We start from the raw sequence: 141,357 nt of genomic DNA on the forward strand, positions 1-141,357 counted from the left end.
GCCTGGCCAACATGGCAAAACCCCATCTCTACTAAAAATACAAGAATTAGCTGGGCGTGGTGGTGCACACCTGTAATCCCAACTACTTGGGAGGCTGAGGCAGAATAATTGCTTGAACCCAGAAGGCAGAGGTTGCAGTAAGATTGTACCACCGGATTCCAGCCTGAGCAACAAAGCGAGGCTCTGTCTCAAAGGAAAAAAAAAAGGCCTGGCGCGGTGGCTCACGCCTGTAATCCCAGCACTTTGGGAGGCCGAGGCGGGCGGATCACAAGGTCAAGAGATCGAGACCATCCTGAGCAACATGGTGAAACCCCGTCTCTACTAAAAATACAAAAAATTAGCTGGGCATGGTGGTGCGCACCTGTAGTCCCAGCTACTCGGGGAGGCTGAGGCAGGAGAATTGCTTGAACCCAAGAGGTGGAGGTTGCAGTGAGCCAAGATTGTGCCACTGCACTCCAGCCTGGCAACAGAGTGAGACTCCATCTCAAAAAAATAAGCAACAACAACAAAAAACACCTCTCTCCTTTTTATTAATCTTAGTCTTGGAAATCCCTCCCACTTTGATCTCTATCCCTTCACCTGTGTGTGGTGGTGGGGGGAAGTAGGGGGAGGAGTGGGGGGCGGGCAGAACAAAGAAGGGATATTTGAAGTAATACAAAGGAATAGGAAAGAAATTTTTAAATGACAAATTTCCAAAGTTATTTTATTACATCTAATGCTAAAGGAAAGGTCAGGCTGGTTTATAATTCAGACAGGTCAACATATATGATTTGATGGGAGAATAGTTAGGGTTCCATTTCCTTTAAGTTTCTATTCCAATCAATTTCCACTGGTGATGTCTAACTCAGATCCCTTCTCATGAACTGAAGCCATCTCACTTCCTGTCCAGGATGATCGTTTCCCCTCTTTTAATCAGAAACCCAACAGCTGCCCCAGGGGGAGCAGCGTGTTCCAGACACACATGGTTTCTTAGACAAGGTAGGGTGCGGCTGCAGCGGACAGCCACCTCTTCTGGCTAGGTCAGGCTTCAAGCTAGTTAATATTGAATCTTCCTCTTAGCTTTCCTCAGTTCAATGCTCTTCTTAAGTAGTCAAGAATTTCCTCAATCTTACGTAGGTAAAACTGGAATTCAGAGCCTAGAGTATATTCTGTAAAAAGAAGAGTTAGTCGGAAATGGTTAAACCTTGTACAGTCCTCACAAAAACAGAGAAGGGGGACGGCCAGACACCATACCCGCATCGTATTTTTGGGAAGTCTTTTGATTCCTTAGAATGCTCTCCACGTGCCCAGTGCATTGCCTTTACTCATCTTCACTGTGTTTGAACTCAGGCTTCTAAGCTGCCCAGAGCCAAGGGGTGGCATGTTGAGGTGGGCTGTACTCTTGGATTTTGGCTTCTCCCGCGATGCCCCGTGGCCCTTGCCTGAGGGGATATAGGCGTTTTCTAGTAAATAAATTGCAAGAGGTCCCTATTTGGCCATCGTCTTGTTTTTGTAACTGACCTTGGTTTCTCAATTCACTCCTTGCAGGTGGGTTAATCATATCAATCCCGCTGGGATACAGTTCTCTACAGAACAGTGAAATACCATGAGTCACGCAGCTGGGTTGACCACAGCCAATCACTGCTACATAGAAATCTGGGCCTGGCCAGGCGCGATGGCTCATGCCTGTAATCCCAGCACTTTGGGAGGCTGAAGTGGGTGGATTGCTTGAGCTCAGGAGTTCGAGACCAGCCTGGGCCACATGGCCAAAGCCCGTCTCTACAAAACAATACAAAAATTAGCTGGGTGTGGTGGTACATGCTACTCCCAGCTACTTGGGAGGTCGAGGTAGGAGGACTGCTTGAGCCCTGGAGGTCATGGCTGCAGTGAGCCAAGATTGCGCCATTGCACTCCAGTCTGGGCAACAGAGCAAGACTCTGTCAAAAAAAGAAAGAAAGAGAGAAAGGAAGAAAGAAAGAGAGAGAGAAAGAGGAAGGAAGAAAGAGAGAAAGGAAGAAAGAAGAAAGAGGGAGGGAGGGAGAAAGACAGACAGACAGACAGACAGAAAGGAAGAAAAAGAAAGAAAGAAAGAAAGAAAAATCCAGACCTGAGGGAAGGTGGGCCAAGATGATGCCCAGTTGTCTGTTCTATAATCAGCAAAGGGAGGCCACAATTCGGGTTCCCTGGGGGTAAGGAAGCCCTCTGACGCTGAACTGGGAGTTGAAGTAATCGATCCTAAACAGCGATTCTTAGTGGACCTACAGACAAATCACAGCATGGAATACCTCAGTCTGGGGCCGGTACCTAGAACATCTGACCCCCTCGTGAGGAGATGCTAGAGTGACGCTCTAGTGGAAAAAGCATTTCAGATGTGGCATATAGAACGATACGCAGTCTGTTAGTGACTATTGCAAGAATAGCGTAAAATTGTTTTAGGGAAAGCAGGGGAAACATGGCAACATTTAGACCAAGGAGACAGGCCGGGCACAGTGACTCACACCTGTAATCCCAGCACTTTGGGAGGCCGGGCAGGCGGATCACCTGAGGTCAGGAGTTCAAGACCAGCCTAACCAACATGGTGAAATCCCGTCTCTACTAAAAATACAAAAATTAGCCTGACGTGGGGGCGCATGCCTGTAATCCCAGCTACTTGGGAGGCTGAGGCAGGAGAATTGCTTGAATCTGGGAGGCGGAGGTTGCAGTGAGCCCATGAGATTGCACCACTGCATTCCAGCCTGGGCGACAGAGTGAGAGACTCCAAAAGAATTAGGAGACAGACCCATGAGTCTAAGCTCCCTTTGGTCAGCCTGCTTGCAATTGGACCTGTTAAAGACGACATCACTTTCGGAAAAAGGGATTCTTGCTGTTAATGTTGTATATGGTATAATATGGGGAAATGATTACTGTAACTGATGTCAGTTTTTTTCCTCTGTTAGTATTGTATTGGAGGAGTGAATTGTATTTCAGGAAACAATATAGAAAACACCTATATCCTCTGTTAATTCAGTAAGTGAACCAGGAAGGAAAGGTGGGGAGAAAATCACAAATAGGCCTTATTCGGGTTGGGGAGGTGGAAATTTAATTTTTTTGTTTGTTCGTTTGTTTTGGTTTTTTGAAACAGAGTCTCTCTCTGTCACCCAGGCTGGAGTGCAGTGGCGCAATCTCGGCTCACTGCAAGCTCCGCCTCCCGGGTTCACGCCCAGCTACTCAGCCTCCCCAGTCTCAGCCTCCCCAGTAGCTGGGACTACAGGCGCCCGCCACCTCGCCTGGCTAATTTTTTGTGTATTTAGTAGAGGCGGGGTTTCACCATGTTAGCCAAGATGGTCTCGATCTCCTGACATCGTGATCTGCCTGCCTCAGCCTCCCAAAGTGCTGGGATTACAGGCGTGAGCCACCACACCCGGAGGAAATTTAAGTTTTAAAAGGTACATATAAAGATGGGATAAGGCCGAACGAGGTGGCTCGTGCCTATAATCCCAGCACTTTGGGAGGCTGAGGGGGGAGGATTGCTTGTGGCCAGGAGTTTGAGACCAGTCTGAGCAACATAGTAAGAGTCCATCTCTACAAAAAATACAAAAAAAATTAGCTGGGTGTGGTGGTGTGTGCCTGCAGTCTCTGCTACTGTGGAGGCTGAGGTGGGAGGATCACTTGAGCCTGGATGGTTGAGGCTGCAGTGAGCCGTGATTGTGCCACTGAGCTCCAGTCTGGGCAACAGACTGAGACCTTGTCTCAAAAAAGAAAAAAAAAGTGGGCTAATATTGAGTACACAATATTGATAGGATACTGATTCTACTGTATTGGAAAATATAAAGGTATCAGGAATGGTTAACAGAATGGGCTGTAAAGACAATGGATTCACCACAACTTTACAGAAAGCAGACAAAATAAAGATGAGGAGGCTGTGAAATATTTACACTCTTGCCAACACAGAAACGAGGTGAGCCAAGGACACCGTTGGAGCCTGATCCAAGGAACTGGAGGATGCAGCGGAGGCTGGCCTGCCCGCACCTGCTTCCAGCACGCTGGGGTCTGGGGCCTGCGCCCCAGGCAGATGCAGGGAACAATATGTGGTCTAGTTAACTCCACTTTGAGAGAATGTATAGGAGGCGTTGGGGGTGCGTTCATAACACAGACTATGATCAAGATGTGCAGGAAATAATCTGGGTGGAGTTAATAAGGTTAACTTGGCCAGGCACAGTGGCTCCCGCCTGTAATCCCAGCACTTTGGGAGGCCGAGGTGGGCAGATCACTTGAGGTCAGGAGTTTGGGACCAGCCTGGCCAATATGGCAAAGCCCCATTTCAGTTAAAAAAAAAAAAAAAAAAAATTAGCCGGGCGTGGTGGTAGGTGCCTGTAGTCCCAGCTACTGGGGAGGTTGAGGCAGGAGAATTGCTTGAACCCGGGAAGCCGAGGTTGTAGTGAGACGAGATTGCACCACTGCACTCCAGCCTGGGTGACAGAGTGAGACTCTGTCTCAAAAAAAAAAAAAAATGGTTAACTTGAACCTACCCTCTTGTGAGAGCTTCCGGATGTTGCGGTCTTCTTGCTTCTCCTGCTCTCTCTAGCCAAGACTAGGTAGGTAACAAATCACGTAGCTGTCGCTCCTGATTGTCTCGTGTGTTCTACTCACTGGCATCCCTGCCTGGACTGGGAAAAAGTCATCACCCTCTGCCCAAGCCCTGTGCAGCTTGGCCCACCTGAGCCTCTTGCTACTGAAATGACTCTCCTTCCCTTACTATCGCCAGAAGAGATGGGTCCACCTAGAGGAAGGAGCAAAACAGGAGCTAAACTGCAGAGCATGATCAAGAGTCGGTCTCACTCACCCTGATTCGGGAAGTTGGATTCCACCACTCTGTGGTTCAGGGGCTGGGTCCTGCGGTAGTCGTTGTGGATGGTCTTGTTGCGGTGATCCAGTAAGGAATTCTCCAGCTTCCAAACCTGGGGGCAACGTGAGTGCATTACGGAGGGGAAGAGTCACTGGGTAATTTAAAAGAAATGACAGTTGGCCGGGCGCAGTGGCTCACGCCTGTAATCCCAACATTTTGGGAGGCTGGGGCGGGCAGATCACTTGAGCTCAGGAGTTGGAGACCAGCCTGGCCAACGTGGTGAAACCCCTTCTCTACTAAAAATTAGCTGATCATGGTTGTGTGCACCTGTAATCCCAGCTACGCAGGAGGCTGAGGCAGGAGAATCGCTTGAACCTGGGAGGCAGAGGCTGAAGTAAGCCAGTATCACGCAACCGCACACCAGCCTGGGAGACAGAGCGAAACTCTGTCTCAAAAAAAATAAAAAATAAAAAAGAATTAAGAACTGGGCTAGAGCTTGGATTTATATAACCCTGATGAAGTGACTGTAAGAAGATCTCAAGTCCAGGGGAGGTTCTGGGTGCTGTGTCTCAGGCATTATTCCAGAACTAATCTATCCATGCATTCTTCCAACAGGTGTCTGCACACAAGCTCTTTTTTCAGCTTTTTATATGAGTATTTGTCCAATAGTAGAAAGGAGAGAAAGAAGAAGCAGAAATATATCAAGTGGCAAACTCAATTTTTGTTTTTCTGAAAATGTCAGGTTTTCCTCTTTTTTTTTTTTTTTTTTTTTTTGAGACCGGAGTCTCGCTCTGTCGCCAGGCTGGAGTGCAGTGATGCGATCGCGGCTCACTGCAACCTCCACCTCCCGGGTTCAAGTTATTCTCTCCTGCCTCAGCCTCCTGACTAGCTGGGACTACAGGCACCCACCCACACGCCCAGATAATTTTTATATTTTTAGTAGAGATGGGGTTTCACCATGTGGGCCAGGCTGGTCTCAACTCCTCAGGCCATTCGCCCACTCAGCCTCCCATAGTGCTGAAATTACAGGTATGAACCACCTCACCTGACCTGAAAATGTCTGTATTTTGTCTATATCCTTGAAAGGCATCTTTGCTGCACATACAATTCTATATTGGCTATTTTTTTTCCCCTGGCACTTTGAAATTATGTTTCCACTCCCTTCTGACTTTCACTGTGGCTGTTAAATCAACTCTCTGTCTAATAATACTCTTTTCATGATAATCTGTCTTTTCTTTCTGGCTAATTTTTAAAGTGTTTCTTTGTCTTTGATGATTTCAATGTGATGCGTTTAGTGCAGGATGTTGTGTATACACACACACATATATCTATACACCCAGAGAGAGAGAGAGACAGAGAGAGAAACTAATTGGCATTCTTGAATATATGACTTGGTATCTCTTCCTGAAAATTGTCAGCCAATATTTTGTCAAATCATGCCTCTTCCCTACTCTGCCTCTCTTCTCCTTCTAGAATTTTGATTAGACATTTACTAGACCTTTCCAGTACACAATGTCTCTTCACTTCTTTTCATAGTTCCATCTCTTTTTCTCTGTGCTGCATTCTAGATAATGTTATTGGCTGTCTCCAATTTACTAATTCTCTCTCAAACTGTATCTAACACGTATTAAACCCATTCATTGGGTTTTTGTTTTTGTTTTTTTGAGATGGAGTCTTGCCCTGTTGCCCAGGCTGGGGTGCAATGGCATGATCTCAGCTCACTGCAACGTCCGCCTCCTGGGTTCAAGCGATTCTCCTGCCTCAGCCTCCTGAGTGGCTGGGATTATAGGCTCGCACCACTATGCCCGGCTAATTTTTTGTATCTTTAGTAGAGACGGGGTCTCACCATGTTGGCCAGGCTGGTCTCGAACCCCTGATCTCATGATCCACCCGCTTTGGCCTCCCAAAGTGCTGGGATTACAGGCGTGAGCCACCATGCCTGGCAAACTTTTTTTTTTTTTTTTGAGACAGGGTCTTGTTCTGTTGCCCAGGCTGGAGTGCAGCAGTGCAATCTTGGCTCACTGCAACCTCCACGTCCCAGGTTCAAGTGATTGTTCCACCTCAGCCTCTGGGGTAGCTGGGATTACAGGCGCCCCACCACCACGACTGGCTAATTTTTTGTACTTTTAGTAGAGACGGGGTTGCACCATGTTGGCCAGGCTGATCTCAAACTCCTGACCTCAGGTGATCCACCCACTTTGACCTCCCAAAGTACTGGGATTACAGGCGTGAGACACCGCAACTGGCCTGGATTATTAATTTTTGATACTATTTTTCCATTTCTAGAAATTCTATTTGAGTTTTTGTCCCAAGTCTGGATGTCCATTTTTATACTTTTTTGCTCTTTTCTCATATTTAAACCTTTTATTTCTTCATACATGTTAAACATTCTTATGTCATATTAATTGTCTGATAATTCCACTAACTGAAGTCTTTGTAGGTCTGATTCTGCTGGTTCTCATTTATAATGTCTTTTTTTCTCATATGTTTTGTATTTTTTTTTCTTAATTGAGCTAATTTCAAGTAACTTTATTTGTGAAAATTCTTCTAGGTCTGGATTTAAGGTCATTTTCCCAGAGATAATTTACCATTTGATTTTGTCAGGTGTCTGGGGGCACTTCTAGCCTGACTGGCAACATTTTGGGGTGTGGGTGTCCTTGAGCAGGGGTCTTTTCCACCTTTTTCTAAGGAAATGAAAAGTTTAAGAAAAGGAGATGGCCGGGTGCGGTGGCTCACACCTGTAATCCCAGCACTTTGGGAGGCTGAGACAGGCAGACTGCTTGAACCCGGGAGTTTGAGACCTGCCTGGGCAACATGGTAAAACCCTGTCCCTACTAAAAATAAAAACCAGCCGGGCGTGGTGGCACACGCCTGGAGTCCCAGCTACTCGGGAGGCTGAGGCAGGAGAATTGCTTGAACCCGGGAGGCGGAGGTTGCAGTGAGCTGAGATCACGCCACTGCACTCCAGCCCAGGTGACAGAGCGAGACTCTGTCTCACAAAAAAAAAAAAAAAAAAAAAAAAAAAAAAAAGGTTGGCTAGACAAGGCACAGTAGCCCTGCACACAGAAAATACTGTACGACCCCTTAGTTGTTGACGTTCGTTGAGATGCTGGGGAGAACCCTTGTTAACCAGGCAATCGAATGGGAAGACTTCGGCAAAGTGATACCATACATTACCTGTGTCCTGGAGAGCTTGACAAAATCTGCCAGCACAAACCAGTGGACGTTCTCAGTGCAGGGAGGCGTGGTGAGTGAGCCATGGTAGGTGTAGTAGTGCTGGAGGTTCCTGGGCAGCATGTCCTGAATGTCAAGGCCAGTCAGGGTTGTTCTTTGTCCTGACCAAGAAGACAGAAGGTAACAGAATGTCAGGGACCACCGCTGCCCCTTGGGAGGACAGCTCAGGCCCAGGCCTCACCAGGTTCCAATCTCTTGAGTTCAGCAGAACATAGAAGCTGATGATTAGGAAACAATTTCCCAGTTTACTTCTTCCTGGAAGGGATTGAGAGGAGAGACTTTGGGGATAGAAGCACTCAGACACCTGCTCCTGGCTGAGTGCTCTTGGCCGGGTGCTCACCCTGCGGCCATTTTCTCATCTGTAGAAAGGGAATAATCAGCAGGATTGTTGTGAGGGTAAGAAGGAATAACATCTGGAAAGCGACTGGCATTGAACCACTACATAGGGAAGTACTCCTAAGTGTAACTGCTGCGGTCACCATTATCATGGCTAGGCAGAGGACACATTTTATGATCAATGAAAGAAATAAATATGGCCCCTGGAGACTTCTGGGTAAGTGCACTCGAAGAAAGACCAAAATGCCTTCGTTTGGGCTCATTGAGAAGTGGGTAGACAGCAGTTGTAAATGCAGAATCAGGCCGGGCGCAGTGGCTCACACTTGTAATCTCAACACTCTGGGAGGCCAAGGCGGGAGGATTGCTTGGGGCCAAGAGTTCAAGACCAGCCTGGGCAACACAGGGAGGCCCCGTCTCTACAATAAGCTTCTTTTTTAAAATTTTTTTTAAATAATAAATGCAGAATCAGAACCAAGCCAGGGTCCAGGTACAGACATTTGGTCCTGAGCTCTTCCTGCCACGACCGCTGGAAACCAAGCCCAGCCACAGGTGGGGCATAGGGAGGGGCCACTTCCACCAGGCCTGCAAAACTCCTGCAGCAGCCACACCTGCTCCTGCTCTAGAGAGGTCCTCGTTTCATTCATGTCAACAACACTGAGCCCCTGAGCTCAGCACAAGACTCTCAAGGCAACACAGGATTGAGTTGGATTTTGCTTCACTTTCCCTGAGCACTTCTGCGCTTCTTAAAGGCAGAGAACATAGTTTTGATACATACGTAGATAGGCCTGTTCAACCAAGGCCACAATGTCTCAGAGTGCATAAGCCCATGAGTAGGCAAAAGAGTTCTAAGTTTGATTATTATTGGAAGATTTCAAGATATAACCTCCAAAAGGGCTCTGTGGTAGAGATTTATTTTTGTAACTCTAATATATTTAAGTGAAAGTCAAGAATTCCAGAATCATGATGCAGCCACCATGGAAAATGGTATAATAGTTCCTCAAAAAATAAACATATGGCCAGGTATGGTGGCTCACACCTGTAATCCTGGCACTTTGGGAGGCCGAGGTGGGTGGATCACCTGAGGTCAGGAGTTTGAGACCAGCCTGGCCAACATGATGAAACCCCGTCTCTACTAAAAATACAAAAATTAGCTGGGCATGGTGGCAGGTGCCTGTAATCCCAGCTACTCGGGAGGCTGAGGCAGGAGAAGCGCTTGAACTCGGGAGGCGGAGGTTGCAGTGAGCCGAGATCGAGGCACTGCACTCCCACCCCAGCGAGACTCTGTCTCAAAAAACAAAAAAAATTAGAATTAAAAAAACATAGATTACTATGTTACCCAGCAATTCTACTCCTATCTACCCAAAAGAAATGAAAGCAGGGACTCAAAGAGATACTTGTACACCTATATTCATAGCAGCGTTACCTCACAATAGCCAAAAGGTAGAAGCCACCAAAATGTTCACCAGTAGATAAATGGATACACAAAATATCATATATCCACACAATGGAATATACTTCAGCCTTTTTTTTTTTTTTTGAAGCAGAGTCTCACTCTGTCACCCAGACTGGAGTGCAGTAGCACAATCTCAGCTCACTGCAACCTCTGCCTCCCGGGTTCAAGCGATTCTCCCGCCTCAGCCTCCTGAGTAGTTGAGAATACAGGCACCCTCCATAACACCTGGCTAATTTTGTATTTTTAGTAGGGACGGGGTTTCACCATGTTGGCCAGGCTGATCTCAAACTCCTGACCTCAAGTGCTCTGCCAGCCTTGGCCTCCCAAAGTACTGGAATTACAGGCGTGAGTCACCTCGCCCAGCCACTTCAGCCTTTAAAAGGAATGAAATTCTGATAACATGCTACAATGTAGGCAAACCTAAAAGACATTATGCTAAGTGAAATAATCCAGACCAAAAACAAAGACAAATACTATTTGATTCTACTTATATGAGGTACCCAGAATAGTCAAATTCTTAGAGACAGAAACTGTGGTTACCAGAAGCTGGAAGGGGAGATGGGGAGTAACTGTTGAATGGGTACAGAGTTTCAGTTTAGGAAGATGAAAAACAGTTCCGGCAATGGAGGGGGGTGATGGTTGCATCACACTGTGAATGTTCTTAATGCTACTGAACTGTACATTTAAAATGGTTTAAGGGGTAAGTTTGTCGTTGTTGTCGTTGTTTGAGATGTTGTCGTGCTCTGTCGTCCAGGCTGGAGTGCAGCGACACAATCTCAGCTCACTGCAACCTCCACCTCCCGGGTTTAAGCGATTCTCCTGCCTTAGCCTCCTGAGTAGCTGGGATTACAGGCGTGCGCCACCATGCCTGGCTAATTTTTGTATTTTTAGTAGAGACGGGGTTCAACCATGTTGGCCACGCTGGTCTCAAACTCCTGACCTCAGGTGATCAGCCCGCCTCCGCCTCCCAAAGTGCGGGAATTACAGGTGTGAGCCACCGCACCCAGCCTTAAGTGGTAAGTTTTAATTCAGGCTGTGGGACTGCGTGGAGTCACTGAGATGAGACAGAGCCTGACTCCACCCAACATTTAGGGCAGGAGCCAGAAAGAGAGTGAGAGGGCAGAGCTGGGGCGCGCCAGACCACCCTTTGAAGGTAAACTAAGACAAGAGAAGAAGAGTGGCCCATAGATCTGACCGTCACTCCGGCTCCGTGGAGCACTGGGGCCAGCTCAGGGTGGGGTGGGTGAGAACGGAGAACAGGACTATTCTATGACCTTTTCAAGGGGAGCCAGAGAACTGGGGGAAGCTGGGGAATGGTAAGGTCAGGAGATAACGTTTGTTTGCTTGTGTTTGGAGGTGGGAGGAATTAGGGCAGATGTGTGTGCTGAGCAGGAGGCTTTAATAAAGAGTAAGACATCAACGATGCAGACCGGGCACAGTGGCTCATGCGTGTAATCCCAACACTTTGGGAGGCCGAGGCGGGTAGATCACAAGGTCAAGAGATCGAGACCATCCTGGCCAACATGGTGAAACCCTGTCTCTACTAAAATACAAAAAATTGGCCAGGCATGGTGGTGTGTACCTGTAATTCCAGCTACTCAGGGGGCTGAGGCAGGGGAATCACTTGAACCCGGGAGGCGGAGGTTGTAGTGAGCTGAGATCATGCCACTGCACTCCAGCCTGGTGACAGAGCAAGACTCCATCTCCAAAAAGAAAAAAGAGAGAGAGAGAGAGAAATCAACGATGCAGAAGACCAGGGAGAGCATAGCAGGAAAGGAGGCCCTGAGCATGGGAGAGGAGTGGGGTTGGGCCCCACGTGGGAGGGGTGGTGTTGACAAGAGCAGGGATTTGTCATGCGTTGCAGCTGAAGAGGGGATGTGGAATTTGGTCCAGATGCACGTGGGTTAAGGAGCGGAGTGTTTCTGGCCTGTGGCTTCTGTCTTCTCAATGGAGTGGGAGTGGGAGCATCAGCTCCAGGGGAATTGCTGGAGCCCAGGCACAGGGGCTTCAGGAGAGAGGAGAAAGCATGTGACAAGAATTTGGGAGGTCAGAAAGAAAATGCCCAGCGTGATACTTTAGGATTTCTGGGCACTGTTCATATTTGTAGCTACGAATAAAAAATAATACCAGTTGGCCAGGTGTGGTGGCTCATGCCTATAATCCCAAAATTTTGGGAAGTTGAGGCAGGCAGATCACTTGAGCCCAGGAGTTCAAGACCAGCCTGAGAACATGGTGAGACCCTGTCTCTACTAAAAATACAAAAAACCAGCCAAGCATGGTGGTGCACCTGTAGTCCCAGCTACTCAGGAGGCTGAGGTGGGAGGATCAACTGAGCCCCAGAGGTCGAGGCTGCACTGAGCCATGATCGCGCCATTGCACCCCAGCCTATGCGACAGACCAAGACCATGTCTCAAAAATAATAACGATAATAATACCAGTTAGATGTCTATGGATTTCTGTCCAGTTGCATTCAGCTGTTTGGCTGCCAGCCAACCACTAAGAAAATAACTAAAAAAACTCCAGAGTTGGTCTGGAGCTTTGCCAGGTGAGTTTGTGGAGGGGTGGAGGGGTGAGGGCTAGAGGGTGTTTGCATGGGAGTGTTGAGGGAGACTTGAGAGTGTCGGGGTGGAATCTAAGCTGGGAGAGAGATGAAAGGACACAGGCGTCACTAGGAGCAAGAATGTGGAAGCCCCAGGTTTGGAGGACTCCGGTCAGGTGAATTGCAGGAGGGGCTGGGTGCTGAAGTCAGAGGACTGGGAGGCTGGGAGGTGTGGCTGGAATGGGACATGTGAAGTCGAGGATGCAGAGCTATTGTGGTTATAGTTCAAAAGTCAAGGGTTGACCCTGGGTGGGAAATGGCTCTTACAAGAACGCCGCCCTCTGGAGGAGAGGGGGCGGAAGAACACCCCGAGTGTCTGGATGTCCAAGTGGTATGACGAGGGCTTCCCTCTTGACATTCATCTCAGCTTGGAGCCAGGTGGACATCTCTCTAGCTGCCAGGACTGTCACTGCCAGCTGAGGTGACAGTCATCGAAGCAAGGATATGCCTACTTAGTGCAACTCCAGCCAGAAGTTCCAATCATGGGAAATGACACATCGAATTTATGCACAGGCTTCTCAGAGAGGTTTGCTGCCTAAGCCAACAGCAGAAATCACTGGAACAAGTAACCTGGCACAGGGAGGGGTGGACTCCCTTGGCAGGGCCCACGGGCCACCCTCCCCACCAGCATCAATCCCCTGCCCCCTGGGCCCACCTCACACTCACACTCGCACTCATTCCCCTTCCCTCCTGCAGCCACGGTTGGCTTCCCTTACCTGGGTACTTGATGTTGGCCAGATGAGAAATGAAGTTGCTGTAATAAGTGTTTTCAGGGTAATTCTTCACCTGTAGAGAAACACAGAGCACTGAGCATAAGTGAAGAAGAGGCCCCAGCACCATCGCTACTAATCCAGCCACTCAGCTTTCTAGCAGATTGGGCCGAGCCTAGAGAGTAAGGAGAGGCAGCCTGTGCCGTCTTGTGTTTTGGCAGAGACAGTCTGGCTGTTCTTTGCTACCAAACACGCAGGTTCATGAGTCCTTCCAGAAAGGCATTATCTGAAGTATTTTGGCAGCTTCCAGGGAAAGAAGCTTGTCGGTCATTGGTGATGCCCTCAGAAATGGCCAACTCTTACTCTAAAAAAGTCCCCTGTGTGCTTGTTTTTGTTTGTTTGTTTGTGAGTTGTTTTTTTTTTTTTTTTTTAAGAGTCTTGCTCTCTTCCCCAGGCTGGAGTGCAGTGGCACGATCTCGGCTCACTGCAACCTCTGCCTCCAGGGTTCAAGCAATTCTCCTGCCTCAGCCTCCCGAGTAGCTGGGATTACTGGTGCCCACCACCACGCCTGGCTAATTTTTTTGTATTTTTAGTAGAGACGGGGTTTCACCATGTTGGCCAGGCGGGTCTCGAACTCCTGACCTCAGGTGATCGGCCCACCTCGGCCTCCCAAAGTGCTGGGATTACAGGCGTGAGCCACCGCACCTGGTCTGTGCACTTGTTTTGGGCAGTGTCAGCCACAGTCAGATTCTTTGTGATGAGGAGGGCTTGATCTCACAAGTTCCCTTCTTCATCCTCAGGACTTCCGACAGAGAGCCAGATGTCCAAGGCAGAACGACTACAGTTCCTCCAACACCAGGTCACTCTTTCTGAATGAGTATTGACTTTAACAGTCAGAAAAGTTGCTTTGGGTGAAAAAGGTCTATTTTCAATGGCTCTTTTCAGTCAAGTGGTGTTGATCTCTTTCACTGTGAATAAATTTGGCTTTCTTGGCTTTATGACTGCATTTGCTATTTGTTTTCTAGATGTCTCGTGCCTTTTTTGTTGCATTGGTCCACCTTTACTGACTTCTTTTGTGTTAAGCAAATACTTCTCATTTACCATTTAATCATTTTTAGTTATTTTCTTAGTGGTTGCTCAAATGATTACCATATACAACTCAATCACAATCTATGTCAGGTTAATATTAACTTAATTTCAGTAAAATATAGCAACTTTGCTTCAAAAGAGCTCTATTTCATCCTCATCCTTTCTTCTATTTTTGTCATATGCATCACATCTACATATATTATAAGCCAGTGGTATAGTCATTGCTTTAAATAATCTTGATGGTTTTTAAAAAGAAATTAAAAGAAGAAAACACAAAAAATATATGTATGTAGTCTTTTCTATTCTCCATTTCCAGTACTCTTCACTTCTTTCTGTGGATCGGAGTTACCGTCCGGTATCATTTTCTTTCAGCCAGAAAAGCATCCTTATATATGACTAGTAAGATAGACCGGCTAGCAATTATACTGGTTTTCGTATATCTGGGAATGTCTTTGTTTCACCTTCATTTTTGAAGGGTGGTTTGTTGGATATAGAATTCTTGATTGACAGTCATTCCACTGTGTTCTGATGACTTGAAAAGTCAGCCATTAATTGTACTGTCATTCCCCTACATATAATAAATCCCTTTTCTCTTGCTGCTTTCAGCAGTTTGATTTTTGATGTATCTAGACTTGGGGTTTATTTATCAGACTTGGGGTTTTTTTAGTTTCTTGGATTGATAAATTTATGTTTTTCCTCAGATTTGAGGCTTTTGGGCCATTGTTTTGTTTTGTTTTGTTTCGTGTTTTTCTTCCACTTTCTCTCTCTCCTCTCTTTCTGGGACTCCCATTATATATGTGTGTGTGTGTGTTGCTATACTTGATTTTGTCCCCATGAGTCTGCAAGGCTGTTCATTTTTCTTCTGTCTTTTTTCTCTGTATTTCAGATTGGATAATTTCATTGCTCTATCTTCAAATGCACTGATTCTTTTTTTCTTCTGCTGCCTCAGATCTGCTTTGGGCCCATCTAGTGATTCTTTTTCCATTTTGTTTATTGTACTTTTCAACTCTAGACTTTCCATTTGGTGCATCTTTAAAGTTTCTATTTCTCCATTGAGATCCCTTTTTTGAGTCATTGTCATCATATTTTCCTTCAATTCTTTGAACATAGTTTCCTTTCATTCTTCAAACATTTATGATAGGTTTTTTGTTTTTTTTTTTTTTTTGAGACGGAGTCTTGCTCTTTCGCCCAGGCTGGAGTGCAGTGGCCCGATCTCAGCTCACTGCAAGCTCCGCCTCCTGGGTTCACGCCATTCTCCTGCCTCAGCCTCCCGAGTAGCTGGGACTACAGGCGCCCGCCACCACGCCCTGCTAATTTTTTCTATTTTTAGTAGAGACGGGGTTTCACCGTGTTAGCTAGGATGGTCTCGATCTCCTGACCTCGTGATCCGCCCGCCTCGGCCTCCCAAAGTGCTGGGATTACAGGCGTGAGCCACCGCGCCCGGCCGATAGGTTTTTTTTTTTTATTTTTCTCCCAGCCACAGCATTGATAGTTGTTTTAAAGTCCTGTCTGCTTAATCACTCTGGGTCCACTCAGGTCAGTTTCTATAGATTGTTTTGAGTTATTTTTTCCTCCTAAATATGGATTACATTTTCCTATTTCTTTGCATGCCCGACTTTTTTTTTTTTTTTTTTTTTTTTTTGAGACAGAGTCTTGCTCTGTCATCCAGGCTGGGGTGTAGTGGCATTATCTTGGCTCACTGCAGCCTCTGCCTCTTGGGTTTGAGTAGTTCTCCTGCCTCAGCCTCCTAAGTAGCTGGGATTACAGGCGTGCGTCACCACACCTGGCTACTTTTGTATTTTTAGTAGAGATGGGGTTTCCCCATGTTGGTCAGGCTGGTCTTGAATTCCTGACCTCAGGTGATCCATCTGCCTCAGCCTCCCAAAGTGCTGGGATTACAGGCATGAGCCATCACGCCCAACTTTTTTTTTTTTTTTTTGAGATGGAATCTAGCTTTATTGCCCACGCTGGAGTGCAGTAGAGCGATCTCGGCTCACTGCAACCTCCGCCTCCCGGATTCAAGTGATTCTCCTGCCTCAGCCTCCCAAGTAGCTGGAATTACAGGTGCCCGCCACCATGCCCAGCTAATTTTTGTATTTGTAGTAGAGATGGGGTCTTGCCATGTTGGTCAGCCTGGTCTTGAACTCCTGACCTCAAGCGATCCATCCACCTTGGCCTCCCAAAGTGCTAGGATTACAGATGTGAGCCACCACGCCCAGCCCCACCATCTAGACTTTCTTAGAAATGCAGAGGTGTTGATTGGGCCCGGTGGCTCATGCCTGTAATCCCAGCACTTTGGGAGGCCAAGGTGGGGGGATCACCTGAGGTCAGGAGTTCACAACCAGCCTGGTCAACATAGTGAAACCCGTCTCTACTAAAAATACAAAAATTAGCCAGACGTGGTGGCAGGCGCCTGTAATCCCAGCTACTTGGGAGGCTGAGGCAGGAGAATCATTTGAACCTGGGAGGTGGAGATTGCAGTGAGCCGAGATTGTGCCACTGCACTCCAACCTGGGTGACAAGAGTGAAACTTCGTCTCAAAAAAAAAAAAAAAAAAAGGAAATGCAGAGGTGTTGCCCTTGTCTGATTGAGTTGCAGGTTTCCCCTTGCCCTTCGAACAATTTGTGTCTACGCAACCCCTCTGGGATTCCAGCTCTTTTAAGTCAGCTTGTCCACGTTAACCAAGGTCCGGAGATTGACAGCACAGAAGGAGCACAGTGATCTTCCATCGAGTCAATGTTTCCAAGAACTGTGAGCTCAGGAAAAGATGAAGAGTGATAATAAAGAAGACTGTTTAACTAGACTTCACACCTTGTTTGGACATCAACCTATAACTTCAAATACAGACACACATGGGTAGTTTCTGCTTACCTCAACGAAGGCTGCCAGTACAGCCAAACCATCCGGCGCATCTTGGGCTATATCATAGCTCTTGTATTTAGAATTGTAGTGAACAACGTGAATCTGTAAGAGCAAGGTAGAGTGGGTCAAGGGCAGTTCATAGAAATTCAAATGCTTAAGATTTCCAGGGAAGGAGGAAGAGGAAGAAAGGTGCTCCGTCTGAGGCCTCAGACTGTTCCACACAAGCAACTTGGACCTCCATCTCTCTCCATCTGGGCTGCAATTCCTATCTATCAAGAGCAGAAACTTCCCCAAGAATGCAAAGAGCAAGAGTGGGATTCTGGAAAATGGCAGTTCGAGGCCATTTCCCGACCACACCTCCCTCCAGGCAGACAAGCTGGCAGAGTCTGAAGGGATCACATGAGGACGCTGGGTTCTCCTGGAGTGTCTGGGGGCTTTGCAGGGAGAGTGAGCTTGCGCCCCTTGTCCCAGGCAACCACTGTTAATGCGTAGTCATCCTATGGATGGATTCTGGCAAAAGAGGGAACTCAGAAAATCTAACACAGTCCAGGCACAGTGGCTCATGCCTGTAATCCCAGCACTTTGGGAGGCCGAGGCGGGTGGATCACTTGAGGTCAGGAGTTTGAGACCAGCCTGGCCAACATGGCGAAACCCCGTCTCTACTAAAAGTACAAAAATTAGCCGGCCATGGTGGCAGGTGCCTGTAATCCCAGCTTCTCGGGTGGCTGAGGCAGGAGAATCATTCGAACCCAGGGAACGGAGGTTGCAGTGAGCCAAGATCATGCCACTTCACTCCAGCCTGGGCAAAAGAGCAAAACTCTGTCTCAAGAAACAAAAAAAAGAAAATCTAACACATAGAAATCCAGCTGAAACAAAGGAGGGCTTGCCACACCCTGTGGGCTGTGAATTCCTGCCAACCTGAGTCCTGTGAGGGCAGGACCTTGCCTGAACCCCTGTCACAAAGTGCTGATCTGTCAATAGTTGCTGAGTGAATAAAAAATAAACTCAACTTCAGGATGACTTAACTGCTACCATTGCACAGTCTTTTGGCTGTTTTTGTTTGTTTGTTTTGTTACTCAGACCGGAGTGCAGCGGCATGATCAGGACTTACTGCAGCCTCAGCCTCCTGGCCTCAAGTGATCCTCCCACCTCAGCCTCCTCAGAAGCTGGAACTATAGGCGTGTACCACCACTCCTGGCTAATTTTTTTTTTTTTTTTTTTTTTGCAGACACAAGATCTCGCTACATTGCCCAGGCTGATCTACAACTCCTGGGCTCAAGCAATTCCCCTGCCTTGGCCTCCCAAAGTGGTGGAATTACAGGTGTGAGCCAGTGCACCCGGCCTTGGCTATTTTAATAAGAAAAGTGACGGCCGGGCACTGTGGCTCACGCCTATAATCCCAGCACTTTGGGAGGCCAAGGCGGGTGGATCACCTGAAGTCAAGAGTTCGAGACCAGCCTGGCCAAAATGGTGAAACCCCGTCTCTACTAAAAATACAAAACTTAGTAGGGCATGGTGGCGGGTGCCTGTAATCCCATTTACTCGGGAGACTAAGGCAGGAGAATTGCTTGAACCCAGAAGGCGGAGGTTGCAGTGAGCTGAGATCGCGCCACTGCACTCCAGCCGGGGCAACAGAGCGAGACTCTGTCTCAAAATAAATAAATAAAAAGAAAAGTGACCACGGGGTTCAAAGGAAAGAGGACACAGTGGGGGTCCTCAGGTACCTCGATCACATGTCTGATCCCGTCCACGGTGTGCTCAGAGCCGCTGATGTCCGAGGACGCACCTCCCCAGTGAAAGTGCATCTGCTGGGCTATGTATACAGTGCCGTCAGCCGCTGTCATGCGCATGGTGGAGGGCAGGCTGATCTGCACTGGAGAGACAAGGTGGGGCTGAGAGCAGAGTAGGTGAACACAGAGGGGTCAGGCCTACAGGCTGGGTAGCTTCTCTGCTCACCTCCCACCTGTCTGAGCCCAGGGCAAGCCAATACCATAGGCTGGCTTAGAATGCCATGGGCAGGGTCACCAAAGGAGAAGAGGCGTTTGCGCACAGGGCACAGGGTGAGGTCAGGATGGAGGCCAGGCACTAAGTAAACCAGGCTGGGCAAGTGCCTCTCCCCAGCACGCTCCTTCCCGCCCAGAACCAACAGGCCAGAGGCAGGACCACACAGTGGCAGGTCCAGCTTGCTGGCCCCAGGGAAAGGGAAGGTCCTGAAAAATTATGGCCAATGGGCTTGGAAACTAGAATTCTACTCTCTATCTCTGGCCAAGTTTGGAATTTGCCGAAGGTATAAGAATAGGAAGTGGGGCCTCTTAGAACTGTTTTCTTTTCTTTGTTTTTTTTCATGCTCACTCTGTTGCTCAGGCTGGAGTGCAGTGGCACCATGATGACTCCCTGCAGCAACTCACTGCAGCCTCCAACTCCTGGCTTCAAGGGATCCTATCACCTCAGCCTCCCGAGTAGCTGGAACTACAGGTGCCCGCCACCATGCCTGGCTAATTTTTGTATTTTTAGTAGAGACGGTGTTTCACCATATTGGTTACACTGGTCTTGAACTCCTGACCTCAAGTGATCCACCTGCCTCAGCCTCCCAAAGTGTTGGGATTACAGGCGTGAGCCACCACGCCCAGCTGAAATCTCTGCCTTTTGGAATGAACTACACAAAAAGAAAAAAACGGACTCAGTTACTAAGAAAAGCGACTAAGAAAAATATCTATGAGGATATAATTTCGGCGTTGGAAAGGGCCAGGCAGCATGTGTCTCATGAGCAAGATCTTCCTATTTATTTATTTTGAGACAGAGTCTTGCTCTGTCACCCAGGCTGGAGTGCAGTGGCATGATCTAGGCTCACTGCAACCTCCGCCTCCTGGGTTCAAGCAATTCTCCTGCCTCACCCTCCCCAGTAGCTGGGATTACAGGCATATGCCACCATGCCCGGCTAATTTTTGTATTTTTAGTAGAGACAGGGTTTCACCATATTGGCCAGGCTGGTCTCGAACTCCTGACCTCAAGTGATCCAACCTCCTCAGCCTCCCAGAGTGCTGGGATTATAGGCGCGAGCCACTGCGCCTGGCAAGATCTTCCTATTTAAAGTCATCAATGGTGGCTGTAAACAAGAACATTTTCTTAAAAGATAGCAAATATGAGGTATTTAAAACCTGTCACATGCCCCCCTCTTTCTTTCCAAATTGTCTAAAGGAGCGGGGAGCTATGATTAAATTCATAACGTAATGTGCTGTAATGCAGTAATCCGGCCTGAAAGGTTTTCACCGGCTGTTTGGCAGAACAAATGCTCTGTATTTAGAGCTTGAGATGTAGCTGGCCTCAAAAATCAATGCTTGCAAGAAAAGGACGGAAGGGCCTTAAAATGAGGCGTGCAAGGTCAGTTACGCTGAAAGCAGACGGGAGCCGAGGAGCTGAGGACCCAAGCAGAGCTCCCTAAATGGACAGTAAGCACCACAGGAGAAATGAGAGAGGTCCTCACAATTTCCCCAAAACACAGCTCCCGGGAGACGGAATGTGTTACTTCTGGTTACACTGACAGGCCCACACAGGCCCAACTGGAAAAGAGCCACAACCCTGAGCCTGTTACTGGGCTTTTTAAAAAATATTTTAATTGAAGCAGGGTCTTACTTTGTCACCCAGGCTGGAGTGCAGTGGCATGACCTCAGCTCACTGCAGCCTCCACCTCCCAGGCTCAAACAATCCTCCTGCCTCAGCCCCTCAAGTAGCAGGGACTACAGGCACACACCACCATGTCCAGCTAATTTTTAAGTTTATTTGTAGAGACAGAATTTCACCATGTTGCCCAGGCTGGTCTGAAACTCCTGGGCTCAAGCAATCCACCTGCCTTGGCCTCTCAAAGTGCTGGGATTATAGGTGAGCCACGGCACCTGGGCAATATGTATTAATGGATCAGTGCCGGCCCACCAACTGTTACTAGTCTGCACCAAAACAGAGATATTGGGAGTTCATTTTAGAAATTTTGTAGCAACTTGTCTTTGTTTCAACAGCCTGTGTTTCAATTTGAATTTCTCTTTATTGAAATGTTGAATCTAATTTAAATTTAATTTTAAAATGAGGAGGCCAGGCCCGGCAGCTCACACCTGTAATCCTAGCAATTTAGGAGGCTAAGGCAGGCAGATCACCTGAGGTCAGGGGTTCAAGACCAACCTAGCCAACATGGCGAAACCTCGTCTCTACTAAAAATACAAAAATAGCCCAAAAATATGGACAAAATCTGTATAAGGAAAATCACAAAACTAATGAAATAAATCAGGAAGAACTAAATAAGTGGAGAAATATTCCATGTTCACAGATAGGAAGACTTAATACTATCTCAATGTCAATTATTTCCAACTTGGTCTATATGTTACCAAAAACTGGTCCCAATCCAGACCCCAAGAGAGGGTTCTTGGATCTCACACAAGAAAGAATTTGGGGTGAGTCCACATAATAAAGTGAAAGCAAGTTTATTAAGAAAGTAAAGGAATAGGCCAGGCGCAGTGCCTCACGCCTGTAATCCCAGCACTTTGGGAGGCCGAAGCAGGCAGATCACTTGAGGTCAGGAGTTCAAGACCAGCCTGGCCAACATGGCGAAACCCTGTCTTTACTAAAATTACACAACTTAATGGGGCATGGTGGTGCATTCCTGTAAACCCAGCTACTTGGGAGGCTGAGGCACGAGAATCACTTGAACCGGGAGGCAGAGGTTGCAGGGAGCCAAGGTAGCACCACTGCACTCCAGCCTCAGAGCAAGATTCTGTCTCAAAACAAACAAACAAACAAAAAAAAAACGGAAGTAGTGGAATAAAGAATGGCTGCTCCACAGGCAGAGCAGCCCCAAGGGCAGCTGGTTGCCCGTTTTTATGGTTATGTCTTAATTATATGCTAAACAAGGGGTGTATTATTCATGCCTCCCCTTTTTAGACCACATAGGGTAACTTCCTGATGTTGCCATGTCATATGTAAACTGTCATAGCGCTAGTGGGAGTGTAGCAGTGAGGACAACTGGAGGTCACTCTCGTGGCCATCTTGATTTTGGTAGGATTTGTCAGGCTTCTTTACTGCAACCTGTTTTATCAGCAAGCTTTGTGACCTGTATCTTGTGCCAACCTCCTATCTCATCCTGTGACTGAGAATGCCTTAACCTCCTGGGAGTGCAGTCCAGTAGGTCTCAGCCTTATTTTACCCACCCCCTATTCAAGATGGGGTCACTCTGGTTCAAACGCCTCTGACATTACTATACGATCAAGCAAGCTCTTGGTAATTACCCACATGGACTGAAAACACACAAACCTACACATGGAATTGATTGACTGATTGATTGATTGATTGAGAGAAGGTCTTGCTCTGTCACCCAGGCTGGAGTGCAGTGGTGCAATCATAGCTCACTGCAGCCTTGACCTCCCAAGCTGCTCAAGTGAGCCTCGCACCTCAACCTCCTATGTAGCCAGGACTGTATGTTTGAGCCACCATGCCAGGCTAATTTTTTTATTACTTTCGTAAGTCTCACTACATTGCCCAGGCTGGTCTCAAATTCCCGGGTTCAAGTGATCCTCCCACCTTGGCCTCCCAAAGTGCTGGGGTTACAGGCATGAGCCACCATGCCTGACCTGCATATGAGTTTTATAAAAGCTTTATTCATAACTGCCAAAACTGAGAAGCAGCCCGGATGTCTTTGGATAGGTGAATGGATAAACTGGTTCATCCAGGCAATAGAATATTCAGCACTGAAAAGAAATGAGCTATCAAGCCATGAAAAGACATGGAGGAAACTTAAATGCATATTGCTAAGTGAAAGAAGCCAATGTGAAAAGGCTACATGCTGTGTGATTCCAACCATATGACATTTTGGAAGAGGAAAAACTATAGGTCAAATAAAAAGATCAGTGATTGCCAGGGTTTAGGAAGGAAGGGAGAGATGAACAGGTAGAACACAGGATTTTCATGACACTGAAATGATTGCTCGATACATGTGATTAGAAACCTTTCAAAACCTGACTGGGCATGGTGGCTCATGCCTGGAATCCCAGCACTTTGGGAGGCTGAAGTGGGCGGATGACTTGAGGTCAGGAGTTTGAGACCAGCCTGGCCAACATGGTGACACCCTGTCTGTACTAGAAATACAAAAATTAGCCAGGCGTGGTGGCACGTGCCTGTAATCCCAGCTACTGAGGAGGCTGAGGCAGGAGAATCGATTGAACCCGGGAGGCGGAGGTTGCAGTGAGCCGAGATCGCGCCACCGCACTCCAGCCTGGGCTACAGGGCACGGCTTCGTCTCAAATAAAAGAACCTTGCAAAACCAAAAATTAACAAATCTTTAATACGTCATGTCAACTTTACTGTTAAGCTTAGTGTTCATCAAAATCTCATTAGATTCAAAGTTTGTAGATTAGTTTTTTTTCCCGCTTCAGTAGAATTCCTGAATGTGCTTGGAGCTTGCTGAAAAGTAGCCAATGGCGATAGCCAAATAACTTCAAAAGCTAAATTATAAAAATCTTTCAAAATACTTTATATCAGGCCGGGCACGGTGGCTCACGCCTATAATCTCAACACTTTGGGAGGCCGAGGTGGGCGGATCACTTGAGGTCAGGGGTTCGAGACCAGCCAGGCCAACATGCTGAAACCCCATCTCTACAAAAAATACAAAAATTAGCTGGGGGTGGTGGTGTGTGCCTGTAGTCCCATCTACTCAGGAGGCTGAGGCATGAGAATTGCTTGACCCTAGGAGGCAGAGGTTGCAGTGAGCCAAGATCATGCCACTGCATTCCAGCCTGGGTGACAGAGTGAGACTCCAACTCAGAAAAAAACCCTTTACATCGAAAAATGGAATTATGGCCAGCCTTGGTGGCTCGTGCCTGTAATCCTAGCACTTTGGGAGGCCAAGGTGGGCAGAGCACTTGAGGCAAGGAGTTCGAGACCAGACTGGCCAGTATGACAAAACCGCATCTCTACTAAAAATACAAAAATTAGCTGGGCGTGGTGGCACATGCCTGTAGTCCCAGGTACTAGGGAGGCTGAGGCAGGAGAATTGCTTGAATCTGGGAAGTGGAGGTTTCAGTGAGCCAAGATTGCACCACTGCACTCCAGCCGGGGCGACAGAGCAAGACTCCATCTCAAAAAAAAAAATTGTTTTTAATATATATATAATTAATGTGAACTTTGGGTCCACTCTAATGTCCGACATGCTGTCATGTGAGGTGAGAACCCCAAAGGAACAGGCTTCCGGACCACAGAAATTTGAGCAGAGCCCTAAAGGAAGAAGGTACAGGGTCCTCTGGAAATTGGGAGGAGGGAGCCGCTGCAAGCCCCTTGGGAAGCTGGGCTCTTCTCTTCCATATGCCTTCCCTCTTCTGGGCCCTCAGCACGAAGCCCGCACTCAGCAAGGGTTGCCCATAGAGATCCTCCATCAATGATTGCTTCCCACCCGCTGTCCAGGGAGGGTGAACAAAGCCACTGCCTTTGGCCTTTGTGCTTCGCCCCTTCTCCACAAGGAGAGGACAAGGAGGGGAGGAAGAGTTCCGCCTGCCAATCTGGAAGCATCAGAGAGTAATTTTGGAAACAAGAGCTTGACATTATGATGAAAATGAGGCTTTTGTTCATTCTTTGTGTATTTCAGGGCTCCTGGCCACATAAACCTGAGTCCTTTTACAGACAGAGCTTCATTCTCCAATTTGCTACTTTCACCAACCCTATAAAGGACAATTGGTTTTCTTTCTTTTTTTTTTTTTTTTTTTTTTCTTTGAGATGGAGTTTTGCTCTTGTTGCCCAGGCTGGGGTGCAATGGCACAATCTTGGCTCACTGCAACCTCTGCCTCCTGAGTTCAAGTGATTCTCCTGCCTCAGCCTCCTGAGTAGCTGGGATTACAGGCATGCACCACCATGCCCAACCAATTTTTGTGTTTTTAGTAGAGACAAGGTTTCACCATGTTGGCCAGGCTAGTCTTGAACTCCTGACCTCAGGTGATCTGCCCGCCTCGGGCTCCCAAAGTGCTGGGATTACAGGCATGAACCACCTCACCAGGCTGGTTTTATTTTCTTGATTGTGCAAGATAAGAAAACTAAGTCCTGTGACCCTTTTACTTTTTTATTTTAAAGAAACGGTCTCGCTCTGTTGCCCAGGGTGGAGTACAGTGGTAATCTCGGCTCACCACAACCTTGACCTCCCAGGCTCAAGTGATCCTCCCACCTCAGCCTCCCGAGTAGCTGGGACTACAGGCACTCACCACCACTCCTGGCTAATGCTTTGATTTTTTGTAGAGATGAAGTCTCACCAAGTTGCCCAGGTTGGTCTCAAACTCTGGCATCAAGTGATCCTCCCACCTCAGCCTCCTAAAGTACTGGGTTTACAGGCATGAGCCACCATGCCTGGCCAAGTCCAGTAACTGTCCTATCGCTGTGTGGCAGGTAGGGAAGTATCTCAACCCAAGCAGGAGTGAGAGAGTGCAATATCTAAGAAGGATGTGGCCAAGAAACCTGACATCTGGGGGTGTGAGCCCATCTTGGCCATTAGACAGTGCGTGGCCTTGGGTGAGTCCCTCGACCTCCTGAGGCCTCAGACTTCCTGCCTAAAAAATGCCCCCTCCTGGGGTGGTCATGAGGCTCAGAGGAGTCGAGCCAACTTGGAAAATCAGGAGGATGTTCTGCACAAGTAAAGCACAGATTTCAGTTTCCAGGCCGGGCGTGGTGGCTCGTGCCTGTAATCCCAGCACTTTGGGGAGGCTGAGGTGGGCAGATAACTTGAGGTCAGGCGTTCCAGATCAGCCTGGCCAACATGGTGAAACCTCGTCTCTACTAAAAATACAAAAAAAAATTAGCTGGGCTTGGTGGTGCATGCCCAGCTACTCAGGAGGCTGAGGCAGGAGAATCGCTTGAACCCAGGAGGTGGAGGCTACAGTGAGCTGAGATCACGCCACTGCACTCCAGCCTGGGCAACAGAGTGAGACTCTGTCTCAAAAAAATAAATAAAATTTACAGTTTCTCATATCGGATTCCTGAAGTGGGGCATCCCCACGGCCCTGCTTTTTCTATGTGACCTTCACCTTCTTTCTTGTAGGGATCAGAAAGCCAGAGCTTTCTTCTTAAAACTCTGAGAAACCCTGGTCCTACCTGTCAGGTGCTTTGAGCTGAATAGACTCAATATAGGAAATGTGGAAAAGCTGACCCAAGCTGATGGACAGAAAGCCACCGTGGGAAGGGTGGCTTCAGCAGCACGGCCTGTCCTGCCTGTCACCTTCTGGGTGGGTTGGGTGAGCTCGGGTAAGAGGATAACGCGGCAGGAAGGGACCAGCAGGGAGTTGAGTCGAAAGACGGATGCTGCCCTCTCTGGAAGAGCCACTAGGTTTCGGGGCCAGTCAGCCCTCATGTTCGACCCTCATGTTCGAGGCCTCCAGCTCTGAGGCCGTGCTCTGTGTCTCTGTGCAAGCCATTCCTGGCAGGGACACGTGTCACCTGCCTTCCCCTGCAGGCTGCCCGTGGACTGGAGCCCCTCACCACCCCTTCCTCTTACCTGTGTGGCCATTGTTGACCATGGGGAACTCGCCTGCCTGGGTCTCGTAGCCTGTCAGATTGAGCCCCTTCAAGGAGGGGTTGTACCGCACCTTCGTCCTCTGTAGGTTGATGGGTGACTGTCTCTGGCCCGCACAGGCGGGGTAGTGCTGTGGCCAGTGCGCTTCGTCCAGTGCCCCTTCTAAGACAGGAAAGACACAGTTCAAGGGGCTGCCTGGCCGCGCCCACTCTGGAGGAATCTCACCAGGCCAGAGGCCAGGGCCTGCTGGGCGGGGACCCACGGAGGCACCTTCCAGAAAGCAGAAGCAGGTCCCCCAGAAGGAGGCCAAAAAGACAACGAGGTCAACTCCAAGGACTCTGGTGTTTGGGGGGCTTTGGTGCTAACCTCTAACTTTCCTGTGGCAACTGCTGGCCCTGGGAGCAAGACTTAGTGTTTTGAAATCAATGGAAGTCTTTTTTTTTTTTTGAGACAGGGTCTCGCTCTGTCACCCAGGTTGGAGTGCAGTGGTGCAATCTTGGCTCACTGCAACCTCTGCCTCCCAGATTCAAGAGATTATCCGGCATCAGCCTCCCGAGTAGCTGGGATTACAGGCATGCACCACCACACCTGGCTAATTTTTGTATTTTTAGTAGAGACGGGGTTTCACCATGTTGGCCAGGCTGATCTCTAACTCCTGACCTCAGTTGATCCACCCACCTTGGCCTCCCAAAGTGCTGGGATTACAGGCGTGAGCCACCGTGCCCGGCCTGAGAGTCTTTTATACGTAAATTTTTGCTCTCGTTTGACTTATTTCCAGCTGGTGAATGCATGGAGGGATCCTTGGCTTTGCTCTTCCTGTGCTGCTCCAGGGGCCTCTTCCTCATTTCCTCCCAAGGGCCCAGTTGTCCTTCCATGCCCCCACCAGGAACACAGCCCACACCTCCCCATGCTGCAGGAACCCCCCACCACTATTTTCTTGCTCCAGCCCCTTTTATGGATTCCTGTATGGTAAAGACCATCTAGGTGTCTACACTTATGGATTCAGGGAAACTAAGGAAGCATCAGGTTCCAGGACAACCTAGAATGAGTACTTTTTTAAAATTCATAAGGAGAAAGTTTATCTTTTCAGAGAGGGTTGATAATCGTAGGGGACAGAGTAACATAGGTGAGTGATTATCATGGTGACTTGGCTCCCATACAGCTGTGGAGCTTGGAGTCAGCCATGTGACATGGAGAATCCCACCTCTGTTCCCTGTTCGGGGGTAGCTGTGTGGTGAGTACACAGCTTGTTTTAAGACAGGTGTTTGTGGCTGGGCACGGTGGCTCATGCCTGTAATCCCAACACTTTGGGAGGCCGAGGCGGGTGGATCACCTAAGGTTGGGAGCTCGAGACCCACCCTGACAAACATGGAGAAACTCCATCTCTACTAAAAATAAAAAACAATCAGCCGGGCGTGGTGGCACACGCCGTTAATCCCAGCTACTTGAGAGGCTAAGGCAGGAGAATCACTTGAACCCAGGAGGCAAAGGTTGTGGTGAGCCGAGATCGCGCCACTGCACTCCAGCCTGGGCAACGAGAGTGAAACTCTCAAAAAAAAGAAAAAAAAAAGGTGTCTGTACTAGGGCCCTCACCGCTTTTTGGTTTGTAATCAAGACAATTGGCCTGGAGCACAACGCCTTCTCAGAGCAAGATGCCTTGGCCCAGGGCACTGTCAATACTGGAACATCTCTCAGGTTTCCCTGGAAGGTATTTACAAAAGCTGCTCTCAAGTTCTCCTGGAGCCCCTAGTAGTTTTCCAGGAAGCCCACTGTCTCAGAGGCTGGGCAGAGCCTGGGAAGGACAAGGACTTCATTGTCTGAATTCTCTCTTCCTTCACCTCTGAACCACCTGCCTGCCCTGCTTGGCCAAGTGAAGCAGAATGCCCCAGGCTTCCGAGGCACTGCCATGTGTAAGCTCACTGTGCTCAGGAACAGAGCGGTTGTTCAGAGCTGGCTGGACTTTCTGAACCTCCCAGGATGTCCCTAATTCCGTTGCCCTTGACTTAACAGATCATCCCGTTCACCCTGAAGGAATGCTTCCGGAGCAGCTGAACTGGGGCAGACTCTGCAGGAAGCAGATGTTTGTCTCACTTCCTGCATCAGCCAGCGGCCACCAGCCTCCTCATGGGCCCCAATCCATGGTCCCGTACGGAAAGGAGGGGGATGCGGGAAGAAGCTCCCCTCACTGCCCCTGGAAAGGGCTGTTTAGTGTCCACAAAGTCCACAGACACGGCCTTCTAGCTTTGGCTCACATGTGGACCAGAACCCATGTTGAATGCCAGGATTTTGCATTTCACATTTTAAAAGTCTGGTTTGGGGCCTGGCGCGGTGGCTCACGCCTGTAATCCCAGCACTTTGGGAGGCTAAGGTGGGCGGATCACTTGAGGTCAGAAGTTTGAGAACAGCCTGGCCAACGTGGTAAAACCCCATCTCCACTAAAAATACAAAAGTTAGCCAGGCATGGTGATGAGTGCCTGTAATCCCAGCTACTTGGGAGGCTAAGACATAAGAATCGCTTGAAACCAGGAGGCAGAGGTTGCAGTAAGCCGAGATGGCACCACTGAACTCCAGCCTGGGCAACAGAGCAAGACTCTGTCTCAAAAAAAAAAAAAAAAAAAACCTCTGGTTTTGGCAGCCCACAGACCAAAGGGAACTGGGTCCTTATGTCAAGATGTTCTGGGTAAACTGCCTATCATGAAATTTCCAAGAAAGAAGGTCTCGCAAACCCCACAGCACCTTCCGTGAGGTTACCGAGAGTCTTTTCTAAGAACTTTGTTTTCCACTTACACGGACCAACAAAGCAAATGGTTTTACAAAGAGAAGCAGTGAGTGTACTTTTGAACCAGCCAACACCGTGGATGGAAAAAAATTTAAAGCAAAAAGCCTGTAAGTAAATCAGGAGTTTGTGAAGGGGAAAGCTATTTCCTTCTTTTCCTTATTTGAAATTTAAGTTCAGCTTGTTCTCCATACCTTCTGAGACACTGAAAAGGTAACATCTGAAGCCACAATGAGCAGACCCCCAACATATGGCAGGTGGGCTGCCTGGCCATCCTGCGAAATGCCCTAAAGGAGGACTCTTGGCCGGGCGCAATGGCTCGTGCCTGATATCCCAGCCCTTTGGGAGATGGGCAGATCACCTAAGGTCAGGAGTTCGAGACCAGCCTGGACAACATGGTGAAACCCTGTCTCTACTAAAAATACAAAAATTAGCCAGGCATGGTGGCAGGCACCTGTAATCCCAGGTACTCGGGAGGCTGAGGCAGGAGAATCACTTGAACCCGGGAGGCGGAGGTTGCAATGAGCCAACATCACACTACTGTACTCAAGCCTGGGCAACAGAGCAAGACTTTGTCTAAAAAAAAAAAAAAGAAGAAGAAGAAGGGCACTTGTCCTGTTGTAAGGGTGTGAGAGTAACTGGGGGAGCATGCAGAAGCTAGGGGCTTACCTGAGTAGGTCCAGTCAGACCCATGCTGGGCCTGGCCACCCAGCAGGAACAGGGACAGCAGAAGCACCAGGGCCCTCATGGTGCTGCACATCTGGAATGAAGACTGATTCTGGCGAAGCTCTTCTTTTAAAGGCTCAGAAACTGTAAATAACAATTTACAATTGATCCGCCCAGCTGGCTAAACCACCCTTTGCTGCACCCACTAAAACAATAACACCCTCCCCATAACAGCACTTCTGGCTCCGCGCATTGCGCCAGGCAGCCCCAGCACCTGCCTGATCTCCTCCCACGTCAATTTCATATCCGGTCAGTCCATGGGTTTGGTTGTTCAGTGTCTTAGGAACACCTGAAGGGCCACACAGTGCAGCCATTGTGGACAGGTGACCGCGGAAATGGGAAAAGGCCCAAGGCAGGGAGAAGCAGGATGAAGGACTTTCCTGGACGTCGGACTTCCCATGCTCTTTCTCCTGACATTAGAGATCTGGGGACTGCTGATGGGATCACCACTGCCTGCAAACCCTGCCCATCTCAGTCATGGACACAAGCCACCGCTGCAGACATGTGGCTGCCCTCAGCCGGGCATCCAGGGAGATGGCCTGGCCTCCATGTTTGGACATTTCACGGTCCTCTCCTTAAACCAGTGGTTGATCCTGGGTCCCAGCTCATGAGCCACATTCCAATGCGTGCCTTTATGCCATTCAAGCTGGTGTGGGCGTCTGCATTTCTACATGGATTTGTTCTGACACCTGCAGGGCGCTTGGGCACACCTAAGCCAATCAGCCAGTTGCCCTCGCAGGATCCATGGATTACCTAATCCTGTGTATTCACTTGGCTAGACGGTCCCTGAAATTAGCTGAAGGAGAAACTTTTGAGTTTATGCCTGCTGACAGGCCAGCGTTTCCCATGCCCTTCCACAAGGTCAAACACAAAGGGTAGCCGGAGCTCCTGCAGGGGGGCTACCGTGCTGCCGGACACAAAGGGCCGCCCCTGCCTTGTTGTGGGGAGCTGAACCCCCTCCTGGCCTAGCTTAACTCATTGTCCACTTGGTCCTGGAATGGCAAACGTCAGCAGGCCTTCACAACAAGGATGTTAGCGGTGAACGTAGGCCTCCCGAATACTTCAAAGACTCCCCACTGTCATTTAATAGGGAACATCAGCTGCTGCAAAGAACTTGCTGGAAACTTCCATTTCTAAAGCTCAAGAGCTGAAAGAATCTCAGAGAGAGAGCAAAGCATGTTCAAGGACAAGGATTCTGAAACTAGACAGGATCTGTGCCACCTGCTAACTGTGTGACCATGGGCAACTCAGCGCTCTGTGCCTCAGCTTTCCTTCCTTTTCTTTTTTCTCTTTCTTTCTTCCTTTCTCTCTTTCTTTTCTTTCTCTCTTTCTCTCTTTCTTTCTTTTTTGAGACAGGGTCTCTCTCTGTCACCAGGCTGGAGTGCAATGATACGATTTCAGCTCACTTCTCTTGGACTCAAGCAATCCTCCTGCCTCAGCTTCCCAAGTAGCTGGGACCACAGTCGCATGCCACTACGCCCTGCTAATTTTTGTACTTTTTGTAGATACAGGTTTTCACCATGTTGCTTAGGCTGGCCTCAAACTCCTGGACTCAAGCGATTCTCCCGCCTCGTGCTCCCAAAGTGCTGGGATTACAGGCGTGAGCCGCCGCACCTGGCCGCCTCCTTTCTTTAAAAGGAGTTAGTGATAGCACCTCCTTTGTGGGGATTCGGCAATAAATGTGCCTGCAGTAGTTGGAGCAGTGCCTGGTGTGTAGCAAATGGCATTAGCATCTATTCAGACCCCTCATTTTATAGGAAAAGGAAGTGATTTATCATTGCCACCCAGCTGGTTAGTGAGGGAACTGGAGGAAAAATGTTTCAATCTCCAGCTTATGGACCATTTCTTTGCAAAAATGAGAAACCTACTCTTCTGTCCTTGCTAAACCAGTGACGCCCACCTGCTGACTCCCAGCCCTGTGGAAAGGGCCACCTTGTAAATCACAAGGCCCCACCTCTGCTGAGGAGACCAAGACCCTTTACAAGCCGAGGCAGGACCCTTGACATCAAACTGGCAGGAAAACACGAACTCAGTCATCTGAATTTTTTCTTGGGAATCTGAATTGGGAGACCCAGAAAGAATCAGGGAGCTGCAGGCAGGCAGAGACCAAAATGTCAGGCTGTCATGGAAGCCTGGGAGGACTGGATGAGCCCAGGCGAGGGGAACTGGAGCAGGAAGGAGCTCAGAGAAAGCCTGGGTCAAGGGGGAGGGGAAGACTGCCCAGAGAGGGAGGAAGGAAAGGGCCCTGGAGAGTCAGAGAGAGGAGTGCTTGCGGGAGAGCACAGTGAAATGCAGAGGGCCCACCACTCCTGGCAGCTCCCAGCCCCACGGGTCTCACTGCCCTGCGGTGAGCATTTGGGGCTTCCCAGGAGAGCTCTGGGGCGTTCCTTGCCTCACACAGCTCCTTAAAATACAGTGCACATACTGCGTCTGTGAAGCCGTGATGCCAGCAGCCCCTCTGCAGAACTGCTGTGCAGGGTATCCACCCATCACATCTGAAGCTTTGCCCTGGTTTTGCCTTTCGCTTAGGCAAGAGCCTGGACTGGCCAGCAACCTGTTGACCTGGCTGGTGTTGAGAATTGGTGTGAAAGTGAGTAATTAAGGCAATATGGGGGTCAGATCAGATGATGGCCTCTTGGAGAAGCAAGGCCATCTGCCAACGAGGGCATATTTCTAGAGAGAGGGTCCCCTCCCTTCGCTGTGCAGCACACTGCCAAGGACATACTGGACCCAGAATCAGGTGTGGTCAGTAGTGTTGCCTATTTTCTGACTCCTTGTCTACTTCAACCCTGAAATTTTCCATCACCTTTGAACATGAGTCTTCTTCTTGGATTTGGGAGGCACACTGTTTGTTTGGGTTTGCTTTTGTTGGCGGTGGTGGCAGTGGGTTTTTGTTGTTGTTGTTTTTGGTTTTTGGTTTCTTTTTTGAGACAGGGTCTCACTCTGTTGCCCAGGCTGGAGTGCAGTGGTGCAATCATGGCTCACTGCAGCCTCCCAGTGCTCAGGTGATCCTTCCGCCTCAGCACCCCCTTCCGCCTCATCCCCTCCAAGTAGCTGGGACAACAGGTGCATGCCCTATGTCCGCTCTGTTTTTGTTGCTTTTCTTTTTAGTGTGTCTCTCTATGCTATGAGCTTGCTTCTGCCTTCATCCAACCATATCCTTGGCTGATCAAGGTTGTTTTTTTAATTCTAAACTCCTATTTTTCTAGGGTCTATGGTTGGATTGGCTGTCGGAGATGAGTTGACAAGTTTATTATTATTACAACATCAGGTCAAAGGGAGAAAGGAGCCTTTGTTCTTCCTTGCTTCTACCACTGCCCCCCGACAAGGCCCACTGAGGCAAGGAAAAAGAAGGAGGCAGGGAGGCATGGCCAGCCCAGGTGGGCAAGAAGGCACCATCGGCCCAGGTGAGCAGGGACAGATCATGAACCAAATGACTAGGGAGGCACCATTAGCCCAGGCTGCACAGGACCAGCATAAAAGAATGAGTCTGGCAGCCCAGGCACGGTGGCTCACACCTGTAATCCCAGCACTTGGGGAGGCCGAGGTGGGTGGATCACCTGATGTCAGGAGTTCAAGACCAGCCTGGGCAACATGGTGAAACCCCGTCTCTACTAAAAATACAAAAATTAGCCAGGCATAGTGGTGCATGCGGGTAATTCCAGCTACTTGGGAGGCCGAGCCATGAGAATCACTTGAACCCAGGAGGCAGAGGTTGCAGCGAACTGAGATCACGCCACTGCACTCCAGCCTGGGCAACAGAACGAGACTCTGTCTCAAAAACAACAACAAAAACAAACAAAAAACAAACAAAAAAGAAAGAGTCTGGCTACACAAGAATATGCTTATTTGGGTGTAAGTAACACAGAAAGGCTATTGTTCTGTTTCATGCAGGAGTGTGAGCTCATCCTGAAGAATGAGTCACTCTGAACAAGTAAGTTCTAGATGGTTACAGGCTCAATCCTATGTAAGCACCAAGATGTTTAAAACCTCTAAAATGTACGGTACAGTTTTAAATAGATAAAGCTGAATTTTATTAAACTTTTCTTAATGACTGAGTCCCACTAATATGAACATCAATTATTCTCCTGCATTGTAATATATTGATGTCTGCTGGGCCTATAACATATAACATATATATATAATTCTCCCTGCAAGAAACGACCCCTGGCCAGGCACACTGGCTCACACCTATAATCCCAGCACTTTGGGAGGCCAAGGGGGATGGATCACCTGAGGTCAGGAGTTCGAGCCCAGCTTGGCCAACATGGTGAAACCCCGTCTCTCCTGAAAATACAAAAGTAGCCAGGCATGGTGGCATGTGCCTGTGATCCCAGCTACTCGGGAGGCTCAAGAGGGAGACTCCATCGTCTCAAAAAAAAAAAGAAAGAAAGGAAAGAAATGACCCCTAACTGTAGTTTTTGGATTTCTTTTACCAGATACTGAGAGGGGAAAGTTAGCTAGCTTAATTGATTACTAAAGCAATGCACGTTTATGCTCAGGGGTATCCATAAGGCTGGGACATAACCAATCAGGACAGAAGCCAGACTTGGTGTGGAGGAAAGTCTGAAAGCTCCCTGCTCTGCCAGGAGTTAACCCTGGATTGGTGGATTGTAGGGAGATTGGGAAGTTCTTGGGAAGGGCTGAGCGGCAGGAGCAGCTGGAGGTACCATTGTGTGTGTGTTGATTTTTTTTTTCATTGTTTTTTCATTGTTAGCATTTCTTTCTTTTTTTCTTTTTTTTTGAGATGAAGTTTCACTCTTGTTGCCCAGGCTGGAGTGCAATGGCTTGATCTCGGCTCACTGCAACCTCCACCACCCAGGTTCAAGTGACTCTCCGGCCTCAGCCTCCCAAGTAGCTGGGATTACAGGCGCCCACCACCATGCCTGGCTAATTTTTGTATTTTTAGTAGAGACGGGGTTTCACCATGTTGGTCAGGCTTGTCTTGAATTCCTGACCTGAGGTGATCCACCTGCCTTGGCCTCCCAAAGTGCTGAGATTACAGGTGTGAGCCACCGCGCCTGGCCCACTATTAGCATTTCTAACATGGGCTTCCAGCTCTTGCCTCTTAGGGTTGTCTGTCTGTTCTCATCTCCTGGCTTCCTCATCTGTTTGGCAGAAACCAGATGACCACACTTCTTAAAATTACATGTACAAGAAGAATGGATAGAGCTAAGCCAACAGCCCAGAGACTGTCCTCCACCTAAAATACACACACTCTGAAATGCCTTCGGCATTTGGATGCTAAACTCACAGATTTCTATTTCCTTTCTGACTTTCAGCTATATCCATATAAATGGAGCATTGACAAGTCATTGTGTAAACTAACCCACTCGCAAAATATCCAGCTACAGTCAGGTCCAACTCCACGGGGGGCCCTTGCTTTCTCTCACTAGCCTCCTGGTGATGAGTTCCCCAGTCTTAGAGAGTATCTCCAGCCTCACACATCCTCCTGGAATTCAGCACCTGTTGGGTAGGGTTGTCTCCCAACAGGCATCTCCTCCTGTGTCTCTATCCTCTTCCCCACTGGGTACCAGTAACCCACATCCAAAAGCAATCAGCCCAAAACCCTAGTGGAAATCCTCTTTTCTATCATTAATTTAGGTATAAGCAAAATAGGAACCAAATACCTAAAAATATTTACAGCTCAGCCTGCCATCATCCTGTGCCCCTTCTCTGTGCAAACTCACCATCCTCCTGCCACGAGAATTGGATGTTCTGTTTGTATCTCTTGCTGGCTCTACCTTCTACTTCTTGTAGAAGTAGAGTTCTGTGTTCTGTGTCTTTTATGTGGCAGAAGCCAGGAAGTCTTCCGTGGGCTTTGCTCAAATGGGAGGGTAAAATTCCCTACTAGGAGTGTTGCATCTGTATATGCCTGGGATTGGCCAGTGACTCCATCTTGGTTATTATCCATGAGTCTTGCTTATATCTCTTCAGTGTGCTCCACCCCTAGTAGGCCAGAGTCTTGCTTATATCTCTTCAGTATGCTCCACCCCTAGTTTACATCTGCATGGCAGGTTTGTATGCCTTTCAGCTCCACCCTTCCCTGGTCAATAAGCAGGTCAAATCCACCCTTCCTGATCAAATGCATAATGAGTCGTCACCCTCCCCTCATGCCTAAGGGACCGATTATGCAAGCAGAGGATTGTATTCGTTTCCCGCTGCTGTAACAAACTGCCAAAAACTCAGTGCTTAAAACAACACAAGTTCATTATCTTACAGATCTAAAGGTCAGAAATTCAAAACCAGTTTCACTGGGCTAAAGTCAAGGTATGGGCAGGGCTGGCTCCTTCAGAGGCTCTGAGGGGATCCTCGGTTCCCTTGCATTTTTCAGCTCCTAGTGGCCACCTGCATTCCTTGGCTCGTGGCCTCTTCCTTGAATCACTCCAATCTCTTGCTTCCTTTGTAGTTTGCTTAGTCCTTAGTGCAGCTAGGTCCGAGTTCTTGCTCTACGACCAAGAAGAATAAGGCACACAGACAGTGGAGAGTGAGTAGAATAGAACAGGATTTATTAAACAAAAGGAAAACTCTCAGCAAAGAGAGGGGTCCTGAAAGCGAGGCAGAAATTTAAAAATAACAATAATAATAATAAGTACTGCACTTATTCACCCCAAGAAAAGTAAAAGCTAAGGCCCAGACTGTGGCAAGGCAAGGTTTCAAAAGAAAAAGAAAAGGACAAGTTTTCCTCTGCTTAACAAGCTCATTTCAAGGACTGTTATAACTCTGTCGGAATAGCCAAGGCCAAAGGAATGGGCTCCAGACACTCCCCTGCTTCCAGAGCAAGGTTGAGGGGGAAAAAAAAGAGAGAAAGACAGATTATTTTAGTGTTACTCTTTTCTCAGTCTTCTTAAGCATTATTATGTTTTACAAATGTCTGTATTTAGCCAGTTCTTGTTTTTCTTTCGATGCAGCTGCAAGGCCACCAGCTATGTAAGGTCACAAATTAAGTTATGCTATAGATTACGTGACCTGTCACTGTATGATTAACTGCTTTTGTTTTGCTTCTGTAAGGCCACTTATAAAAACCCTGCTCTGTCTTTGTTCAATGCTCAGCTTTTTGGATGTGAGTCCACTGAGCCAGTGCATACCTAAAATAAACAATCCTCCTGTTTCTCTCATATTGGTCTCTCCATTCCTCAGTTTATTGCAACAAAAGCAAGTTGCCAGAAACAGGGCTGAGTTCTGTGTCTTTTATGCTGCAGAAGCCAGGAAGTCTTTTGTGGGCTTTGCTCAAATGGGAGGGTAAAATTCCCTCCTAGGAGTGTTGCATCCGGATATGCCTGGGGTTGGCCAGAGTGACTCCATCTTGGTTATTATCCATGAGTGTCTAAACAAAACCCACCAGGGGGCTAAAACCACAATGCTAATGTTATGTTAATGACATTATAATGAGCTGGGTCAAGTGAAGGACATTTAGGTTGATTTATTGCACCTGCGCCTTGGTTGGGACAGTCACTTTTGAGCAACATCCTGGCACAAGGGGAAATTCTTAACCACATTTCTTCCCCTTAGCTGTTCTTCAGTTGTTTCTGTGACCATTGTCCCACTCTGTCCTTCTCCAGAGACCCTCCCTCTCTATCTGCCTAACCAGCCCCTAACTGCCCCCTCCCTCACTTCCTCCTTTGATCTTCTTGACCTCCCTCATATTACGGTCCTTGTGATTACATTTAGGGTCTACCCAGATAATCCAGGATGACGAGATGAGACTTAGTCACATATGCAAGTCCCCGTTGCCCTGTAATGTAACATACACAGGTTCCAGGGGATTAGGATGTGGACATTTTGGGGGGGGTCATTATTCAGCCTACCACAAAGATATTGGGAATTACCAAGATAAATTAAACCATGAGTTGTTGAAAATTGGATTTAGACTTCAGAGAACGGAGTAATAACTCAGCAATATCATGAAATATACCAGGAATGAAGAGAGTCATAGAGGAGCCAAATGAACAAGGGCTAGCCTGTCCAAAGAATGTACTATTGCCAGGACATTTTTTCTGAGCTCTTAATGGTCACGGTGATATGACTAGAGTCAGCTGACTAGACTGGAAAAGTCCTGGTAACCTGCAAAACAGTAAAGAGAAGCAGGGTCAAACATCCAATGTGAGCCGGGCTCGCTGGCTCACACCTGTAATCCTACCACTTTGGGAGTCTGAGGCTTGTGGATCACTTGAGCTCAGGAGTTAAAGACCAGCCTGGGCAACATGGTGAAAACCCATCTCTACGAAAAATACAAAAATTAGCCAGGTGGAGCCGCGCACGGTGGCTCACACCTGTAATCTCAGCACTCTGAGAGGCCGAGGCAGGCAGATCATGAGATCAGGAGTTCAAGACCAGCCTGGCCAATATGGTGAAACCCTGTCTCTACTAAAAATACAAAAATTAGCTGGGCCTGGCGGCACATGCGTGTAGTCCCATCTACTCGGGAGGCTGAGGCAGAAGAATCACTTGAACCCAGGAGTGGAGGTTGCAGTAAGCCAACATCATGCCACTGCACTCTAGCCTGGGTAACAGAGCAAGACTCCGTCTCAAAAACAAACAAACAAACAAACAAACAAACAAAACAAGCCAGTTGTGGTCGTTCGCACCTGTAGTCCCAGCTACTTGTGGGGCTGAGGTGGGACAATCGCTTGAGCCCAGGAGGCGGAGGTTGCAGTGAGCTGAGATCACGCGACTGCACTCCAGCCTGGGCACCAGAGTGAGACCCTGTCTCAAAAAAAAAAAAGACCGTGCTCAGACCAGCACTCCTTGAATGTGGCCTCCCTCACCCAAGATACAAGAGTCAACTTTTGGTTGAATCACAGTTTGGCATGAAGAGGGAAGCTCCACATCAGAAATATACAGTCTTGTGGCCAGGTGCAGTGGCTCAGGCCTGTAATCCCAGCACTTTGGGAGGCCGAGGCGGACAAATCACCTGAGGTCAGGAGTTCGAGACTAGCCTGGCCAAAGTGGTGAAACCCCATCTCCACTGAAAATAAAAAAATTAGCCAGGCGCATGTCTGTAATCCCGGCTACTCAGGAGGCTAAGGCAGTAGAATCACTGGAACCTGGGAGGGAGAGGTTGCAGTGAGCCAAGATCACACCACTGCACTCCAGCCTGGGCAACAGAGTGAGACTCCATCTCGAAAAAAAAAAGAAAAGAAAAAAAAAATATGCAGTCTTTTACTTAGTGTCCACACAAACTTCTATCATATTTTTTTCTTCTATTTATTTATTTATTTATTTATTTTTGAGACAGAGCCTCACACTGTCACCAGGGCTGGAGTGCAGTGGCGCGATCTTGGCTCACTGCAACCTCCACCTCCTGGGTTCAAGCGATTCTCCTGCCTCAGCCTCCCAAATAACTGGGATTACAGGCACTCGCCACCACGCCTGGCTAATTTTTTGTATTTTTAGTAGAGACAGGCTTTCACTATGTTTGCGAGGCTGGTCTCGAACTCCTGACCTCGTTATCCGCCCGCCTCAGCCTCCCAAAGTGCTGGGATTACAGGTGTGAGCCACTGTACCTGGCCCCATACTTTTTTTTCTTAGAGTCTTACTCTGTCACACAGGCTGGAGTGCAGTGGTATGATCAAAGCTCACTGCAGCCTCAAAATCTCAAGTTCAAGTGATCCTTCTGCCTCAGCCTCCCAAGTAGCTGGAACTACAGGTTTGCACCACCATCCCCAACTAATTTTTAATTTTTTGTAGAAATGGGGTCTCACCATGCTACCCAGTCTGGTTCCAAACTCCTGAGATCAAGTGATCATCCTGCCTTGGTCTCCCAAAGTGCTGGGATTACAGGCATGAGCCACTGCACCCAGCAAACTTTCACATATTGATCTAAAAATAAAAGAGATGTAATAGGGAGAGAGACTCTGTTTCAAAAAAAAAAGTCAATATACAAAATACAATTGTATTTCTGCAAAACAGCAACAATTAGAAAACGAAATGTAAAGTTTTTTTGATTTTAAAAATTATACCATTACAAGAACTCTGCATGGTCTTTGTAACTTTTCTGTAAATCTAAAACTATACTAAAATTAAGTTGCTCTTTAAAAACTTCTACCACTTTACAATGTCATCAGAAAATATCAGACACCCATGAATAACTCTAATAAAAGATTATTACTATTTTAGACAGGGTCTCACTCTGTTGCCCAGGCTGGAATACAGTGGCATGATCTCAGCTCACTGCAGCCTCTAATTCCTGGGCTCAAGCAATCCTCCTGCCTCAGCCTCCTGAGAAGCTGGGATTATAGTCATGCATCACCACACCCAGCTAATTTTTTTTGCACTTTTTGTACAGATGGGTTTTTGTCATGTTGCCCAGACTGGTCTGGAACTCCTGAGCTCGAGTGATCTGCCTGTCTCATCTTCCCAAAGTGTGAAATTACAGGTGTGAGCCACCACACCTGGCCAAAGATTATTGAGAGAAATTCAATACCTGAATAAACGAGGGAATTGGCAAGAATTTTTTTCTTCAGTCTCTGTGCTACTAGAATTTCTTTTTTTTTTTTTTTTTTTAAGAATGTCTTGGTCGAGCACAGTGGCTCATGCTTGTAATCCCAGCACACTTTGGGAGGCCGAGGCGGGCAGATCACAAGGTCAGGAGATCGAGACCATCCTAGCTAACACGGTGGTTTACTACAAATACAAAAAATTAGCTGGGTGTGGTGGCACGCACCTGTAGTCCCAGCTACTTGGAGGCTGAGGCAGAAGAATCGCTTGAACCCAGGAGGCGGAGGTTGCAGTGAGCTGAGATTGTGCCACTGCACTCCATCCTGGGCGACAGAGCGAGACTCCGTCTCAAAAAAAAAAAAAAAAAAGAATTTCTTAAACAGGGCTGGGTGTGGTGGCTCACGCCTGTAATCCCAGAGCTTTAGGAGGCCAAGGCAGGCAGATCACCTGCAGTCAGGAGTTTGAGATCAGGCTGGCCAACATGGCAAAACCCCATCTCTACTAAAACTACAAAAATTAGCGGGGTGTGGTGGTGCACGCCTATAATCTGTGCTACTTGGGAGGCTGAGACAGGAGAATTGCTTGAACCCAGGAGGCAGAGGTTGCAGTGAGCTGAAATCATGCCATTGTACTCCAGCCCGGGTGACAGAGTGAGACTCTGTCTCAAAAAAACAAAAAGGAATTTCTTAAACAGAATATTAAAAAAAGAGATTATAGGCCGGGCATGGTGGCTCATGCCTGTAATCCCAGCACTTTGGGAGGCCGAGGCAGGTGGATCATAATGTCAGGAAATCGAGACCATCCTGGCTAACATGGTGAAACCCCATCTCTACTAAAAATATAAAAAATTAGCCAGGCATGGTGGCAGGTGCCTGTAGTCCCAGCTACTTGGGAGGCTAAGGCAGAAGAATGACATGAACCCTGGAGGTGGAGCTTGCAGTGAGCCGAGATCGAGCCACTGCTCTCCAGCCTGGGTGACAGAGCAAGACTCCATCTAAAAAAAAAAAAAAAGAAAAGAAAAGAGAGAGAGAGAGATAATCTGAGCAACACAAAAGTTAAAAACTTGAGGGGCATGGTAGCTCTCACCTGTACCCAGCACTTTGGGAGGCCAAGGTAGATCACTTAAGGCCGGGAGCTCAAGATCAGCCTGGACAACACAGCAAGACCACATCTCTACCCCCAAAAAAGAAAAACTAAAAACTTTAGTTCATCCAAACATGTCATACCAAGTGAGATGCCAAGCCCCATAGTAGGAGAAGATATTTTCAGTACATGTAACCAACAAATGACCCATATCCAGAATATATAAAGAACACTTACAAATAAATGAGAAAAAATGCAGCTCATATTCAAATAGGCCAAGACTCATGGTACCTTTCAAAAGAGGATTTCCAGATGGCCAATTAACATCTGAAGAGGTTCAACCTCTTTAGTGACAAGAGAAATGAAAATTAAAACCATAGTGATACCACTGCAAAGTCACCCTCTCCCTGCTGGCAAAAATTTAAAAGGCTAACTGATATGGTTTGGCTGTGTCCCCACCCAAATTTCATCTTGAATTGTAGCTCCCACAATTCCCATGTGTTGTGGGAGGGACCCAGTGGAAGGTAATTGATCATGGAGGAGGGTCTTTCCCATGCTCTTTCTCTTGAGAGTGAATAAATCTCACGAGATCTAATGGTTTTATAAGAGGGTGTTCTTTGCACAAACTCTTTGCCTGCTGCCATCCATGTAAAACATGACTTTCTCTTCCTTGCCTTCCACCATGATTGTGAGACCACCGCAGCCAGGTGGAACTGTGAGTCCATTAAAGCTCTTTCATGTATAAATTACCCAGTCTCGGGTATGTCTTTATTAGCAGTGTGCAAATGGACTAATACACTGACAATACCAAATGTTAGCAAGATTTCAAAGCAATGCGAACTCTCATACATTGCTAGTGAGGGTGCAGGAAACAGGTTCAGCCACTTCGGAAAACACTATCTACTAAAGTTGATATATCCAAATCCTATGACCTAACAGTTCTGCTCATAGGTATATACCCAACAGGAATCTGTACATTTGGGTGCCAACAGACATGTATAAGAACGCTCATGGCTGAGCATGGTGGCTCTCACCTGTAATCCCAGCACTTTGGGAGGCTGAGGCAGGCAGATCACTTAAGTCCAGGAGTTTGAGACCAGCCCGGGCCACATGGCAAAACCTCATTTCTACAAAAAATACAAAAATTAGCCAGGTGTGATGGCAGGTGCCTGTAGTCCCAGCTACTCCAGAGGCTGGGGCTGGAGGATCACTTGAGCCCAGGAGGAAGAGGTTGCAGTAAGCCAAGATGATGCCACTGTACTCCAGCATGGGCAACACAGCCCATCTCAAAAAAAAAAAAAGGAATGTTCATAACAACCCTATTCATTATACCCCCAAATTGGAAACAACCCAAATAGCCACTAATAGCATAATGGATAAATAAATGGTGCTACGTTCATACAACAGAATGAATTAGCTACAGCTATAGGCAACAACATGGATGAATCTTAGAATATGTTGATGAAAAAAGCCAATCATAGAAGAAGTATAGAATCTGATTCTATTTTTGTAAAGTTCCAAAATGGACAAAGCTGACCTATAGTGTTAGAAATGATTGGAAGGGGGCCTCCAGGAGAGCTGGGCATGATTTTGACCCAGGAGACAAGTTACTCAGGGGTGTAACAGTTATTTCGGGGTATAACTTTCTTCTGGTGATGCTGGGATTACAGGTGTGAGCCACCATACCTGGCCAATTATTAACGTTTTAAGTTTTATCTACTGAAAATTGCACAAATTATATATGTACAGTTCACAAAATCATCTCAAATGGAGGCAGTAGCAGGAGGATCTCTTGAGCCCAGGAGTTCGAGGCCAGCCTAGGCAACATAGTGAGATCCCACCTCAATTTTAAAAATTAAAAAAATTAAATGAGGTCAGACGCGGTAGCTCACACCTGTGATCCCAGCACTTTGGGAGGCCGAGGCTGGTGGATCACCTGAGGTCAGGAGTTCAAGATCAGCCTGGCTAACATGGTAAAACCCCTTCTTTACTGAAAATACAAAAATTAGCCCAGCACAGTGGCACATGCCTGTAGTTTCAGCTACTCGGCAGGCTGAGGCAGGTGAATCGCTTGAACCTGGGAGGCAGAGGTCACAGTGAGCCAAGACGGCACCGCTGCACTACAGCCTAGGCAACAGAGCAAGACTCTGCTCAAAATAAATAAAATAAAATAAAACAAAATAAAATAAAATAAAATAGGGCCAGGTACGGTGGCTCATGCCTGTACTCCCAGCACTTTGGGAGGCCGAGGCAGGTGAATTACCTGAGGTCAGGAGTTCAAGGCCAGCCTGGCCAACATGGTGAAACCCCATCTCTACTAAACATACAAAAAATTCATCGGGCATGGTGGCGGGTGCCTATAATCCCAGCTACTTGGGAGGCTGAGGCAAGAGAATCACTTGAACTTGGGAGGTGGAGGTTGCAGTGAGCCAAGATCATGCCATTGCACTCCAGCCTGGGGGACAGAGGGAGACTCCATCTCAAAAAAATAAATAAATAAACATAAAATAAAATAAAAAATAAAGTGGCCACCGACTTCCCAGCCCCTCTGTGGCTAAAGGTAGACATGTCATGCACTTTATCTAATGGGATTCTGAGAGGTGCATGCTGTGATGAAGATGAACACTGGAAATATTACACTAAGTGAAATAAGCCAGGCACAAAAGAACAGATGTTATATAATTCCACTTATATGAGGTACCTGGAATGGATATATTCATAGAGGCAGGAAGTAGAATAGTGGTTAACAGGGGCTGGAGACAGAGGGGAATGGGGAGTTATTTTTTGATGGATACGGGGTTTCAGATTGGGATGATGAAAAAGTTCTAGAAATAGATAGCAGTGATGATTGCACAACAGTGTGACTGGACTTAATGCCATCAAATTGTACACTTAAAAGTGGCTTAAGGCCAGGTGCAGTGGCTCACATTTGTCATCCCAGGACTTTTGGAGGCCAAGGCAGATGGATCATTTGAGGTCAGAAGTTTGAGACCAGCCTGGCCAACATGGTGAAACCCCGTCTCTACTAAAAATACAAAAAATTAGCCGGGTGTGGTGGTGCGCACCTATAATCCCAGCTGCATGGGAGGCTGAGACAGAAGAATCGCTTGAACCAGGAAGGCATTGGTTGCAGTGAGCTGAGATCATGCCATTGCACGCCAGCCTGGGCGACAGAGTGAGACTTGGTCTCAAAAAAAAAAAAAAAAAAAAGTGGCTTACATGTTTAGTTTTACAAGATGAAGAGTTCTGGAGATTGGTTGCACCACAATGTGAACACGCATAACTGAACTGTACACCTCAAAATGATTAGATGATTAGGACGGGATGCGTGCAGAGGCTCCCGCCTGTAATCCCAGCACTTTGGGAGGCCGAGGTGGGCAGATCACCTGAGGTCAGGAGTTTGAGACCAGCCTGGCCAACATGGTAAAACCCCACCTCTACTAAATTTACAAAACTTAGCCGGGTGTGGTGGCGGGTGCCTGGAATCCCAGCTACTCAGGAGGCTGAAGCAGGAGAATTGCTTAAACCCGGGAGGCGGAGGTTGCAGTGAGCCAAGATCGCGCCATTGCATTCCAGCCTTGGAGACAAGAGCGAGATTCCATCTCAAAAAAAAAAGGTTAGGATGGTAAATGTTATGTTGTGTATATTTTACTGTGATAAAAAAAAAAAAGTTAATAATGAAAAGTTCTTTGTCCGTTAATTTGAGAATGTAGATCAAATAGACAAATTCCTACAAGAATATAACTTAACAATGTTTAAGAGGAGACAATCAGAATAATTCTGTATTTATTAAAGAAATCGAACCAACAGTAGAAAACTATTCTCATGAATCAAAAACAAGCCCATAACATATTATGGGCAAGTTTTCCCAAACATTGAAGAAACAAACATTTCCAAAATTACATAAAACATAGCTTAGACAGGGCTAGGTAAACCACAGCTTGTGGGCCCAATTTGGCTTTTACGTATCGTCTGTGGCTACTCTCACACTCTAACGGCTGTGCCAAGCAGTCACAACAGAGACACAGAGCCTGGAAAACCCAACATGTTTACCATCTGGCCCTTTACAGGAAAAGTTTGCCAAAAACAGAAAACTCTCTCCAACTCATTTTGTGAGGCTCATATATCTTTGGCACCCAAATCTAACAAGAACAGCATGAAAAATAATTATAAGCCAGTGCCATTCATGAACTCAGATGTAAAAATCCTAACAGGATTGAATAGAAGGAATGAATGAATAAATGGCTGAATGATCTTCCCAAGACTTTTGTAGTTTTCAGACCATATTTGCTGGGCTTTTTTGGTCCCTTATATAAGTGTCATCTTTTATTGATCAATCTCTTCCATTTACTCAACTGTGGCAGACACCAATCCCCTTCCCTTGCCCCCTTCCCAGCCCCTCTTGTGGCTAAGGGCAGACATGTCACTCACTTTTAGCTAATGAGACATACAGGGCCCTGGAGACACTTTTGGGCGAGGTTTTGCTTTCTTATAAAAATAGGCAACTGGGCACGGTGGTTTATACTTGTAATCCCAGCACTTTGGGAGGCTGAGGCGGGAGGATCACTTGAGGCTAGGAGTTTGAGACCAGCCTGGGCAACAAAGTGAGACTCCATCTCTATAAAAAATGTAAAAAATTAGCCAGGCATGCCAGCTGCAGTGGCTCACGCCTGTAGTCCCATCACTTTGGGAGGCCAAGGCTGGTTGATCACTTGAGGTCAGGAGTTCGAGACCAGCCTGGGCAACATGGTAAAACCCCATCTCTACTAAAAATACAAAAATTAGCCAGGTGTGGTAGCATGTGCCTGTAGTCCCAGCTACTCAGGAGGCTAAGGTGGAACCAGGAAGTGGAGGTTTCAGCGGGCTGAGAGCACACCACTGTACTCCAGCCTGGGCGACAGAGCAAGACTCTGTCTCAAAAAAAAAAAAAAAAAAAAAAAAAAAAAAATTAACCAGACGTGGTGGCATACACCTGTGGTCCCAGCTACTGGGGAGGCTGAGATAGGAGGATACTTGAGCCCAGGAGGTAGAGGCTACAGTGAACTGTGATCGCGCCACTGCAGTCTAGCCTGGACAACAGAACCAGACCCTGTCTCAAAAAAAGAAAAACGAAAAACAGGCCAGAGGAGAGCAGGGGAGCATGACAGCATTGCTTCATCTCCCTTCTTTGGTCCTAAAATTAGGTCTGATGCCTGGAGCTGTGGCAGCTGTCTTGCAGCCATGAAGATAAAAAGCCAGCATGCTGACGACAGTGGAGCAGAAGAGAAGAAGAGCTTGGGTCCTCAAAAGCTCCATAGGGCACCTGAAGCAGTGCCAGCAATTGCCACCAGATGTCTTGTTTTCCAAGAAAAATTACTCCTCTTTCTTTCTTTTTTTTTTTTTTTTTTTTTTGAGACAAAGTCTTGCTCTGTCACCCAGGCTGGAGTGCAGTGGTGTGATCTAGGCTCACTGCAACCTCCGTCTCCTGGGTTCAAGCAGTTCTCTGTCTCAGCCTCCCGAGTAGCTGGGACTACAGGCACGCACCACCATGCCTGGCTAATTTTTGTATTTTTAGTACAGACGGTGTTTCACCATCTTGGCTAGGGTGGTCTTGAACTCCTGACCTTGTGATCAACCTGCCTCAGCCTCCCAAAGGGCTGGGATTACAGGCATGAGCTACCATGCCCAGCCACTCCTCTTTTATTGGGTCACTGGTAATTGGATGTTCTGTTACTTGCATCTGAAAGCATTCCTAAGTGATACATCCTCACATATACACTGTTTCAGTGTATATTTTCTGAACATAACTTAGAAAATATATTGAAGGTAGACCTGTTAGGGTCTGTTAATGGATTGGGCCTGGTATTTCAATATTCCCACATTCATGAACATGAATAGGCTTCTTTTTTTTTTTTTTTAAGAAACAGGGTCTTGCTGTGTTGCCCAGGCTGCTCTCAAACTCCTGAGCTCAAGCGATGCTCCTGCCTCAGCTTCCCGAGTAGCTGGGGCTACAGACACATACCACTACACCCAGCTGGGAGTAGTTTTTAAGAATCATTAAAATCCTTAAGACTTACAGATGGACCCACCCATGGGTGAAAATAACCCTGGCTAGAAGTGTTCTCTTTAGGCCAGGCGTGGTGGCTCACACCTGTAATCCCAGCACTTTGGTGAAGCCGAGGCAGGTGGATCATGAGGTCAGGAGATCGAGACCATCCTGGCTAACACAGTGAAACCCCATCTCTACTAAAAATACAAAAAAATTAGCCGGGCGTGGTGGCGGGCACCTGTAGTCCCAGCTACTCGGGAGGCTGAGGCAGGAGAATGGCGTGAACCCGGGAGGCGGAGCTTGCAGTGAGCCGAGATCGTGCCACTGCACTCCAGCCTGGGCGACAGAGTGAGACTCTGTCTCAAAAAAAAAAAAAAAAAAAAAAGAAGTGTTTACTTTAACCTAGCATGAGCCAAGGGTTACTTTCTTTTTTCTTTTCTTTTCTTTCTTTGTTTTTTTTTTTTTGTGATGGAGTCTTACTGTAACAACCATGCTGGAGTGTAACCTCTGCCTCCTGGGTTCAAGGGATCCTCCCAACTCAGCCTCCCAAGTAGCTGAGACTACAGGCACCTGCCACCACACCCAGCTAATTTTTGTATTTTCAGTAGAGACAGGGTTTTACCATGTTGGCCAGGCTGGTCTCAAACTCCTGACTGTAAGGGTTGCCGAGAGATAAGACAAGTAGAGCCAAAGTCAGGCCAGCAAGTTTATTAACCTGCCGGGCTGCTCCTTTATAGTCAGAGGAGGCAGCCCCGAGCTAGCAAAGCAGGGGGTTGATATAGGGGGTGAGGCTTAGGGATTTTCTAGGTGCGACCATATCCTGGGTCTGTTTGCCAGGCCTCTTGAAATTTTGCAAAAACAATTACTGGAATAGAACAAAGAAGATGGGTAATGGGGGCAGTCTGAGGAGGAAGTTATAGTGGTTTAGCAGCCTCACAGAGGAGTTACAAGAGCTGTTTGTGAGGCTTATGGGGGAAAAGAGGGGTAGCTTTGTCTCAAACATTTCAGCCTTTTAATAGATAATAGATAATAGAAGAGGGGCACCATTCTCATCTGGCTACTTCAAGCTAAAGAGGGTCGCTGGTTAAGGGGAAAGGCCGGATGGTGGAGATTGGGTTTGGAACGGTTGGTATCCTTGGAGCAGCATCATGTCTTGTATTGTTCCATGGGTGAATGCTCTGATACGGTTCTGTAAAAACTGGGTAGGGAGACATAAGAGGCAGGGGCCAAATGCTAAAAAGAAAGAAAGGGTTATAGCAGGACCTAGGAGGGGCAGAAGCCAGGGAGCCCAGGAGTTACTGAACCACTGAGGCCATGTGGATTGACTGTCCCTTAATTTTTGTGCTCGGTCTTTGAGTTTTTTGACCGCATCTCATACTAATCCAGATTGGCTGAGATAGAAACAACATTGTTCACCTAAAAAGACACAGAGACCGCCCTTTTCGGCTGTAAGAAGATCAAGGCCTCTGCGGTTCTGTAGGGTAACTGCTGCTAGAGAGCCTAACTGATTTTGGAGGTGAGTGAGAGAATCTGCAATCTCTTCTGATGATGCTTGAAAGTCTTTGGAGAGTGACTGAAAATATGATAATGAAGTTCCTAAGCTTCCAGCTCCTAGTCCAACACCTGCTGTGACCCTGAGGGCTGCTAATAAAGGAACAAATTGTATTGCCTTCTTTGAACAGGCATGGACTGTGGCGGGAATATGGAGTTCTTGGTCTGGGGGAACGAGATTAGTATTGGGGGTAAGGTAAATTAAGGTGCAGGTACCTGTCCAGTTGGTAGGGAGACAGGAGTAGATCGTGGAGCCACAGAAGAAAAAGATGCCTGAGGTGTTGATACAAACAGACAAGTGAATTGAGAACAGATGCTGTCGCATGTACGTTCCTCATTTAGAGGGCCTAGGCTTGGCTTCGTCAACCCAGAGTGAGGAGGAGAGAGAGACCTCTTTGAGAACCCCTGTTTGGGGAAGGAGTTTCTATGTCTGAGAGGCCGGGGGAGAGGTGATGCGAAGGGGCTGAGTGAGGAGACCGTTGGCTTCAGAAAAGAGGTGTCTACTCGGAGTGAGGTGTGGGAAGAAGGGTGAAAGATGATTTGGGTTGAATTACAGGTGGAAGGAGGGATGGTGCCTATGTGTACGTGTCTATTGGAAGAAGTGATACATAAGGGGACTTGGCCAATTCTAGTGGTGTCGAGGGTTATGGGGCCTTGAATGGTAGGGTGAGGGAGCTTGGAGCAGTTGTAGTTGGCAGTACATGTGGAGAGGAGTTTGGTAGCTCTGTTAGCTAAGGCGGTAGGATAGTTTCCGGCGAGGGTGAGGGCTTTGTCTATAAAGGCAGAGCCCCTCATTGTAGTAGTGAAGCTCTCTCAGTGAGGGAATACTGGGGTTGGATTGCAGGGGCAATGAGGAGGAGAGAAGCACGGGCAGAAGAAAGGGAGGCTTCTTTTGCTGCTTCATCAGCCTTTCTGTTCCCTCTTGAAATGTTATCTGATCCTGTTTGGGGTCCTTGACAGTGTGTAACTCCTGCTTGAATTGGCAGGTGTACAGCCTGAAGGAGTTGGTAAATAAGGGGGCCATTAGTGATGGGGTTCCCTTTGGCAGTAAGGAATCCCCTCTCTTGCCAGATGGTGGTGTGGGAATGAAGGATGTGATAGGCATATTTGGAGTCTGTATAAATGTTGACTCATTTGCCTTTGGAAAGGGTTAGGGCTCTGGTGAAAGCTGTAAGTTCTGCTTTTTGGGAGGAGGTTCCTGGAGGTAGGGGCTTGGCTTCAATTACTCAGTCAAGAGAAACAACTGCGTATCCAGCAATTTTGGGGGAGCCAGTGGTCCCAGAAGAGGAGCCATCTATGAATAGCTGGTCATCAGGGTTGGTGAGAGTCTCAGAGGAAATGTTTGGGAAATGTGGCTGCAGGTGGTCTAGGATTTCAGTGCAAGAATGAGTAGGAGGGGAAGAGGATACAGGGAGTAAGGTATTCCCAGGAAGGATGCTGGGTTGAGGGCAGCACTCTTGGCAAGGCTGAATTCAGGATTTTTGATAAAGAGAGCATGGAGTGATTGAATCCGGGAAGGAGGAAGGGAGCTTAATGCTCGGGAGGTGAGGAGATCTTGTAGATTATGAGGATTGTGGATGGTGGTGTTTTGTCCGAATGTTAGTTTCCTGCTTTCTAGAGCTAGAATGGCTGCTGCTGCTAAAGCCCTAAGACAAGCAGGCCACCCTTTGATTGTGTTATGGAGTTGTTTAGAGAGGTCGGCTACAGGGGCAAAGGAAGGAGGATTTCTCTTCTGTTGCCCTAGTACACTGAGGGTTGTTCCTTGGTTCTCGGCAGTATAGACAGTGAAAGGTTGGGTGATATCAGGTAAGGACAGAGCCGGTGCAGTGAGAAGAGTGGTTTGGAGTTTGTGGAAATTGGGGAGTATGTTATATGAGGGGTTTAGGAGTTCATCGAGGGGGACTTTGGCTGCTTCATAGAGGGGGTGAGCCAGAAGGGCAAAGTTGGGAATCTATATTCTAAAAAAGCCTGCCAGCCCTAGAAAGGAAAGGACTTCATCTTTGGAGGAAGGCGGGGGCAGATTGTTTATGAGTGCTGCTCAGGCTGGGTCATAGCCTGGGCCCCAGGAGAAAGTTGAACTCCTGAGCAAGTCACTTTGGGGATGGAGAGCTGAGCCCTGGAAGGGGAAACTCTATACCCTTTGGCAGCGAGAAAGTTTAAAAGAGTGACTGTGTGAGTTTGAGAGTCTTTTAGAGAAGGGCTGCAAAGGAGAAGGTCATCCACATACTGAAGGAGAAGGCTAGGAGAGAGGTCTAAGGAGGTGAGGTCCTGGGTGAAAGCTTGTCCGAAGAAATGAGGGCTATCCCTGAAGCCTTGAGGGAGGACAGTCCATGTGAGTTGTTGTGACTGGAGGATGTCAGAGTCAGTCCAGGTGAAAGCAAAGAGGTCTTGGGAATCCACGTATAAAGGAATGGTGAAGAAGGTATCCTTGGCTGGGTGTAGTGGCTCACACCTGTAATCCCAGCACTTTGGGAGGCCGAGTCATGTGGATCATGAGGTCAGGAGTTCAAGACCAGCCTGGCCAGGATGGTGAAAACCCATCTCTACTAAAAATACAAAATTTAGCCAGATGCTGTGGTGGGCACCTGTAGTCCCAGCTACTCAGGAGGCTGAAGCAGGAGAATCACTTGAACCCAGGAGGCAGAGGTTGCAGTGAACTGAGATCACACCACTGTACTCCAGCCTGGCGAAAGAGCAAGGCATCCTTTGGGTCAATAGCAGTGTAATGGGTAGTGTCAGAGGGATGAGAGAGAGAAGCGTATATGGGTTGGGGTCTATGGGATGAATAGGGAGGACAGCTTGATTGACGGCTCAGAATTCCTGGACAAGTCAGTATGAGCCATCTGATTTTTTAACGGAGAATGGGGGTGTTATATGGGGAATGTGTTGGTCTAAGAAGACCACATGCATGGAGCTTGTTTATGATGGGCTGTAGGCCTCTTTGGTGAGTCAGAGAAATAGGGTACTGGGGGACATTGGGAAATTTGGAAGGGTCTTTGAGCCAAATTTTGATGGGGTCATGGTGAGTGGCTAATGAAGGGGTGGTGGTGTCATACATAATTGGATCAACAAGGGAGGCGGGAAGTGGGTACTGGGGAGAGGGGTCAGGGGCTGAAGTAGCAGCGAGAAGCAGGAGAGACTGCGGTGGAGGGAGACTGGAGAAAGTGATAGACGCTTTGAATTTGACTAAAAGATCTCATCCTAAAATAGGGATTGGGCAGCAAGGCATGATAAGGAAAGAGTGTGAGAAGACAGTTTCAAACAGGAAACAGGTGAGAGGCCTGGTGACACGTGGACGAGAAATAAGTCCATCAACCCCTACAACTGAGACCTGGAAGGGATGAGTGGGTCCTGAAAATTCAGGCAAAGCCAAGTAGGTGGCCCCGGTATCAATTAAAAAAGAGATTGGCTTACCTGCCACTAGTAGAGTTACCCTGGGCTCTGATGCAGTGATGGCAGATGGGGCCGGGGGCCCTGGGCCTTGTCAATCTTTAGTGGCCAGGCCAAGGAGCTGCAAGAGTGCAAGCGGCTCTTCGCCCTTTGTGTTGCTGAAGAGGTGGAGGTCTGGAGGGACAGGTTTGTCTGACTGTTGAGGGGACAATCAGATTTCCAGTGACCTATCTGTTGACAAACCGGGCAAGGGCTCTTTGGTACTCGTGAATTAGGACATGCCCCCGCCCAGTGGCCTTCCTTGCCGCACTTGAAACAAGGCCTGCGAGGGATGCTGCTATCAGATCTTTTGTGCCCTTCGGTACTATGCCTAGGCTGACAGATAGCCGCTGCTAGAAGCTGGTATTTAGCACAATCTCTTTGGGCTTTATTTAATTTATTTTGCTCAACCCTGTTATAAAGACTTTGAAAGCCAGGTTAAGGAGGTCTTGCTGTGGGGTTTGAGGGCTATCCTCAACCTTTTTAAGTTTGCACCAAATGTCTGGGGCTGATTAGGAAATAAAATGAGTATTGAGGACAATAGTCATTTTACAGGAGGTAGGATCAACACGGGTATATTTTTGGAGAACCTCTGTAAGGTGGGAAAGAAACTCAGCAGGGTTTTCATCTGCTCTTTGGGAAATTTCTTTGAGTTTTTTTAAAGTTTACAGCTTTGTGAGCAGCTTTGTTAAGGCCTACAATGAGGCAAGTAACCATATGGTTTCAGGACGCTTGGCTGGGGTCTGTGGGTTGCTATTCCCAGGAAGGCTCTTCCTGGGGGACTGCTGCAGCCCCTACTGGCTTAGTAGGATCTTCCTGATGGAGGTCATTGGCATGTGCCTGGGCCGAGAGCCACACTCTTTCCTTCTCTTCCAGAAAGAGGGTAGAGGAGAGAATAATATAGAGATCATGCTAAGTAAGTTTATAAGACTGGTTGAGATATTTAAATTCTTTGATGTAAGTATTGGGATCAGAGGAGAAGGACCCAAGATGCTTTTTGATTTGGGAAAGATCAGTAAGAGAGAAACGAACGTGGACGTGGACAATTCCTTCAGCTCTTGCGACCTCTCGGAGCGGGAGTAAGGAAGGGCATGCTGGGTCCGGGAGCAGGTAAGAAGTGGAGACAGAGAGGACTTACAGTCTGAAGCCAGGTGGTTTGAGAGAGGAGGAGAAGGGGACAGAGCTGGAGCAGGGGCATACGGTGGAGGGTCGGGGTGATGGGGAGGAGGATTAGGGCGCGGTTGGGGAATGGAAAAGTCAGCAGGGTCAAAAAAAGAGGAGTCGTCAGTTGGAGCTGATGGGAGGGAAGCAGAAGACGAGTCAGGCTTGGAGCAGGCAAGGAGGATTTGGAAGGTTGAACAGGACTGGCAAAGAGAAGGGTGGCAACAGAGGGTGAAAAAATCCTGGACATAAGGAATCTCAGACCAGTTTCCATTGCGATGGCAAAAGTTATCTAAGTCCCTGAGTACACTGAAATCGAAAGTGCCGTTTTCGGGCCATTGGGAACCATTGTCTAATTTATATTGAGGCTATGTAGTGTTACAGTAAAAGATAAGCCTCTTAGGACGGACCTCTGAACAGAGGCGGAGAGCATTGAGATTGCACAGGAGACACCCGAAGGGGGTACTCTTGGAAAGGGTAGACTGAGAGGCTCCCATGGTGAAGGGAAGGAGAGGGTAGAGGAAGAAGAGACTGCCGATGACAAGAACGGCAGGAGAAGGCATCCCCTGTCCTGCCGATTGTGCCAGGAGAAGGGAGGTAACCCCCAAATCAGGCATCCCCGAGATGGAGGAACTAAAGGCCTGGAGGCTGGAGGAAGCCCTTGACCCAGTGCTGGGTCTTTCGGGCAAGAAAGAGTTGGTCAAGGATTCCAGGTAAATGGCAAGAGTCTCTCTTACTGACCCCTGTGGAGGCCCTGATGGTGGATGCAGTCACCAGCAATGGAAGAGTCTAGGAGATTCTTCGGGTCTTTGGCAGGTTTGGGAAGGGGAGGTCAGCTGGGAGAAGGGGTGATGGCGGTGGGGAGTAGACAGAGAGAGAGAGAGAGAGAGAGAGAGAGAGGGAGAGTCCCTTAAGGATGTCCAGCCAGAGCCTATCCCCTTCCCGGGTTTCGGCACTAAAATGTAAGGGTTGCCGAGAGATAAGACAAGTAGACCCAAAGTCAGGCCAGCAAGTTTGTTAACCTGCCGGGCTGTTCCTTTATAGTCAGAGGAGGCAGCCCCGAGCTAGCAAAGCAGGGGATTGATATAGGGGGTGAGGCTTGGGGATTTTCTAGGTGCGACCACATCCTGGGTCTGTTTGCCAGGCCTCTTGAAATTTTGCAAAAACAATCACTGGAATAGAACAAAGAAGACAGGTAATGGGGGCAGTCTGAGGAGGAAGTTAGAGTGGTTTAGCAGCCTCACAGAGGAGTTACAAGAGCTGTTTGTGAGGCTTATGGGGGAAGGGAGGGGTAACTTGGTCTCTACCACTGACCTCAGGTGATTGGCCCACCTTGGCCTCCCAAAGTACTGGGATTACAGGCGTGAGCCACCACGCCCAGCCTGTTTTTTGTTTTTTGAGACAGAGTCTCACTCTGTCACCCAGGCTGGAGAACAGTGGCATGATCTCAGCTCACTGCAACCTCCCCCTCCCAGGTTCAAGTGATTCTCCTGCTTTAGCCTCCCAAGCAGATGGGATTACAGGGGCATGCCACCATGCCCAGCTAAATTTTTGTATTTTTAGTAGAGATGAGGTTTTGCCATGTTGGCCAGGCTGGTCTCAAACTCTTGGCCTCAAGTGATCCACCCGCCTTAGCCTCCGAAAGTGCTAGGATTACAGACGTGAGCCACCCTGCATGGCCAGATTTCAACACTTTGACCTTCATGAACATAGATAGGCTTTTAAGAACAATTAAGCTGGGCCCAGCGGCACACGCCTGTAGTCCAAGCTATTTGGGAGGCTGAGGCAGGAGCATTCCTTGAACCCAGGAGTTCAAATACAGCCTGGGCAACTTAGCGAGACCCCATCTCTAAAATAAAACACGTTAAAACCTTATAACTTGTAGACAGACCCTGTTGGTATAAATGACCCTGGTGTCCTTGGATGTGTTAGATTTAACCTATCAAGAGCCCCGGTTTACTTCCAACTTAATTTGTTGACCTTCATTCTTAACTTAAAAAAAAAAAAAAAGTTGACAGAGCACTGTGGCTCACACCTGTAATCCCAGCACTTTGGGAGGCCAAGGCAGGCAGATGACTTGAGGCCAGGAGTTCGAGACCAGCCTGGCCAACATGGCAAAACCTCATCTCTACTAAAAATACAAAAATTAGCTGGGCATGGTGGCATATGCCTGTAATCCCGGCTACTCAGGAGGCTGAGGCACAAGAATCACTTGAACCCTGAAGGCAGAGGTTGCAGTGAATCAAGATTGCACCACTGTACCCCAGCCTGGGCGATAGAACAAGACTCCATCTCAAAAAAACATTATATAAAAAAACGTTACCGGGCACGGTGGCTCACACCTGTAATCCCAGCACTTTGGGAGGCTGAGGTGGGTAGATCATTTGAGGTCAGGAGTTCGAGACCAGCCTGGCCAACATGGTGAAACCCCGTCTCCACTAAAAATACAAAAATTAACTGGGCATGGTGGGAGACACCTGTAATCCCAGCTACTCAGGAGCTTGAGGCAGGAGAATCACTTGAACCTGGGAGGCGGAGGTTGCAGAGAGCCAAGATCATGCCACTGAACTCCAGCCTGGACAACAGAGCAAGACTCCGACCCCCACCACCCCAAAAAAAATGTTAACAATATTCCTATAATGGACAATTTTCCACAGCCAAGAAGAATAAATAAAGGTACTGGTTTGCACATTCAGGCCTCTCTGAGCTACCCCAGCTGAGAGAAGAAATCAAGAGTACTTTTATCAATGAGGAAATGTGGATGCCAAAACTTGGTAGAGCTGAAAATTCATAATCATACTGCTCTGAAGTGAGATCAACTCTGTTCAGGGCAATTGACAAGGAAGTTGCTCTCTAGTAAAATTAAAAGACCAGTCATTGGGATATAAATAGTGACAATAAGCAACCACTTGCTTGCTTGCTTTTTTAATTTTATTTATTTATTTTTTTTTTTGAGGAGTTTCGCTCTTGATGCCCAGGCTGGAGTGCAGTGGCACAATTTCGGCTCACTGCAAACTTCACCTCCCGTGTTCAAACAATTCTCTGGTCTCAGCCTCCTGAGTAGCTGGGATTACAAGCACGTGCCACCATGCCTGGCTAATTTTGTATTTTTAGTAGAGATGGGGTTTCACCATGTTGGTCAGGCTGGTCTCGAACTCCTGACCTCAGGTGATCCACCCGCCTCGGCCTCCCAAAGTGCTGGGATTACAGGCATGAGCCACCATGTCCGGCCCGCTTTCTTTATTTTAACTTTCTAGGTGAGCAAGCCCTGTACTGTCTGAGGCCAAAGGGTTCAAGGTTGCTCATTTTTCTTTCAGAACTGTTTTTTTTTTAAAGACAGGGTCTTGCTATGTTGCCAAGACTGGAGAGCTGTGGCTATTCACAAGTGCGATCCTAGCACGCTGCAGCCTGAAACTCAGTAGCTGAAACAACAGGCAGGCACCACCTTGCCCACCTCTTAGTTACAATTCTTGAGAGGTGTCCCTAAGAATACTTTATTTTAGATTTTTTTTTTTTTCTGGCTTTGGTAGAGACAGAGTCTTGCTATATTGCCCAGGCTAGTCTTGAACTCCTGACCTCAAGCAATCCTCCTGCCTCAGCCTCCCAAAGTGTTGAGATTACAGTAGTGAGCCACTGCTCCCAGCCTTACTTTAGATTTTTATATTCCTCCCATAACAGCTGCTCCACTGAAATATTCTGGAAAACGCAAAGAAGCAGCCAGTGCTGTGTTTTTGCTTATCTTCAACTGTCTACATTTTCTTGGCTTCTCAATGTCTTGCTTGCAAAAACAAAGCAACTTTTGAAGGGTTTATTACTTGCTGCTGCATCCCCTGCAGTCAGGAGAACCACCACCATATTGAAGGCAGTCCTGTAAATATGCAGTTTTTCCAGCTGAAGCATTTATTGTACGCTCATGACACCCAGTGGTCAGAAAAATACTGTGCAGAATTTTTGTTGTGTTTTTGTTTTTGCATTTGAGGCAGAGTCTCGCTCTGTCACCCAGGCTGGAGTGCAGTGGCACGATCTTGGCTCACTGCAACGTCTGCCTCCCAGTTTCAAGCCATCTTCCAGCCTCAGCCTCCCGAGTAGCTGGGATTGCAGGTGCACACCACCATGCCCGGCTAATTTTTGTATTTTTAGTAGAGACAGGGATTCACCATGTTGGTCAGGCTGGTCTCAAACTCCTGACCTCAGGAGTTTGATCCACCCACCTTGGCCTCTCAAAGTGCTGGAATTACAGGCATGAGCCATCGTGCCTGGCTAATGTTTGTATTTTTAGTAGAGATGGGGTTTCACCATGTTGGTCAGGCTGGTCTTGAATTCCTGACCTCAAGTGATCTGCCCACCTCAGCCTCCCAACGTGCTGGGATTACAGACATGAGCCACCACGCCTGGCCCTGTTTTTTTGTTTTTGCTTCATACAAGATCCAGGGTGTGACTGCAAACAGCTGGTTCTGCGGAGGGCTGAGGGATGGAAAGATATGGAAGCCACAAGGAAAGAGGAATGAGCCTGGTGTCTCCCTGCTGCATTGCCAAGGAGACTCAGGGCTGGACCAAGAAACCTACCGGATGGTCAGGAAGCTGCCCAGAAATGGTTGTTTGGATATTGAGGCAATCCCATTTTCCAGACCATCAAATACTTGTTTACAGAGAACTTGATTTGTTTACAAACTCATATTGGGGTAAAATTAGAGTAATATAATACAACATTAACCTCTTTTTTTTCCTGTTTTATAGAGACAGGGTTTTGCTATGTTGCCCAGGCTGATCTTGAACTACTGGGCTCAAGCAATCCTCCTGTCTCGGCCTCCTAAAGTGCTGTGATTACAGGCACGAGCAACTTTTTTTACATATTTTTTTCTTGAGACGGAGTCTCAGTCTGTCGCCAGGCTGGAGTGCAGTGGTGTGATCTCGGCTCACTGCAACCTCCAACTCCCTGGTTCAAGCAATTCTCCTGCCTTGGCCTCCCGAGTAGCTGGGACTACAGGCACGAGCCACCACACCCAGCTAATTTTTGTATTTTTAGTAGAGATAGGGTTTCACCATGTTGGCCAGGATAATCTCAAACTCCTGACCTCGTGATCTGCCGTGATCTGCCCGCCTTGGCCTCCCAAAGTGCTGGGATTACAAGCGTGAGCCACCGTGCCCGGACTTTTTTTTTTTTTTTTTTTGATACATAGTCTCCTTCTGTAACCCAGGCTGGAGTGCAGTGGCGCAATCTCAGCTCACTGCAACCTCCACCACCCAGGTTCAAGTGATTCTCCTGCCTCACCCTCCCAAGTTGCTGGGACTACAGGCAGGTGCCACCATGCCTGGCTAATTTTTGTATTTTTAGTAGAGACAGGGTTTCATCCTGTGCGCCAGGCTGGTTCGAACTCCTGGGCTTAAGTGATCCTCCCGCCTCAGCCTCCCAACATGCTGAGATTACAGGTTTGAGCCACTGTGCTGGACACATTAACTTTTTTTTTTTTTTTTTTGAGACAGAGTTTCGCTCTTGTTGTCCAGGCTGGAGTGCAATGGCAAGATCTCAGGTCACTGCGACCTCTGCCTCCTGGGTTCAAGTGATTCTCCTGTCTCAGCCTCCTGAGTAGCTGGGATTACAGGCACCCGCCACCACACTTGGCTAATTTTTTTGTATTTTTAGTAGAGACGGAGTTTCACCATGTTGGCCAGGCTGGTCTCGAACTCCTGAGCTCAGGTGATCCACTCACCTCAGCCTCCCAAAGTGCTGGGATTACGGGCGTGAGCCACTGCAACTCACCACATTAACCTTTTTAAAAAGTACACTTCAGTGGCATTTAGTACCTTCACAGATGCTGTGTACCAGCCCCTCTATCTTGTTCCAAAACATTTTCATCACCCCGAAAGAAAACCCCGTACCCATTAGCGGTCATTCCTAATTCCCCCCTCCCCCATCCCTTGACAACCACTAATCTGCTTTCTGTCTTGATAAATTCACCTATTCTGAATATTTCATATAAAGGGGATCATTCATATATTTCACATAAGCGGAATCATGATCTTTATGTCTGGCTTTTAACACTTAAGGTCATGTTTCTGAGGTTCATCTACGTTGTATCACACATCAGTAGTTAATTTGTTTTCACGGCTGGATGATATTCTGTTGTATACGTATATACCACATTTTGTTTCTCCATTCATCTGTTGATGGAATTTTGAGTAATTTCCACTTTTTGGCTATTGAGAATAGCGCTGCGATGAACATTTGTGTGCAAGTATTTGTTTGACTATCTGTTTTCGGTTCTTCGGGGTGCGTACCTAGGAATGTAATTGCTGGGCCATAGGATAAGTCTGTTTAACTTTTTGAAGAACTGGTGATAGATTTTTAGACCCCTCGAAATTAATAGAGAATTTTATTTAGACCAGCACCACATTTTCCCAAATGAACAGTTGATTTTTTTTTCCCCTTGAGCAATTTTCTTTATTATGTATATCTGACTTGTTAGCTCGGTCTCGAAGTACCCATGGGAATGAATGCAGATGGACAGGATAAAAGAACCCATTCAGGGGAAAGTTAATTTGCCTAAAGATTCCCTGTTGCTATCTGTTTAGCTTGAGTGACAGCTCAGCAAACAGAAATCTTTGCTCCAAATCTTTGTTATGATCTCTGTCATAACATTTTGTTTGAAAATCGCCTCCAGACCTAAAATGAATTTGAGCAGCCAATGTGAATTAATTAAGCTGAAAAGAACTCTCAGAACAATGATTTCTCTGATGTGTTTTTATCCAAACCTTCCAGGTCACTAATTTGTCCTGTTTTCTTTAAAAGGAGAAAATAATGAAGGGGTGTATTTGGTGCCCTCTACAGTAAAATATCTTTGATATCAGTGGAGAAGGAGCTGCTTGGCATAAATGAATGTTCTTGAAAACTCGAGATGACCCCTTTAAACTCACATTATAAATCTGTTACCCTTTTTGGATGAAAAGTTTTCTAAAACCAAGTGCTCAATTTCCTGGCTCGTTTGGTTCAGATGTTACCCACTGTGTTGACAACAACCATTTTTGCTTGATTGTTTTGATACAGTCTCGCTCTGTCGCCCAGGCTGGAGTGCAGTGGCATGATCTGGGCTCACTGCAACATCCGCCTCCTGGGTTCAAGCAATTCTCATACCTCAGCCTCCCGAGTAGCTGAGACTATAGGCACACGCCATCATGCCTGGCTAATTTTTTGTATTTTTAGTAGAAATAGGGTTTCGCCATGTGGGCTGGTCTCGAACTGCTGACTTCAAGTGATCTGCCAGCCTTGGCCTCTCAAAGTCCTAGGATTATAGGTGTGAGCCACCGCACCCGGCCAATTTCCTGCCTTCTTAAACAGAAGATGCTGTGTATGATGAACATTATTTGTTGGACTAACTTTGAGCTCAGTGGTCTTCTCAAGAGCTCAGAGCTTGAAAAGGGTGCCTGTAATTTACTTCAAAAACCCTCAGCACGAACTGTACGTGTCACTTAACTTCAGCCTGCTTTCTAGCGGCAGTCAGCGCTGCGGAATTGGGAGCGCGAAATTCCAGGGGTGATTAGAACCTACATTTGAAAGACTCAACAAAAGCCACTCTAGCTCTATCTCCAATCCACACCAGATGGTTTGTTAATTAGCACAATGAAAGCTAAGAATGATTTTTCATTGATAAAATGAGTAGTGTTCAAGGCCATTGAACCAGCACCAATTACTCTCTATGGTCTAGATGCCCCTGCCTTTGTATGAGCAAATCCAGTGAGCCCTGGATGTCATTTTAATTTTCAAGTAGCCATACTTTCGAAAAGTAAAAAGAGCTGGGCGCATGGCTCAAGCCTGTAATCCCAGCACTTTGGGAGGCCGAGGTGGGTGGATCACCTGAGGTCAAGAGTTCAAGACCAGCCTGACCAACATGGTGAAACCCCATCTCTATTAAAAACACAAAAATTAGCCGGGCATGGTGGCACGCACCTGCAATCCCAGCTACTTGGGAGGCTGAGGCAGGAGAATCACTTGAACCCGGGCGGCGGAGGTTGCAGTGAGCCGAGATCACACCACTGCACTCCAGCCTGGGCGACTGAGTGAGACTCCGTCTCAAAAAAAAAGAAAAAAGAAAATTAAAAGTAAAAAGAAACAGAGATGCAAAGGCCCAGACCTCATGTCTCAATTTGGGACCAGAGCTTCATTGCAGAATCGGCCACAGTTCCAACAACACTGGGTTCTCCCTCTGCCAGGTCCTGCCTTCCTCACTACCTGGGGGAGCCTTTTCCGAGAGAGACACCCCCAGGCAGCCTCTGTAGAGTGTTTCATGGGACACCAGGACTCAGCTCAGTTTAGGAAGTTCTCCGTCTATGGGGTGAGCCTCTGCAGTCTGCAACACCATCCCCCTACCACGTGGGTAACGCACAGGAGAGGAGCATGCTCGGAGGGAAACCAGAAGGGTTATTTCTCAGGTGGAAACCAGTCTCACTCCACGTGTTTGCCAAAGCCAGAATGGGGCTCTGCAGTCCTGACGCTTTGGTCTTTAGAAGGTAGACAATATGAGCTCACTAAGAAAACAAACCAAGGAGTAAGTTATCTGCACTTTTTAGAAAACACGCACACGGTCAGGTGCAATGGCTCACTGCTCTTGGCCAACCTGTTAAATTCCAGGATTTGGGGAGGCTGATGGGAGGATTGCTTGAGGCCAAGAGTTTGAGGCTGCCATGAGCCACGATTATGCCACTGCACTACAGCCCGGGCAACAGAGCAAGACCCTGACTCAAATTTTAAAAACTTTTTAAAGAAAAGAAAACACACCCACACCCACCCACCCCAACACACACACACACACACACACACACAACAATCAGTAAGAATAACACTGGGATGCCCGGGTGCGTTGGCTCACACCTGTAATCCCAGCACTTTGGAAGGCCAAGGATGGCGGATCACTTGAGACCAGGAGGTTGAGACCAGCCTGGCCAAAATGGTGAAACCCCATCTAATTTTTGTCACCCCATTTAATCTTTGTAAACATACAAAAATTAGCCAGGTGTGGTGGCACACACCTGTAGTCCCAGCTACTCGGGAGGCTGAGGTAGGAGAATCGCTTGAACCTGGGAGACGGAGGTTGTGGTGAGCCGAGATCGCGCTCCTGCACTTCAGCCTGGGCGAAAGAGCGAGACTCAGTCTCAAAAAAAAAAAAAAAAAAAGAAGAAGAAAGAAGAACACTGGGATGATTTCTGAGGAGTTTCCCACGTAGTAAACTGTAGTTTTAAAATACTCAGTGAGAATAGCAAGAATCTTCTAGAGACCTTAATCACCCTGGGTCTTTGGGCCACTTTCAATCAGCCCAACCTCAGAGATGACAACAACAAAGTTGGCCAACCAGTGGACCAGGGTCCCCTGGGGGTCACCCCTGACACAGTCTCCCATCCACTGCGGTCCCCTGAGTTGGCACTGCCTGCCTCCCAGATGGTGGACTCACTCAAGACACCCGAGCTCATATAAAACCTACCCAAGGGGCCCTCCAGGACAGGCAAAGACATTACTGCACAGTTTGGGGAGGTTTTTGTTGTTTTTGTTGCTTTTTTTTACTGCCCAGTCTTTAGAGACCCCTCCCTGGGAGACTGAGATGGTTAATTAATCAAAACAACACTATTCACAAGTTTTGAACTTCCTGTTCGGCCACTGTCCAGTTGATTCCTGCACACTCGATTCACCTCTCAGAGTCCTTCGGGTTGAATTATGTAAGCCTTTTTCTAAATAATCAAAGGAACTTGTGGAAGCATGCCCTGGCCAGCCCTTAGCACCCCACTGGGGAAGACAATGTAAAAAGAGACTGAAGAGAGTGGAGTGCTTGTATTTACCTCTGGAGCCCTTGGGCCACTCTGACTAACAAAAGAACTCCTCCCAAAACAAACCCTTCCCCTTAAAAAAGGGAAAGAAGAGTGGATCCTCCCAGCCCCTCTAGGGGGTCTACCTAGATTGTGGTTCATAGGCGGAGGAGGGAGGAACTGCCCCAGGGAACACAGGATGTCACTGCCTCTTGCCTGGCCACCCTTTAACGTATCTGATCTGAGTCCTAGCTACAGGCAAACAGGTGTGGGCTCCGGAAATTGTACACTACAAGGAATACATGCCTTTTGTTAAAACAAAGCAAAATGAAATGAAATAAAATGAAGGAATAAATAAAATATCCAAGCAATGTGTAGAGAAGCAAAAGCAAATCCCTCCGCTTCCTGTCTTCCCTCCAGCTCCCTCTGCAGAGAGAGCCGCTGTTGACCTGTTAACCACGTGGTCATGCCCTTCTGCAGACTCCAGATGCACAGTCACGCACACACGCAGGTGGACTATTACACACATGGTTCAGAGGTTTGATTTTTTCACTTTCTGTATTATGGACACTTTTCCACGATGTACATACACTGTAGATCAACCTCATCGGTTTTTTGTTTTGTTTTGAGACAGGGTCTGGCTCTGTCGTCCAGGCTGGAGTGCAGTGGTGTGATCTCAGCTCACTGCAACCTCTGCCTCCTGGGCTCAAGTGATCCTCCCACCTCAGCCTCCAGAGTAGCTGGGACTACAAGCATGCCACCAAGCCCACCCAGCTAGGTTCTGTATTTTTTGTAGAGATGGGATTTTGCCGTGTTGCCCAGGTTGGTCTCGATCTCCTGAGTGAAAGTGATCCCCGCCGCACCCCCACCCCCTCCATCCCCCACCACACTTGGCCAACCTCATTGTTTTAATTGTTGAAACACATTCAGTATTTTGTATGTACCGGAGTAGAGTATTGATGAGGAAATCGCCCATTTCCTTCCTTGCACGTCTGTGCTCAATGGTGGCACATTCTCTCCTCAGTCTCAGCCAGCTCTGCTGCTTTAAATATCACCTCCCAGATGTCTGTCTCCAGCCTGACCTCTCCTCCCACCTCCAAGACTTGGAATCCCAACCACCTTCTCAGCCTCCCCCTGGAGGTCTAGCAGGCATCTCCAACCTGCCACCTTCCTCATTCTCCAGCTCCATTCCCCTCCTTGTCTTCCCCATCTCAGCAAATGCTATCACCAGTAGCTCATACCAGTCATCCCACCCATCAGTAAGACTGTGGGCTCTCCCTCCAAACACATGTCCTGAATCCAACCATTGCTTCCCACTTCAGCTGCTGCAACTCTAGTCCAAGCAGGATCTTTCTCCTGAAAGATCACCACCAGGTTCTTGTGTTCACTCCTATTTTCTACAGTCCAAGGAAAGCATTCTAAAGGTGAATCCAGGCCAGGCGTGGTGGTGCATGCCTGTAATCCCAGCTACACAGGAAGGTGAAGCAGGAGACTCGCTTGAACCCAGCAGGCAGAGGTTGAAGTGAGCAAAGATCGAGCCACTGTACTCCAGCCTGGGGAACAGACAGAGCGAGACTCCGTCTCAAAAAAAAAAAAGATGAATCCATTGCCCTTCTCTTCTTAAAACCATGCAATGGTTTCCCATTAGAACCAGAACAGAATTCAAACCCCTTACCATGGCCCACAAGGTCCTATAGGATCCAATCCCCGCCCACCTCTCCTCTCCAGATGGTTGTATAAAACTGTGGCTAGCTCTGCCGATTTCTGAGCATTGACCGTAGTATACTCCTGGTCGTGTGGTGGTGAATGTGGTTTGGTTTAGGCGTCCGGGGATTGCATCTGTTTTTAGGCCTAATGTAGGGACAGTTCATGAGTGTAAGACGTCTTGTGATGTGATTATTAAGTCAGTGGGGTCCTCCAGGAAGTGAGCACTCAGGTGGACTTAGGAATGCAAGAGTGTATTGGGGCCAGGTGCTGTGGCTCACGCCTGTAATCCCAGCAGTTTGGGAGGCCGAGGTGGGTGGATCACGAGGTCAAGAGATCGAGACCAGCTTGGCCAACATGGTGAAACCCCCTCTCTACTAAAAATACAAAAATTAGCTGGGCATGGTGGTGTGCTCCTGTAGTCCCAGCTACTTGGGAGGCTGAGGCAGGAGAATCGCTTGAACCCGGGAGGCAGAGGTTGCAGTGAGCCGAGATCGCACCACTGCACTCCAGCCTGGCGACAGAGTGAGACTCCGTCTCAAAAAACAAAAAACAAAACAAAACAAAAAAGAGTGTATTGGGACTACACGTTGGGTATGGTTTGTGCTTCCTGGGTGACGGGGGTACCAAAATCTCAGAAATCACCATTAAAGAACTTATCCATGTAACCAAAAACCACCTATTCCCCAAAAACTATTAAAATAAAAGGGTATATTGGGGGTAGCAGCTGTGAAAGAAAAAGCAGGAGAGAGCGGGATTTATCAGGGAGAGTCTCAGATGATGATGCAGAACCGTCTTGGCTAATCCAACGGGGAGCTCTGGAGCAAATACAGGCCATCAGTACAGCCCCGTTGGGCAGAAATGACCAGGCCTGGTATCCCAGCATGCTTAGTCATTGTCTTGGGGCTACCCAGGCAGAGCATGGCCTTGGCTCAAAAACTGGAGGCCTGGTGGGTGCAGTGGCTCCCATCTGTAATCCCAGCACTTTAGGAGGCCAAAGCGTGAAGACTGTTTGAGCCCTGGAATTTCAGACCAGATCACTCATGCTATTGTTTGTGTGATAACTAGCCAGAGCCCATCCCTTTGTTTTGGCCCATCCCTTTGTTTCCTGTAGGGAATACTTTTAGTTAATCTATAATCTATAGAAATAATGCTTATCACTGGCTTGCTGTCAATAAACATGTGAGTCAAGCTCTGAAGGCTGTGAGTCCCCTGATCTCCCACTCCACACTCTATATTTCTGTGTGTGTGTCTTTAATTCCTCTAGTGCCGCCGGGTTAGAGTCTCCACGACTGAGCTGGTCTCGGCAAGCGGTGCCCAACATGGGGGCTCACATCCGGGTCAAAGGGTCGCCGGAGCGACAGTTGGAGAACGTGAAACTAAGCTGGAGGACACCCGAGTACTCTTAAGCAATCCCCGTGGTGAGTAAGAAGAGGAGCTCAGAAGTATCAGGGTCCTTGGAAGCTTTTCACACTGATGATGACGAGGAAGGAAAGTATAATGAAGTAACAGAAGAGGTGACAGAGCAGGTTTGTTTGCCAGCTAAAGCTAAAGCAGCAAAGGAGGAAGAGGTTCATCCCTACCCTTCTGCATCCCCTCCTTATTTTGAAGACAGAAAGTGGCCTGACCTCCAGATCTTTCTTTTCCGGAGGACACTGGGCAAAAAGTAGTTGCCCCAGTGACTGTTCGAGCAGTGCCTCGAATGACTGCTCTTAGTTCTATTTAGACAGGAATTCAGCAAGCTAGAGGAGAGGGTGATATAGAGGCTTGGCAGTTCCCTGTTAGAATATATCCCCCAGATCAACAGGGAAATATTATAGCTACATTTGAGCCTTTTTCTTTTAAATTACTCAAAGAATTTAAGCAAGCTATTAATCAATATGGACCAGGTTCTCCTTTTGTAATGGGACTGTTAAAGAATGTTGCTGTCTGCAGTCAGGTGATGCCAGTGGGGACAGTAGGATTACTACTTAAACTAGGTAGGTCTAGTTTAAATCTAAAAGGAGTGCAAGTACAGGCAGGAGTCATTGATTCAGATTACAATGCAGAAATTCAAATTGTTATATCTACTTCTGTTCCCTGGAAAGCAGAACCAGGAGAGCGTATAGCACAGCTCCTGATTGTGCCGTGAGAGCGGACAGGGCGATGGCAGGTTCGCCGGGTGTGAGGCTTCACAGCGGTCCAGGGACCAAGTCGAGATGGTGAGAACAAGACCAAGATTGGAAAGCCAACTTCAGAGGAGGGAATTACAGCAAAAACTGAACCATTGACAGAAGAGTCTAGCAGTCTCAGAGAGAATGTTCTCCAGGATTCTGAAGGCAGAGAATTCTGTGAATTTGGGGATAAATTAAGTGAAAAAGATCAGAATGCCTTTAAAAGGAGTCCTCAAAACTGTGACAAATATGGGCAAAGCTTTGTTTGGAGTACAAGCCTTTTTAGGCATCGAAGAACCCATGGTGAGAAAGCTTATGAATGTGGTAAGTGTGGAAAGGCCTTCAGTGTGAGCTCAGCCCTGGTTCTGCATCAGAGAAACCATGCTCATTTTTAGAAGTCTCTTCTTATTGCTCATTTTTAAACTCATTTTTTAAAATTTTTGGCTGGGCACAGTGGCTCACACCTGTAATCCCAGCACTTTGGGAGGCCAAGGCAGAAGGATTGCCTGAGCTCGGGAGTTGAAGACCAGCCTGGGCAAAATAGCAAGACCCCATCTCTATTAAAGATAGAAATCGCCGGGCGTGGTGGCTCACGCCTGTAATCCCAGCACTTTGGGAGGCAGAGGCAGGCGGATCACGAGGTCAGGAGATCGAGACCAGCCTGGCTAACACAGTAAAACCCCATCTCTACTAAAAATACAAAAAATTAGCCGGGCGTGGTGGCGGGCGCCTGTAGTCCCAGCTACTCGGGAGGCTGAGGCAGGAGAAAGGCGTGAACCCCGGGAGGCGGAGCTTGCAGTGAGCCGAGATTGTGCCACTGCACTCCAGCCTGGGTGACAGAGCAAGACTCCGTCTCAAAAAAAAAAAAAAATAGAAATCAAGGCCGGGCACAGTGGCTCATGCCAGTAATCCTAGCACTTTGGGAGGCCGAGGCTCATGGATCACTTGAGGTCAGGAGTTTGAGACCAGCCTGGCCAACATGTTAAAACCCTGTCTCTACTAAAAATACAAAAATTAGCCAGGCCTGGTGGTTGGCATCTGTAATCCCAGCTACTCAGGAGGCTGAGACAGGAGAATCGCTTGAATCCAGGAGGTGGAAGTTGCAGTGAGCTGAGATCACGCCATTGCACTCCAGCCTGGGCAACAGAGCAAGACTCCATCTCAAAAAAAAAAAAAAAAGAAATCAAAAAGCAGCACCCCCCCCAAAAAAAATCCATGAGTAGTTATTTAATAATCTGTATCTGATTTCTCCAAAATCCTAAAGAGGCGTAAGTCTGTTGTTCACAGTTTCTCATTCATCATGGCTGGCTTCCTTGTGTGTTTGGAAATTGTGTATCATGAGTCTGTGCTTTGTTGAACTTAATAAGTGTAATCTCAAGGGCTAAACTGGGGATGTTTTCCTCCAGACAGGAGTGACTGGTGAGACAGTCAGCTACAAAATGGAAAAAAACAAATATGATAAAATGCCAAGGGGCCTAACACCACGGAAGCAATAAGGGCTACAGGAAATGAAAAGAGAGATATCTGAGGTGGTATTAAAGGTAGTGAAAGAGATGGGTCGGTATGTGATGAAGATCCTTTTCTTTAGAAAAGAATTCTTCTCACAGTCACGTGGTCACAGGATTGTTATTTTAGAATCCCTTCCAACATGTCTGGACCACATTAGCCAGGAAAAAGAACTTTAACATAGAGGACACAAACACACGGTGTGCAGTAGCGCCAGAATCTTTGTATAGGAGGCTCAGAGGAGCAGCAAGATCGAAACAGACACCCAGGGCCGGGCGCAGTGGCTCATGCCTGTAATCCCAAGCACTTTAGGAGGCTGAGGTGGGTGGATCACTTGAGGTCAGGAGTTTGAGACCAGCCTGGCCAACATGGTGAAACGCTGTTTCTACTAAAAATACAAAAATTAGCTGGGGGTGGTGGCGGGTGCCTGTAATCCCAGCTACTCGAGAGGCTGAGGTGGGAGAATCACTTGAACCCAGGAGGTGAAGGTTGCAGTGAGCCTGGATCGTGGCACTGCACTCCAGCCTGGGCAACAGAACAAGACTCCGTCTCAAAAGAAGCAAGAAAGAAAAAGAAAGAAAGAAAGAAAGAGAGAGAGACAGAGAAAGAGAAAGACCCAGAACGCTTGCCTTACAACTCTATGCTTAATAATCTGTATCTGGCCAGGCGGGATGGCTCATGCCTGCAACCCCAGCACTTTGGAAGGCCAAGGCAGGTGGATCATCTGAGGTCAGGGGTTCGAGACCAGCCTGGCTAACATGGCAAAACCCCATCGCAACTAAAAATACAAAAATTAGCCGGGCATGGTGTTGCACGCCTGTAATCCCAGCTACTTGGGAGGCTGAGGCAGAAGAATCGCAGAGGTTTCAGTGAGCCAAGATCATGCCACTGCACTCCAGCCTGGGCAACAGAGAGAGACTCCATCTCAAAAAATAATTAATTAATTAATTAATTAATAAAATAATATGTATCTGATCACTCCAAAAACCTGAGATGGCCTAAGTCTGTCATTCATAGTTTCTGCTGATTCTCACTCATGATGGCTGGTGTGTTTGGAAATTGTATTTAATATACCTTGAGTTCATACTTAGTTGAACTTAATATGTGTAATCTCGAGGGCTAAATTAGAGATGTTTTCCTCCAGACAGGAGTGACTCCCCAAACCAGATCAAGTTTGGGGAGGTGTCTTGTGGGAGATGTTGATGGAGATTACAAGCTAAAGCACTTCCATGGGTGCCCCCAGCTTATGGTGTGTCCATAAGCTGCAGAGAAATCAGCACCCACTTTGTAAGGCCGAAGTAGACAGATTGCTTGAGCCCAGGAGTTGAAGACTAGGCTGGACAACATGGCAAAACTCCGTCTCTACCAAAAAAAATATAAAAATTAGCCATGTATAGTGGCACGTGCCTGTAGTCCCAGCTCCTCAGAAGGCTAAGGTGAGAGGATTGCTTGAGCCCAGGAGGTGGAGGTTGCAGTGAGCCAAGGTCACACCACTGCACTCCAGCCTGGGCAACAGAGCAAGACCCTGTGAGGAGAGGAAAGAAAAGGAGAGGGGAGGGGAGGAGAGGGGACCTCTCCCCTCCCTATTCAACTTCTCATCCTGCAAAGTGCTCAGAGGAACACCTGTGAGAGGGTGGATCCCAAGAAAAAACATCCAGGTTATCCACATCCCTTGCCATCATTGGCTTCAACACAAGTCAAGGAGAAACTCAATACTGAGGTTGAAGGTTTTACAATTTGCTTCACCTCCTCTCTCTGCCATGGTAGTTGGAGCATGAGTGCTTTGTAAATTTCCGCCTGAAGGAGAAAAACATCCAAACAGCAAAGCAGTGCCAAAACTTGCATACCACGGATGCCTGGCTAATGCCTCAGGCAACTTGCTGGGTTTCTGAACTAGGTTTGCGCCATTGGTCCAGGAAGCTGGGGAGAGATGTGGCTGGCTCATTAATCCTCACAGATCAGAGAGATCCTGCTGGAGCCGTACAAAGTGCAGATGTCTTTTGTGATCTGTAAAACAAGTCCTCATGGGGAAGGTAACTTGGATGCCTGTGAAGGCTGGGTCCACGTCTTCAGAATCTCACAGGTGCAGGTGGGTTCCTGAAGATCACCACCTGTGTCAGAAAAAAACTCTATCCAAACTGCATTTTTCCTCTACTCTCACACCACAACAGTCAACACAGAAGAAGACTTCTGTGACCAAATGTGTGGGGGTGGACACCAGCTGGGTGTCCTGCAATTCAATTTCAACACTATCTACCTGGAGATAGCATCACATCCCAGGGCTTGAGGACTCAGTCCGCAAGACTATCTCCCCCAATGCTAGTCACAAGTCTGAGCCTCTGGAACTTCTGAGTCACTGGCTTCAATTTGGGGTTCCCATGACCCCCTCTTTGGGTTTGTTTTTTTTTTTGTTTGCTTTTTGTTTTTTTGTTTTTGACGGAGTCTCACTCTGTCTCCCAGGCTGCAGTGCAGTTGCGGGATCTCGGCTCACTGCAACCTCCGCCTCCCGGGTTCAAGCAATTCTCCTGCCTCAGCCTCCTGAGTAGCTGGGATTACAGGTGTGAGTCACCATGTCCGGCTAATTTTTGTATTTTTAGTAGAGACGGGGTTTCACCATGTTGGCCAGGCTGGTCTCGAACACCTGACCTTAAGTAATCCACCTGCCTTGGCCTGCCAAAGTGCTGGAATTACAGGTGTGAGGCACGATGCCCAGCCTGGGTTTGATTAATATGTTGGAATGGCTCACAGAACTCAAGAAAACACTTACTTATGTTTAGTGGTTTATTATAAAGGATTCACAAAGGATACAGATGAAGCCATGCATAGGGTGGAGTTTAGGGGAAGCAGAGCTTCCATGCTCTCCTGGGTCTCACCACCCTCCAGGAACCTCCACGTATTCAGCTATCCAGAACCTCTCCAAACCCAGTCCTCGTGGCTTTTTTATGGAGGCTTCATTACATGGGCACGACTGATAACCGTGTAGAAATGTGATTGGACAAAAATCTCATGATCTAAACCCCCGGCAAGGCCTGTCTGTTCAGACTTTTCTTGGCCTCTCTCTCAGCATTCCTTCCTCTAGGGCAGGGCTGACCAATCTTTTGACTTCCTGGGCCACATTGGAACAAGAAGAATTGTCTTGGGCTACATATAAAATACTCTAGCACTAATGATAGCTGATGATCTTTAAAAAAAAAATTGTGAAACAATCTCATAATGTTTTAAGAAAGTTTATGAATTTGTGTTGGGCTGCATTCAAAGCCATCCTGGACTGTGGGCTGAGCAGTCTTGCTCTAGGGTATGGGGCAGGACCCTCTCTGGTATGAGGGTCTTTGGACCCACATCAGATTAGAATTCTGGTTGGACAGGTGAAAGAGGAACAGGAGAAGTTCAGAGGAGAGGTTCTGTTTCCTGAGGCCTCAAGTGCCCCAACATTATCACAGGACTGTGGGAGTTAGGAACGGGGAACTGCAGATGCAAGCCAGTATGTATCTATCGTAACACCACACCGCCTATCTCCGCATGGACAGGTATGGACAAGGAGAGGGTCTGAGACTCAGAAGGTGGGTTTGAGGGAGCCAGAAAATTGAACCCAAACATCCCTTATGGAGAAGCACTTCATCCATTCAACAAAAATGTATTAAGGCTGGGTGCAGTGGCTCATGCCTGTAATCCCAGCACTTTGGCAGGCTGAGGCGGGTGGATTACCTGAGGTCAGGAGTTCGATACCAGCCTGGTCAACATGGTGAAACCCCATCTATACTAAAAATGCAAAAATGAGCCGGGCGTGGTGGTGCACCCCTAAGTAATCCCAGCTACTTAGGAGGCTGAGGAGGGAGAATTGCTTGAACTCAGGAGGCGGAGGCTGCAGTAAGCTGAGATGGCACCACTGCACTTCAGCCTGGGCAACAGAGTGAGACCCCGTCTCAAAAAAAAAAAAATGTATTAAGCACTGTTCTGCGGTGAGCAGGTCTATGCAAACCTACCCCCAAAGGCCCAGGGAGCTGAGAGGCCAAATAAAGAGGCTGACAAACACAGCGATCAGAAGGAAACATTTAATAGGGACTTACGAACAGAAACCATGTCTCAGGCAGCCTCCAGATGACATGGTGGATCCCTACAATGTTATACCCCAAGACCCAGGGCTTATATACCATAGGGAATTTGCATAAGGGCAGGATTTATGGTAAGTATGTGTTTCAGTAATGTTGAGGCTTTCACTTAAGGGTAAGATTTACAGTAAGTTCATGAAAGTAGAAGTCTTTGGCTGGTCAGAGTGGCTCACGCCTGTAATCACAACACTGTGGGAGGCTGATGAGGGTGGATCACTTTGAGGCCAGAAGTTCAACACCAGCCTGGCCAATATGGTGAAACTCTGTCTCTACTAAAAATATAAAAATTACTCAGAGGCCAGATGCGGTGGCTCATGTTTGTAATCCCAGTGCTTTGGGAGGCCCAGGTGGATGAATCATTTGAGGTCAGGAGTTCAAGACCAGCCTGGCCAACATGGTAAAACCCCATCTCTACTAAAAATACAAAAATTAGCCAGTGTGGTGACAAGTGCCTGTAGTCCTAGCTACTTGGGAGGCTGAGGCAGGAGAATTGCTTGAACCCGGGAGGCAGAGGTTGCAGTCAGCTGAGATCCTGCCATTGCACTTCAGCCCGGGCGACAAGAGCAAAACTCTGTCTTAAAAATAAAATAAAATAAAATAAAAATTAGCCAGGCATGGTGGTGCACACCTGTAATCCCAGCTACTTGGGAGGCTAAGGCAGGAGAATTGCTTGAACCTGGGAGGCAGAAGTTGCAGTGAGCTGAGATGGTGTCATTGCACTCCAGCCTGGGTGACAAAGTGAGACTTTGTCTCAAAAAAAAAAAAAGAGAGAGATGAGGTCTGCAGGATTGGTATCATGAGATACACAGGTCATAAAGACCCTGCTGCTGAAATAGGATGTGGTCAAGAAGTCAGCCCAGGACAGGTGCGGTGGCTCATGCCTGTAATCCCAGGACTTTGGGAGGCCAAGGCAGGCAGACCACAAGGTAAGGAGGTCGAGACCAGCCTGATCAACATGGTGAAACCCCGTCTCTACTAAAAATACAAAAATTAGCTGGGTGTGGTGGCACGCGCCTGTATTCCAGCTACTCAGGAGGCTGAGGCAGGAGAATTACTTGAACCTGGGAGGTGGAGGTTGCAGTGAGCTGAGACTGTGCCACTGCACTACAGCCTGGGTGACAGAGTGAGACTCTGTCTCAAAAAAAAAAAAAAAAAAAAAAAGAACTCAGCCCAAACCAGCCAAAACCAAGATGGCAATGAAAGTGACCTCTGGTAGTCCTCCCTACTCAGTATACATTAATTATAATACATTAGCATGCTAAAAGACACTCTCATCAGCGCCATGACAGTTTACAAATGCCACAGCCACATCTAGAAGTTAGCCTATGTAGTCTATTCCTTTATTTATTTATTTTAGTTTAGTTTAGTTTATTGAGACAGGGTCTTGCTCTGTCACCCAGGCTGGAGTGCAGTGGCACAATCTTGGCTCACCACAACCTCCGCCTCCGGCTTCTCCTGCCTCAGCTGCCTGAGTAACTGGGAGTACAGGAGCACATCATCACACCCAGCTAATTTTTGTATTTTTAGTAGAGACAGGATTTCTCCATGTTGGCCAGGCTGGCCTTGAACTCCTGACCTCAAGTGATCTGCCAGCGTTGGCCTTCCAAAGTGCTGAGATTACAGGCGTGAGCCACCATGCCTGGCCCAGAAGTTTACCTATATAGTCTAAAAAGGGGAGGAACCCTCATTCTGGAAATTACCCACCCCTTTCCTGGAAACTCATGAATCACCTGCAACGGAAATTCAGTGATGAGTAACTCAGAGGAGCGGTTAGAACTTAGGGCTTATATAGAGGCCAGGCTCAGTGGCTCATGCCTGTAATCCCAGCACTTTGGGAGGCCAAGGCAGGCAGATCACCTGGGGCCAGGAGTTTGAGACAAACCTGAGCAACATGGTGAAACCCCATCTCTACTAAAAATACAAAAATTAGCCAGGCGTGGTGGTGGGCACCTGTAGTAATCACAGCAGCTACTCGGGAGGCTGAGGCACAAAAATCACTGGAACCGGGGAGGCAGAGGTTGCAGTGAGCCAAGATAGCACCACTGCACTCCAGCCTGGGCAGCAGAGTGAGACTCTGTCTCAAAAAAAAAAGCAAAAGACGGCCGGGCACAGTGGCTCATGCCTCTAATCCCAGTACTTCAGGAGGCCGAAACGGGTGGATCACCTGAGGTCAGGAGTTCTAGACCAGCCTGGCCAACATGGTGAAACCCCGCTTCTACTAAAAATACAAAAATTAGCCACGCATGGTGGTGGGCGCCTGTAATCCCAGCTACTTGAGGGGGCGAAGCAGGAGAATTGCTTGAATCCGGGAGACAGAGGTTGCAGTGAGCCAAGATGGCAACACTGCATTCCAGCCTGGGGGAGAAGAGCAAGACTTTGTCTCAAAAAAAATAAAAATAAAAAAAATAAGACACATGTGGAGGGAAAAAAGAAGAAAAGAGGCCAGGCACAGTGGCTCACACCTATAATCCCAGCACTTTGGGACGACCAGGAGGGAGGACTGCTTGAGACCAGGAGCTCGAGACCAGTGTAGGCAGCACAGTGAGACCCCTGTCTCTACAAAAAAAATTGGCAGGGCATGGCGGTGTGCCAGCTACTCAGGAGACTGAGGCAGGAGGATCTCTTGAGCCCAGGAGATTGAGGCTGCAGTGAGCTATGATTGTGCCACTGAGACCCTGTCTCAAAGAAAAAAAAAATGTTGTGTCCGGAATTTATTCTTTCCGGTGGGTTCCTGGTCTCGCTGACTTCAAGAATGAAGCTGTGGACCCTTGCGGTGAGTGTTACAGCTCTTAAAGATGGTTTGTCCAGAGTTTATTCCTTCAGATGTTCAGATGTGTCCGGAGTTTCTTCCTTCCGGTGGGTTCGTGGTCTCGCTGACTTCAGGAGTGAAGCCGCAGACCTTCGCAGTGAGTGTTACAGCTCTTAAACGTGGCGCGTCCAGAATTGTTTGTTCCTCCCAGTGGGTTCGTGGTCTCGCTGACCTCAGGAATGAAGCCATAGACCCTTGCCGTGAGTGTTACAACTCATAAAGGTAGTGCAAACCCAGAGTGAGCAGCAGCAAGATTTATTGTGAAGAGTGAAAGAACAAAGCTTCCACAGCATGGAAGGGGACCCAAGCTGATTGCCACTGCTGGCTTGGGTGGCCAGCTTTTATTCCCTTATTTGGCCCTGCCCACATCCTGCTGATTGGTCCATTTTACAGAGTGCTGATTGGTGCATTTACAATCCTTTAACTAGACACAGAGTGCTAATTGGTGCGTTTTTACAGAGTGCTGATTGGTGCATTTATAATCCTTTAGCTAGACAAGAGCACTGATTGGTGCATTTACAATCCTTTAGCTAGACACAGAGCGCTGATTGGTGCATTTTTAGAGAGTGCTGATTGGTGCATTTACAATCCTTTAGCTAGACAGAGTGCTGATTGATGAGTTTATAATCCTCTAGTTAGACAGAAAAGTTCTCCAAGTCCCCATCCAACCCAGAAGCCCAGCCGGCTTCACCTCTCAATCCCCCCTCTAAACAAGACACCCCAATTGCTGTTGGAAATTGGGCAATGACTGCTCTAGGTACTTCTTGCTGGATAGGGGTGAAGAAGGGGCCCTGCAGTTGTAGTGTCCTCCAGAGGGGAACTCTTTAGGCCAGTGAAAGGGCCAGCGGGTCAGTCCAGGGGTCCTCGGTAGAAGTTTTTAGTTGAGCTTATTTGGGGTTCCATTTGTAAGACCATCTGTAGCTTGATGGCCTCGATCCTAGAGGAAACAAATTTGACAAGGAGGTTAAAAATTACTTGCCCAAAGGCGAGTAATAGCAAGATGGCTGCCACGGGACCTAGAAAGGGGAGAAGCCATGTTGCCCAACTCCAGAGGTTGGTATAAGAGTTTGAAAGGCATTGTCTGATTTCAGAAGCCTTTTCCTGTAAACGCCAGGCAGCATCTCATACTATCCCTGACTGGTTAGTGTAAAAACAACACTCTTCCCCTAAGAAGGTGCAGAGTCCTCCTTTCTCAGCAGTGAGGCGGTCTAGGCCTCGGCAGTTTTGGAGAGTCACTGCTGCCAAAGAGTCTATTTGGGATTGTAGAGTAAGGATAGATTTCGTTATCTCTTGCAAACTGTCTGAGAAATCCTTTGAGAGTGTGTGGTAGTAGGATAATGAAGTAGATAAACTGGCTATTCTGGTTCCTGTAACAGTGGCCATTCCTAACCCTGTAAGTAGGGGTACTAGTTGTATGGCTCTGTGCTGAGGGACTTGAGCTTTGAGGGGTACTGATAGGGTCTGATTTCCTGGGGCAATGTTAATGTTGGGACTTAGAAAGACTAAGGTGCAGGTGCCTCTCCAGTTAGTGGGGAGGGAGATATAGGTTGACATTGCACATAAGAATATACCTTGGCTGGGTAGACAGAACTGGTTGTGTATGTTAAAAAGGTGTGTGAGTTTGTTGTTTTCATTTTCCCATACTCCTAGAGTACTTGCTAAGGTAGCTCCAGTGAGCGGCTGGAAAGGGGTGTTGGGAGCAAACTGAGTGGCTCCCTGTGTTCTATTTTCCCATTGGAGAAAAAATTGTTTTGTGTCTACTAGGAGCCATTCAAGAGAGTGATTGAAAGAGGGGATGAGAAGGCATTCACTAGTGGTGGGGGCGCTGCCGCAGGGGGTCCAGGGGTGAATGGTCATGCAGGGAGTATGTTTGCCATTACAAAACCTGGACTGTTTGTTAAGCAGGGAAGAGGTGATGATTTTTGGAGGCGCTGAGAAGCAGACAAGCCATCTGAATGGAGCTGTTTGAGTGACTCAGAAGTTACTATGATTAGTTGGGGCTTGAAGTTGTAGCGTGTAATTACACTGATGGGGTAGTAAGTGCCCCAGGGGCAGGCCGGATAACAGGTTGCGTTGGATGCATAAAGGGGCTTGGAAAGTTAAGATGGTATTCATAGTAACAGGACCATGTATGGGCTTTTCATTGCTTGTGTAATAGGTGAGGTTGGAAATGTAAGAACGTAAAAATTGGATTGCACATCCTGTTAGGGTATTCTTGGTCCTATCAGAGATGGGGAAGTTGGCTAATGATTGCATATTTAGAAGTCGGAAAGGGTCTTTTCCTTCATTACAAGGGTGGTAGTTTAAATTGGTAAAGACCCAATTTTTTGAGGGAATGGGAGTGGCACCATAAGCAGAGGTGGATAGAGAGATACAAAGCCAACAGTCATTTGCCAGGGAAGGATTGGACTGGTTTAACAGAGACTGGGTTAAGTTGAGTGTCTTATAGAGGTAATTAGGAGCTAGTGGAAGGGGAGGGGTGATTGTATGAGGTATCCAAGGAAGCAGAGGGGATAGATAGACAAAGAGTAAATGGGAAGGTAAAGAGGGTGCTCTGGAAGACGAGATCATTTTATCCAGGCTGAGTTAAAGGTAGGAGTAAATTGCTGTTAGAAGGAAGGATGATAGAAAGAAGGTTGATGTGATTAAGATTTTCATCCTGGCAGGAGCTACAGTATATAGTCCTATCCCGAAGAGTATGGTTAGTATGCTGCTTAGTAATATAATGAAATAGTAAAAGGATTCCATCAAAGGGGCAAGGAGAAGTGTTAAAGATAAAGATTACGTAGGTTTTCATTTATCTTTTTTAAGGAGGAAGGGGTTTTTCTTCAGGATCAGTGGTAGGAGCCCTTTTAGTCTGGATGTTTCCTTCCAAAACAGCAGATGCAAGTCCTCCAACGGTTCGCAGGTGTATCGAGGCTGGTCTGGATGATCTTGGGACTCCTGAGCTGATGGTCCCTCAGGTTCCTCAGGGGGTGTCCAAAATTTAACTCGGGTGTGGTGAATCCAAGATTCCCTTCCTGCCACCTTAACTGCAGTGGGGGTAGAGAGGATTACGGAGTATGGTCCTTCCCACAAAGAATCCATACATGGGGAGGTAAAGGGGAGAGATTTGACCAGCACTAGATCTCCTGTATTACAGGTGTGAGCCACCATGCCTGGCCAGACTGTTAATAGTAGAAGTGAAGTAGGGAGGGAGAGGAAACAAATATAATGTGTTTCTGTTTTGTTTTAATTTTTTATTTTTGAGACAGATTCTCGCTCGGTCACCCAGGTTGGAGTGCGGTGGCGCAATCTCAGCTCACTGCGACCTCTGCCTCCCGGGTTCAAGCGATTCTGCTACCTCAGCCTCCTGAGTAGCTGGGACTACAGGCAGGCACCACCACACCCGGCTAATTTTTTGTATTTTTAGTCAAGACGGGGTTTCACCATGTTAGCCAGGATGGTCTTGATCGCCTGATTTCGTGATCCGCCCACCTTGGCCTCCCAAAGTTCTGGGATTACAGGCATGAGCCACTGCACCCGGTCTGAATTTTTAAAACAAGCATAGAGTACTTTCTTTCTTTTTTTTTTTTTTTTTTGTAGATGGAGTTTTGTTCTTGTCGCCCAGGCTGGAGTGCAGTGGTGTAATCTCGGCTCACTGCAACCTCCGCCTCCCAGGTTCAAGTGATTCTCCTGCCTCACCCTCCCGAGTAGGACAAGAGTGAAACTCCATCTCAAATAATAATAATAAAATGAAAATAAAAGAAAGCAGTAAAAAAGTCAGCTGCTCCTTTTCTTCCCTATTTAGAAAAAATAACTAGGAAGGTGTCTTAAGATTTAAACTATTTGAATTTTATTTTGATAAATTGTTTTATATGAATCACATAATGTAGTGTTCATACAAGCCCCACCAGTATACCCTTCCCCCATGAGACAGACTAATATGCAACAGTCCAGTGGGTTCACCTTGCCCACTGCCTAGACAGAGCCAGTTTCTCAAGACAGGAGAATTGCAATATGGAAAGAGTAATTCAGCAGGGCACAGTGGTTCACACCTGTAATCCCAGCACTTTGGCAGGCCAAGGTGGATGGATCACTTGAGGTCAGGAACTCAAGACCAGTCTGGCCAACATGGTGAAACCCTGTCTCTACTAAAAATACAAAAATTAGCCGGGTGTGGTGGAACATACCTGTGATCCCAGCTACTCTCGAGGCCGAGGCAGAAGAATCGCTTGTACCCGGGAGGTAGAGGTTGCAGTGAGCCGAGATCATGCCACTGCACTCCGGACTGGGTGACAGAGCAAGACTATCTCAAAATAAAATAAAATAAAATAAAATAAAATAAAATAAAATAAAATAAAATAAAATAATAAAATAAAATAATAAAATAAAATAAAATGTTAAAATGATAAAATTAAAAATTAAAATAATAAAGAAAGAAGAGAAAGAGTAATTGACTCAGAGCCAGTTGTGAGGCAGATCGGAGTTTTATTTTTTATTTTTTTCCAAGCCAAACTGTATCCAGCTTTATTAAAGATACTTTCCATAAACAATCACGGTATTTCAGGCAGGACATGGGCAGACAATTGTTAACAGTATACAACAACTTTCAAACTCCCTTCTTCAATGGACTACCAAAAATCAGAAAGCCACTATAAACCCAATGAAGTCTTCATCTGATGCTCTGAACAGGGAACGTTTAGAGTGAGGGTTGACATTTCACATTTAGCATGTTGTTTAACAACTTTTCACAAGCCGACCCTGACTTTCAGGAAGTGAAATGAAAATGGCAGAATTTATCTGAAGATCCACAATCTAGAAATGGAACCACTGCTCTTTTGACAGGTGCCATCTCAGTGGCATCACTGGAAAGTCCAGATTGCCTGACACACTGGTAACCAATGACTAGGGGTCAGGTCCCAACAGATGCCTGGGCTTAAAGGAGTTAAGTCTATGCTGAAAGATGGAAAGGGAGAAGAGGACATAAAAACAAATTTGTTTTTCCACACCACAAGGCTTTTGTGCCAAGGTGGCCATGTGTGTCAAAGTCAGGGAATCCCTCCTCCTGGGAGCCAAAGTCAGGGAATCCCTCCTCCTGGGAGCCAAGAGGAAGTCTCTCAAGACTAGAAGGGAAAGGTGCTTTCTCCACATCAATCCAGCTTTGGAGACATTCTGTTAGTGACATATGCCCCTCCCCCAACAAACAATGAAGTGTCCTGTGTGCGAACAACATAGCTTTAAAAAAAAAAAAAAAGTAAAACAAAATTCTGCATTTTTATAAAACTTGATTAAAAAATGGTATTTGAAACTGTACAGTCACTGGAAGTACACAGTTATCAAAAAGGCACACCCTTCACTTGGCCTCTCCAGCACCATCAGCTTTCTGGGCCTGGTCTGTTTTGGCATCTCCACTTTCTGCAGGGCTATTCCCCTCCTTACCAGCATCAGCTTTTCCCTTTTCCCCTTTGGGTACCTTCTCTGCCTTCTTTGCAGGGGTCTTTTTAGGCTTGGGCTCTGGCTTTGGAGGAGCAGGTTTAGCAGACAACCTTGCGGATCTTCTCTGTGGTTCGTCCTTCAACCTTGGCTTTATCTCCTTTAGCATCCCCTTCAGCCTTTCTCTTGGGCATGGTGGTGGCGGTGACGGTGGCGGGATGTAGGTGCTGGACGCGGGATGCGGCGGCGCGCGGGCTTCGGTCGGTCCCGGGGTCGTTCTCGCCTCTTCTTCTTCCTGGACTTTTATTATTACTCAAATCAGTCTCCCCGAGCATTCAGGGATCAGACCTTTTTTTTTTTTTTTCTGATACGGACTCTCGTTTTGTCGCCCAGGCTGGAGTGCAGCGGTGCGATCTTGGCTCACTGCAACCTCCGTCTCCCGGGTTCAAGCGATTCTCCTGCCTCAGCCTCCCGAGTAGCTGGGACTACAGGCAGGCACCACCACGCCCGTGTATTTTTAGTAGAGACGGGGTTTCTTTTTTTTTTTTTTTTTTTTTTTTTTTTTTTTTTTTTTTTGAGACGGAGTCCCGCTCTGTCGCGCAGGCTGGAGTGCAGTGGCGCGATCTCAGCTCACTGCAAGCTCCGCCTCCCAGGTTCACGCCATTCTCCTGCCTCAGCCTCCCGAGTAGCTGGGACTACAGGCGCCCGCCACTAATGTTTTGTATTTTTAGTAGAGACGGGGTTTCACCGTGTTAGCCAGGATGGTCTCGATCTCCTGACCTCGTGATCCGCCCACCTCCGCCTCCCAAAGTGCTGGGATTACAGGTGTGAGCCACCGCGCCCGACCAGAGACGGGGTTTCATCATATTGGCCAGGCTAGTCTCAAACTCCTGACCTTGTGATATGCCTGCCTTGGCCTCCCAAAGTGCTGAGATTACAGGCGTGAGCCACCATGCCCAGCTGGGATCAAAGTTTTTACGGATAATTTGGTGGGTAGGGGAAGCCAGTGAGCCAGGAGTGCTGATTGGTTGGATTGCAGATGAAACCACAGGGAGTTGAAGCTGTCTTCTTGTGCTCAGTCAGTTCCTGGGTGGGGGCCACAAGATCAGGACAGCTAGTTTATCCATCTGGGTGGTGCCAGCTGATCCATCAAGGCAGGGTCTGCAATGTTTCTCAAGCACGGGTCTTAGGAGCAGTTTAGGGGGGGTCAGAATCTTGTAGCCTCCAACTGCATGACTCCTAAACCTTAATTTCTAAACTTGTGGCTAATATGTTAGTCCTATAAAGGCAGTCTAGTCCCCACCTCTTTCGTTTTGGGAAAGAACTGTTATCCTCTTTGTTTTAAACTATAAACTAAGTTCGTTCCAAAGTCAGTTCAGCCTATGCCCAGGAATGAACAAGAGCAGCTTGGAGGTTACAAGCAAGATGGAGTTGGTTAGGTCAGATCTCTTTCATCGTCTGAGCTACGATTTTGCAATGACAGTTTCAATATTCTCCAGAGCATCGGCACCTGCTGCCACTCTAGGCATTTACTGGCTTGTCATCTGCCTCCTGCACCAGAGCCTAAACACCATGAAGGCGAGAACTTTGCCTTGTTCTCTGTTCTATTCTCCATTCCTAAAACAGTGCCTGGCCTGGCATTTAATAGGCCCTCAGTAATGTTTGTTGAAGAATAAATAAATCAACCTTGTTCTTCAGAGGAATGACAAGATAAATTTAGAGTGTGTAGCTTGAATCGTATTTCAACACAAATCAGAAGCCAGAAGTATTGCTACCCCAGTTGACACTGTCAAGGAAAAACTTCTCCTTTATTAGGTTCAGCACTTAGAGTATACAAATTAAATTGACAAACGACAAGTTAGCAAGAGAAAAGATCTTTATTCATGTAGGTATAGAAGTTCACAGAAAAATGTGACCCAAGGAGGCAGTTAGAAATTGGGGCTTAATAAGGGAAGGACCCCTAAGGAAAAACAAATGACTTTTAGTAAAAATAAATGGGTCCCAAAGAGAATAGCTGGAAGATATGATGGTTTTGAAACTGCCTTTGCCCAGATTGTGACAGAGTGAGAAGTCTAGCCTGGCTGACTCCATCTTGCTTCGAGCCTCACAGGCTGGCTGTCTTCACTCATCCCTGGGCATAGGCCAAGCTAACCACAGGAGGAATTCAGTCTATAGTTTAACTTTGAAGCAAAGATGATAATAGTCCCTCTCTAAAACTAACCCCCTTCTTGCTCACGGACAGAAAACCACCTTTGACCACCTTTGCAAAACTAATGAAAGTCCACAAGATTAGGATTATGGGAGAGGCTTGAATTCTGTTAAAATGTAGGTGCAGGGCCAGGCACAGTGGCTCACGCCTGTAATCCCAGCACTTTGGGAGGCCGAGGTGGGTGGATCACCTGAGGTCGGGAGTTCAAGACCAGCCTGACCAACATGGAGGAACCCCATCTCTACTAAAAATACAAAATTAGCCGGGCGTGGTGGCGCATGCCTGTAATCCCAGCTACTCAGGAGGCTGAGGCAGGAGAATTGCTTGAACCTGGGAGGTGGAGGTTGCAGTGAGCTGAGATCACACCATTGCATCCAGCCTGGGGCAACAAGAGCGAAACTCCGTCTCAAAAAAAAAAAAAGTAGGTGCAATTTGTTTGTTTGTTTAAGGCAGGGTCTCACTCTGTCACCCAGGCTGGAGTGCAGTGGCACCATCATAGCTTACTGTTGCAGCCTTGGCCTCCCCAGCTCCAATGAGCCTCCTCTCTCAGCCTCCAGAGTAGCTGGGACTATGGGTGCATGCCACCATGCCCCACTAATTTTTAAAAATTTTTGTAGAAGGCAGAGCATGGTGGCTCACATCTGTAATCCCAGCACTTTGGGAGGCCGAGGCGGGCAGATCACTTGGGGTCAGGAGATCGAGACCATCCTGGCTAACATGGTGAAACCCCATCTCTACTAAAAATACAAAAAATTTGCCAGGCGTGGTGGCGGGCACCTATAATCCCAGCTGCTCGGAAGGCTGAGGCAGGAGAATGGCATGAACCTGGGAGGCGGAGACGGCAGTGAGCCGAGATCGCACCACTGCATTCCAGCCTGGGCGATAGAGCGAGACTCAGTCTCAAAAAAAAAAAAAAGAAAGAAAGTACTCACAGGGTGGGAGCAGGCTGAGCATAAGGGCTCAAAAGCCCTGTTACAGAATTTTCTGGGGTTTAAATACCCTCTAGAGGTTTCCATTGGTTACTTGGTATACACCCTAGGTAAATGAAGAGGATGAAATAAAGTTACAAAATCATGTACTCGGCATATGCCCTATGTAAATAGAGAAGATATTTCCTGTCATAGCTGAAGTGTTCCCATTTGATTTTTTTTTTTTTTTTTTTTTTTTGAGAGAGCGAGACTCCATCTCAAAAAAAAAAAAAAAAAAGAAAAAGAAAAACAAGAAGCACTGGCAAGACATAAGCCCCTGCTTAGGGAGTTCGGATCTGAGGACCTGGCAGGAGAGGGAAGAGCCTCTGTCCAGAAGGAGCCCAAGGACACCCTGAGGACAGGACCGAGAGAGGAGCCCTGGCACTGGGCCCGGGATGGCGCCTCTCTTGCCAGGAGTCCGTGCGTAGGCTCCGGGGTATGAGATCTGGGACTGTGTCCAAACAGGGCAGACTAATTGGGAAGTAACAGAAGCATCTTTGTCTTTGCGGAACTTAATTTCTGTGGTTAATAGAATAAGAGGCAGGAGCCTGGGATGTTGATTCTTAGCCTTGTTTCTTGTCGTTGTTGTTTTTTTAATCTTGAGGTTTCACAAATAATCTCAGAGATATTCTAAAGATCTTAAACGAATGGAAAGTAAGTTTAGTTTGCTTTAAATATATATTATACATATATGCATATATATAGTGTGTGTATAGTGTGTGTGTGTGTGTGTGTGTGTGTGTGTGTGTGTGTGTGTGTATGTTTACGGTAAAGCCCCGAACTGCAGCCTTCAGATGTTGGAATTCTCCAGACCCTCCCACAGAGGGCCCCCAGCCTCTCCTGAACAGCCCCTCCTGAACCAAGATGACATGGAAACACCATGTCATCTTGGAAATGGTTTCTTCTCTGAAACTGAGATGCCCTCGGCCTCCCTGGGAATGCTCTCTATAGTCGTCCTCATCTCTGGAGCCACAAAGACTAGGTCTATTCCCTTTATTGCATAATAGTCCTTCAGTAAGTGGAGTTCAGATCTCAAGTCTGCTCTCTTCCTACGGGGACTTGGGGAGGTGTGTTCCTGTGTCCCTCACATCCTGCCTCCCTAAGAGGGGCCCTATGTGTCCTTGTTACTCAGAACCAAGGACCCTTCCCCAGAGTACGAACTTCACACTGGACGTGATTCTGTTTCTTCTTTTATGTTTTTGAGGCAGCCTCTCGTTCTGTTGCCCAGACCAGAGTGCAATGGCGCAATCACCGCTCACTGCAGCCTCAACCTCCTGGGCTCAAGTATTTGTCCTGCCTCAGGCTTCTGAGCAGCTAGGACTATAGGTGCATGCCACCATGCCTGGCTAACATTTTAAACTCTTGTAGACACAAGATGGGGTCTCACTATGTTGCCTAGGCTGGTCTCAAACTCCTGGACTCAAAGGATCCTCCCTCAGCTTCCCAAAGTGCTGAGATTACATGTGTGAGCAACCACACTCTAAGTGATCCTTTTATTCATTTGTTTGTTTTGTTTTACTTTTCATTATTTATTTTTTTTTTTGAGACAGTCTCGCTCTGTCACCCAGGCTGGAGTGCAGTGGTGCGAACTCGGCTCACTACAAGCTCCGCCTCCCGGGTTCAGCCATTCTCCTGCCTCAACCTCCCGAGTAGCTGGGACTACAGGCACACGCCACCACGCCCGGCTAATTTTTTGTGTTTTTAGTAGAGACGGGGTTTCCCTGTGTTAGCCAGGATGGTCTCGATCTCCTGACCTTGTGATCTGCCCACCTCGGCCTCCCAAAGTGCTGGGATTACAGGCGTGAGCCACCATGCCCGGCCTATTTTTTATTTTTTGAGATGGAGTTTCACTCTTGTTGCCCAGCCTGGAGTGCAATGGTGTGATCTCGGATTACTGCAATCTCTGCCTCCCAGGTTCAAGCAATTCTCCTGCCTCAGCCTCCCAAGTAGCTGGGATTACAGGTGCCCACCACCACACCTGGCTAATTTTTATTTTTAGTAGAGACGGGGTTTCACCATATTGGTCAGGCTGGTCTTGAACTCCTGACCTCGTGATCCACCTGCCTCGGCCTCCCAAAGTGCTGGGATTACAGGCATGAGCCACCGCGCCCAGGCTCGTTTTGTCTTCTAAGAGACAGGGTCTCGCTCTGTCACCCAAGCCATAGTGCAGTGGCACGATCATAACTCATTGCAGCCTCTAACTCCTGGGCTCAAGGGATACTCACCCTCAGCTGTTTGAATAGCTGGGACCACAGGCACACGCCACCTCTCCTAGCTAATTTTTGTTGCTGTTGTTGAGACAAGGTCTTGCTGTGTTGCCTAGGCTGGTCTCAAATGCCTGGGCTCAAGCAATCCTCACACCTTGGTTTCCCAAAGTGCTGGGACTTACAGGCATGAGCCACTGTGCCCAGCCAAAACTATCAGCTTTGCTTGCAAATGTATCTGGAATCCAATCACTTCTCACACATCCACTGCCACAACCTACAAGACCTACGGGGCCACCGTGGTCTCTCCCTGGGACAAGGCAAGAGTCTCCTCATCGGCTGGGCAGTGGCTCATGCCCATAATCCCGGCACTTTGGGAGTCCAAGCTGGTGAATCGCTTGAACCCAAGAGTTCTAGATCAGCTTGGACAACAAAGTGAGACTTCTCTCTACCAAAAAAAATTAAAAATTAGCCAGGCGTGGTGGTACATGCCTGTAGTCCCAGCTACTCAGGAGGCTAAGATGGGAGGATCACTTGAACCCTGGAGGCTGAAACTGCAATGAGCTGTGATCATGCCACTGCACTCCAGCCTCAGTGACAGAGCAAGACCCTGTCTTAAAAAAAAGAAAGGCTGGGCGCGGTGGCTCACGCCTGTAATCCCAGTACTTTGGGAGGCCGAGGCGGGTGGATCACGAAGTCAGGAGTTCAAGACCAGCCTGGCCAAGATGCTGAAACTCCGTCTCTAGTAAGTATACAAAAATTAGCTGGGCGTGGTGGCACGCACCTGTAATCCCAGCTACTTCGGAGGCTGAGGCAGGAGAATCACTTAAACCTGGGTGCCAGAGGTTGCAGTGAGCCAAGATCAAGCCACTGCACTCCAGCCCGGGCAACAGAGCAAGACTTCATCTCAAAAAAAAGAGAAAGAAAGAAAGAAGTCTCCTTATTGAGCCTCCCTGTTTCAGCACCTCCCACACTGCCGTGGTAGACTCTCTTGGGTTGTGGGGGGTCCTACTATCCAGGCCCGTGGGTAGCCCCTACCACCGACTCTGGGCTTGACCATGGGATCTGTTTTGGCCAATGAGACAGCAGCAAGCAGAGGCCATCAGCACTTGCACACTGGGACTGGCCCTCTTGGATCATTTGTTTTTGGGCTACAGCTTCCATGTGAGAAGCTAGGCTGGACCACAGGTGAGCACACTTTCTCTATAAAGGGCTGGATAGTAAATATTTTCAGCCTTGTGGGCCTTGCAGTCTCTGTTGAAACTACTGGATTTCGCCATTGCGGCTTGAGAGCTGCCATATACAATATGTAAAGAAACGGAGCCCGGGCAACATAGGAGACTCCGTGTCTACAAAAAAGTTAAAAAAAAAATTTAGCTGGCCATGGTGGTACACACCTGTGGTCCCAGCCACTTGGGAGGCTGAGATGGGAGGATCACTTGAGCCTGGGAGGTTGAGGCTGCAGTGAGCCATGATTGGCAGCACTGCACTCCAGCCTGGCCAACAGAGCAAGACCTGTCTCAAAAAAGAAAGGAAATGAGTGTGTCTGTGTTCCCACAAAACTTTATTTATAAAAACAGAATTTGGACCCTAGGCCATAGCTTGTCAATCCCTGGGCTAGACAGACTACTGAATGATGAGAAGCCATGTGGAGAGACCCTGCAGAGTCAGAGGCTCTAGTAGGTTGAATAATGTCCTCCCATTAAACTTCATGTTTATCTGCAGCCTGTGACTATGACTTCGGCTGCCAAAACACAGCTCCTTAGACTGGGCAATTTACAAATAGTAGACATTTATTTCTCACAGGTCTGGAGGCTGGGAAACACAAGATCAAGGCGTCCACAGATTTGGTATCAAGTAAGGGCCTGCTTTCTGCCCCTGCTCCATAGATGCTGTGCCCTCACATGGCAGAAGAGAAAGGCAGCTCCCTCCAACCTCTTTTATGAGAACCTTAATCCCATTCATGAAGGCAGGGCTCAATCACCTACCAAAGGCCCCACCTTTTTTTGTTTGTTTGTTTTGAGACAGAGTCTCGCTCTGTCACCCAGGCTGGAGTGCACTGGCATGATCTCAGCTCATTGCAAACTCCACCACCTGGGTTCAAGTGGTCCTGCCTCAGCCTCCTGAGTAGCTGGAATTACAGGCACCTGCCACCGCGCCCGGCTAATTTTTATTTTTTTCGTAGAGACGGGGTTTCACCATGTTGGTGGTAAGGCTGCTCTCGAACTCCCGATCTCAGGTGATCTGCCCACCTCAGCCTCCCAAAGTGCTGGAATTATAGGTGTGAGCCTCCATGCTCAGCCTGTCAGTTTCATCCAGTCTCCTACCTTTGCTTTTGAGATCAGTACTTTAAGGAGACTCATTCAGCCAGTTAGAAATCTACCCACTTGCTTTTCTGTTCAAAATGCGGAAGAGAAATCTTCATTTCTCTCCTAGCCCCAAGAATTACCTAAGAGGCTCTGAGAAATGCTGTGCTGAAATCCATTCTCTCCTCAGCATTTCCCTGACCACCAGGAAACAAGACAAGCAAACAAAAACCCCATTTAGTCAGAGAATTCCAGCGCAGGAGGTGTGGGGACTTTACTTCCAAGGACTTCACTTCATGGGAACTGTAACGTGTTTGTGCGAAATCAGAAAGTCTCTTGTTTTTGAAAAAGAGTTTCTCTCTTGTCACCCAGGCTGGAGTGCAGTGGCGCTATCTCAGCTCACTGCACCCTCCACCTCTTGGGTTCAAGCAATTCTCCTGCCTCAGCCTCCCGAGTAGCTGGGATTACAGACACCCACCATCACACCCAGCTAATTTTTGTATTTTCAGTAGAGACAGGGTTTCACCATGTTGGCCAGGCTGGTCTCGAACTCCCAACCTCAAGTGATCTGCCCTCCTCGGCCTCCCAAAGTGTGGGATTACAGGCTTGAGCCACGGGGCCCAGCCGAAAATCAGAAAGTTTCTACCCCTCTGCTTAGGAAATGCCAGAAAACATCAACCTGAGTATGGGGTTGGGGACATTTTATCATTGGAACTCCAATGCTGACACAGTGTAACTGGCATTTCTGACTGCAAGCTGCCTCTCCTGACTGCAAACCTGTTCTAGAGAGAACACAGAATCCGGCAGACACAAAAGCTTCCTGAGTCATGTTTCGCAAATCCTGAAGCTGCTACAGCTAAATTCTAGGTAGTTGTGGTATAGATAGGCAAATCAAGACAAGGTTCCTTGGACTAACGGTGGTGTTGCAGCATTTTACTGGAATCCGAGGACTAGGGGAACGAACAATCTTCATCTTGGAGGAGCACAATGCTGAGGTTGGGGGCGAGGACTGGGGACCAGGCTGCGTTAGTTGGTCCTCTGGCACCTCAGCCAGCAGCTGCTGCCTCCCTGCCCCTTGGAAAGTGGAGACAATCAGATGGAGTGTGCTCATGGCCGTGCTTACAAGATTAAATGAGTTATATATACAAGCATCCTGGTGTCTGGCAAGTAATGAGGCCTCAGCAACATTATTTTATTTATTTATTTATTTTGACACAGAGTCTCACTGTGTTGCCCAGGCTGGAGTGCAGTGTGGCACGATCTCAGCTCACTGCAACCTCTGCCTCCTGGACTCAAGCAATTTTCCTGCCTCAGCCTCCCGAGCAGCTGAGATTACACACGTGTGCCACCACGCCCAGCTAATTTTTGTATTTTTGTAGAGATGGGGTTTTGCCATGTTGGCCAGGCTGGTCTCGAACTCCTGAGCTCAGGTGATCTGCCTGCCTCGCCCTCCCAAAGTGCTGGGATTACAGGCATGAGCCACTGTGCCCGGCCCAGCAACTTTATTGGTCTGCGATAGATGCAGGGAGAATTTTCTCATTATCTTGTGGGGTGCCTGAAGGCGTGGTGAAACCCTGCTCCCCGCGCCTGAATCACGCCAGATCACTACCTTCTGAAGAACGTGGCTCCTCATTTTCCATCTGGAACTCAGCAATTGTTATCTGACCTCTCCTCCTCTCAAGACAAGGGCCTTCCCAGGGGCCGGCACTCCTGCCTCGAAGTGATGCTGTGACAACCTTAAGAAACTCAGCGGCTGGGCGCGATGGCTCACGCCTGTAATCCCAGCACTTTGGAAGGCCAAGGAGGGCGGATCACCTGAGGTCAGGAGTTCAAGACCAGCCTGACCAACATGGAGAAACCCTGTCTCTACTAAAAATACAAAATTAGCTGGGCGTGGTGGCACATGCCTGTAATCCCAGCTACAAGGGAGGGTGAGGCAAGAGAATCGCTTGAACCTGGTGGGTGGAGGCTGCGGTGAACCGAGATGGCGCCACTGCACTCCAGCCTGGGCAACGAGAGCGAAACTCCATCTCAAAAAAAAAAAAAAAAGAACCTCGGCAACAACCTTAAGAATTCTGTGAAAAAGAGGGAGGGAACAGAGACACGTGAAAAGAAAACTGGCTGGATAACTTCCTGCAGGTACTATTTAGGGATATTAGTGCCTTCTAGGTGTCCATTCTAGCTTGAAACAGTAATTCCCAGACTGCCGACCTCCCCGAGACTATTATCACATCCATCCCAAAGATAAAGGCGCTGGGGCCCTGAGGGAGGCCATGCTGAGCTCTTTGATGCCAAATAGAGATGCTTTCCTCTGCTGCCTGCTGAGACAGACTTTCCAGAAGTTGCTCTCCCTCGGCTGTCACTTGGGTGCCCCTTCATGACCTCTGCCCAGGGAAACTCTGCTCCCTGCTTCCCCAGCTCCCCTGGGCCTTCTTGCTTAATCACCTCCCCTTTACTCCTCTCATTTGGACACCCTGAGGAATGCCAACCTAGCATGACTTGCCAGCACATATACTAAAAAAAAATTGGAATGATCCAGAGAAGATCAGCATGGGCCCTGCGCGAGGACGTCATGCAAATCTGTGACGTGTTCTGTACTTCTAATTTTTTTATATATATTTAAAAATAAAATACGGCTCACACCTATAATCTCAGCACTTTGGGAGGCTGAGGCGGGAGGATCAAGAGGTCAGGAGATCAAGACCATCCTAGCTAATACGGTGAGACCCCATCTCTACTAAAAATACAAAAGCTTAGTCGGGCGTGGTGGCACGCGGCTGTAATCCCAGCTAATCGGGAGGCTGAGGCAGGAGAATCGCTTGAACCCGGGAGGCAAAGGTTGCAGGGAGCCAAGACTGTGCCCCTACACTCCAGCCTGGGTGACAGAGAGAGACTCTGTCTCAAAAGTAAAATAAAATAATATAAAATAATATATAATAGGCTGGGCGAGGAGGCTCATGCCTGTAATCCCATCACTTTGGGAGGCCGAGGCAGGTGGATCACGAGGTCAGGAGTTTGAGACCAGCCTGGCCAACACGGTAAAACCCTGCCTCTACTAAAAATACAAAAAAAATTGGCCGGGCATGGTAGTGGGTGTCTGTAATCCCAGCTACTCAGGAGGCTGAGGCAGGAGGATCGCTTGAATCCAGCAGGCAGAGGTTGCAGTGAGCCGAGATCGCACCAGTGCACTCCAGCCTGGGCAAAAAAAATGAGACTCCTTCTAAAAAAAAAAAAAAAATCATTTTAAAAAGCAAGGGAATAGACCGGGTGCGGTGGCTCACACCTGTAATCCCAGCACTTTGGGAGGCTGAAGCAGGTGGATCACGAGGTCAGGAGATCGAGACCATCCTGGCTAACACGGTGAAACCCCGTCTCTACCAAAAATACAAAAAATTTAGCTGGATGTGGTGGCGGGCGCCTCTAGTCCCAGCTACTCGGGAGGCTGAGGCAGGAGAATGGTGTGAACCGGGGAGGCGGAGCTTAAAGTGAGCTGAGATCAGCCACTGCACTCCAGCCTGGGCGACAGAGTAAGACTCCGTCTCAAAAAAAAAAAAAAAAAAAAAAAAAAAGCAAGGGAATAATAAAACACAAAATTTAGAATAGTGGCTACCTCTGGGATCAAAGAACATACAGGAGACCTACATGACATTACTAATGTTCCATTTCTTTTATTTTTTTGAGAAGGAATCTTGCTCTGTCGCCTGGCTGGAGTGTAGTGGCACACTCTCGGCTCATTGCAACCTCCGCCTCCCGGGTTCAAATGATTCTCCTGCCTCAGCCTCCCGAGCAGCTGGGAGTACAGGCATGTACCACCACACCCGGCTAATCTTTGTATTTTTGGTAGAGATAGGGTTTCACCATGTTGGCCAGGCTGGTCTTGAACTCCTGACCTCAGGTCATCCACCCGCCTTAACCTCCCAAAGTGCTGGGATTACAGGCATGAGCCACCGCACCCGGCCTCCATTTCTTTTTTCTTTTCTTTTTTTTTTTTAACTTTCCATTTCTTTTCTTTTTTTTCTTTTTTTAACTCTTGTTGCCCAGGCTGGAGTGCAATGGAGTGATCTTGGCTCACTGCAACCTCTGCCTCTTGGTTCAAGCAATTCTCTTGCCTTAGCCTCCTGAGTAGCTGGGATTACAGGCATGTGCCACCACACCTGGCTAATTTTTTGTATTTTTAGTCGAGATGGGGTTTCACCATGTTGGCCAGGCTGGTCTCAAACTCCTGACCTCAGGTGATCCACCCACCTCAGCCTCCCAAAGTGATGGGATTACAGGGGTGAGCCACCATGTCCGGCCCCATTTCTTCCTTTGAGACAGGTCTTTATCTCCCAGGCTGGAGTGCACTGGTACAATCGTAGCTCATTGTAATCTTAACCTCCTGGGCTCAAGTGACACTCCCACCCGAGTCTCCCAAGTAGCTGGGATGGGACTACAGGCATGTGCCACATCTGCCCAATTTTCTAGTTTTTACAGAGACTGGGGTCTCCCCCACGTTGCCCAGGCTGTCCTGCTGTTCTAGAACTCCTGGGCTCAAGCAATCCTCCTGCCTCAGCCTCCCTAAGTGCTGGGAGTACTGATGTGAGCCACTAAGCCTGGACTCTAGGGTTCCATTTCTTTCTTTCTTTCTTTCTTTCTTTTTTGGAGACGGTGTCTTCCTCTGTCATCCAGGCTGGAGTGCAGTGGCGTGATCTCGGCTCACTGCAAGCTCCACCTCCCGGGTTCAAGTGGTTCTCCTGCCTCAGCCTCCTGAGTAACTGGGACTACAGGCGCCTGCCACCAAGCCCAGCTGATTTTTATATTTTTAGTAGAGACGGGGTTTCACCATGTTGGTCAGGCTGGTCTTGGAACTCCTGACCTCGCCATCCGCCCGCCTCGGCCTCCCGAAGTGCTGGGATGACAGGCGTGAGCCACCGCGCCCAGCCTGGTGTTCCATTTCTTAAGCGGGATGTGGGTACACAGAGATTTATATATGCTTTATGTAGTCTCTGGTGTACGTGAAATACTGAGTGATGAATACCAAAACCTCATGATCTGTTATGAGGAGGGACCATCCACCTACATCCCCTTCTGCACTCATCTGGTATCTTACCTCCCCAGAGCTCCTTATCCAACCCTGAAGTTCCCTATCTGGCTGGAGACCCTCTTTCACAAAGATCACTTTCTCAAGCTGACCAGTGATTTTTACACACGTTATCACAGGGAGAATCAGTAATCCAAGCTAGTTACAGGTCGTAGCAGATTCACTCTCCCTTGATCCCGGCCACCTGCAGACACCATGCATGTGTTACCTACAGTGCTTCAGGGTGTGGTATTCTGATAGCTTTGGACAGTTATTCCCCACCTGCCCACCACCAATAAAACTTCTCAACAAGCTTACAGCAAGTGAGAAATAATAACTAAATGCAATGCCGTTGTGCTGACTACAAGCAAATGTGAACCCCACAGCCTGCTAACAAAGCCTAAGGAGCTATGGAAACAGGGAGGGCATTTGGCAGCCTGTGAATTTTGAAAAAGATTTCAGGACATCTCTAGTAATCATTAACATTTTAGCTACAATGTGAGGTCGAAGTGCTGGCTCAGAATGTGGCGCTGCAGCCTCCAAGAATCTTGCAACGGCAGCAGTCCGGGATCATGTTCGGCCTCTGATTTCCTGCTAGATTTACTGGTTCTGGCCACAGCAGAGTATCTTTATCTCTCTAACCATTTTTATGTAAGATTGTTTGGAGCCCTTTCAGGGCCACGCCTTAGAATTGCTCTGAGAGTACCAAGTGCCTGATTTCTTAGAGTCCTTACCAGTAGGAGATGTTGGCTGTTGATTTAGCTGCTGAGTCATGGGGCTGGGGATAGTGGTTTTCAGTAGCCAAAAACGTTAGTGTATTGCTGGTGAAATCACGAACTCTGCTTGCAAAATTTTACTTTTTTTTTTTTTTTTTGGCTGAATTTAATCCTAAAGTTCTTGCTTCTTACTCACTGGAAAGCAAATACTATGGTCTCAATAGGCCTTAATTTTTAACCAACGCCATGGAAACCTGTCTGTAGCTAAGAGGATAAAAATGCTAGGGGTTAAGGAAGAAAAGCAGTTTTTGCAGCTGACCAGAAGAAATAATTAAATTCAAGTACATATTTGAACACCTCTTTACAAGGAAATGAGGAAAATCAGATGTTTTAGTTCTCTTACAGACCAGCAGTAATGTTGAAAAATATAAAAGTAGCCGTAACAGAAAACGAAGTGATCATTTCAGCCCTCCCTTGGAGTGGGGGGATATATTGCGGAGCTGAGTTTTAATGGCCATCAGTTCTTGATCAGAAAAGTGAAATCACTCCAACTCCTTCCGTATTCCACGGAATATGGCCCGTCTTGAACTTTGAGAAATTCCCCGGGTCTGTGTGAAATTCCAGTTCCAAATAATTCACATGAATGGTTCACAAGAATCCAGGTAGGTTTGATCTAGTTCCCTAGATGGGAATGAGAGGGATGTGAAATTTGAGAGGCAACATGACATGGACTAGAGAGAGAATGAATTAACACTGGGGAAGCACGTGGGGGCGCGCCGGACACCTAGAAGGCACTCAAAAAGTATGAGGCAGAATTAAAGGAAAGTGAACCTTCCTTTGGCTGTCTCGGCCTGATTCTCACCGCAGCAAGGAGAAAGGGACAGGGTCACCTTGGCGGGTGCCAGGCGGAGCCCGGCCAGACGGGCGCGGCTGGAGGGCAGCGCGCAGGCGCAGGCGGCGCACGTGGCCCCGGACACGCAGCGCTGCGGCGGGGCCAGCGCCCCAACCCCGGAGTGGGGCCGAGGCGCGCAGCCTCTCAACGACTCGACGCCAACGGGGTCTCTCGGATCGCGGCGCGGGGCAGGAGGGGCGGGGCAGGAGGGGCGGGGCAGGCCCGGGCCGCCAAAGTTGTCAGCAAGGTCGAGGGCCGGACGTGCGGCCCCAGAGCGACGCTGAGTGCGTGCGGGACTCGGAGTACGTGACGGAGACCCGAGCTCTCATGCCCGCCACGCCGCCCCGGGCCATCCCCCGGAGCCCCGGCTCCGCACACCCCAGTTCGGCTCACCGGTCCTATCTGGGGCCAGAGTTTCGCCCGCACCACTACAGGGCCGCTGGGGAGTCGGGGCCCCCCAGATCTGCCCGACTCAAGTCCGCGGGACGTCACCCCCCTTTCCACGCTGATGCAGCCGTCGCAGTCCCACCCCTTTCCGGGAGGTGAGGGAATGAGTGACGGCTCTCCCGACCAATGGCGAGGCGGAGCTGAGGGGGCGTGCCCCGGAGGCGGGAAGTGGGTGGGGCTCGCCTTAGCTAGGCAGGAAGTCGGCGCGGGCGACGCGGACAGTATCTGTGGGTACCCGGAGCACGGAGACCTCGCCGGCTTTACGTTCACCTCGCTGTCTGCAGCACCCTCCGCTTCCTCTCCTAGGCGACGAGACCCAGTGGCTAGGTAATGATTGGGGAAGGGCTGAGCAACGGGCAGGCGGCGCAGGGCTTTTCTGGGCTTGCGGGGCTCTTTTCCCTCCGAGGGAGGCGGCGCGCCCGCAGGCCCAGCGTGGCGGGGTCGGGGGCACGTGCAAGCCGCCTCCCTGGGTGGGAACTGGCTCCCCCGCTCACCCCGAGGCCCGGGGCGGGGGCGCAATGCCAGGCGCACGTGCTGGGCCCCCGATTTCTTTGGAGGGGAAAGTGCAGATCAACACGTGATTACCGACTGCGGGGCCGAGTCACTGTCAGGGAAGGTCGGGAGCTGCGCACGCGAGCTGCTTAGCACAGCGGGAGTTGGGAGTGGAAGTTGCTTTTCCATCGTAGCCAAGTGTAAGGTTTTTGGGATAGACGCAGACTTAGCGGCGGTGGCCACTCAGGCCAGGCCCTTCCTAAAATGGAGGAGGGCGGCGAGAGTGGAGATGGCCACGAGGCTGCGGCCCCCTCCCCCACCGGTAGCCCCCGCCTCTCGCCCGCGCTCGCGGCCCGCGCTTCTGCCTAGTAAGCGGTGACTCATTTAACTCCGAGAAGGCACCTCTTGAGGAACCTGCAGCAGAGCCGTTAGATCATTGGCAAGTCCTCCAGGCGACCTCGCCCAAGTTGGGCAAGAGCGGCTCCCCGGCTGGCCACCAAAAACCGGGCCTGATCTGATTTTTTTTTTTTTTTTTTTTTTTTTTTTGAGTTTTGCTATTGTTGCCCAGGCTGGAGTGCAATTGCGCGATCTCGGATCTCGGTTCACCGCAACCTCCGCCTCCTGGGTTCAAGCGATTCTCCTACCTCAGCCTCCCGAGTAGCTGGGATTACAGGCATGCGCCACCACGCCCGGCTAATTTTGTTTTTTTGTTGTTGTTGTTGTTGTTTTAGTAGAGGCGGTGTTTCACCATGTTGGCCAGGCTGGTCTTGAACTCCCGACCTCAGGTGATCCGCCCGCCTCGGCCTCCCAAAGTGCTGGGATTACAGGCGTGAGCCACCGCGCTAGGCCAAGAAGGATGTATTTTAAGAAAGCTTCCTGTTCAATGTTCCCCTGCTCTGTGCGCTTCTCTGGGCGGTAGGGTCCATTGCTTCACTTGCCTTTCAGGCCCACCCGGGCCCTGACTGCTCCATTCGTTTACCGTGACCCTAATTCGGGGTTCCATCCGGGCAGCTAAAAAAGCTGTGAATGGTCCGGGCGCGGTGACTCAACGCCTGTAATCCGAGCACTTTGGGATGCCGAGGTGGGCCTCCTCAGGATCACCTGAGGTCGGGAGTTAGAGACCAGCCTGACCAACGTGGTGAAACCCCGTCTCTACTGAAAATACAAAAATCGACCAGGCGCGGTGGCTCACGCCTGTAATCCTAGCACTTTGGGAGGCCGAGGCGGGTGGCTCACGAGGTCAGGAGATCGAGACCATCCTACTCTACTAAACCCCATCTCTACTAAAAATACAAAAAATTAGCCGGGTGTGGTGGTGGGCGCCTGTAGTCCCAGCTACTCTGGAGGCGGAGCCTGCAGTGAGTCGAGATCGTGTCACTGCACTCTAGCCTGGGCGAAAGAGCGCGACTCCGTCTCAAAAAAAAAAAAAAAATCACCTGGGCGTAATGGCAGGCGCCTGTAATCCCAGCTACTCGGGAGGCTGAGACAGGAGGCTGAGGTTGCAGTGAGCCACAATGGCGCCATTGCACTCCAGTCTGGGCGACAACAGCGAAACTCCGTCTCAAAAAATTAAAAAAAATCACACTTTATTTTCACATCCTAAGACGTTTGTCTTTTTTTTTTTCTGAGACGGAGTCTCTCTGTCGCCCAGGCTGGAGTGTAGTGGCGCGATCTCGACTCACTGCAAGCTCCACCTCCCGGGTTCACACCATTCTTCTGCCTCAGCCTCCTCTCCTGACCTCGTGATCCACCCTCCTCGGCCTCCCAAAGTGCTGGGATTACAGGCGTGAGCCACCGCGCCCGGCCAAGACTTTCGTCTTAAGTCACTAAAATGAAAACAAAAATACTGAGGCACCCTAATAAAATTGCCTTTAAAAGTATGACTGAAGTACACAAAGTATACCACAGTGGTGGCCTGGAGATGGGGCAGGGGGATATTGACTGGAAATGGCCTGAGATAACTTTTTGCAGTGATGGAAATGTTACTCGGGTATATAATTTGCCAAAATGCAAAATTAAATCTAAAAATAAGTTTAAACAAATTTGCCTTTTTGGAACCTAGTAAAAAGTAAGTACCTTTTTTTGGCTAATGAATAAAACTCCATTGTTACATAGACAACAAAGCCACAGAAGTGACTTCAGTAAATAATTTTGAAAGTTAAAAACCTGCCACTTGCCACCTCAGGACATTCCAGAGAAGATGTTGGAGGGGAGCCCAGGTAGATAATGGCTTTAAACACTAAGTTCCTCTCACCCACCTCAGTTCTATAAGTTGTTCAGTTAGTTTCTTTGGAGAGTGCCAAGGAAAAAAGTAAGAACGGGTTTTTCTTTGAGGAATTGGTATTTGTTGTTCATTACTGGAAATTCTTGTATTTTTTTTTAAGGTGGTGTTAAAGGAAGCCCCTTCCCTTGAAGTATCCTGGTGTTCAAAGAATCTTTCCTCTATTTACAAATTATAAAACCCCGTTGGGAAGAAATAATTAGATGTCATTATTGGCTGGTCCTGGTGGCTTACCCCTATAATCATCCTAGCATGCTTTGGGAGGCCAAGGCAGGGGAGGATCGCTTGAGCCCAGGAGTTTGAGAGCAGCCTGGGCAGCATAGTGAGACCGCCATCTCTTTAAAAAGTAACTAAAATAAAATAAAGATGTTATCATTAATGACATAACAACACTGAAGACCCAAGTACTGTGAAATTGGAAAGTCCCAGGAAGTGGCAGTAGCCAAGATCACACGGTCCAAGGACTTCATTGTTCCTGACTTCCAAACTCAGAATTTCTGATCAAATACCTACTAAGTGAATATTAATCTGAAGAATTATGTCCAAACTTCATTCACTATTTTGTTTTAATTCTGCTACAAGCAAGGTTTTCCCCTGGTCCCGCCACCCTCTTTTTGGCCCTAGGTGGTTTTGCTTGTGACCTTCATGTCTGTTCTTGGTTCCTTTCCATTCCCATGCCAGCCCTCATTGTTCACTCATGACAATAGCCAGTTTCAGACAGCTCCTGGGCCACTCTGCGTCCAGCAACACATTCATCTTTCTATTTGGATTTGATTCTCCCTGGGCACACACATTTGTGGGCTTTTTCTCTCTTTTTTTTTTTTCTTTTTTCTTACAGAACAAGACCTCAGTTGCTAGGGTTTAACCCATTTATGCCAGAGGTTGCAAATCTTTTTGTGAAAAATCAGACCTTGGCAATGACTTGAACAGTCGGATAAAAATAACTCCCACGCCCTTAGCGTTCCAATAATGGAACACTAGGCATAAATAGGTTAAGGCCTTCCGCAGCTAGGCCCTAACTACTTAATTAGGAGAATTCCCACTGCTTTCCAGCAGGCTTTTTCCCCCACCCTAGCCAGCTTTCCTACATCCAGTATTTAGTTCAGTGCTGATTCTTTCTAGTCCACGAACCTCGGAAGTGATTCCTTGAATGAGTGAGGAAATGCAGCATTATGGCTTATGGAAAACATGAACTGTGTGTTTCTTCTACAGAAGTTCACCATGTCTATTCTCAAGATCCATGCCAGGGAGATCTTTGACTCTCGCGGGAATCCCACTGTTGAGGTTGATCTCTTCACCTCGAAAGGTATGTGCCACCTCCTTGGTTTCCATGGTTCCTTCCACCATGCTTCATTTTAAAATTTTTCTACAAATGCTGGAGCCTTAGGAAAAAAAAAATCTGTTAAAGCTTTTCTTTCTGTCTGCACATGCTAGTAGGTTGTGATTCCTGACTGTGAGGGTTGGGGGATTTTTAGGCATGGAGCCAGTGTCTTGCTGCTTCTCGGCTTATTTTTTTCTTTTCTTTTTTTTTGAGATGGAGTCTTGCTCTGTCACCCAGGCTGGAGTGCAGTGGCATGATTTCAGCTTACTGCAACCTCTGCCTCCCAGGTTCAAGCAATTCTTCTGTCTCAGCCTCCCAAGTAGCTGGGACTACAGGTGTGCACCACCACACCTGGCTAATTTTTGCATTTTTGGGAGAGACAGGGGTTTCACCATATTGGTCAGGCTGGTCTCGAACTCCTGACCTCACTCAGGTGATCTGCCCGCCTCTGCCTCCCAAAGTGCCGGTATTATAGGTGTGAGCCACCCCGCCTGATCCTGCCAGGTCCTTGGCTTAAAACCACATAAGTTGGCTCCTAAGTCAGTGAGGTAAGGAAGTAAGGTGATACCACAAGACCTTGTCCCTAAAGGAGCCCATCACTAGTTGTTGGTTGACAGCTTGCTGTGACCAAATGCGGAGATACAGTGTGATAGGATGGTATCTCTTGATAAGGGGAGGGATAGCAGGAGTGAATATAGCACCTTTATCTTTGTGACTAGAAATCAGTCTTCAGCAAGGATCAAGGACAGTTTTTACCTGTAGGCTTTGGAATAGTCCGGAGGCTCTCATTTTTACCTGGCTGTCAATCCCCATAGGAGGAGTTTTCTTATGAAAAAATTAGAGAATTGTGAAACTCCTTCCTTTAAGAAGAAAATCCAGTGCCTTTATAGCTCTATGTTACCTCCAGCACATGGCGCGATGGACAGAGTGGGTGAGGTTGGCAAAGGAGCTTCAGGCAGAATCACTCAGCAGTGCTAAACTCACAGAGAACTGCCAGTCGGAGCTGAGTCACCATCTGTGAGTCACAGGCCTAGCAGTGGAACCCCAGCCCTTCCCTTCCCCTTGCATTTCCCCTGCCCCTCCGGAAGAAAGGATCGTTGAGGCCTGACTTCGTTGGGCAAAAGAATGCCTGAGTTGGCTGCTTGCTGTGTGGGCTCTCAAGCACAGTGGGGTTTTTCACTGGCTTTATGGGGAACCCTGAGGGTTCTCACAGGATGCCAAGAATTCCCTTCATCCAGTAAGAGTGGTTTGCTTAGTCAATGGATGGAACTTTCTACTTGGATATTAATGAACTTTAAGCAACAAAAGACCCCAGACGCTAGAAGATTGTTGGGAGTTGGATATTTTGAAATTGAAATGCATGGAACTTTCTCTTGTGTGTCTTAATCCTTTTCAAAAAACATGAAATGATGGACTTGCTCAGAACCTTTCATCTCTCTCTCTCCCTGTCTCATCAACTTTTTTAGAGCAGTTTTAGGTTCACAGCAGAAGCAGGCGGAAGGTGCAGAGGTACATAAACCCACGAGTACCCACTGCCTTTGCACATGCGCAGCCCCCCCATTGTCAGCATCCCCACTAGAGTGGTCAACATACGTGAACACGTTATTATCACCAAAAGTCTGTACACTCCAAGCCTCTTGTTTTCATCTTGTCTTTGCCTGATCCAGTGTAGGGTGGATATGTAGGGAGCCAGGGCAGGTTTCAAGAAGGAAGTATGACCTGTTGATAGCGCACACTGCAGTGCGGCAGGGAAGGCTGCTGGGTCCTTTGCTAGAAATATCTTGTTGGTTTCTCTGCAACATCTTCCTTGACACCATCTGTTCTTTTGCCTCCACCAAAGATTGCCCTTGTTACAGGTATAGGTTTCGCCAGATGGCTGGTTCCAGTATCTGCAGGATGACTTGCTTCAGTTCTTACCTTTATTAAGCTGCGCATTTTATCATCTTTATTCCTTCCCCCCACATCCATCCTGTTTGCCAGTTTCCAGTTGGGCATAGAACCCCTAAAATAGCATTTAGCATTGTCCAAACTGAAACAAATGAGCTAGATACTCCTCCTGAGCCAGTTAAATTACCCTAATTTTATGCTTAACATCAATATAGTACCTGTCTGGGCATGGTGGCTCATGCCTGTAATCCCAGCATTTTGGGAGGCCGAGGTGGGCAGATCACCTGAGATCAGGAGTTCAAGACCAGCCTGGCCAACATGGTGAAACCCCATCTTTACTAAAAATACAAAAACTAGCCGGGCGTGGTGGCACGCTGCTGTAGTCCCAGTTGCTGGGGAGCCTGATGCAGGAGAATCGCTTGAACCCAGGAGGTGGAGATTGCAGTGAGCCAAGATCATGCCATGCACTCTAGCCTGGGGGATAGAGCGAGATTCTGTCTCAAAAGAAAAAAAAAAAAGTACCAGAACGTCTTCAATGCCCTGTGTGGCTCGCATTGGATTTCTCTTGGGCAGTGCTGCTGGAGTAATCCACAGGGCACCAACGCGAGCTTGTGAGGGATGCATATTTGCCTGGGTCAGAATCTGCATTTTAACAAGACCCCCAGGTGGCATGTAGGCTCTGCTGTAGAACACTTTCTTTCTGCTAGAGGAATTAGTCATCTTTGCAGTAAGTTCTGCAGTACAGGATCATAAACATGTGAAAGGCATGAAGAACAGCCCAGAGCGTTTAATTCACACAGCTGGTAGGAGGAAGAAACAGCTCCCTAATGACAAATGCATCTGTGGGCGGGAGGGGACTTGGGATTGTGCTGGAACTGGATTTCTGAATTGCTACCACATCTTTTTTCCTCTCATCCAGGTCTCTTCAGAGCTGCTGTGCCCAGTGGTGCTTCAACTGGTATCTATGAGGCCCTAGAGCTCCGGGACAATGATAAGACTCGCTATATGGGGAAGGGTAAGCCTTAGAACCCACAGCCCACGGCCTCCCTGCTTCCAGCCCCGTTCCTGGCCTTGCCCAGTCCTGTCCTCTCTGGGTGGCACTTGCACTTGCAGGTTTATGGCAGGTAAACCTGCTGTGACCCATGATGTTGATGGAAGCAGTGCACCACCTTGTGGACAGGAAAGTTGGTGTGTGGATTCCGGGGTTCCCGAGCCTGCATGCTCTGGGTCGAGAGTTCCAATGCTTGTTTCTATTGCAGTTTGTTCCCAATCTGCGAAATACTCCTTCACGGTTAGGACAGGAACCCAAGCATGAGAACAGGGCCTGTTAACTAAAGAAAAGTTTCCCCATCTCCCAGGAGGGTTCTGTGGGCCCTCCAGAGATCGTCAGCCTCTTCAAGGGCTAGAAAGGATCCAGGGAAGGTCTAACCAATGACCTGCCCTGAATGGTGAGCTGCAGGTGTGTCATTTAGTCTGATTTTCCTGTTGACTGACTCACAGGAGCCCTGCTCTGTGGCAGAGCCAGCCTCTGGCTGTATTCAAATTGACTTAGTGTGTGTGCAACATTGACCTTTCTAGAGATAGAACATGTGGCCAAATTACAGAAAAGCACATAGGGCTAGATCACGCATTCTCAGTGGGGGACCCGGAAAACTCCAAAAAGGCTGCAGGGAGGGGACAATGATGAAATCAGGTTGTGAAACACTGGGCTGGTGTCGCAGTGGTGGTGCTGGGTGTTCAGTCCCGCTTTAATGCTGTAAGAAGCACTCTACACACACGAACATGTTACCATTTGACCGTTGTTTAATGGCGTACGTGGGGACTTACTCGGAGCAGGATGATGCTGTGCCTTGATGGTAATGAGTGCTCAGTAAGTAAGCATTTGTGGAAGATTGAACGCATGGCCCCTGAAATGCTCTCCTCTGCTTTCCTGCCCCCTCACTGTCTCTCACTCGCAGTCCTTAATTAATCACCGGTTCTCTTCTGAGTCTCTCTCATTTTTCCTTCTTCATCCTCTGCTGGGCAGGCGTCTCCAGACCCATTAAGTATATTAATGAGTTCCTGGCACCAGCCCTGTGCACTCAGGTAACTGATTGAACAGCCTTTAGTCTGCAGTTGGCGTTTCCAGTGCATGGTCTTGCAAACTAACCTCCAGTCAGATCGCTCTGAGCCAGCTGCTGTTTGTGTGGCTCTAACCCTCTGGGGTCCTAGGTAGCAGCACTCAGACTGGGCCGGAAAGTCCTCCGATTCTGGGGGGAAGGGGAGAGGGGGAAGAGGTCCCACAGAAGGTCCCTTGGTGGGCTTCCGCGTCGGCCTCAACAGTGGTTCTCTCTAACAATGCTGCTCAAGCCTGCTTTTAAAGTTAATGTCAGTAATTTGATTTGATTGTTCCTTCCAGGTGTCTCAAAGGCTGTTGAGCACATCAATAAAACTATTGCGCCTGCCCTGGTTAGCAAGGTAGGACCTGCCTCCTGATAACTAATGTGTCTAATGCCACCAGCGCGTCTCCCAGGCCCAGGGGCTTTCCTGTTTATGGAAGAGCTTATTCTGAGAGCTGTAGAAGCCGATTGGATTCCCTGTCATGCCTGAGAACAATCCGTGCATGACATAATTCTAACCTGCCCGCTGCCTCACCCCACTTTTGGGAGCAGATGGAATTGCATCAGAAGAATGAGACGCTTCGAGCCCTGAGGTTTTTTTCCCCCCTGCAACTCTCAGGACCTTTGAAGAAATTAAGATCCAGATTTTAAGAGTGGCTCTCAGGGGTGTTTGTGGTAGTGTCCATGGTGACTAATTTCTCATGAACTTTGGAATTATTTACTATAATTCTACTGACTTTAACAGTGGAGTTCCTGTTAAGTAAAATCTGGAAATCTCAGTATGTCAAACATAAAAGTAGAGCTGCTGGAGGTGAAGTAGGGCTGGGGACCCAGCAACCCACCGGACTCAGCAGGTTTTATCTCATTTACCTTCCCTTCGGCCCGTCCCTCCGTAATTCCTGTGGAGCTCATCAGATGGGACTGGTTTGAAAACCCCTGTCTAAAAACACTCCGGGCCAGGTACAGTGGCTGGCACCTGTAATCCCAGCACTTTGGGAAGCTGAGGTGTGTGGATCACTTGAGGTCAGGAGTTGGAGACCAGTCTAGCCAACATGGTGAAACCCTATCTCTACTAAAAGTACAAAAATTAGCCGGGCGTGGTGGTGCACACCTGTAGTCCCAGCTACTTGGGAGTCTGAGACATGAGAATCACTTGAAGCTGGGAGGCAGAGGTTGCAGTGAGCAGAGATTGTGTCACTGCACTCCAGCCTGGGCAACAGAGAGAGACTCTGTCTCAAAAAATAAAAATAACAAAGCTCTCTAGGCCCAGTCCAAGCCCAGCCACAGCCTCCGTCTATTCTTGAATCTAGTCCCTCTCCTCCGTGAATTCATTCTGTACACGAGGGAAAAGGAGGAGTTCCTTTGTTGTCTCTGTCCCTGACTCGTTGGTTTAGGCCTGGCTTTTGTGGCACTGTGTAATTACTCCCTGCCCGACCAGCCCCCAGACGAAATGTCTTGTTACCGTTCTGTCTGCACCACCCTCTGCCAGTCTCCCGGACACCTCCACACATACCTTGTTCTCTGTCCCTTCATACCCCTGCATAGTGTGACTCACACGATGAGCAGGATCCCTGACATTTTTTTAACCCCCTAGGGAAACATAGCAAACTGTTAGTGAGAATTGACCTCTGAAGCTGTGTGCTTGGGTAACTGCCTGCCTGTTGCAGTGATGCCTTGACAAAGCTGCGAAAGACACCAAATTGCTCATACAGCATGATGGGATCAGAGTTGATTTTCTTTGCATTTTTTTTATATCAAGCACGTCATAGATAAAAATAATGCCTTGTTATTAATATATTAGTTTAAAATGGAATGCTGATTTTTGGCTGGGTGCAGTGGCTAACGCCTGTAATTCCAACACTTTAGGAGGACTTTAGGAGGCTGAGGTGGGCAGATCCCTTGAGGCCAGGAGTTTGAGACCAGCCTGGGCAACATGGCAAAGCCCATCTCTACAAAAAAAAAATACAAAAATTAGCCAGGCATGATGGTGCATGCCTATAGTCCCAGCTGAGTTTGGAGGATCGTTTGAGCCCACGAGGTGGAGGTTGCAGTGAGCTAAGATCATGACACTGCATTCCTGCCTCGGCAACAGAATGAGACTCTGTCTTAAAAAATAAAAATTAAAAAATTAAAAAGCAATGCTGATTTTTATTGGATTACTTTGAGCCAGTTCTCAGTACGTCAGTTTTGTTACTTTATAGTCTCATCAAAAATTCATTTTGATCCATCATTAGACGCTTTGCTAAATGATTTCGGACTACCTGCAGAAATCATGCCTCCCATCAGAGGATGAAGATTTGCCATCTTTGAGGTTAGCCAAGAGTGAGCAGCAGAGCCTGCCTTTCAAGGGCTCAGCCTGCTTGAGTGAACAGTGAGCTTTGCTTATTTATTGCCTATGAAAGCCATGTTCCTCGGTAGCAGTGGTCTACATAGCACATACCTGACAGTTCTCTTGGGTGTAAATTGGGTAGACAGTTCTCTTGGGCTCCCTGGGTAGACTATTAACCTTTTGTTACAAAAGCATTGTCTGAGAGTGCCATCTCTGTTGCATTGTTGGGTGAATGCCTGATAACCATCAAAGCAAGCAGAAGGCAGTTTTTTGTCTCCCCACTGATTTTTGTCCTCCACTTTTTTTGCTTATAAAACAAACATCACAGAATTGATTTTGATATTACACAGTTCCAAAGTCAGATTCCATGGCAGGGGAGCAAAGGCTATGCAGATAAGAGTGGCACCAACCCCTCATTCTCCCCTCTCCCTCGTAGAAACTGAATGTCACAGAACAAGAGAAGATTGACAAACTGATGATCGAGATGGATGGAACAGAAAATAAATGTGAGTGGCCTGAGGTGGCATCTTTACTGGGGAAGATCATGAAGTCTCCTGAAGATTTTAAAACCTTTCAGGAAGAGGCCCATCTTAGTGATGAGCTACATGAGCCTGTGGTCTCTTCCCATTTCTTTGCTTTACTCTTAAGAAATCACACTTTTAGCCAGGTGCGGTGGCTCACGCCTGTAATCCCAACACTTTGGGAGGCTGAGGCAGGTGGATCACGAGGTCAGGAGATCGAGACCATCCTGGCCAGTGAAACCCCGTCTCCACTAAAAAATACAAAAAATTAGCCAGGCCTGGTGGTGGGCGCCTGTAATCCCAGCAGGAGAATGGTCCCAGGCGGAGCTTGCAGTAAGCTGAGATCCTGCCACTGCACTGCAGCCTGGGCAATAGAGTGAGACTCCGTCTCAAAAAAAAAAGAAATATTTTTGAATATCAGGTGCAAAACCAGGTGACAATAGCCTGTCAGTTTGGTTACTCAGAAGATCTTTGCTCCTTATAATGAATTCAGCAATTCCTACTGTTGGCCGGAGTTGGGCTCTGTCTTAGAGGGGAAAAGCAGTGGTGAGTCCACATAGAATGCTATTTGTATTTCTAATAACAGTGAAATGGAGGTGTGATGGGGGAGGAGATGGTGCAGAATACAACCCTCAGGGCAGTACAGCAGGAGAAAAGCTGGTGAATCAGAAATGACTTCATTCCACTCGGTTCTCTTCTGTTCTAGCTAAGTTTGGTGCGAATGCCATTCTGGGGGTGTCCCTTGCCGTCTGCAAAGCTGGTGCCGTTGAGAAGGGGGTCCCCCTGTACCGCCACATCGCTGACTTGGCTGGCAACTCTGAAGTCATCCTGCCAGTCCCGGTGAGTGGTTTATTGGAACTTCCCAAGCAAGGAGTTGGGGGTTTCAGCTTGCTGTTGGGGACCCGAGACCTCCTATGCCTTGATATCCTAACACATGTGACTCTCCCAGCACAGCTCTGCCCCTTGTTAAGTGTGACCTTGAGCAGGTAACTCAACTTGCCTGTGCCCCAGGTCCTTTATCTGCAGTGGAGGCTCGGGGAGGAAATGACAGCAGTACTTTCCTTGCTAGGCTGTGAGCATTAGCTGACATAGTCACAAGTGTTTATCCTGGTGATGATGAATTTGCAGTTATCAAAATAGACCTGGCGTGAACTGGTTGCAGTAGTGCACACCTGTAGTCCCAGCTAATCAAGAGGCTGAGGCAGGGGGATCACTTAAACCCAAGAGTTTGAGACCAGCCTCTAGGCAAGACCAGTATAGCGAGACCCTGTCTCTAAAAACATGAGTCAGAGACCTGGTGAGCATTTCACCGCACCCTGGCCCCTCTGGTGCTCCTCAAGAAGCAAGTCTTGGGCTCATCTGTGAGCTAGATGGGGATGGTAGGACCAGAGGGACTTACTGCCCTGTGGGGCTCTCTGGACCCAGTGCCATGCTTCTCTGCTCTGCTCTCCCCAGGCGTTCAATGTCATCAATGGCGGTTCTCATGCTGGCAACAAGCTGGCCATGCAGGAGTTCATGATCCTCCCAGTCGGTGCAGCAAACTTCAGGGAAGCCATGCGCATTGGAGCAGAGGTTTACCACAACCTGAAGAATGTCATCAAGGAGAAATACGGGAAAGATGCCACCAATGTGGGGGATGAAGGCGGGTTTGCTCCCAACATCCTGGAGAATAAAGAAGGTAAAGGTGCTAGGGAACCGCCCCCCCACCCAGCCCTGCAGCGCCAGCTCCCTCTGTTGGGGGGTCGTCCACACCTGCCACTGTGGAAATCTATTCTTTCCACCTGTAGTTTGTAAAAATCAACACCCTTCAAACGGTTTTAAGGAGGAAAAGGGGAGCTTCATTTTATTTTACTTATTTTTTTCTTTTTTTTTTTTTTTTTGAGATGGAGTCTCTGTCGCCCAGGCTGGAGTGCAGTGGCGCAATCTCGGCTCACTACAACTTCCGCCTCCTGGGCTCAAGTGATACCTAATAGTTTGGGGAGCCAAGTGTCTGTCCGTCTGTCCTGCTGGCAGGGCAGCTTAGCCATGGACGGCAGACCCTGAGCCTGAGCTCTCAACGGCACAGCCTGGCGGGAGGATCCTGCCACCCCGGGCTGCCTCCACTGGGCTTTCTCTTGGACCCCGTTTCTGCTCTATTTAAGGCCTGTGCCTTGGGACAGCTGATCTCAGCTGCTTACTGTAACTGTATCTTGGCCAGGACAGCTGTTCCTGGGCACTAAATTTGGGAGCATTTGTCAGTGAGAAGGGCTGCTTTCTTGGAAGCAGAGCTGAATTTCCCATTTTGTATGCACCAAGAACTCTGACCCATGGTTTCTTGCCCCAAAGCAGAAAAAAAGTAACTGATGTCAGAACTACTGGTTGGGGCCTGAACACCTGTTGATCTTTGTGTTACAGTCCCTGTGTAGCAGCTGTTGAAGGGAAGTTTTCTCTGTACCTACCTGTTTTCCAAACCTGTTGTCACCATCTCTTCCCAGGCCTGGAGCTGCTGAAGACTGCTATTGGGAAAGCTGGCTACACTGATAAGGTGGTCATCGGCATGGATGTAGCGGCCTCCGAGTTCTTCAGGTCTGGGAAGTATGACCTGGACTTCAAGTCTCCCGATGACCCCAGCAGGTACATCTCGCCTGACCAGCTGGCTGACCTGTACAAGTCCTTCATCAAGGACTACCCAGGTGAGTGTTCCCCGAGTGCCATCTCCCTTTCCTGCCACTGACCTGCAGCAGGGCAGCTGGAGCATCTGGCTGGCTGGTGATGGCTGCAAGGAGGGGATGGGGAGGGTGTGTCTGAACCTCCAGCTCCCGTAGGGGATTCGCCAGGGGGTTTGCCCCCAGTTGTGCATACACAGGGCTTCACAGAGGTTCTTGTGTAGCTAAGGAGCTCGGGTGCCAGCAGCGACATTGCATTATAAGTTGTTCACAGTCAGGAGCAGAGGCAGTCTGTGCTCCATTAGACAGGTGAGGGAACCAAGCCTTCAGAATCAGAACAGCCACTTGGTACTGAGATGTATCGTGCTTCCTGTGAGCTGGGAATATTCATTTTAGGCTGTGTGTGTGCACAGGATAGAGACTGTGACCACCTTTCTGCAGGAGAGGAAACTGATGGCTGGTTGAATAATCTGCCCGAGAGCACACAGCAAATGGTGGGGCAAGAATTCAGACCAGGAAATCTGACTCCAGAGTCTGTGTGTTTAACCACTACCCTAAATAACTTGGTCAAGGTTGAACCAAGACCCAAACTCAGGTCTTCTCACTTCTGAGTCTATGGCTCCATTCTGATTTTCAGTGGCACTAAACTCAAACCACCCTAGATAAATAAGTGTCCTCTTCTTACAGGTCTTAAAATTTTTGAGGCTGGGCATATGGTGGCTCACACCTGGAATCCTAGCGCTTGGAGAGGCTGAAATGGCATCACTTGAGCCCAGGAGTTTGAGATCAGCCTAGGGAACATAGCAAGACTCCATTTCTACTAAAATAAAATAAAATAAGTAGCTGGGGGGGTTGGCATACCCCTGTAGTCCCAGCGACTCAGGAAGCTGAGGTGGGAGGATCATTTGATTCCAGGATTTCACAGCTGCACTTAGCTATGATTGCACCCTGCACTCAAGCCTGGGTGACAGATTTTTTTTTGTTTTAGATCTATAGATACCCAGGATTGTGGGTGACTTTTGTTCCCTGCTGCAGGAGTAGGTTGGTGGGGCACATTGTTTCAAGGATCAGTTGGGGAGCCGTCCCCGTCCTATGCTTTTGGGCAGTGTGAGGCCAGGCGAGCAGCAAGTCAAGGGGGAAGCAAGGCTGGGCATTGCGGTGGAGCACACTGGGAGGATCACACTGATGAAGCATGTCCCTCCTTTCCTTAGTGGTGTCTATCGAAGATCCCTTTGACCAGGATGACTGGGGAGCTTGGCAGAAGTTCACGGCCAGTGCAGGAATCCAGGTAGTGGGGGATGATCTCACAGTGACCAACCCAAAGAGGATCGCCAAGGCCGTGAACGAGAAGTCCTGCAACTGCCTCCTGCTCAAAGTCAACCAGATTGGCTCCGTGACCGAGTCTCTTCAGGCGTAAGTGTCTTCCCAGGCGAGCAGCTTTCCCGCAGCTACGGCTCGTGAATCAGAAAAGGGCCCTTTTGTTCTGGTGATGGGGAATCCTGCTGGCCAGAATGTAGGACTCCCTGGAATTTTAACAGGTTTTGTGTTTGAACTCAGGAGCCTTGTAAATTAAACAATTGGGGCCTGTAATCCCAACATTTTGGGAGGCCAAGGCAGGAGGATCACTTGAGCTCAGGAGCTCAAGACCCGCCTGGGCAACACAGCAAGTAGTTGTATTCTGTGAAGAGCTCTGTCAGAGAACACTAATCTTTCTCCCATCAAGGGAGGCTGAACCCAGTGTTTCAACTATGACAAGAGGGCTAAGAAGGTCCTGGGGGTGGAAGAGTTCAGAGGAGGGTGAGGGTTCTCCTCTGTGCTCTTGACAAAGCCCAGGCATGGAGAGCTTTAGCCATTAACAGCCCCTCCACTGCTTTCCTGCTGGCACCGAGGGGTAATGGCACTGGGGGTTGTGGAACCAGAAAATGGGGTCATGCCATCTGGGTTGTTCCTTGGCTTCCAGGTGCAAGCTGGCCCAGGCCAATGGTTGGGGCGTCATGGTGTCTCATCGTTCGGGGGAGACTGAAGATACCTTCATCGCTGACCTGGTTGTGGGGCTGTGCACTGGGCAGGTAAGAATGAGCGTCTCCTCCTTTCTTCTCTGACCTCAACTTCCTAGGAAGACCCAAAACCAGTGAAGCTCCATGTCTGTCCCCGTTTTGCTCATGTCCCCTGAGTCAGTGCTCTTGTTTCTGAGCCTGAACAGAATGGGGACATGAGGGCCCTGCCTGTATGTTGTGGCCCCCACTTTCCTAGCATCAGATCCTCTAGAAATTCTCTCTGACACCACACCCTCTCCCTGCCAGAAATGCCTGCAAAGCCTGTCCGCTGTAAGCAAATGGCCTTTCTTTTCTCCTAGATCAAGACTGGTGCCCCCTGCCGATCTGAGCGCTTGGCCAAGTACAACCAGCTCCTCAGGTAAGGAGGGCTCCTGAGAACAAGGGGCCTGTGGTTCACGAGGTGGGGGCCTGCACTCAGTGTAGGCACTGCCCTCCCCCAGGAGCTCCTGGCTCTGGGAACATGTACAGGTGCAGGTGCACAGTGCAGAAAGCCAGGCCCTGAGCAGGCTTACGTCAGGACAGAGTTAGGCCTAGACTCCCCCCACCCACCCACCCACTGCAGCGCCACCGGAGGCAGGAGCCTGTTCCACACAGTGCTGCCCTCTTCTGGTGAGAAAGAATGGGACCCCCCTTTGACAGCTGATGCATGACTTTGTTAGAGCTTTCAGAGCGCTCCTTCATATGATCTGTTTCAGCGCATTTAACCCCTGTTTGTGGATGTGGAGCCAGGGCTGGGAGGGAGGAAGAAAAGGCCGAAGGGCACATGGCTGGGTTTCCACTTGTGAGCGCTGTGGGGCTGTTCTGGTCTCCCTTTCCTGTCTGTGTCCTTGGAAAGCCCCTGAACACCAGGAGACTTGTCCCCCCGCCCCCCACCCCGCTAAATTCTCCCATATTACCCCTTCATTAAAACTGTATCCTGGAAAATTTCAAACATATACAAAAAAGCAGGTGAACAGTAGACGCAGGGCTTTTTTGTTGTTTTGTTTGTTTGAGACAGGGTCTTGCCATGTCACTCAGGCTGGAGTGCAGTGGGGCAGTCATAGCTCACTGCAGCCTCAAACTCCCATTCTTTTTTTGCTGGGGAATTTTATTTTTATTTTTTTGAGACGGATCTCACTCTGTCGCCCAGGCTGGAGTGCAGTGGCTCAATCTTGGCTCACTGCAACCTCTGCCTCCCAGATTCAAGCAATTCTCCTGTCTGAGCCTCCCGAGTAGCTGGGATTACAGGTGCCCACCACCATGCCTGGCTAATTGTTTTGTATTTTTAATAGAGACGGGGTTTCACCATATTGGTCCGGCTGACCTCGGGTGATCCTCCCACTGTGCCTGGCCCCAAAATGTGTTGGCCTTTTTTTTTTTTTTTTTTTTTTTTTAACATCAAGATCCAAACAGCTCACACATTTTCTCTTTTAATAAGGTCACTCTCCTTTTCTCACCATGCCATTTATTTGTTGTCCCTTCAATATTTTTAAAAAAACAAAAGCATTAGAATTTTTATCTTCCAAGAAATGGCAATGCTGACATTTTTCTTTGCTCCTCTGCAACACTGACGGGGAGAGGAGAGGAAGAGAAGGGGCGGTGGGTGGAGGGCACCTAGCATGGTGAGTTGGGATGAGGAGAACTAAATACTTTTCTATATCTGGCTTCTCAGAGAAGCACAAGTTGAGAGGGTTTAAAGAAGGTGGACAAACTGGAGAGTTCTGTGTTCTCAGCTTCCCAGGAGTGGGGCTGTGTCTTTGACCACATCTAGGATGGGAAAACTTAAAACTTGAGGTCTGACTTTTCTTTTTTCCTCCCCATCTCTTTACCTTTCTCCTTCCCAAGAATTGAAGAGGAGCTGGGCAGCAAGGCTAAGTTTGCCGGCAGGAACTTCAGAAACCCCCTGGCCAAGTAAGCTGTGGGCAGGCGAGCCCTTCGGTCACCTGTTGGCTACACAGACCCCTCCCCTCGTGTCAGCTCAGGCAGCTCGAGGCCCCCGACCAACACTTGCGGGGGTCCCTGCTAGTTAGCGCCGCACCGCCGTGGAGTTCGTACCGCTTCCTTAGAACTTCTGCAGAAGCCAAGCTCCCTGGAGCCCTGTTGGCAGCTCTAGCTTTGCAGTCGTGTAATTGGCCCAAATCATTGTTTTTCTCGCCTCACTTTCCACCAAGTGTCTGGAGTCATGTGAGCCTCGTGTCATCTCCGGGGTGGCCACAGGCTAGATCCCCGGTGGTTTTGTGCTCAAAATAAAAAGCCTCAGTGACCCATGAGAATACTCCGTGTGCCTGTGTATGTCTGGAACAATCTGGGTCTGTCCTTAGTGTTCAGGGGCCCCTGGCGAAAGGGTGTCGGCCTTTGAGAACCAAGGTTTGGTGTCGTAACAGAAAAGGATGAGGATCCATTGGGGTCATTTTCCTGGGTCCTTGGGAAGGGAACCAGAGGCAAAGGCAAGAGAAGAGACATACACGGTCCCTCCAGCATAGTGGGGTCAAAACAGAGAGTCTAAGCTGGGAGGCAGAGCGAGACTTTGTTTGGACACCTTGTTTGGAAGAAACTTCAAATGCAGGCCTATTTGTAGATAATCTTAAGAATGGTAGCTACTAGGTTACACAGCCATATTCAGACCAGAAGGACTTCAGGGTAAAGGTGACCATCCTGGGAAGAGCTGTTCTCTTCCCAGGGTCTCTTCCTGGGGAAAGCAGGTGAAAGAAGGATTAAATGGGAGCTCTGGGCAGGAAGGCAGAAGGGCATCAAGAAGACCTCAGGACCCGATTTAAATGAATGAATTCCACTCCTCGGTTTCTCAAGCTTCAGGTTTCATGTGTCCGGTAGCTGCCATTTGTAGCTGCTGCCCGCTGCATTGGATTATGCAGATGGAAAACTTGAATGTTGCAGAAAGTACTGTTCTAGGGTAATGCTGAACACGGGGTGTGAAGAATACGTTTATTTAAAAGTGAGAGATGAAGCGAGGTGTGGTGGCTCATGCCTATAATCCCAGCACTTTGGGAGGCCAGGGCAGGTGGATCATCTGAGGTCAGAAGTTCAAGACCAGCCTGGCCAATATGGCAAAACCCCACCTGTACTAAAAATACAAAAATGAGGCCGGGTGCAGTGGCTCATGCCTGTAATCCCAGCACTTTGGGAGGCTGAGGCTGGTGGATCACAAGGTCAGGAGTTTGAGACCAGCCTGGCCAATATGTTGAAACCCCATCTCTACTAAAAATACAAAAATTAGCCAGGCGTGGTGGCAGGCGCCTGTAGTCCCAGCTACTCAGGAGGCTGAGGCAGGAGAATCACTTGAACCCGGGAGGCGGAGGTTGCAGTGAGCCGAGATTGCACCACTGCACTCCCGCCTGGGTGACAGCGCAAGACTCCATCTCGAAAAAAAATTAAAAATTAGCTGGGCTTGGTGACATGCGCCTGTAACCCCAGCTGCTCAGGAGGCTGAGGCATGAGAATTGTTTGAACCCAGGACGTGGAGGTTGCAGTGAGCCAAGATCACACCACTGCACTTCACCCTGGGCAAGAGTGAGACTCCATCTCAAAAAAAATAAAGAGATGAGAAACTGTGGTTGCCATCTGCACCTTAAGAGGTCCCATATTCTATTACTTGATTTTTCTCCCTAAAAGAAGTATCTTGAGTTGTGCGTTCCAATGCACAGTCAGGGAGCTGGGGAGCCCTCTTGTGGACATTCTTGTTCATTGTTAATGTCAGGATTTAACCTGAGAAGCAGAACCAATAAGAAGGAGAGGTAAAGTTAGCCAAGCATGTCGGCGTGGCTATGGTCCCAGCTACTCAGCAGGCTGAGGCCAGAGGATTGCTTGAGCCCCGGAGGTCAAGGCTGCCGTAAGCCAAAATCGCACCACTGCACTCCACTCTGGGTGACAGAGTGAGAGCCTTTCTCAAAAGTAATAACTGGTCTCTGATTGTGGGGCCTGGATAAGCACGTCTGAAATTCACAGGGCTGCCAGTGGGAAGGGACAATGGCCAGCAGCAGGCTGGAACTCCAGGGGCTTGGGTGAAGCTGTCATTTCACAGGTGAAATTTCTGTCTTGAAACCTTGGTTTTTAAGACCGCCTCACTGGCCGGGTGCAGTGGCTTGCACCTGTAATCTCGGCACTTTAGGAAGCCGAGGTGGGTGGATCACCTGAGGTCAGGAGTTTGTGACCAGCCTGGCCAAGATGGCGAAACCCAGTCTCTACTAAAAATACCAAAAAATTAGCCGGGAGTGGTGGCGTGTGCCTGTGATCCTAGCTACTCAGGAGGCTGAGACAGGAGAATTGCTTGAACCCGGGAGGTGAAGGTTGCAGTGAGCTGAGATCACGCCACTGCACTCCAGCCTGGGTGATGGAGGGAGACTCTCAAAAAACAAAAAAACACCTCGCTTATGGAGTTGGGCGGATCTAGAGTAATTAGGATAATTCCTTAACGTCTCCTTATTAGTAGCTTTAATTACCACTGCAAAATAGCTTCACAGTAATACCTAGATTAGTATTTGATTGAATAACTGGGGAATCGTCAAGTTGATATATCAAAGCCATCGTGGTTCCCCCCTTGTCAGCTCTACACCCATATACATTTCCTTAAACTATACTTAATCTCCAGATAATGACAGTAACAAAGTGATTCTCCTACCTAACTTAATGCAATCATCCCACATAAAACCCCAGATACTAACCCTTTCCAGGTTCTCATGACCGGTGTCTGAGAACTGATCCTGGAGGGAAGTAAACCATGGAACTTGGGTCTGACAGTTACTGGCATGTTCTACATCTTGTTTGTCTCAACTCGAAGGCAGCAAGTTAGCATGAGTATTTTTCAGTTTGGTTTAATGTCAACATTTCCTGACTGTGAGGTGAACCTCATTTATCACTCTTGAGGTTAGATGGCAAACACAGGTAGATGGGATCCCTTCCAGTCCACACCACCCCGAAAGGAGGCTGCTGGGCTGGGGTTGGAGCCATTTCCATCGCAGGCTGGACTGAGCGGTTTACCACATTGACCCTGGAGACACAGAGGCCCCAAATAAGGAAAGCCAACTGTGACTAAACTTCCTGACCCAGCAGAAACAAAGCACATTCCTGACATTGACTGGCAGATGTGAGCCCAGCAGAAGTGCAGACCTCTGGGTCCTTTCCTGGGGAGCCTGTCTGAAGCAGGACAGGCAACATGAATAAGTTTCGAGAAAGCCATCCTCAGTGAAACATTTAAGATAGGTCTGGGGTTAGCCTGGGCTGAAAAAAAACTATATATATGGTTTGGTTTTGTTTTTTCTGAGACAGCATCTCACTCTGTCATCCAGGCTGGAGTGCAGTGGCATGATCTTGGCTCACCGCAACCTCCACCTCCCGGATTCAAGTGATTCCCGTGCCTCAGCCTCCGGAGTAGCTGGGATTACTGGCATGTACCACCGCTCCAAGCTAATTTTTGTAATTTTAGTAGAGACAGGGTTTCACCATGTTGGCCAGGCTGGTCTTGAACTCCCGACCTCAGGTGACCTGCCCTCCTTGGTCTCCCAAAGTGCTGGGATTACAGGCGAGAGCCACTGCACCCAGCTGAAAAAAAAAAAAAAAAAAAGTGAAAAATTAGCTGGGCAGGGTGACATGGTCCCTGTAGTCCCAGCTACTCAGGAGGCTGCGGTGGAGAGATCACTTGAGCCCAGGAGTTGTGAGCTGTGATCACTGCAGGCTGGGCAGCAAACCGAGACTATGTCTTCAAAAAAAAGGTAAGTTGAAAGTTTAAAGCAATGATTCCGAAACTTGGCCACATTAGAATCACCTGGGAGGCTTCTGAAGCTTCTATATCAGGACTCACTCCAGGTCAATTAATTCAGAACCTCAGGGTGGAACCCAAAGCTTCAGTATTTTTTAAAGCTGACTCCAGTGTGCAGCCAGACTTGAGAACCGCTGGTATAACAAGTAAATGGATTTCAGAGGTGGTGATAACCAGGCAGAGCTAGAACGCCAAGCTTTCAAGGACACAGTGGGAGGCAGCCAGGCTTTCCCTGAAAAGCACAAAGTCCTGGTAATTTTCATTTTAGTGAATGCAGCCGAGGCAGGAAGGTGGCCTCTGAATGCCACCAACACAGTCCACGGGGCTCTGCTAGGAACCTGCTTCTTACCAATGTGTTCCATACTAGGGCCTGTAGATGCAGCCACACTAGCTGTCCCCTAAGCAGCGGGTTCCCAGCACCTGCTCCCCGATAGCAACCGCAGTGCAGGCAGCAGTGTCGGAGAACACAGAGCCAGGCTGGGCGACTCTGGATTCTGGCTTTTCCCCCAACAACTGTGTGTCAGTTTCTCCATCCATAAAAGGGGGCTAAGAACACAATAGTACGACCACTCAAGGGTGAGCACACATAGTACTATAAATGATCACACCAACTCGGGCTCCCACGCGGAATAAAATGATTCAGCTGGACAATCAGGTGCCGATACGCTTAGGTAAGAAGAGGTGCAGGACATAGGGAAAGGGGAGGAAGCTGTTTAGGCCTGTAATCCCAGCACTTTGGGAGGCTGAGGCGGGTGGATCACTTGAGGCCAGGAATTCCAGACCAGCCTGGCCAACAGGGCGAAACCCCGTCTTTACTAAAAATATAAAAATTAGATGGGCATGGTGGTGTGCACCTGTAATCCCAGCTACTTAGGAGGCTGAGGCAGGAGAATCACTCAAACCTGGGAAGTGGAGGTTGCAGTGAGCTGAGATTGTGCCCCTGCACCCCAGCCCGGGCGATACAGTGAGACCCTGACTCAAAAAAAAAAAATGTAAATTGATTCTAGGTCCCAACACTTCTCCTTGGGCTTCTGTGAGTTTCCATTCCCAATTCCCTTTTCTATTTAGCTAACTTTATTGAGGTATCATTGACATTCAATAACAGATGTCCATTTGGAGCGTATGGTGTGTGTATTAGTCTGTTTTCATACTGCTATAAAGAACTGCCCAAGACTGGGTAACTTATAAAGGAAAGAAGTTTAATTGACTCACAGTTGAGCATGGCTGGGGAGGCCTCAGGAAACTTATAATCATGACAGAAGGCAAAGGGCACAGGCACCTTCTTCACATGGCGGCAGGAAGGAGAAGTGCCAAGCAAAGAGGGAAGAGCCTCTTATAAAACCATCAGATCTCGCTGGGCGCAGTGGCTCACGCCTGTAATTCCAGCACTTTGGGAGGCCGAGGCGGGCAGATCACCTGAGATCACGAATTCAAGACCAGCCTGACCAACATGGTGAAACCCCATCTCTACTAAAAATACAAAAAGTTAGCCAGGCGTGGTGGCACAGGCACCTCTAATCCCAGCTACTTGGGTGGCTGAGGCAGGAGAATTGCTTTAACCAGGGAGGCGGAGGTTGCTGTGAGCCGAGATCGTGCCATTGCACTCCAGCCTGGGTGACACAGCAAGACTCCATCTCAAAAATAATAATAACAAATAAAAATAAAATTAAAACCGTCAGATCTCATGAGAACTCACTCTCACAAGAACAGCATGGGGGAAACCGGCTCCATGATTCAATTATCTGGTCTCTCCCTTGACGTGTGGGGATTATGTGAATTATGGGGATTACAATTCAAGATGAGATTTGGGTGTGGACACAAAGCCTAACCGTATCAGTGTGACATATTTTAACAAATACACCTGGGTAACCGGAATATTTCCAGCACTTCCAAAAGTTCCTTGGGTCCCTTGCCACTCAATCCCCGCCCCATCCCTTCCCCAGGCAGCCTACTCTGTGTGTGTGTTTTATTTTAATTAATTGCCAATATCTAAAAAAACTGACTTCATGTAAAACCGTCAATTTCTGGGTTTTTTTTTTTTACTGTGTCAGCCAGACTGAGTGCAGTGGCGTGACCAGGACTCACTGCATCTTCCGCCTCCTGGCCTCAAGCGATCCTCCCACCTCAGTCTTTTGAGTAGCTGTGACTACAGGCACATGCCACCATGCCTGGCTTATTTTATTTTATTTTGTTTTATTTTTTTGAGACAAGAGTCTTGCTCATGTCACCCAGGCTGGAGTGCAATGGCATGATCTTGACTCACTGCAACTTCCACCTCCCAGGTTGAAGTGATTCTCCTGCCTCAGCCTCCTGAGTACCTGGGATTACAGGTGCCTGCCATCATACCTGGCTAATTTTTGTATTTTTAGTAGAAACAGGGTTTCGCCATGTTGGCCAGGCTGGTCTCAAACTCCTGACCTCGTGATCCGCCCGCCTCGGCCTCCCAAAGTGCTGGGATTACAGGCATGAGCCACCTTGCCCAGCCGATGCCTGGCTAATTTTAAAACTTTTTTTTTTAGAGACAAGGTCTTGCTGTATTACCCAGGCTGGTCTCCAACTCCTGGGTTTACGCAATCCTCCTGCCTCCCAAAGTACAGAGATTACAGGCATAAGCCACCGTGCCTGGCCCTAGTTTCTGGGTTCTGAGGGATTGGAAAATGGACAACACTGCATTCCCAGAAGGCAGCAGTTGGCCACCCCGTTAGGCAGCTGAGGTCCCTCCTGCCTGCTTCTCTTCCCTGCCTGCCCAGCCCCCAAGGTTTTTGGGTCTGCACCCCTTGTCCATGGCCTCTTCTGCAGGTTGCTGGCTTCCCAGTTCTTTCCTTTTGTGTGAAACTCCTCCATGCCCAGGTACTCATGAATTCAGGGCTTCCGGGGTTTCTCCACCATTGACAGCTGGTCTCCCAGTGCTTTAAGGATCAAGGACTCCCCTGGCAACCTTGAACTCTTCAGTTCATCTAGACCCGGCACACGGGGCAGGCATCACATCACCTTCATCGGATTCAGCTCTAACAGGCCAGCCTGGCCAGGGGCACTGCAGCTTCTTCCCGCTGGTCTTGCTGCAATGTGCAAGGGCTGGGTAATCCGGGCTGCTGTCCACTGGGACCAGGAGTGATAGCAGACTCATTTGCATATGTGACCTAAGACAGTAATTAAACCCAGGCGCCCCAGGGGTGAGAAGTAAGCACATTAATTCAGGAGCAATTAAAAACCCTCCATCGTCACCTGTGCACAGCCACCACTTCTGAGACTGGCGCTAACTGAAGACAGTTACCTCCAGGCTGTCTCTTGGCCACCCCACTGCCACCATGGCTGCACCTTTTTAAGGAAGGACCACAGCTCCGCCACCGTCTCAGCCTTCCGCCAGGTTCCTGATGCTGTTATGGAAAGGTTACTGTGCGAGACAATGTCCTTTTTTCTTAATTGTTGTAAAATAAAGAAAACAAGATTTATCATTTTAACTCTTTTTTTTCTTTTTGAGATGGAGTCTCGCCCTGTCGCCCAGGCTAGAGTTCAGTGGCGCAATCACCTGGCTAATTTTTTAATATTTTATACAGGCAGGGTCTCCCTATGTTGCCCAGGCTGGTCTCAAACTCCTGGGCTCAAGGGATCCTCCCGCCTCGGCCTCCCAAGGCGCCGGGATTACAGGCGTGAGCCACCGCACCTGGCCCCTGCTTTCGATTCTTCAGGGTCAATACCTATGAGTAGAATTGTTGGGTCTTGTGGGGATTCTATGTTTAACACTTTGAGGAACCACCAACCTGCTTTCCGCAGCGGCTGCACCGTTTTCCATTCCCACGAGGAAAATAGCGGGTTCCAGTTTCCTCGCATTCTAATTACTTGCTATTTTGCATGTGTCAATTATGGCCATCCTAGTAGGAGTGAAGTGGTACCTTTTTTTTTTTTTTTTTTTGAGACGGAGTCTCGCTCTTTTCCCCAGGCTGGACTGCAGTGGCGCGATCTCGGCTCACTGCAAGCTCCGCCTCCCGGGTTCACGCCATTCTCCTGCCTCAGCCTCCCGAGTAGCTGGGACTACAGGCGCCCGCCACCGCAACCAGCTAATTTTTTTTTTTTTTTTTTTTTTTTTTTTTTTTAGTAGAGACGGGGTTTCACCGTGTTAGCCAGGATGGTCTCGGTCTCCTGACCTCGTGATCGGCCCGCCTCGGCCTCCCAAAGTGCTGGGATTACAGGTGTGAGCCACAGCGCCCGGCCGTGAAGTGGTACCTTATTAAAAAGGAGACCCTGGAGCTGTTTGGCTTTGACTGTGGCTCTGTCCACAGTGCTGGGGAGGTCTTGACCTCTGCAGTGTCTAAGTGTGTCTGCTGGTTAATGGGTTTCCAGACTATTAGCATGCTGGGGCTTTGAGGCTTTGAGAAACACTTTCAAGGCAAAGGGGGGCTACCATCTCTCCCCAAATGCACATACATACACCCCAGCCCTTCCCTGGCCAATGCTCTACCCCGTACCCTGCTTTATTTTCTGCAAGGTACTTAACATCACCTGAAATGTTATATATCTGCTTTTTATTTCTTCTTCCTTAATTACACTGTAAGCTCCATTAGACTTTATTTTGCTGACTGTAGTGAATCCTGCAGGAAGAAAGGTGCCTGGTACACAGCAGGTGCCCCAGGCATGAATAAGCCCCATGGTCCACACCGTGTGGTTTTAATGTCCCTCACATAAGGCACACAGCAACCTACCGGCAGGACCTCTGAGTTCTGACGTTTTGGTGCTCAGGATGAAGAGGAGGCCAGGCATGATGGCTCACGCCTGTAATCCCAACATTTTAGGAGGCTGAGGCTGGAGGATGCCTTGAGCCCAGGAGTTCGAGGCTGCAGAGAGCTATGCTTACCACTGAAATGCAGCCTGGGTGACAGAGACTCTGCCTCAAAAATAAAAAAGAAAATTAAGAAAAAGAAAGAAATGAGAGAAGTTTTGTGTTTTTTTTTTCTTTCTTTCTTTCTTTTTGAGATGGCATGATCTCTCTTTTTTTTTTGAGATGGAGTTTCACTCTGTCACCCAGGCTGGAGTGCAGTGATAATCATAGCTCACTGCAGCCTCGAATTCCTGGGCTAAAGGCATCCTCAGGCCTCAGCCTCCAGAGTAGGTGGGATTACGGGTGCATGCCCCTATTCAGTTTTATGGACATCTGTGTTGTTTTCATTTGAGGGCTGTTATGAATAAGGCTCCTGTGAACATTTGTGTATAAATTTCTGTGTGAACTTATGGTTTCAGTTCTTATGGGTCTACACCTGGGTGTGGAATTGCTGGGTATATGGCAACTCTATGTTTCAGTTTTTGAGAAGCTGCTGAACTGTTTTCCACAATGGCTGTACCATGTTACTTTTCCACCAGCAGGGTTCAAGGAGTCCGAGTTTCCACATCCTCGCCAACAATGGTTATTTTCTGGGTTTTTTGTTTTTTGTTTTTTTTAGACAGAGTCTTGCGCTGTCACCCAGGCTGGAGTGCAGTGACGCGATCTCGGCTCACTGCAATCTCCGCCTCCCGGGATCAATCGATTCTCCTGCCTCAGCCTCCCGAGTAGCTGGGAGTACAGGCGCGTGCCACCATGCCCAGCTAATTTTTGTATTTTTAGTAAAGACTGGGTTTCACCATGTTGGCCAGGCTGTTCTTGAACTCCTGACCTCAGGTGATCCGCCTGCCTCAGCCTCCCAAAGTGCTGGGATTACAGGCATGAGCCACTGCGCCCAACCGTTTTCTGTGTTTTTAAATTCCATCCTAATGGTTGTGAAGGGGTATCTCATTGTGGGTTTGATTTACATTTCTCGAATGGCTAATGATGTTGAACATCTTTTCATGTGCTTACTGTCCATTTGTTTTTGTTGCTCTTGTTTCTGAGACAGAGTTTCTCTCTGTCACCCAGGCTGGAGTGCAATGGCTTGATCAGGGCTCACCAAAGCCTTGACTTCCTGGGCTCAAGCAATCCTCCCGCCTCAGCCCCTCAAGTAACTGAGACTCCAGGTGAGCGCCACCATGCCCAGCTAATTTTTTTGTATTTTTTGGTAGAAACGGGGTTTTGCCATGTTGCCCAGGCTGGTCTCAAACTCCTGAGCTCAAGCAATCCTCCAATCTCAGTCTCCCAAAGTGCGAGCCACTGTGTCTGGCCATCAACTTGTGATCTTGGAGACATGACTATTCAAGTACTTTTTTTTTTTTTGAGACAGGGTCTCACTCTGTTGCCCAGGCTGGAGTGCGGTGGCGCACTTGTAGCTCACTGCAGCCTTGATCTCCCACCTCAGCCTCCCAAGTAGCTGGGACTACAGGCATGTACCACTACACTCAGCTAATTTTTTTTTTTTTTTTTTTTGTGGAGTCGAGGGTCTCACAATGTTGCCCAGGCTGGTCTCAAATTCCTAGGTTCAAGCAATCCTCCTTCGCTTTTTTTTTTTTTTTTTTTTTTGAGACAGATTCTTACTCTGTCACCCAGGCTGGAGCGCAGTGGCACGATCTCGGCTCACTGCAACCTCCACCTCCTGGGCTCAAGCAATTCTCCTGCCTCAGCCTCCCGAGTAGCTGGGATTACAGGCACCCACCACCACGCCCAGCTAATTTTTTGTATTTTTAGTAGAGATGGGCTTTCACCATGTTGTCTAGGCTGGTCAAGAACTCCTGACCTCAGGTGATCTGCCCACCTTGGCCTCCCAAAGTACTGGGGTTATAGGCATGAGCCACCGCACCCAGCCCTTTGCCCATTTTTGAATTGAGTAGCTTGTGTTTTTTTGTTGAGTTGTAGAATTCTGATAGAACTGATAGTTACATGATTTACAAACATTTTCTCCCATTCTGTAGGTTGTCTTTTCACTTTCTTGATAGTGTCTTATATAACTTTTTATTTACTTTTATTTATTTATTTTTTTGAGCCAGGTTCTTGCTTTGTCACCCAGGCTGGAGTACAGTGGAACAGTCATAGCTCACTGCAACCTCAAACTCCTGGGCTCAAGCGATCCCCTCACTCAGCCCCCCAAGTAGCTGGGACTAGAGGTGCACGCCACCACATCCAGCTAATTTTTCAAAATTTTTTTGTAGAGATGAGGTCTCACTATGTTGCCCAGGCTGGTCTTGAGCCCGGCTTGAGTGCAAGCCATCCTCCTGCCTTGGCCTCCCAAGGTGCTAGGATTACAGGCGTGAGCCACCATGCACAGCCAATAGTGTCCTTTGATGCACAAGAGTGTTTACTTTTGATGAGGTCCACTTTGTCTATTTTGTTGTTGTTGCTGTGCTTTTGGTATTGTATTTAAGAAACCATTGCCTAATCCAAGCTCCAAAAGATTTGCACCTGTTAATTCCTTCTAAGAGTCTAATAGTTTTAGGTCTTTCATTTAGGTCTATGAGCCATTTGAGTTCATTTTTATATAAGGTTGCATGTGGATATCCAGTTGTCCCAGTACCGTTTGTTGAAAAGGTGTCTTTTTTTTTTTTTAAAGTGTCTTTAAAAAAAAAAAGTCTAAGTCTTAACTGCCAACAGATCACCTTAAAAACTGCTGAAGGACGGGCACAGTGGCTCACGCCTGTAATCCCAGCACTTTGGGAGGCTGAGGTGGGCGGATCACCTGAGGTCAGAAGTTTGAAACCAGCCTGGCCAACATGGTGAAACCCCGCCTCTACTAAAAATACAAAAATTAGCTGGGTGTGGTGGCGCACACCTGTAATCCCCAGCTACTTAGGAGTCTGAGGCACGAGAATCCCCTGAACCCGGGAAGCAGAGGTTGCAGTGAGCAGAGATCGCACCATTGCACTCCATTGCACTCCAGCCTGGGTGACAGAGTGAGACTCTGTCTCAAAAAAAAAAACGAAACAAAACCAAAAACACTGTTGAAAATGTGGTGTTTTCAGACAGTGTGCTCAGAGGTCGTGGCCACTCCCAGTACACACCCACCCTCAGCTGTCCTTCTTGTTATTATTAAGAAAGAGCGCCGCTGTGCAGTTAGCACTGTTACAACTGCTGCCTTCACTGAGCTTACACCAGGCTAGGCTAGGACTGGGAAAATTGAAGCTCTAGGTCGGCCAGTGCACAACCAGGACTCCTGGCCAGAACATACAATGCCTGATGCCTGAGGGCCACGGGGCTGGAGAGGAGCTCTTCTGTACGGTGGGGGGGTTGGAGGGGGTTAATCCTTCCCCCAACCTTCTGCAGGTGCAGCTCAGCTTTCCCTGCCATGAGAGCAGGGCGCCCCTGCATCCGCCTGCTAGGGGTGCGGTGAGACACAATATGTAAGGAGCCCTGGTCGGGTCCCTCATCCTGGCTACTCCTCCTGGCTACTCTATTTATTTATTTATTTATTTCTGCATATGAAAGCCAGGTCACATCTACTCTTTAACTGTGCAGAAGGTCAGCTGGTGGTCCAGGTCCAGACGCGCCCAGGAGCTTCCTTCAGCCGCCAGGGGGCGCAGTGGGGCTGCCCCAAGACCCTGGGCCTCCGTGGCCTCCCCTAGCTGCTGGCTCTGCGCGCTGCCTGGCTGGGCTGGCTGCCATCCCAGCCCTTCCTTCTCTCCAGCCCCAGCTGGCTGGCGCAGGTTTACTGTTGCAAGTGGACTGTACCCTGTGGCTCACAGGGACTCAGAGCCAGAGTGAAGCCAGCCCAGAGCTCTGGGCAAAGCTCGGTGAGATGAATGGAGCTGTCACTGGATAAAGGGAGATTCCCGGACAGCACATCCTTGTCAACACTCTCTCCTGTGTCACCGCAGATGCTGGGACGAGGCACAGCAGAGGCCATGGGACCTGGTCAAAGCGAGACTTCTTCCTTGGCCCATTTTGATTTCTTTTTTGTTGTCGTTGTTGAGACAGAGTCTAGCTTTGTCGCCCAGGCTGGAGTGCAGTGGCGTGATCTCAGCACACTGCAACCTTTACATCCTGGATTCAGGTGACTCTCCTGCCTCAGCCTCCCGAGTAGCTGGGATTACAGGTGCCTGCCATCATGCCCAGCTAATTTTTGTATTTTTAGTAGAGACGGGGTTTCACCATGTTGGCCAGGCTGGTCTCGAACTCCTGACTTCAGGTGATCCACTCGCCTTGGCCTCCCAAAGTGCTGGGATTACAGGCGTGAGCCACCGCGCCCGGCCTCCCACTTTGATTTCTGAACCTTTTGGGTAGCATCTCCTTCCCTCACATTTCTTGTGTGTTGAGGTCTTTTGTTCAGGCTTTCAGTGGATGAAAGGACAGAGGAGGAAACAGCTGTGGGAAGAGCAGCTGCTGTGCCTCCCTGCCTCTCTGCTTGGCCACAGCTCCCCTCCCTCTCTGGCTGCCCTAGCACTGAACTCTGATCTTCAGCAGTGAGACCTAGTACCTGCCTCCGCCTCACTGGGAAGCAAAGCCGCAGAGCAGGTGCAGCTGTGTGTGGCATGGCCAGCCACAAGCCAGAAAAACCAGCAAACCAGGGCCGGGAACGATACTTCCTGGGACCAGCCCCAGGGACCACTTTGGAAATGAGCATGGCAGAGGCAGCCACAGGGTGAGTACCCAAGTTCACGTGCACCTGCTTTAAAGGGAACCAGTGGGTTCTATGCCAAGTGCTCATATGGAGGGCATCTGTGGTCAGGCTGCAACTTCAGGGGAGAATTTCCACAGGTGTCCTGCACTGATTCCTGTCACTCCAAGTGACAGCACCTGTTTGAGGGAGTGCTCTAGGGCCATTCGGGGAGAATCAGTGACTCCACACAAGGCAGGGGCCCTGGGTGCCTGGTCTGGGGAAGGGCAGCCCGAGGCAGGGTCAGGAGTGATCAGATCCTTGGGTCTCTCCTCTTGGTCATCTTGGTCACACTTTTTCCCTGTTTTTATGGAATGTTGGGCCTCATCTCATCCACCAACATCAAAGCCAGCCAGCCAGCCAGCCAACCTCCATAGGAAATGGGCTGCAGTATTTGGCATAAAGAGCCTGCAGTGTTAAAAGACCCTCGTAAGTCTCTAGCCAACACCTTCCTAAGGCCTAGACACTGCAGAAATAATGCCTCATACTAGAGAAATATGACTTCCAGAGTAGAAATAGGGACAATTGCTGAAAAAACAAAGGCTGGACCAATCCTACTCTGCCCTAAGGGGAAGCTATGTGTCGGGGGTCTCTCACAGTAGGCGGTGGCCCTCTCCTCCTGAAAGAAGGCCACTCTCAGCTTACTTCACCAATAAACAGAGATGATGTCTCCACACTAATGTCACCCCAATTCAAATGACCTGGAAGTATAGAGACCTAGGGCCGGGCATGGTGGCTCACATCTGTAATCCTAGCACTTTGAGAGGCCAAGGCTCATTTGAGGTCAGGAGTTTGAGACCAGCCTGGCCAACATGATGAAACCCTGTCTCAACTAAACAACAACAACAACAACAAAATGAAGGCTAGACACAGTGGCTCACGTCTATAATCCCAGCTCTTTGGGAGGCTGAGTCGGGCGGATCACTTGAGGTCAGGAGTTCAAGACCAGCCTGGCCAACATGGTGAAACCCCATCTCTACTAAAAATACAAAAAAATTAGCTGGGCATGGTGGCAGGCACCTGTGATTCCAGCTATTCAGGAGGCTGAGACATGAGAATCACTTGAACCCAGGAGGTGGAGGTTGCAGTGAACCGAGATGACACCACTGCACTCCAGCCTGGGCAAAAGAGTGAGACTTTGTCTGCAAAAAAAAAAAAAAAATTACCCGGATGTGGTGGTGGGCGCTTGTAGTCCCAGCTGCTCGGGAAGCTGAGGCAGGAGAATCACTTGAACCCGGGAGGTGGAGGTTGCAGTGAGTTGAGATCGTGCCACTGCACTCCAGCCTGGGTGACAAAGCAAGACTCCATCTCAAAAAAAAAAAAAGTATAGAGACTTAGAAATTCACTGCTGACCTCAAATATGCGAGTCCCCCAAAAAGTATGCCCTGGCCTGCCTGGGTGTCCTTTGTCCTAACTGATCCCTGCAAAATAGCAGTGACAGCCTACTTATTAAATCTTGCCTGTACCTAAGTCCCACTCACATGGCAGGGTGGGGACTGGGGCTCCTCAGGGTTATTGGCACACGAGGTTCGGAGAGCAAAGTCCCTCAGGAACTATACACAGTGATGTGTCGTCAGACAGCACTTGAGACCTTGGGATGTAGCTCTTGCCAAAAACATGGTCACACACAAGCCAGAGGCAGAGGAGCTGCATTTATCAAACCAGCGGTGATGCTGGAAATCTATGTAGATGCTGGCATAAGCAGGCTCCCCACTTTGGTTCTCTTTTCTTCATAAGGGCTTTCTTTCTTTCTGTTTTTTTTTTTTTTTTTTTTTTTTCCTGGACACCATAAGAAAACATCCCTAGGATGACAAGAATAACAAAAGTGTGCCAGATACAAAGCCTGTGAAGTGTTACGTTTGGGTCCCCAGCCATGTTCCTGCCTCCTTTGAGATGGTGGACGGAAGCTTACATTTCACTTGTCTCTAATTGCCTCCTTCCTGGAAAGGAGGGAAGATGCAGCAGGTGACTGGGAAGGACGCAGAGGGAAAGGTGCGGAGAGCTTCCTGGGCTCTGCTGTGCTTCCCAAGTCCCTGGGGCTAGTTTGATCCAAAGGCGAAAACAACAGCAAAGCCGTGCCCACGTGCTTGTCTGCTCCCCGGGGGGACCTGGGTTGGTGGACCTCGTCTGCTCCCCGGGGGGAGCCAGGTTGGTGAATCTGGGCTGATGGCGGCGCAGTGTCGGAAGAGGGCGTGGGTTTGGGGTCCAGTTGGTTCAGCATCTTTCATCTGCTGAACCTACAGCAGTGACCAATTCAAGGAGGTTTAAACCAAAAAGGACGTGGCTTCAGGCACGGCTGGGTCCAGAGACTGAGACGATGACATCAGGACTCAGCCTCAATCCATCTCTCCGCTTGGTGGCCCCAGCACCTCTGTAGGTTCAGCTCAGCACCCCTAGCTTCTTTCTCTCAATTGTTTCAGCAAAAACCCTAAGCCTGACTCTCATTGGCTCAAAATGGGTTACAGGTATATCCTTGAACCAATCACTATGGCCAAGGGAGATGGAATCACTGATTGATTAGGCCTGGGTCACATGGTCACCCTTAGATTCTGGAGATAGCTCAGCCTCGCCCAACAGAATGGACTGAGACTGGGAGGGGGGTGTTTCCCACCAGAAGAATGGGGCGCTGTGACTAGAGAAAGAGTGAATGCATGATGAGCAAAAACATCAATGCTCACTCTCTCAGAGCACTGATTCCTGCCACCGCTGGCTGTGTGGCTTTGGCCAGGTCACTTAACTTCTCTGAGCCTCAGCTGGAAACACAACTTGGTTCAGTCTTAATGGTTCCTTTCTTTGTAAAAACAGGAGAGGCTGGAGGTGTCCTGGGGTTCCTACTGTATCTGGAGGTTTCGTTAGGGTAGATCACAAGGTGACTTATTAAGAACTCAATTGCCTTGGCCCTTAGAAGCAGAGGCTGTTCCTGGCAAACAATTATTTTGGCAAAGGTAAACCTTTTGGGATTCACTTTCCTTACCTCTCCTTCAGAGCTCTCAGCAAAGGGAAGGGGGACATGGAGCTCCTAGGAGGAGCAGCACCAGTTCAAGGGCACAGACAGGAGCAGGCTGAGGGCCTGGCCAGTCTTCGTTTGTATTGGAGCCATATGTTCTCCCCCTGGGGCCTCAGAGCAGTCGACGCTGAATGCAGATGGGAGCTGGCACTGCCATCTGGCCCTGTGTTCTTGCTGTGTAGACCTGAGCAAAGGGGTCTGGACATATTGTTGTATCATCTGGTCAAGGTAGCATGTTGATGTCAGGAAACATCCACAGCTGGCCCTAAGCACAGCTTGAGAGGAAGCCACTTTCCCCTGCAGCCCTGGGTGAGCTCCCGGACACTAGCCTGTGTGCAGCTGTTATCTGGCCTATTTATGGGTAGCCTTCCTCCGCCATGTCTCCACCAGTGACCAGGGAGGCGGGGAGATGACCCATCGCTCCTGATTCCCCGTGACTCTGAGCTGGTTTGCCTCAAGCTATGCATAAAGCCCCAGATCCCTCCAACCACTGCTTTTTCTTCCTGAGAACATTTGCAGGAGGGTGTCTTTGTTGTTATGCTTCTCACGGTTTCCTACACATATTTATACTCAAAGTTGGCCAGGCGCAGTGGGTAATCCCAGCACTTTGGGAGGTCAAGGTAGGGGGGATCACTTGAGGCCAGGAGTTCAAGACCAGCCTGGCCAATATGGGGAAACTCTGTCTCTACTAAAAATACAAAACTTAGCCAGGCGTGGTGGCAGGTGCCTGTAATCCCAGCTACTCAGGAGGTGGAAGCAGGAAAATCACTTGAACCTGGAAGATGGAGGTTGAAGTGAGCTGAGACCACGTCACTGCATTCCAGCCTGGGTGACAGAGGGAAACTCTGTCTCAAAAAAAAAAAGAGAGAGAGAGAGAGAGAGAGAAAGAAAGAAAGAAAGAAAGAAAGAAAGAAAGAAAGAAAGAAAGAAAGAAAGAAAAGAAAGAAAGAAAGAATAATAGAATGTAAGGGTCAAGAAGCAATATCTGCTTTTCTCACAACTCAACAGGGAAAGCCTAGGGAAGCAGCGGAGTCTACGTGACGCTGAGAGAACTGGAAAGAGAATGGGGAAGGAGGGCATCACCCTGTGCCCCTGCCCAGACTATGGGAGAATCCTCTCGGTTGGGGCTGTGGTGACCTGAGAGAAAGGCGTGGAGCAGAGACACAGAGCCCTCCCCGCAAGCCCCCTCCGAGTGGCAGTAGGAAGCATCTGACATTGGGGCGAGACCTCTATTAGTTTATTGCAGCTGTTGTAACAAATGACCACAGACTGGATGTCATAAAACAATGGAAATCAGGCCAGGTGTCGTGGTTCGCGCCTGTAATCCCAGCATTTTGGGAGGCCAAGGCGGGAGGATCACCTGAGGTCAGGAGTTCGAGACCAGCCTGGCCAACATGGCAAAACCCTGTCTGTACTAAAAATACAAAAATTAGCCGGGCGTGGTGGCGCCCGCCTGCAATCTTAACTACTTGGGGAGGCTGAGGCATGAGAATCGCTTGAACCTGGGAGGTGGAGGTTGCAGTGAGCCAAGTTCACGCTACTGCACTCCAGCCTGGCCAACAGAGTGAGACACCACCTCAAACAAATAAACAACAACAACAAAAAAAACAGAAGTCACCCTCTCACAGCCCTAGAACCTAGCAGTCTGAAATCAAGGCATCAGCAGGCACTGGAGGCTCTCGGAGGATCTCTTTTGCCTCTTTCAGTGTCTGGTAGCTGCTGGCCATCCTTGGGGTCACTTGCCTTAGGGTTACAGCTGCATCACCCCAATCTCCACCTCCATCAGTTCATGGCCTTCTTTTCTGTGCATCTCTTCTGTATTTCTCAATCTCTCTCCTTAGTAGATCACCATCATTGGATTGAAAGCCCACGCTAATCCAGTATGACTCCTCTTAACTTGATTACATTTGCAAAAACCTTATTCCAAAATGTCTTAGTCCAGGCCGGGCACGGTGGCTCACACCTGTAATCCCAGCACTTTCGGAGGCTGAGGCGGGTAGACCACCTGAGGTCAGGAGTTTGAGACCAGCCTGGCCAACATGGTGAAACCCCTTCTCTACTAAAAATACAATAAGTTGGCTGGGTGCGGTGGCTCATGCCTGTAATCCCAGCCTTTGGAAGGCTGAGCTCAGCGGGCAGATAATGAGGTCAGGAGTTCAAGACCATCCCGGCTAACACAGTGAAACCCCATCTCTACTAAAAATACAAAAAATTAGCCAGCATGGTGGCACGTGCCTGTAGTCCCAGCTACTTGGGAGGCTGAGGCAGGAGAATCACTTGAACCTGGGAGGTGGAGGTAGCAGTGAGCCGAGATCGTGCCACTGCACTCCAGCCTGGGCAACAGAGCGAGACTCCATCTCAAAAACAAAACAAAACAAAAATAAGTTAGTTGGACGTGGTGGCACATGCCTGTAATCCCAGCTACTTGGGAAGCTGAGGCAGGAAAATCACTTGAACCCAGGAGTCAGAGGTTTCAGTGAGCTGAGATCGCACCACTGCACTCCAGCCTGGGTGACAGAACCAGACTCCATCCCAAAAAAATAAAAAAGTCTTGGCCGGGCGCGGTGGCTCACGCCTGTAATCCCAGCACTTTGGGAGGCCGAGGTGGGTGGATCACAAGGTCAGGAGATCGAGACCATCCTGGCACTGAAGGCTCTTGGAGGATCTTTCTTGCCTCTTCCAACATCTGGGGTTTCCTGATGAAACCCCGTCTCTACTAAAAATACAGAAAATTAGCCGGGCATGGTAGCAGGCGCCTGTAATCCCAGCTACTTGGGAGGCTGAGGCAGGAGAATGGTGTGAACCCAGGAGGCAGAGCTTGCAGTGAGCTGAGATCGCGCCACTGCACTCCAGCCTGGGCGACAGGGCAAGACTCTGTCTCAAAAAAAAAAAAAAAAAAAAAAGTGTTAGTCCATTCCTGCTGCTATAACAACATACCTTAGACTGGGTAACTATAGACAACATACATTTAATGCTCACAGTTCTGGAGGCTGGGAAGTCCAAGATCATGACACTAGCAGATTTAGTATCTGGTAAGAGGCTGCTCCTGATAGATGGCACCTTCTATGTGTCCTCACATGGTGGAGGAGGGGGCACACAGGTTCCTTTGTGCCTCTTTTTTCTTTTAAATTTTATTTTTATTTTTTAAGTTCTGGGATACATGTGGAGAACATGCAGGTTTGTTACACAGGTATGTATGTGCCGTGGTGGTCTGCTGCCCCTATCAACTTCTCATGTAGGTTTTAAGCCCCACGTGCATTAGGTATTTGTCCTAATGCTCTCCCTCCCACCCCCCACCTTTTTTTTTTTTTTTTTTTTTTGAGACAAGAACTTTCTTGCTCTGTCACCCAGGCTCAAGTGCAGTGGCACAATCCTAGCTCACTGTAGTCTCAAACTCCTGGGCTCAAGCAATCCTCCCACCTCAGGCCTCTTTGACGAGGACACAAATCTCATTCCCAAGGGCAGAGCCCTTATGACCTGTCACTTCCTAAAGTCCCCACCACTTCATACTATCACACTGGGGATTCAGTCTCAACGTCTGAATTGTGAGGACTAAGCATTCAGACCACAGCACCAAATAAGGCTACGACTTCGACGTAGCTTTGTTAGGGGACACAGTTCAACACACAGCAGGGCCCTCAGGCAGAGGCTGGTAATGCCAACGTCCTGGGGTGCTCAATCCAGGCGAGGTCTATGTGAATAACACCAGGAGATCAATGAGGCTGGAGAACAGTGGGTCAGGACAAGGTCAGTGGGGAATGAGGTTGGAGAAAACACATACAGGACCACATCACATAGGACTCTGTGGGTCCCTGGTGACGTCCCTGGGTTTTCCCTGAATGAGATGGGAGCCAGTGGAGGACTCTGAATGAGGAGGGCAAAATGTGACCTCAGTTGTTGTTTTCTCATTTTCGTGTGTGTGTGTTTTGTTTTTTTGCTTTTGACACAGTCTCACTCTGTTGCCCAGGCTGGAGTGCAGTGGCACGATCTTGGCTCACTGCAACCTTGACCTCCCAGGTACAAGCGATTCTCCTGCCTCAGCCTCTCAAGTAGCGGGGACTACAGGCGAGCACCACCACGCCCAGCTAATTTTTGTATTTTTAATAGAGACGAGGTTTCACCATGTTGGCCAGGCTGGTCTCAAACTCCTGACTTCAGGTGATCTGCCCACCTTGGCCTCCCAAAGTGCTGGGATTACAGGCATGAGCCACTGGGCCGAGGCCTAAGTTGCAAAACAATTGCTATCCCTGGTGAGAACAGCCAGTGGGAGGGTGGGAAGACAGATGAGGAAGTGGGTGCTGTAAGCTGGGTGAGAGACCATAGCAATCTGAACCAGGGCAGTAGCCCCCAAGGTGGTCAGGAGTAGTCAGGGTCTGGACCTATTTTCAAGGTGGGGTTTGTGGATGGGTTGGATGCAGGCTGTGTAAAAGAGGGGGATCGACAATGATGATGAAGTTGTGGAACAACTCCATCAACTGGAAGGAGGGAGCTGCCATCCACCAAGATGGAGAAACCCAGGGAAGGAGCAGGTTTGAGAGAGGGAAAGCTGGGCTTTGGTTTTAGCCCTAATCAATTTAAGATGCTGTATTAGTCTGTTCTCACACTGCTACAAGAAATACCCAAGACTGGATTATTTATTTAAAAAAAGAGGTTTAATGGGCTCACAGTTCCACATGGCTGAGGAGGCCTCACAACCATGGCGGAAAGTGAAGGAGGAGCAAAGGCATGTGTTACATGGCGGCGGGCAAGAAGGCGTGTGCAGGGGAACTCCCCTTTATAAAACCAGATCTCATGAGACTTATTCACTGTCACGAGAACAGCACAGGAAAAACCCAACCCCATGAATCAATTACCTCCCACCAGGTCCCTCCCACGACATAGGGGATTATGGGAGCTACAATTCAAGATGAGATTTGGGTGGGTACACAGTCAAACCATATCAGACGCCCATCAGATTTTATGTAGGCATGTAGGTCCATGAATTTGGAGTTTAAGGAAGAGGGCTAGAGATATATACTTGGGAGTTTCAGTATATAGCTTTAGTTAAAGTCATGAGTATGAATTTGGCATCCAAGTTGCAAGTGTAGAGAAAGAAAAGAAAGCTGAGGACTGGGCCCAGGGCCATTCCAACCTTTGGTGGTTGGAAGACTGAAAAGGTAAGCAGTCACCTAAATTTCACCCATGTTTAGAGATTTTGTTATATTTAACTGTTTGTTGTTTTTTTGTTTTGTTTTGAGATGGAATCTGGCTCTGTTGCTCAGGCTGGAGCGCAGCCTCAGCTCACTGCAACATCCACCTCCCGGATTCAAGCAGTTCTCCTCCCTCAGACTCTAGAGTAGCTGGGATTACAGGTGTGCCACCATGCCCAGCTAATTTTTGTATTTTTAGTAGAGACGGGGTTTCATCATGTTGGCCAGGCTGGTCTTGAACTCCTGACCTCAAGTGATCCGCCAGCCTTGGCATCCCAGATTATAGGCTTCCATTTTTTTGTTTGTTTGTTTAGACAGGGTCTCGCTCTGTCACAGAGGCTGGAGGCTAGTGGCACAGTCATAGCTCACTGCAGCTTTGACCTCTCAGGCTCAGGCAGATCCTCCCACCTCAGCCTCCCAAGTAGCTGGGACTATAGGCATGTGCCCTTACACCCAGCTAATTTTTTAATTAAAAAAATATTTTTTTGAAACATTGTCTTGCTATGTCACCCAGGCTAGAGTGCAGTGGCTCAATCTTGTCTCATTACCTCTGCCTCCCAGGTTCAAGTGATTCTCCTGCCTCAGTCTCCTGAGTAGCTGGGATTACAGGTATGTGCCACTGCGCCTAGCTAGTTTTTGTATTTTTTAAAATAGAGACGGGGTTTCTCCATGTTGGTCAAGCTGGTCTTAAACTCCAGGCCTCAAGAGATCCTCCCACCTCGGCCTCCCAAAGTGCTGGGATTACAGGCGTGTGCCACTGCACCCTGCCAATTTTTGTATTTTTTAAAATAGAGATGAGATTTCTCCATGTTGGCCAGGCTGGCCTCAAACTCCGAGCCTCAAGAAATCTGCCCACCTCGGCCTCCCAAAGTGCTGGGATTACAGGTGTGAACTACCGCACCTGGCCAAATTTTAAAATTTTTTTGTAGAGACAAGGTCTCCCTGTGTTGCCCAGGCTGGTCTTGAACTCCTGGCCTCAAGAGATCTGTACACCTTGGCCTCCCAAAGTGCTGGGATTACAGGCATGAGCCGCTGTGCCCAGCCTATTTAACTCTTGGTAAGCAACTGAAGTTTGTGTACTGTGAGAGGTGAGATTCTACATTGACCTCCCCCTCCCACCACAGTCGTGGCAGATAGCTGCTTGATCTGGAAGGAGGCTTCCTAGTCTAATCCCCAGCTTGATAACTATGGATTCACCCTTCTGCTGTGCCTCTATGTCTTTGTTGGGAAAATTGCAGTACTAGACTGAAGTAATTCAGGATGACCCATTTGATTCTGTTCTCAGAAATGCAGCAGTTTACTTACCGACCTCAAAGGAATACCGGGCAGCTAATGAAATCCAGTGTAAAGCATCCTGGGGGCTTCCAAGGTCCTTGCTAAATCCACAGTGATTCTTTGCTCCCAGAAAACAGTCCTGTGTAGGAAGGGAACAAATATTTGTGTGATAGACCAAGACCAATTATTATGGATAATTCTGATGTTCTTACCCTTTGTTAATAAGTTATAATTTTCAGTTAAGATGTGAATCAAGGAATCACTTTTTTTTAATAAGCATCAAAAATTGACTTGTGTTTCTCTATAAGAAATGAAAGAGGCATTGGCTAGAATTCCAATGATCTGGCTAGTGTATCCCTGGTGTGTTTCCCCGGCCCAGGAAACAGCCCTATAAATATTACATGCATTTCAATCTTTAGGATGATTTATTGCATTTATACGAATCTTTTAGAATTTTCGTACTTTTAATTAGTTTCATTAGTAACCCAAAATGTTTTATTATGAAAAAGATCTTTTGTTATTTTTTCCATGTTTTCAGCTTTCTTTTTTTATATGATGGGTTTTATTAATGTGCATTAATGAGCAGGAAATACAACTTAGATTATTGATTTCTAATTTATAATGAAGGAAAAATGGTTTAAAAAATCAGTTCACCACATTATGAATGTGTATTGCATTTATTTGACAGAGTGGTCATTATTTGTCATAAGGAAACCCGGAAGAGCATCTAGTTAAAGCAGTGAAGCATTTATAATGTAAAGATTCCATACTCTCAATCAGATCTTTGTGGACAAATAACAGTGACAAAAAGATATTTGTGAGATTATTTGTAAATTAGCCAAGTTAAGAATCAGCCAAATGATCCTATAAAGACTTTAACCTTTGAGATAAGCACTGTTAAATAATGAACTGTAAAATATAGATGAGCATGATACATGGGTGCATAATTATCATAAAGTGGGCTTAATGGTCTTGGCATCTATCAGAAAACCTATAACTTTCATGACACTGTGGAGAGACTGTTTTGGACTCACACCAAAATAATTTAATTAAATTGTGATATTTTGCCAGATAAAAACCAAGAATGAGCTACTTTTTATTGCTGCAAGGTAAAAACAGAATACAGCAGTAGGGGTCTGGGGGGATATGGAATCCCACTCAGAGGAAACACTTTTGTTGGTCATTAGCGGTTTCAGCACTTGTGAATTTGAAGGTCAGCATGTATGGCTCTTGGCAGATAAATCTCCTTTTCCAGAAATGGCCATGATATCTTTTCATTGTGTCATGAAATATAAAAAAAAAGATGAGTTATTTCAAACATTTGTTCAATTAAAGTTATTTTTAACTGTATTTCTGCTGCATATTTTTGGCATTTAGATGAGACATCAAGCTACTAATTTTCACTACTCAGAATCCTCCACAAATAATATGATTTTGGAAAGTGTAGCTGATTAATAAACATGAACCTGCAAAGGCAACTAACTGAAAGAACTTGGCTATCACAGTATTGAACTTTAGATGGTTGGAGGGAAAAAGACCAGATTCTATTTTTCTCAAATATAATTTCTTTCTTTCTTTCTTTCTTTTTTTTTTTTTTTTGAGACAGAGTCTTGCTCTGTTGCCCAGGCTGGAGTGAAGGCACATTCTCGGCTCACTGCAACCTCTGCCTCCCATGTTTGAGTGATTGTCCTGCCTCAGCCTCCTGAGTAGCTGGGACTACAGGCACCCGCCACCACGCCCTGCTAATTTTTGTATTTTTAGTAGAGATGGGGTTTCACCATGTTGGCCAGGCTGGTCTCAAACTCCTGACTTCAAGTGATCTGCCCACTTTGGCCTCCCAAAGTGCTGGGATTACAGGTGTGAGCCACCGCACCTGGTCTCAAATATAATTTCTTTTACTATTTATTTCCAATTAGAGAAATCTTTAGTTACCCAGATCTGAAGTTAGTCCAACACAATGCATCCCATATATGTTCAAGGATTAAAATATTTGGAGTTTTAAATGCCGTGGTTACAGGGTTCATATTTCTATGAACATTTGGTCATTCTGAGCCAAACTGCCAGAATGAAAAGACAAATGAGCTCTCTGCATCTTGATGTCCCCTCCCTACCCCTCCAGCCCTGAATTATTCTGTTATTTGATGACTACCGCAGGCGGAGGTCATTCTTCGCGTGATTCTTTTAATGAATGGGCTGTTTCGTGCACATTTGTTTTCATGTCATGAGACAGTGGAGCAAACGGTTCGGGCTGAGAGAAGTCCCCACACTCGCATCAGTGGAAAGCATGCAGAAAGACAGCCTGTGAGCAGAAAAAGGAGCGGCCAGATTCCCAAGTCCGCACACCGTGGAGAGAGGAAAGCTCTAAGCAGCCATTCCCTGGATGACCTTGCCTTCAGAGCAGTGGTTTGTAGCCATCTTCTGAGACATGGACTCCCTTTGAAACCCCATCAAGTGCTGTGGCTCTAACTCCCCAAAAAATGTGCATGTCACGTGCTGACACCCACGTGCACACACATACACAGATATACATAGACACCCTCGCATTCCTTTTACATAATTTCCAGGGGTTTATGGGCACTCGAGGAATCCCTGGAATCAGAATCAGAAACCTTGCCTTAGATGTTGGGAAACAAAGTTACTTACGCCTTTTTTTCTTAAAATGTGCACCACTCAAGCCTGAACAACACAGTGAGACCCTGTGTGTTAAAAAAAAATTTAAAGGCCAGGCTTGGTGGCTCACGCCAATAATCCCAGCACTTCGGGAGGCCGAGGTGGGTGGATCACCTGAGGTCGGGAGTTTGAGACTAGCCTGGCCAACATGATGAAACCCCACTTCTACTGAAAATACAAAAAATTAGCTGGGGGTGGTGGTGGGCGCCTATAATCCCAGCTACTCAGGAGGCTGAGGCAAGAGAATCGCTTGAACCCAGGAGGTGGAGGCTGCAGTGAGCTGAGATCGTGCCATTCCACTCTAGCCCGGGCAACAAGAGTGAAACTCCGTCTCAAAAAAAAAAATTTTTTTTAAATAAACGTGGACAACACTCTTTTTTTTACTCTGTCTCCCAGGCTGGAGCTCAGTGGCAAGATCATGGCTCACTTCAGCCTTAAACTCCTGGGCTCAAGAGATCTTCCCACTTCTACCTCCCGAGTAGCTGAGATCACAGGCGTGTACCACCACACACGGCTAATTAAAAAAAAATTTTTTTTTTTGTTTTTGAGATGGAGTTTTGCTCTTGTCACCTAGGCTGTAGTGCAATGGCACGATCTCAGCTCACTGCAACCTCCGCCTCCCAGGTTCAAGTGATTCTCCTGCCTCAGTCTCCCAAGTAGCTGGGACTACAGGCACCCACCACCATGCCTGACTAATTTTGTATTTTTAGTGGAGATGGGGTTTCACCATGTTGGTCAGGCTGGTCTCAAACTCCTGACCTCAGGTGATCCACCTGTCTTGGCCTCCCAAAGTGCCGGGATTACAGGCGTGAGCCACCGCACCCGGCCTAGTTTTTGTATTTTTTGTAGAGATGGGGTTTCTATGTTGCCCAGGCTGGTCTCGAACTCCTGAGCTCAAGCAATCTGCCCACCTCCAACTCTCAAAATGCTGGGATTACAGGCGTGAGTCACTGTGCCCAGCCTGAGATAGTTTCTAAATAAATAAAATATGGCCGGGCGTGGTGGTGCATGCCTGTAATCCCAGCTACCCAGGAGGCTGAAGTGAGAGGATCACCTGAGCTAGTTAGGTGAGGCTGCACTGAAATGAGATTGCACCACTGCACCCCAGCCTGGGTGACAGAGTGAGACACTGTCTCAAAAATAATAAATAAGGCTGGGCGTGGTGGCTCACGCCTGAAATCCCAGCACTTTGGGAGGCTGAGGCGGGCGGATCACAAGGTCAGGAGTTTGAGACCAGCCTGGCCAAGATGGTGAACCCTCATCTCTACTAAAAATAAAAAGTTAGCAGGGCATGGTGGCACATGCCTGTAGTCCAGCTACTCGGGAGGCTGAGGCAGGAGAATTCCTTGAACCTGGGAGGTGGAGGTTGCAGTGAGCCAAGATCGTGCCACTGCACTCTAGCCTGGGTGACAGAGCGAGACTCTTATCTCAAAAAATAAATAAATAAATAAGATATTACAACTACAGCCAAAAGATTCTTCTCGGCCAGGCATGGTGGCTCACGCCTGTAATCCCAGCACTTTGGGAGGCTGAGGTGGGTGGATCACCTCAGGTCAGGAGTTTGAGACCAGCCTGACCAATATGGTGAAACCCTATCTCTACTAAAAATACAAAAATTAGCTAGGTGTGGTGGCGTATGCCTGTAGTCCCAGCTACTTGGGAGGCTGAGGCAGGAGAATCACTTGAACCCAGGAGGTGGAGGTTGCAGTGAGCCGAGATTGTGCCATTGAGACAGGGCAAGACTCTGTCTCAAAAAAAAAAAAATTCTTCTTACATTGCCTTCCTGCCACCCTCCCCAGAGGTAACTGATCCTGAAGTTGGTTTCACTCTTCTTAGAGAAGATGTGTGTACTTATATATATCCATAGAGTACATATGGCATTGTTTAGTATGTTTTTTTTTTTTTTTGAGATGGAGTCTTGATCTGTTCCCCAGGCTGGAGTGCAGTGGCGCGATCTCGGCTCACTGCAAGCTCTGCCTCCCAGGTTCATACCATTCTCCTGCCTCAGCCTCCTGAGTAGCTGGGACTACAGGTGCCCGCCACCATGCCTGGCTAATTTTTTTAAAAAATATTTTTAGTAGAGATGGGGTTTCACTGTGTTCGCCAGGATGGTCTCGATCTCTTGACCTCGTGATCTGCCTGCCTCTGCCTCCCAAAGTGCTGGGATTACAGGTGTGAGCCACCACGCCCAGCCTGTTTAGTATGTTTTTATAATTCATATGAATGGTGCCATTCTATAAATGTCTTT

The 141,357-nt window shown here is 48.2% G+C and overlaps 2 protein-coding genes, 1 long non-coding RNA gene, 1 other non-coding gene and 1 pseudogene across 9 annotated transcripts; 3 read left to right on the forward strand and 2 right to left on the reverse strand.

Moving 5' to 3' along the window:
• Positions 1-543: 543 nt before the first annotated feature.
• CA6 (carbonic anhydrase 6) lies at positions 544-36,046 on the reverse strand. 2 transcript variants are annotated; one of them, XM_024356169.2, is made up of 10 exons: positions 35,809-36,046; positions 30,062-30,202; positions 26,599-26,778; positions 18,812-18,960; positions 17,097-17,189; positions 13,143-13,212; positions 7,982-8,139; positions 4,802-4,916; positions 1,234-1,421; positions 1,057-1,148 (listed from the first exon to the last, which is right to left on the reverse strand). In XM_024356169.2, the coding sequence occupies exons 2-9, from the start codon at positions 30,150-30,152 to the stop codon at positions 1,267-1,269; spliced, it is 1,011 nt and encodes a 336-aa protein (XP_024211937.2). In that variant the 5' UTR covers positions 30,153-30,202; positions 35,809-36,046; the 3' UTR covers positions 1,057-1,148; positions 1,234-1,266. The 2 variants fall into 2 exon arrangements, with proteins under 2 accessions (XP_016809064.2, XP_024211937.2); XM_016953575.3 differs by lacking the exon at positions 1,234-1,421 and having other exon boundaries at positions 544-1,148.
• Positions 36,047-48,656: 12,610 nt separating this feature from the next.
• Positions 48,657-69,957, forward strand: LOC107974792 (uncharacterized). 3 transcript variants are annotated; one of them, XR_001717806.4, is made up of 3 exons: positions 48,657-49,185; positions 66,574-66,727; positions 67,397-69,957. It is a non-coding gene; the product is annotated as an uncharacterized LOC107974792 (long non-coding RNA). The 3 variants fall into 3 exon arrangements; XR_008546566.1 differs by lacking the exon at positions 48,657-49,185 and adding an exon at positions 50,459-54,523; XR_008546567.1 differs by lacking the exon at positions 48,657-49,185 and adding an exon at positions 50,459-53,759.
• Positions 69,958-81,088: 11,131 nt separating this feature from the next.
• Positions 81,089-81,507, reverse strand: LOC129143298 (non-histone chromosomal protein HMG-17-like; annotated as a pseudogene).
• A 9,976-nt stretch (positions 81,508-91,483) lies between these two features.
• Positions 91,484-91,587, forward strand: LOC112207062 (U6 spliceosomal RNA). The gene has a single exon (XR_002941539.1). It is a non-coding gene; the product is annotated as a U6 spliceosomal RNA (small nuclear RNA).
• A 4,475-nt stretch (positions 91,588-96,062) lies between these two features.
• ENO1 (enolase 1) lies at positions 96,063-113,989 on the forward strand. Of its 3 annotated transcripts, none has more exons than XM_016922783.4 (12): positions 96,063-96,426; positions 100,085-100,178; positions 103,000-103,095; positions 104,479-104,537; positions 106,945-107,014; positions 107,736-107,869; positions 108,485-108,707; positions 109,504-109,701; positions 110,886-111,087; positions 111,635-111,743; positions 112,031-112,089; positions 113,556-113,983. In XM_016922783.4, the coding sequence occupies exons 2-12, from the start codon at positions 100,094-100,096 to the stop codon at positions 113,623-113,625; spliced, it is 1,305 nt and encodes a 434-aa protein (XP_016778272.1). In that variant the 5' UTR covers positions 96,063-96,426; positions 100,085-100,093; the 3' UTR covers positions 113,626-113,983. The 3 variants fall into 3 exon arrangements, with proteins under 3 accessions (XP_016778272.1, XP_016778314.1, NP_001207708.1); XM_016922825.2 differs by lacking the exon at positions 104,479-104,537 and adding an exon at positions 104,107-104,165 and having other exon boundaries at positions 96,286-96,426; NM_001220779.1 differs by lacking the exon at positions 96,063-96,426 and having other exon boundaries at positions 113,556-113,989.
• Positions 113,990-141,357: the final 27,368 nt, after the last annotated feature.

Source organism: Pan troglodytes, chromosome 1, assembly GCF_028858775.2.
Source record: "Pan troglodytes isolate AG18354 chromosome 1, NHGRI_mPanTro3-v2.0_pri, whole genome shotgun sequence".
NCBI lineage: Eukaryota > Metazoa > Chordata > Mammalia > Primates > Hominidae > Pan > Pan troglodytes.

Excerpts from the sequence above, each read along its gene's own strand:
- CA6 (XM_024356169.2), bottom strand. The coding sequence starts at position 30,152 with ATGTGCAGCACCATGAGGGCCCTGGTGCTTCTGCTGTCCCTGTTCCTG. Across the intron at positions 17,190-18,811 it reads GGATCAGACATGTGATCGAG|ATTCACGTTGTTCACTACAA; the intron begins GTACCTGAGGAC and ends TTGCTCTTACAG. Across the intron at positions 4,917-7,981 it reads TCAAGCTCTCCAGGACACAG|GTTTGGAAGCTGGAGAATTC; the intron begins GTAATGTATGGT and ends CGTTGCCCCCAG.
- ENO1 (XM_016922783.4), top strand. The coding sequence starts at position 100,094 with ATGTCTATTCTCAAGATCCATGCCAGGGAGATCTTTGACTCTCGCGGG. Across the intron at positions 100,179-102,999 it reads TGATCTCTTCACCTCGAAAG|GTCTCTTCAGAGCTGCTGTG; the intron begins GTATGTGCCACC and ends CCTCTCATCCAG. Across the intron at positions 107,870-108,484 it reads AAGTCATCCTGCCAGTCCCG|GCGTTCAATGTCATCAATGG; the intron begins GTGAGTGGTTTA and ends TGCTCTCCCCAG.